The following is a 144,179-nucleotide window of genomic DNA, read 5'->3' as shown; positions in this document are numbered from 1 at the left end:
AATCGCTTTACACCATAAACCAAATATTTACTCATTCCTTAATTCTTGTATGTACTACAATACGAAAAAAAATCTTTTCATATAATCTCATGTATTTGTTCAAGTAATAATCACCTTTTTATAACAAAAAGTATTAACTTTAAATCTTCCTCAAACATAATTAAACAGATACCTTACAGAATCAAACAATCCTTCACATTACCTTACACGTTTCTCGTGTTTCTATACCGAACTTATCAACTAAACTTTCATATAACCTTTATCACATTTTATCCTTTATACTTCATCATTTCCTTTCTTTATTCCATTATTCCTTTATTCATTCAAAGTCAAAATCTCTTTATACTCAGATCATATCTTTTTATTCATGTTTACATACTCTTTTCCTATCACTTATGTTCATCTCTAATCACTGATATTTACCACATTTTTATAAATTTGATAATCAGCTTTACTTATATAGAATCTTATTCTTCACCATTTCTTATACCTATATTTTTTTCTCTTCAAAGCTCCCTTTAAAACTTGTAAATAATCTTCTCTTTGCCTTCATCATATTTATATGATCCAAATACATAACCATATTCAGATCCATATCATACTTGATTAATTCACTTTATCTTTTCTTCCAATCTTATAACTCTATCACCTTTACTCTTACATCTAGTTAATAACAACTGTTCGTTCTAGGGCACAAGCCCTAATCAATTAATCATATATTTATTTAGTATATATATATTTTTTAATCAGAATTATCTCAACCATAGTTTACTTAAATTTTCAAATCCACCTTTTATTCCCGTGCACCATGAAATTTCTTTGTTCACTCTCAACATTTCAACGTCACTCATCTTATAAAATAATCATCGACGTACTTATTTCTTGAACTTTTCCCAAAACAATATTCACATCAATGAATCTTCCATTATTCCCATTATAACATTTGTTTACCATATTTTAGTTCAACCGTATAGCGACTACATTATTCCATCTAACTTTTCCACTTTAGGATAGTGGAGATCCTCTAATATTATTCGGTTGTACATTAAATTTTCTGAACACAATCCTCAACCTTTTAATCTAGGGTACAACCCTTATCAACTTGATCATATAAATTATTTTCCATCAAAATTTCCCTCAACGATATCTTATTCAACTTTTCAAACTCGAACTCTTATTCACACATAATATTATTCCTCCATTTCAAAATCAAACGTCATAACTTCCTTTATCTTATAAATTGTTCACCGACATACTCATTCTTAAACTTTTCTATTACTCTTTATATTCTCTTGAACATTCAAATCCTTATCTCCTTCACTACATCACATTACATAATTAAAATATACATTGTATTCGAATCCACTTCATATTTGGTTATCATAACTTAACAATCTCTTATACTTCCAATATATTTCCATCACGTAATTTTGTTAGCCATTGCTAACTTTTTCCATTTATAATGCAAATCCCTCATCATATCCTCACTCTTGCTTATACACAATACTATTTACATGTCTACTATTCCTTTTTATATATCACTTCTTCAATAAATCTTTCATGCTATCATAAACTTTACTTCATTAATTTAATTCTTTCATTACCTTTTCTCTTATGATTTTACATTCCTTTCATATCATTTATACTTTTCCTTCTTTATGCCTTTTTAACTTTTCTTTCAATCTTTATTTCCGTCAAACATACAAATCATTTATCTTTAATACATTCTCTATCACACTACTTTATTATTCAACTTATTTCTTTCAATCGAAATATAAACCTTCATCAAACTATCCATATATATATATATTCTTTCCAATCAAAATAATTCATTCGCTATTTCCATCACTTATCAAACCTTCATTCTCATTTGTCCATAATACAATTCATTTGGTTCGAATTCAACCATTTCCTTTACCTTTGTCTTATACATAACTAATCCATATCATATCTTCATACTCCCATGCTCTTTTATATCACATATATTTATCCTTAACTATCACTCCTTATCACATTTTCATGACTTTGCCTACTGCTAGAGTCTGTCAAACTCTCATCTGATTTGATTCTCTGACAGAGAATACAACTAATTCATATCTGATTTAAAGTTTAAAACCAGAATCTCTACCTTTCTTTGATGGTGCTTAACTTTATAAAGCATTAATTTTCTTAATTATATGAGATTTTTGTTCTCCAATCCTTTTTATTCTTAGCTCTCTCTAGAGCTTTAACGCAATAAACCATTTCTTGAAACGAGAACAAATTCAAAACCAATAACACTCTTTTAATTTAAGGCGCAAGCCTTAAACAACCAATTACATGTATCCTTCTTAATCGGAATCAACTCAACAAAAAATCTGCTTAACTTATTAAACTTACATTCATACACAGACACGTGTAATTCCTTTTCTTCAAACTCGTATATTCTAACTTCATTCCTCTTATAAACTGGTTATCGATTTACTTATTCTGGAAAGGTTCTATAAATCATAACCACATCACTTGATCTTTTAACGTTCTTATGGTGACATTCGTTCACCATATTCTATCTTATCCATATAATAACGAAATTATTCAATTTAACTTATCCACGTTGGAGAAATGAACACCTTCTAACATCATTTTTATATCATTTATCCAAAGGACTGTAACAACAGAACCTTTCACAAATTCACCCTTGAACTCGGGTGCTCTTAACTCTATTCGATACATTCATTCTATGAATTATAACAGTATAAAATTGAAAACACATCATAATATCATTTAACATCATAAAACCTTCTCTAATCTTGTACAGGCATGCCCTGAGGTTTTTCGCTCTTCTCCCTGCCTGGCCAGAGCAGGTGAATGCTATTACCTTCAGTCTATTGCCTTGTGCTTCACTTTAGAAGCTCTCATTATCATACATATAATATAACATAGCATTTTAATTCTATTAGCAAGACAGTACACTCCTTACACTATCAGATCAGAAAATTTTTCACTTTGTGTTGGCATGTATACTTTTTAAAACACTTTTGACTTTGTTTTTAGCCTAGAATCGGCTAAACCGTAGCTCTGATACCATTAAATATAACACCCCAACCCGTATCCGACCCGAATATGAGTCTGAGATGTCACATTGACTTTTCAAAACCTTTTTCTTACAAAATATTAAAATATTTGAACTCATTTTAGGAAAATATCACAATATTCTATTAAATTATGTTTCGTATAAAATTTCCAATTAAAAACGTATTTATGAACAGTAAAATACGTATGAACAGTACCATATGAACAATAATAAACAAAACCTCCAACAGTACCCGAATGTTAAAATTTTCCAGATTCAAAGAGGGGAACTGATTCCCCTGCTACAGGGAACCGATACCCTGCTATGGTACTGCTACAGTAACTTTCATAAAATACGTATAAATTCATAAAATTTAAAACGTTCATCTCTATACATTTACCATTTACATATATATATATATACATTTAAAACATTATAAAATTCAATCATATGATTTTACAAAACCGATTAAAACATATCAGATTTAAACCTTTATTTACATGCCAACCACTATCATTGTTACAAAATACATACTATACATTTATTTTCTGATATGATCTTTGGAAAGAAGAAACTGACTTGTCTTGCATAACTTTTACCAATCTTCCTCTTCTCGGAACCTACGCGTGAAACAATCACACGCTAAGTCGTTGACTTAGTGAGGCATATTAAACATAAACTATAACCATATATCATTTCATATAAACAAAAGGTATACATATGCAAATACTATTATATCATATAAAAACATATATCATTAACATGCCTTTCAATACTCATATTATTGTTACTAATTCCTTGTGATCATATAAGCATGTGTTGAACATTTCTATACATGTCATAGAGCACATATATTTCACAAAGAAACACACATAACATCTTATAATCCATGCAATACCTTTCATATCACCACAAGCATATGCATCTTATATATTGTATTTGTTAGTGTCTCTTTATTAGCCCATGGTACACTGGTGAGAACTGAAGGTATGTGAGTACACTGAGGTTGTGCACAAATGCTGTCACCACAGCTCGTATAAATTGCACCGAAGTGTCACGTAGAATTTATCCCGAAGGACCGCGTAAAATTGCACCGAAGTGCCACGTAGAAATGCACCGTAGTGCCATATAAGATTTGTCCCTAAGGACCACATATAAATTCCTTAAGAATCATATACATATACCAAGGATCAAGTAGGTGTCTCAAAAGACCTCATACATGGTCCAAAGAATACATATATATCCCGAAGGACCACGTAGAATTGTCCCGAAGGACCGCGTAGACCCTCAACTCTTGGCATGCCAACTATACCTCTAGATCTCATGATACATAACATGTGCATTATTTTTCATATTTAACACTTATTCATATCGACACATAGTTCACTTAAACGTAGAACATTTTCATATGATTCATGTTCACATGTCACATAGCTTATACCTTGTTCTTATGTCTTCTTATAGACATATATTCTTTCTCACGTAGTCATATAGATCCATATCATATAACATATATTACATGTGCATGTAATCATATAAATCGTATCATATAACTTATATTATTTCTCATGTGTTCATGTAAACATGCATGTCCTATTTTATTCACATATGTTTATATATACATCATATAATCCTTTCCTATAGTTCATATTTTATTTTCACATATGGCATATGACATAAATCACACAGCACATATAAGTATATATCAGTTCATATAATCAAGTATACATACATTTCATGTCATTCACATCCTTAAAATCAATACTCCATACACTATAACTATTGGAAATAGACTTATCAAAAGTCCAATTCCTTATAATCCTATAAACTAAAATGCACTCATAATAATCATATCAATCATATAACATTTTAGGAGTCACTTCTTACCATAGTAACTCCGTCACTGGCTCATCGTAAGCCAATGTTTTTCGATAGCATAAGTACAATTAAATTGCACTCACCTTAGCCTTGCTTTGATTAAATCCTAATCCTTTGATTATTCCGGAACTTGTTTAGGCTCAATATCTACATAAATATAACATTTCAAAACAACTATCAGAAGCCTAAACTTTAAACTTGATGTTAATAACTTAAACCTGTTTTATGAACCAAATTCTATTTTTTTCATTTAGGGGGGAATAGATACCCCCCCAGGGGGGAATCTATTCCCCCTGCACATACTGAAATTTTCCTTCAAGAGGGGGTATCGATACCCCTTCATAGGGTACCGATTCCCTATGCCCAGAAATTGTATTTTAAGCCCGAAAATCATCAATTCTTCACTCAATTCTTCTATTTTAAACCCCTATCATGTCATTAAACCCAACCACCATTACTTAAACCAACTTATATCCATGAAAACCATCTTTAACCTCAAAATCATATCCCTCATATGTAATTCAAGAATCATACTCAAATTTTAATATGTTCTAAATACAATTCTAACACTTTATATTCCTTAATTAGCATGATGACAAGTCAAATTTAACTTCAAATTCAACTTATCAACTCTTTTCCATAAATTCAATTAAAAACCCATTTTCTTTAATCTCTTATAACTTCTTCATCTTTTGATTATAAGACAACTTAAGCTCTTCTTAAGCTTAGTTATCATCTAATGATCAAAACCCAACTTAAAATTCAGCTAATAATCAAAAATTAAGAAATCTTACATTTGCTCTCTTGCTCACGATGGAGAAGAAGAAATGAAGAAGAAGAAGAAGATAACTTTCCCCTTTCCCCACGTGATTCATTCATATATAGGAAAAAATATCTTTCCTATCAAATGACCTTTTGCCCTCTCATTCTTTTAATAATTACTAATAACCCTTCAGGAATTATTTTTAAATAAGTCATTGAACTATTCAACTTTTCAACTTTAATCATCAAATTCTAAAATTTTACAATTTAGTCACTAACCCGTAGATTGGGATGTTAGAGGACTCAACTGGTAAGTCTCTAATCCTAACCCATACACTGCCAAACAATTGGTTCTATTCTAATCCATTCTTTTTATTTACCCCAATCTAAAGCTATGGAACATGACACCACCAACCGAATGTTCCTAAGGCTCAGATGATATTAATCCCTACTCTCAGCTTCCTTACACTGGCGAACAATCCCAGACGAACGATCTTTACTCCGAACAATAAGGCTCGACTTCCTAACCCCGATGAAGACCCGAAACAGGGCCAGGTAAAATGTAATTAATTTCTCTTATATTTCTATATTTCGAATCAAAAGGAAAAAATTAATAAGATGGTTGCTGTGAAATAGAATAAAACCTTAAAAAATACTTGTATTAATATTGCTTGATTTGAACACAGAGGAAAGAAACTCTTTATACATTGATTTCTTCTCTTATCTCTCGTTGTTTTTGTAAAAAAAAATGAATAATGGCAGAGGCTCTTTATACATGATGGCAGAGTCATGCAGGCCTGTTTAACCTCTGTGTTGTGGTGCTTGTTGCTGCAAACAACCGACTTATTATTGAAAACCTGATGAAGGTTTGTTTTCAAATTTTAGCTCTCTTGCTGGTAGGCTATGAATTTATGATTCTCGGATTAAAGGCTTGTTATCGCGTTGTTGATAAATGCTGCAGTTTGGATGGTTGATCAGATCTGGATTTTGGTTTAGTTTGAGATCATTGAGAGATTGATATCTTTTTATGTGCTGGTAATGTTTCTAATCCTAATTTTAGATTTTCCTAAGAATACATGAGGGCGAGGCTTGTCTTTTAGGATTATTGTTTCCATTTTGGTTATTTGGGCTCGAGCATCATTTAACACGTTATCTCTGCTTGTCTGTTCACATTGCAGCCTTACTCCCCCAATATTCCCACTTACGACCTTTGTAGTTGAAAAGTTGTTACAGAAGAATCATATATCGGAACGTGTAAGTGGATCAATTATAGGCTGAACCTATTGCTTCTCGTATTTCATTACTTAAAACTTCAAACGGAAAAGCTGACAATTAAGAACTTCCTTTGCTTTCTAATGTTTGGTTCAAACATTATTGAAGTGCACTTGTTCTTCCGAGAGAAGAAGACAATTTGATGTTTTATTGATGTTGCACAAAGGTTGACTGTTAATTTATCTCGTTTTTGTTTTTTGTTTCTGCCTTTTTTTGTTGATGGCTAATGGTTGATGGGTACCTATTGTTGTTGATTCCTCTCTGTTTTTTTTATGGCTGACCTTTCCCCCATTTTCTGATGATGATCGAGACTATATCCTTGATATTTTCTCTTGTCTTCTTGTTGTGCTTGGAGCTCTGTCCCTTGTTTTGTGTGTCTGCAGGGCATGGATTCGAGCATGGCCAGCATGGGCGACGACAACATTGGTTTCGGTGGATGGCCGACCAGCATGGGTTTTCCTCGATGGGTTCACGTGGGTGGCGCACTGTCTTGGGCTTCCTCCTGGTGGATTTGCACCATATGTTAATATAATAAACATAAGTAATAATAATACTAATAATTATTATAAAAAAACTTCAAAGCTTATATTAATTATCCTAAATTTTTTGTAATGGTATTTTTATTTTTAGATTTTTTTTATAATTCATACATTCATATTATAATGTATTGGTGATGGTTGATTAAAGGGAAATTTATTTATATATTTTAAATGTAATATAATATTTTTGTAGGTTCAAATTCGAGTTTGAGTTCGAGCTTGAATCGAGCTCAAAATCGAGCTTCAATCGAGCTTCGATCGAGCTCCTGAATTTTTTTCGAGTTCGAGCCTTTTCGAGTTCGAGTCGAGTTTCAATAATATATTTCGAGTTCGAGCTGAGCTTCATAATTTTTAGCTCGTGAGTTTTCGAGTTTAGTCGAGCCTACATTTAAAGTTTTCGTGTTCTAGTCGAGCTCAGCAATACTCGAGCTCGACTCAGCTCGTTTACACCCCTAAGTAAAACAAACAGTAGAAAAAAAAAGAACAAACACACATCAAGTTTGACACAAATATGTAAACAATCTGTCTATATCAAACAAGGTAAATATTAGAAATGGTAAGTCAACTATCGAAATTAATTGCAATTGTTCATGGAAAACTATTTTCTAGGCTCTTGCATCAACATTTTAGAACATAGGAATGGTTAATGCAAGTTAATTTAATTCTTATAATACCCTAATTTGCATATAGATTCACTTGAATAATTTTCTCTTAGTAATTCAGATTATAGTGTAATAGACACTATGTTGAACATTTCAAATAGTGTAACAGACTACACTTCATTGTAATAGATATCGGTTCGGTTCAGTTTGGATCGGTTTCGGATTTTCAAACTGAAATCGAATCGAACCGATCGGTATTTTAAAAAAAACCAAACACACTAAATCGATTTCGGTTTTTTCGGTTATCGGTTTTTTGGATCGATTTTCGGCTATTTTTTTGGATCGGATTAGATCTGAACATCCTTACACGAGCCCCTTAGAAATGAAGAATTAACCCCAAAAAGAATTAAAAAAACAACTTAATTAGAAATAATAAATACTATTATTATTCATTAATATTTTAAGGAAATATTAAAATAATAAATATTTTTATTATTCATTAATGAAACTTTATAGTTGAATATTTGTTATAATTAATTTAATTACATAAAAATACATGGTTATTGATTTATTGTAGTTTTTATAATTTTTATTGAGAAATATATAGTGTGATTTTAAGCCAAAGTTCATTTAGAATTAAGCTTTTCCTGATAATACGAATATTATATAATAGAAAATAATAAAAATACTACGAAATGTGATATTATAAAAAAATATCAGTACAATATGAAATTATAAATGCATCAGAATTTTGAGAAGTAAAAATTATTTATATAAATATAATAGAGTAAATAAATAAATATAACTGCTATATGAAAATATAAAGATTTTGTTATAAATTATTCCACCCTATCGTTACTATATTTATAAATGAGTTTATTTGATAAAAAATAATTTAATATACAAAATAATAAAACTAATGAACTTAATAAGCATGTTTCCTAATTAATTTCTTTATCATCTCTATGATTTTTCTAGAATAACATTATAAAATAAAAATAAACTTAAACAACCTGTGACCGGATTTCCCAATCGAGTACATTGTGATTTCCATTCATACGCCAGAATTCTTTACGTTGTTTTAACCGGCTTAGCCCGTTAGATATTTTTCTGTAATAAAATTACGTATAAATAAATATTTTTCATTATTTATTTATTTATTTATTCAAAATACATTTTTGTAAGGAATCAAAGAGCCGTGGGATATATAAAGAGATGTTGGAGTAATCTTTCTTTTCTGATAAGCTCCGATTTCAAGCTTTGCCGGAGCTTTTAATCTGGCGGCCAACCTAATATTATTTTTTAAAAAAGTCTCTCTTCCATCGAAGTTCGTACTCAAAGTAGGTCAGTTTCTTCATCAAAAATTGTTTAATCTTACAAAATTTCGAGTCTCACTGTTTTCGAGTTTTGAGATCCGATTCTCATGGTATCGAATGTGGTTTTGAAGATCCCAGTTGGGAAATACTTTCTTTATTTCCTCGTATTGATTTTCCAATTTCAATTGAGAGTGATTTCTAATGTATATATTTTTTTCTTTTTAATAAAATTTCAGGTCCTTAGTGAAGGGTAAAGATCACTCTGAAGTAGAAAGTTGTTTTCCAGCAAGCTTTTGAATTTGCCAAGCTTTAACAAATGGTATTGAAAATTGCGACTACGGCGGCGCGTTTACAATGGTCAAAGCCAAATCTTCCTCAGCCACCATCTTCTTCCCAAGCTTTAGCTTCAGCAATCTCTTCGCCTTCCCTTCCGAGGCGTTGCCGCAGCGACGGCGCTCTTATTCTCAAGACCGTTCAAAGACTGAACCGGTCGGCTCTGTTCGGTTCAAACCCCAGCAGTATCAAACGGTTCCGGTCGCGCGAGGAACCAAGATCCGGAACTTTACGAAGAGCTTGCAGCGCAAGCTTAGACTCCTTTTCCGATGAAGAGTTTTCGAAAAAAATTCAAGAATTGGCCCTTAGATTCCAGTTATCGGACAATGATGGCACCACTAGCAGCATAAGTAACGGAAATGATTTAGATTCCGAACGGGAAACGGAAGCCGTTTCCGATTCAGTACCGGAATCTTTGGGATTCGACGAACAATCGTCGTGGGTTGAAAGAGGAGAAGAAACAGTATCGTCAAGCATAGAACGTAAAGCCAAGAGCGTTGATCTTCCGGTTTCACTGCGAATGATTAAGAGGAAAATACAATGGCAAGAGGGGTTTCGAGAGGCAGGGGAAACTGCTTATTGTTCAGTGAAAAAGGCGTTTTCTTCCATGGTTTTTATAATTCGGGAGCTTCATAGTTACACTTTGCAAATGCGAGAGCTTTTGTATTACGAGGATTTACAAGGGATTCTTGTCAGAGTTCAAAAGGAGATGCACGCTTCATTCGTTTGGTTGTTTCAACAGGTTTTCTCTCACACACCAACTTTAATGGTTTATGTAATGATCCTATTAGCCAATTACTCGGTTCATTCCATGGGAAGCAATGTCGCTCTCGCTGCAGCAGCTGCCGCCGCGAATCCGACGCCGGGGACTTATGTCTCCGTGGTTGATTTTCAAGATCAGAAGCATTCGAAGTTCGATTCATCGTCGATGAAGTCATTTTCAGTATCATCATCGAGCGGGAAAACCGCTTCTATCGGAGGAAATAACGGCGAAGGCGGAAAAGTCCGTCCGGTCGCAGGCGGAACAGACGGCGACGGATGGTTTGATAAAGCAGACCAATTAAGTACCATTTTTCCAAATGGTGCGTCACAGATATCATCTCCAGGAACAACAGGCGAAACACAAAGAGATTCAACGTTCGAAAGAGTAACCAGAGAAGACGAGCTCACTCTTTGGAACTCCATGGTGGACGAAGCTTCGAAAATGCTAGCTTCGGTCAGAGATGAAACGCTGGATCACGAAACAGTTCAGAGATTCGTTTCGCCGGTGACGGCAAAGATCGAACCGGACTGCGATTACGAAAACTATTTCAGAACCGAACTGCTTTATCAAACCGGGTTGTCAGAAGAGCCAGACAACGCTCTCCTACTTGCCAATTATGCTCAGTTTCTCTACCTTGTTGCACATGATTACGACAGGTATAGAATCTTTCCCATCTTTTCATTCAATTTTTATTTACAATAAAATTATAATTTTATTTTCCCCAAAATCTAAAGTTTTCAAGTAATTGGGTACCGAGATTCAAGATGAGATTGTACTACACCAACTCAAATCACTGAGCAGCTGATTGATTCACTGAATTAGGAAATTAAAATAATATCTATTTCTTTGGCATTTAGACTGCGCTTGAAATAATTCAGGTCAAATTTTCATTTTGGTCCTCCTACAATATCAAAATTTATAAAACCTTTGTCGTTTTGCCAATGCTGGGGATGGGTCTTCATTTTCGATTTACAGCTGTTTTGACCAACGAGGTTTTTTTTCAAACACAGAGCGGAAGAGTACTTCAAGAAAGCAATCGGGGTGGAGGCGGCGGACGCGGAAGCATACAGTAAATACGCGAGCTTTTTATGGAGAGCGAGGAATGACTTGTGGGCGGCGGAGGAAACTTTCTTGGAAGCGATGTCGGCAGATCCTTGTAACTCTTATCACGCCGCGAATTATGCTCATTTTCTATGGAACACTGGTGGGGAAGACACTTGTTTCCCTCTTGCCTCACCGGACACTACCCAAGAAGCTTGAAATTATAAAAAAAAAACACACAAATGAAATAAAAATTAGAAAAATATATTAACCCAGTCCACCCTCTCCCCTTCATTTGTTTGTTTTTTATTCACCCCTTTTTGTTAATAAAATAAGGAACATAAAGCTTTCCATCTCGGATTAATTTGATTTAATATATTCTCAAGTTATAAAAAAAAGAGTACAAAGTTCTTAATTTTGGGATCGTGGGATCGAGTCCCATGGAAGACATTTTATAATTCGGAGGTTTCTTACGGAAGCTGCTCTCAACCTGGCGTTAGGGCAATCTACTATCGTACCTCACCTTACCTCATTACATATGGGAATAAAGTCAACTAATTTTAATTTTTTTCAAGTTATAAAAAGGAAAATCATGTATTGGAGTTGAAGCAGCTTGGAGAAGAAGAATGGCGTTGTTTTTGACTTTTTGGAACTTGTGTTATTGTTTAAACTAGGCGTAAACATATGGCGAGTGACGAGGTAGCTGCGGGACAGGTGGGTGATTTGAAGTGCGAGATGCATCATGCACTTGAAGAATTCCGGAATATACAGTAAAGTTGGCGACAACGGGAGACTTGTTTAGTACTGTGCGGTGCCCTTTGCACGACCACTTGCAGATCTGCTGGATATTTCAATAGATGCTTTGTCGTTCTTTGATCCCAAAATTCACGTTACTAATTTTGAATCTAAATTCTATTTTTTTTATCATTTCAATAACTTAACGTTAAATTTTGAAAAAATTAATTTTTTTTATAAAAAAAAGATGAAATTAAAAATATAAATAATTGAATGAGTGTTTTGTAAATTTTAATATTTGGAAATTCAATAAAATAATATCTTATAATTTTAAAAATATTTTTTTTAATTTTTTATAATTGAGAAATTCAACAAAATAATACTATATAGTCTAGAGATTATTTGTACACTTTATTCAAACTTTTATATAATGATTTAATAGTTTGAATAAAAATAATTTTCAAAATAAATTTACCTAAAATTAACAAATTTAAACGTCGAAACAAATTAAAAAAATACAATTTATTTTAAGTGTCAAAGTTGAATTAAATAATATTAAGGAATTTACAAATTTAAAACTTATTTACGTATTCTTTGGTTGAATTGGGAGTAGCATTTGGTATCCCACCATTAAAACATTAACAGAACCGTTGATGTGATATATTTTTCAATGGTTACTTGACGTTACCTTATGGTGACATATCAATATCATCATTAAGTTTTTAACGGTGGTTACCAAAATAAAACCTAAACTAAACGTTAGATAAAAAAGTTAAAATTTAGGTACCAAAATAAAACAAAAATAATAGTTTAAATACTAAACATATAAATTACCCCATTTCTTTACATTTTGGTCAATACAAAAATTATTTTGAAATTGCATTTTCCTTTTTAGCTTTCATAAAGTTGAAATTGCATTTTCTGGGTGTGCAAAATATCAAACGTGCTATCAGATATCACTAGTCCTTATGTTCCACCACATATTTGATTTCCAGATGCTTTTGGTGCCTATCCTTTTGATTTTGCATACTTTTATCTTCTTTTGGAATACAGTCTGTGCCGATTATATAAATTAGATTATTAATTGATTTTTGTATTCTAATTACAAAGTTCAATACCATAATAAAAGTGGAACTATTCCTTTTGTCTAATTACACTGTGAAATGGGTCCCTTGTTGAATAATTTGATCAGACCTTGACCATAAATTAATGGCATTACTATTATTGTATAATTTGATCAGATATTTTATCACGAGTGACCTCAATAATCAAAGGAAGTGTTATTTTCACTAGAAGTCGTGAGTTTGAATAACTACGTTTATAAGAAATGTGTGCGTTGTCAATTGATTAAGAAACTTATGAATACTTCCTTATAATCACCACAAACTATTAAAAAATAAATCTCATAATTCAACTAAGGGTAAACTACTCATTTGATCACCCACATATTGCTTAGTTTCTGTTTTAGCCACCCAACTATTATTTTTTTTCCAAAATAAATAATATCTAACGATATGTTTGGGTCATCCGCCGGTCAAAAAATTAACGGTGATGTTGATGTGTCACCATAAGATAATGTCACTTCAGCATTAAAAAATAATAATAAATGTTACGTCAATATCACTGTTAACTTTTTAATGACGGGTGACCATAGTTTACCCTTCAATTAAACTAGTTTAATTTTTTGATTTGATTTGATAGTAAAAAGTCAATAATGCAGTTGGTACCCTTAAAGAAGCTAAGCAGGGAAGGCAATGCTTGCAAATAAATGGAACTCCCGAAAGCTAAGACAAGCCTTCTGGATTAGAAGTGGAATAGGGTTTGAGATATAAGGTGATGCACATGCAAATGTTTCACATTCAAATACGTGAATTGCCACTGGAAGAGACTGAGGCTGTAATGTTGTTATTGTCTCTACTCCAAACATCTATCCACCCAACATGCACCATATTAATTCATGCTAATACACAATATGGAGGATGGCCTTTTTCCTTTTGTATTTTCCTTCAATTTTTCCTTCTGCCAAACACAAGCTAACAATCTTCTCTTTAAGGTGACGATTGAAGAGAGTTGTACTACTCTTCTCTTAATGTCTGATAATGAAACCTCAATTGATTGAGTTTAGTTTGATTAACATTGTTGTTAGTGTAACATACAAGAAAATGTGAGATTGAATATGATTAAACACCTATATCCTCCGATTTAAGGGTGAAGAGGAATTTGTATAAAAGAATAAGTTGTAGAACAAGTTCCAAAATAAGTAGTTGTCCTTTATGAGTTATAAAGTGTAATTGGTAGTATGAATGAGTTGTAAAGTTTTGGGAGAGTTAACTGCATAACATGTCCTCAAAGTATGATCTTAGTTTTAAATTGATTCTTAAACTTTTAAATATTTTAATTTCATCCATAAATTATGACTATCATTCTAAATTAGTCCTCAAACTTTTGAACATTTTAGTTTCATCCTCAAACTATGACCTTCATTCTAAATCAATCTCCGAACTTTTTGAACATTCTAATTTCATCCCAAACTATACGCATATACTAATCACATTCCTTGTTAATGAAATTGTTAGACCAAGTTATATTCTTATACGTTTGAATAAAAAAATTAGGTTAACTATGGTTGAAACTAATTACATATTTGGATGAATTTGGGTATAAAATTGGAATATTCAAAATTTTGGGGACTAATTTTGAAAGAGGGTCATAATTTTAGGGATGAAATTAGAATATTCAAAAGTTTAAGAACTAATTTAGAATGAGAGTCATAATTTGAGGATGAAATTAAAATATTCAAACATTTCAAGACCAATTTAAAATAATAATCATAATTTGGGGACATATGATGCAATTAACTCATTTAGGGACGCATGTATATATACCTACTTTGGAGATGAAGTCCAATTTGAATTTGACTTTTCCATACTTAAAATCTTTAGCATACATATTTTCTTTAAGTTCTATTTTGCAAATTTGTAATATCAATATGAAAGAAATTGTTGGAAATTTAAAGTTTTATAACATATTATTAGTACAAAGTTTACTCAAAAGATTTTGATACTTTTTTTTCCGATTTAAGTTAATCTTGAACATGCGTTAGCATACATATTAGAGATAATAAATGTATATTTCAATTAAAAGGATACATAGAAGGAGACATACAAAATATATTTCACCTAATTATTTTTAACTCATGATCTCTAGAAGAAAGACGATATAAAATTTCAACATTCGAAATTGAGATACATCGATTCAAAGATGTTAAGTGATGTTGTCAATTATGTTTTTCTTGGGATGTTTTTGATAAAATTTTTAATGAAGCAACATTAATGCTTATTAAAATATCTTATATTTAAGTTTTTCTCATATAGAATTTTTTTCTGAATAAAATTTAAATGAGTCAAATTTTGATAAAAAATATCTCATGGGAAATATTATAAATCAAATCAATTTGCAACTTGTAAATCAAGTTGTACAACATGTTGCAAAACAAATATATGTCATTTATGAGTAGTACATTGTAATTGATTAATATGATAAAGTTAAAGGGACATGTATATATATATATATATTGGAGATAAAACTCAATTTGGATTTTATTTTCTCATACTTGAAAATCTTTGCACCCATATTTTCTTTGTGAATTTCTAGTTGCCAGAGATTTAAGGTTTCATGATCAAACTAACAACTTGACAGCTATTTCTCTTTTACCTGTCTTTGTCCATAAATACACAAAACAATGGAAAATATAAAAATGGTAGGGGAAAGAAGAAAGTTACATGTTATTAGAAAAAATAATAAAGTTACAAGGGAATTCCTCATAATTCCTATATATGTATAGCATTCTCTCTTGGTTGTTTCCTCAAAAAGAAAAAGAAAAGAAAAACATGCCCTAAACAATGAAAGTGAAAATTATTGTGTAAACAAATAACCTTTCCTGGTTGTGTATATGAAGTTGTGATTTTAAGGCAGTGATATTATATATGTTTACTCCTTTAAGATTGAAATCAGATTTTGTTTCCTACCATTTTGAAAAGTTTTGTGTATTTATCCTTACAGTAGGAGAGAAGCCTTGTTTGCTTCATCTTATTCACCCAAGGTCTTGTTCTTGGATCATGACATTTTGGCTCTGGCAAATACTATTCCCGCAAATAAACCTGGAAGGAGCATGCATCGATCAACATAACGATCTAAGTTTCATAAGCATTTTGTTCATAGTAAATTCAGAGTCGATTTGTTTACCAAAGAGTATGCTGAACAGATTCGGTATACTGACTGGAACTTTGAACAACGCGAGTCCAGCTATAGAGATGGGAACCTTGTTCAAGGAACCTACAAGGCTGTAAAACAAGGATATGATGTCATTGTTACTGTGATTGTAACATTCTGGCACGGATAAAGGATACACTGCACGTATAAAAGCGGATTGATATCTAATTATATATGTGAGCATAAAGGATATCAATGGACCATATATTTCCGAGACACTCTTTTTTGACACAAAACCAAATACCTGTAAGTGGTTGGTCCAGTTTGATGTAAAAACCACATGGAAGTGAAGCTAATGGCAAGACCAAGCAACCCGCTAGCTGTTGCGAAAACCCAAAACATTGGCAATCTAATCACATTGCTGAAAAACCAAAACTGAAATCGTCAGAATGCAGAAGATGATACTTGCACGATGGAAAACTTATATAACCATGACGAACTGTAAGTTAAGGTGTTTACTCACGTGTTCATTACATATTCCCATTCGTTCAAAACAAAAATCAAGAAGATGGCAAAGGGCAGAGACAAGAAATTATTCAGAAAAACCATAGACACTTTATTAAGTGATCCTGATTTGGTTGCCTGCTTAGCTTTATCCATGACAAGCCGCAGAGTAAGCTGTCACCATTTCAAACGTAACTCATAAGGTAATCATACAGTACGTATAGATCTGCACAAAAACTATGGTTTCCAAAGTCTAAACTAGAAATTAGTGATCTTAAAATCATGAGTTGCCTATATAATGAATACACTCGAGGCATACCGAGTAGCCAGCTGTTAAGATGCAATTTAAAATCTGCCAAGTATACCCTGTGGCATCAAATGAGAGATCTGTAATACCACCACTGACAGCAGAGATAATCTGCAGCACAATGACACATAAATCTCTGAAAAATTTCGGACTAAAGGGAAAATTTACATTCATGATTATAAGAGATTTTCTCTATTTGAGGGGAGTTTATATTTATGGAAGAGTTTTGACTTGATTTTGCACTAAAGAATCAGATGGAGGTCATTTAGGAGTAACTTTACCATCATAAACATCGCTGTCCAGACTTTCAGATTTTGATGTTTTCGAAAAACATAATATTCTCCTATTGCTGTTAAAATATTTGTCATGTTCTTCAGAATGGTCACCATTGCTATATTTATGTGTTTCAAACTGTAATGGAAAACACAAAATGTATAGTTAGGAGTTAGGACTCAACTTCTCTGTACTTTTTGTGTAAAAAAATTAAGGAATATGCTAGAGGCAGCCTATAACATACCTATACATTCCTGACACAAGCATGCCGACAAAGATTATATTTACAGGGATCCAAACCCTGATCAGCTTCCAATTGAGCTTTTCGACCGAAATTGCTCCACATAGACCCAATATGGCAATGACTAGACAAGCTATCACATTCTGCATTGCAATACAGTAAAAATAATGAACTTGCACTGGCAATATTTTATGGTAACTACAGTCGAGATTAATGCTGCCGGGAAATGTTCAAAGATGGTAAGAGTTCTGCAGGTTTTTCAGTTTCAATTTAATAACATGATAAAGCAGAGGGAAACTTACTTATGGCTCTCATGACAATATTTTTGCATACTTGCAATGCTATTAAACTATTGAAATGCAGTTTCTTACCTGATAAAACATCAATGATATTCCTGCATTGAAGTTATAACTTGAGAGAACAACTTTATTCAGCAATATCATGCTGCACGAGGAAATGCAGTAGGCTGTTCCGGATATAAGAGGTCCAGATCTTCCAACTACTACACGTGCATGCTTTTCGTTCCCTTTAAATAGCCTGATGAAAGAGTGATTGATATATTCATCAAATTGACCAGACAAGAGTCACTTTTAAAGTGCTAAATATAATCATATTAATTTAAAAAACATGAATGCAAAAATATTCATTAGTAGTTTGGTACTGTACATAAATTATGAGACATCTAGAAACTAAAATTTTCAAATAAAAGCAACAAATCCTTATCCAGATCAGAAGTTTTTGTGCAGAAGAGTTTATTTGAGTTTTAAAAAAAAAACAATAAGACAAGGAGTGATCAACTATGGTTATCGACTCATCTCATTATTTAGCGATTCTGCCAACCTCTTGTCTTTCAAACTTGGACATGTAGAGAGTACATATCAGATTCATGCCAAAATCCAATTAGCAAAATGAGCGTGCATACAGTTAACAAGAGAGAACTCCAACAAGATAGCAGTTCAGAGATAAATGAATAATGAACCATTAGAAGTCGAAACATATCGGTAATACCTATCAGTCCGTGTTCCATTCTCGACATCTGCGGTGATACTGATAGGTGACCTCTGCCCTTCCTTATGTATAGTGTTTAGGATCTCGTATACTCTACTAACCTTTTCATCTGATGTCACTTTCCCCTTCCAAGAGCTTAATTCTGATTCCTCAGAATCATGGAAGACAACCTCATCTAGTTTGATATTCGACATATCACTAACCTGCACATGAAAAGAAACATTAGATTTGGAATTATCAGCTCCAAATTTCCTTTGCTAAAAATGAAAATTTGCCAATCAAGTGATACGATTCTAATTTATAAAGCATGAAAAGAAGCTAGTAGAAAGTAAATTAATGCCCCTCGAAAGCAGTAAGTAGCTGAACTTCAAAGAAGCAACAGTGCCAAAAGTAGAATCTTTTGAAGCAAATTGTATTGAGGTGCATAAGTTGTGATTTGAGAAACAAGAAATTGCCCTGCTTTAAACTAGTAAAAAGAAAACTTGCCACAAAGGGAAATATAAACCAATATACTCAGCAAATAGGATAAAAGTTTTCGTTTAACCTTTAAGGTAATGCCAAGATTTTTATCAAACATTTGACGAACAAAAAAACAAAATGAAAATTTTGAACAAAACCCAAGAATTTGAAGAAGTTACCGATTTGATTGGTTCCCTTCAAGCTTGAATTCAATATCCTCCCACTTAGCAACAAATTACAAAGCAAACCCCTGGGATTATATACAACAAAAGAAAAAAAAAAGAAGGAAACTTGAAATGGTGAGAAACCAATCAAACGCGTTGGACATGCAAAAGACGTGAGAACTGAATATCAGATTTCTTTTTGAAATGGAACGCAAAGGGGAAAAACTAAGAGAGAGAGAGAGAGAGAGATCCAAAAGAATGCAGAGTTGGGGAGTTTAAACTTTAAATGCGTACATTGGAATGAGCGTGAAAAAAGCGAAATGGAGAGCGAGATTCCAGGAATGTAGGAATTTGGACAATGGATATCGGGACAGTTCCCGAGGTTTCAACAAAGTCAAACGCTGTCTGCACTTCGCCATTATAAACTGCAGAAGCAACTCGCTGCTCCTTTTCTGTGACGGCATTTTTTTTGGGTATTTTAATTGAAGGTGTTGCTGACAGTTTTGTGTGATCTGTTTTTGCGCGGAATATATGCCTTTCTTCTCGGATTCACTGAGTATGTAATTTAAAGCACGAATTAAACTAATAAGGTGGTAGGAGAATAGTTATTTCTTTTAAGTCTCAGTCTAGAATAAAAAATATTAGAAGTCTAACCATTAATATCAAATTATTGAAAGTTATCTTTGAATTTATATTATCTTGTACTTATCCGATACTAATTAAAAAATCCCATTAACAACTAATTTATGCTAAATTCCATCCAATATTTTACAAGTTTTTCGTAAAAATATTAGCTCCATAAAGTTGTGTATGAATTCATAATCATCTCTCGTAACAGTTATGTACAGGAATTTGAATTTCCAGACTTAATAATTTTCATTTTTAAACTTTTATTTCCACATCAAGCTTTATTAGTTTTCCCCCTCCAAATCAAACATTCATCTATGAGCCTGATATTAGTTTGGTTGTAAATGCACAACTTGTCCAATTAATTTACATGTACAAGTACAACGTACCTAACCAAATTGCTATGATAAGAAAGCCTCAATCCAACGATCAAAGGATTTTCCCTTCTGATGAAGCTTTCACACTAATATATTATTTTATATACTATTTTCATGTTAATCACATAATACCCATATTAATCACACGTGTTATCTCATTATCTACGAAGCTTTCTATTAGGTTGAATGGGCACTTAGTTTGTATGTCCTTTGTCCAGTATACTTTTGACGTGGTGCTAAGTTGCATGCGTTTCTTTTATATTTCTACGAGCTAGTATTTTCTTTGAATGATTTTTTTTTATTTGTTTTGCTTGCATATGACAAGTCTATTCTTATTTTCATCTTACGCTGGACTAGTATGGAATGTACTCATCTTTTCCTTCTTGAAAAGCATGGCGGAGAATATAACGATATGTTTTTTTTGGATAATTTGATCAATTGAGGGTAATGGATGGGATTAAAATTTTAAATTTTAAGGATAATTCACTTTTTTAGTAAAATTATTTTCATCTTTATATTGTTAATCGTAATCATTTATTTTCATTCTTCTAATAATTAAAAAATATATAAAATTGAAAAATTTTAAACGGTGTAAATAGATTATACCTCAATATACATATAAACGAATCACAGGAGGGGAAAACTAAACATAACAGAAATGGGTTGCTCATTCTGACAGATATACATTAGGTAAGATTTGATTAGTTTCATTTCTTTACGGGGGCCTTGTATAATTGAACAAAGCCCAATCCATGTCTAAAAAAAGAGTCCAAAAGCCGTTTTTCCGTTAATCCAACAAAGTACACGTGTCAAACCTCCGACCATTCCCCTTAAATATCGCTCCCATTACCTCCACCTCTCTAACCTTACAAATATCTCCTTTCCTCTGTTTGTGAAGTGGTAAAATTCAAAACGTTACCATGAGCTTCAGAGCTCTCCTCTCCTCCTCTAACTTCCCCAAATCGCCATCCGGTACTATCTCCTCCGGGAACAAGACCAACCCGACCCGATCCCTGAACCGGATCCCCCTCTACTCCCTCCATGGCTGCCGCCTTTCCCGTGTTTCTGTTTGTGAGGGAAGAAGAAGAAGTAGAAGCGGGAAAGTACACGCAGACGTCAGAGACATACTCGACTCCCTAAGAGATTCGGTTAAGTTCAAAGATGGACTAAACGATATCGCTTCGAGTGAGGATGATTTGGACACTACGGTTCCTTGGTGGGAACAGTTCCCCAAACGTTGGGTTATCGTTCTTTTGTGTTTTTCAGCTTTTTTGCTGTGTAATATGGATCGAGTAAGCTTTACTTTACCTTGTTCTTTCTTTGGTTTGATTCTTGGAGAATAGTCAAATATCTTTGAAAATGACCATTAGTTCCACAATCGCAATAATAGATTAGAATTACAAGTGGTTTAATTCAGCTAAAGCTTTGTTATTATTTGCATTATCAACTTTAAACAGATCTTGATTGGCAGGTAAATATGAGCATTGCTATACTTCCCATGTCAGCCGAATTCAATTGGAACCCATCAACTGTTGGTTTAATACAATCATCTTTTTTCTGGGGTTATCTCCTCACTCAGGTAATAATTTCTTCTTCTTCTTCTTTGTTTTTTTTTTAGAAAAATTCTTTTTGTAAACCCTTTTTTAAAAGGTTTAGTTTTGAGATGGAATCTTGGTTTTCTGTTAATCCAAAGTATAAGTTTTTGTGGGTTTTTCTTGCTAATTATGTTGTAGTTAATGACAGATTGCTGGTGGCATATGGGCAGACACTGTAGGTGGCAAGTCGGTTTTAGGATTTGGGGTGATTTGGTGGTCCATTGCTACGGCTCTTACTCCTGTTGCAGCTAAATTGGGGTTGCCATTTCTGCTTGTCGTTCGTGCTTTCATGGGAATTGGAGAGGTTGCTTCTTTACTACTAGTGTTCAATCAAAAACTGATTAATTCATCAGCTCTTAGTGTATATACATAAGCCTAATTTGAAATTTTATCTAAGAACTCTTTAGCTTTTTGTTATTGTATATGGTATTGTTTCGTTTTCAGGGTGTTGCCATGCCTGCCATGAACAATATTTTGTCCAAATGGGTTCCTGTTGCTGAAAGGAGTAGATCATTAGCATTGGTTTACAGTGGAATGTATCTTGGCTCTGTTACTGGCTTTGCATTTTCACCATTCTTGATACATCAGTATGGATGGCCATCGGTTTTTTACTCCTTTGGCTCCCTGGGGACAGTCTGGGTTGCTTTATGGATAAACAAGGTAAATGATGCCAATGAAAATGAAGCGTACCTCATATTTTTGGATGATCATAAGTTCTGCTTCTTTTTAAGGATTCAGTTGAGGGTAAGTGTTTGATTTTATTTGGAAATATCTCCCAAATGCCATTAATCTCTTCTTTGTTCTGTAGGCTTATAGTTCACCTAATGATGATCCTCAACTTCGGCCGCAAGAGAAGAAGCTTATTGTTTCCAATTGTATTTCCAAGCAGCCAGTTAAAACAATACCTTGGAAGTTAATCTTATCAAAACCACCTGTGTGGGCCCTTATAGTGTCTCATTTCTGTCACAATTGGGGAACATTTATTCTCTTAACATGGATGCCTACGTACTATAATCAAGTAAGTGATTTCATCATTAGACGCATACTGTTGTTATTCTTGGAAGCATAGCATTCATAATGCTTAATAAGCACCGTAAGAATTTAGCTGATTAGGTCTGGTTTTATCATTATCTATGAAACTGCATCCTTTTTTTTTTTCTGTTTCCCACTTTTTGAAACCTAAAGCGAAGCAGTCACAACATTATGTTCTGATGCTTCTTCTATGAGTTGTCACAATGGTATGCATAAATTGTTTTGTTATACGATATAGGTCCTGAAGTTCAATCTCACCGAGTCGGGGCTCTTCTGTGTTTTACCCTGGCTTACAATGGCATTTTCTGCAAACCTTGGAGGTTGGATTGCAGATACACTTGTGAGCAAAGGTTTATCTGTGACTACTGTTCGCAAGGTATCTTAATTTTCATTTTTCTCAAACACACTCCAATATTGCAGATTATGAAATTTTCATTAAATATGTTTCCTTAAGAGTCATATATGCATTCATCCGGAGTTACCCTTATGGTGCATTGTTCAAGTTTATCGTTATTTTTACAGATTATGCAATCAATTGGATTTCTTGGCCCTGCTTTCTTCCTAACTCAGCTGAGCCATGTCGATTCTCCTGCTATGGCTGTTTTGTGTATGGCATGCAGTCAGGTTTGTTTCTTGTAAAACTTTGAAACATAGAGTTAATGTTGGTTTTGTTTTAGTTATCCTATCTTCTGATTTCCTTAAATTTCCACTTAACCACTGGTAGCTTAGTTCCTCTATCAACAGTTTTCATTTTATGAACCATTTATACATGACGGGTTTGACCCGATCCCTCCCACCAATTTGTTCTCAGTTAGTTTCTATATACGCCAATATCTTCTACTACCATTTCCCCCACACTTTGATTGAAGAAAAACCCTTTACTCGTATCAACTGTATGCAACTGGCATATCTGATTTCCATTTTTTCCTCAACAGGGAACTGATGCGTTTTCACAGTCTGGCCTTTATTCAAACCATCAAGATATTGTTCCTCGATATTCCGTAAGTTTTAGTTCTTTGCTATTGTTGATGTCCTAGGGTTGTTCTCCAAGACCATCCTTCAATAAACAAGGAAGCTTACACTAATGGCTGGGAATTGATTTTGTTATCCAAATAAGCTTCCTCTAAGCACAAATTTTTGCTGTTGTAGTACTTGGGTTATGTTTGATTCTTGACATCGGTTTCCTCTTAACCTTGTTCAGAGATTTGAAAGTTCTCTCTCTTCTTATTTTTTGTTCTATTTATTCTTTGCAGGGAGTATTACTTGGTTTATCGAACACTGCTGGAGTACTAGCAGGGGTCTTTGGAACAGCAGCAACCGGCTACATCCTGCAACACGGTAAGAAGTAGAAAGTTTACCCAGTTGAAGTGAATGAATCATGACTTATATGGCATTTAATTTTTTGAAAAAAAAAAGTTCAATTCACTATTGGCTCTGGACCTACTGGTGACATCCGACAATAGAGGTGATAGAGTTGCTCCTATGTAATACCTTTGCTCTTATGATTCTTAAGTTGATCATGCCATATTTTCTTTAACCTCGGGAAACCGAGTGATAAACTAAAACTGTCTTTGCCAAAGACGACTTGCGGTCAGTTGGATTTTTCTGATAGAATCATATTCTATGTGTGCTTGCCTATAGTACATTGCTCATGGAAACTTGTGATTTGATCGTGTCCCCTCATTAATTGTGATTGAATCTTTACACATTCTAATACCTAACCATTTCTTAATACTGACCATTCTCAGGTTCATGGGACGACGTCTTCAAGGTTTCGGTTGGGCTTTATTTGGTTGGAACCGTGGTCTGGAACCTGTTTTCAACTGGTGAGAAAATACTAGATTAACACTCAGATATTTAGATGTTTAGCACGAGAGGGCTCGAGCCTCATCATGCTCAAGCTAATTAAAAGATTTCAATTGATTGAATGAAAGACCAAAGATGAACAGCATGAATCAGTTATGGAGAAGAGGTCTAAATACCCATTTTTGGACTTGAGCTACTGGCCATTTCTTATTGCCAAGCATGGATTCAAGTTTTAAAATCAAAAGTTGTCGACAACTCTCAAAATTGCAAAGTTGGTAGAGGTCTTAGTGTTGGTAGAGTTTATTTGTATAGAAAACACACCACACCATGTAATTTCTCTAAATCTTATTATATTTAATCATCACAAATTAAATTTTCATTGTCGAGTAGAACTTTAATTGAAGCTATTAAATAAGTGTATGGAAATCCATATAAACTAATATGGAACATAAACACAAATATAGATATTACTCTTTTTATGACCAAGTATATACCCAAGTAAATAATATAAATATTAAGATTGATGTCGTCATTTATCGACCAAAGAAAAAAAAATAGTGAATTAAAAAAGAGCAGCCAGAGTTTTCTAGAATACAATACTATGTCAACATTATAATTTAATAACCTTAAAAGTGGTTATTTCCTATACCCACAATAATTGAATAATCCTCAGCTCCTCCCTTCGTCACCGTCATTTTGAAAGTGTAGCAATGGCGTCACTGCCAATTTCGCTTGCTCCTTCAACAACAATGGTTTTTGCAGCAAAAGTTTGTGCAAGTGGAAGCAATAAACAAGAGAGAGGGGGTTTCTTATTTGGATTCTTGGCAACTTGCAGAAACAAGATCAGTTTTACGAAACTGATCATCTCAAGATGAACACCATCAACAAAATAAATAACAAATTGAAGAAAATTTAAATTTCATAATAGACACGTGTCCACACTCATATACATGTGGATCTACCTTGCTTGATGAGTTCATCATGTAAATATATATTATATATAACTATATTAATTATGCAATTAAAAGATATATTTGAAGTTAGATATTTGGATTTATGATGTTGGTAAGTGGCAGCCTGGCTGGCAGGTTGATTTTTGGTTGGTAGACTAATTCAACAGTTAGGTTCTGAATTTATGTGCTCGTCTCCTTTAAAGCATTGAATTATCAACAATGAAAAACTGAATTAACATGTTTTATTTATCTTGTCTGACGAATTCTCTGTATGAAAAGAAAAGAAAGTTACTGTGTATACATATTGCAACATTCCATGCAACAGTAATTAGACAGAAACTACGTACTGTGCTTCTTGTATATTTTTTGCTAGTGATTGAATATCATGAATCGGATCACTATTCTGTGTATACATATTGCAACATTCCATGCAACAGTGATTATACAGAAACTACGTACTGTGCTTGTATATTTTCTGCTGGTGATGGAATATCATGAATCGGATCACTATTTGTTTACCCTTTTAACAGTTCCATAGTTGATCGGCTTTTAATGTATGAGCTTGACGAATATGATCTCCCTGGAAATTTAATATTGTACGTATGATTTTTTTAGGTAAAGTAAACAAATGGTCTCGGGATGCTGTTTTGTTGAGTTATCAAACTATTAAAAGTTTATAAAATAATCTTCGATTATAGAACACTGCTTTGTTGAGTTCCCTAACTATAAAACGTTGTTTTGTTGAATCACTCGACTATTAAAAATTATAAAATGATCATCCGACTATTCATATATTCCAACTTATCTTTTTTGTTAAGAAAATTAACGACTGTCTGAGCTAGACGTTAACATGTTGACAGAGATATGATAATCATATTTTAATGATGTCTACTGGCACTGCCATTGCTTTCAAACACTGACAACAATATAATGTTTCAAGCACTAGCTTAACGACATAATGTAAACTAAGACTCTATCCACAAAATACAACTCAAACGGTTATGAAATCGTATTTTATCATATCTCAATGAGCAGGTTGACGTTCAACTCAGACGACCGCCAACTTTTTAACGAAAAAAGATGAGTTTGAAACATATGAATAGTCAAATGACTATTTTATAACTTTAATAGTCAGAGACATAACAAAGCAACACCTTTCAGTCAAAAAATTATTTTGTAACTTTCAATAGTCAAAAGACTATTTTGTAACTTTCTCAGTCGAGGGACCATTTGTGTATTTTACCTTTTTTTGAAAGTGTAACATTTATTCAAAATATCCTTAACTTATTGATAACATATTGCTCGAATTCAGATCCTTAAAAGAGAATAATATCCCTTATACTTCAAAGATTATTTTAGAAATGCTAAAAATATTTAATAGTTAATTATTAATAATGACAATCGACAAACAATAAGGACGAACCATGAAGAAAGCAAAGCATGCTCGACCAATTCTATGACAACAAAGCTAACAAATCAGGATGCACACGCCCGATTTGGAAAGCATCATGTGTTTGTTGTTGTGTTTTTGTCCTCTCTGAATCTTGTAATAACTTTAATATGTCTATTAAGCTTCATGGTGGAATATTTGTTGCTCTCCACCTTGATTAATCAATGTGGATCGTTGAGCAACGAAACCAAGAAAATCAAAAAACCAACACAAACCGAGTAAAACGGTTCGGTTCAATTCGGTTTCATCTTTAAACGGTTCGGTTTCGGGTTGATTTAAAGAATCAATTCTATTGATTCGGTTCTGTTCGAGTTTTCCATATGGAACCCACTTGTTCCATATTGAACCGAATAGACAATTTTTTTTTGAATTTATAGTTTCAAGTGAATTTTTCATTGAAAAACCGACGAACCGAACCTAAAAAACCGCATTAACGAACCGAACTGAACCGAAAAAATCGATTTCACATAATTCGGTTTTTTAACCATTCGTTTCGGTTTAAATTTTAAAAAATCATTTATTTCGGTTCGATTCAATTTTTAGTAAAAAACGAACCGAATACACCCCTAGATCAAGCCTACAAATGGATTGATCTGAAAACCTCTGAATACACAGAGGTCTAGTTCCAGTTTTAGTCCCGCTACCATGTTAAAATTTGAATTTTGATCCCTCGACCATAATTTTATTTTTATAATATTAATAATAAATTTAAATCGATAACACAATTAATTGTTATTGTTGAAGTGGTCATATGATATGCTTATATGAAGTGTGTGTAAGTAGGCATCAAACCAAAGGCATGCTATAAGATTAGGTATCGTAATTTAATGAGGATTCGACGACTTCTAAATTGACTCGATTTGATTGACTAGATTTTTTTAAAATTTCGGATTCGAGTTAAATAAGTATAGTAAAGGATGAGGTTAGGTCAAGTTTGAGTCTAGGGTGAAAAAAATCTCTAATCTGACCCGAGATCAGATGCATGTTTATGTTTTAAATTTTGAATCGAACTAGTGTGGATGAAGTATACTTCTGATATCGGGTTGAATTAGCAGAAAACCATATTCAACCCTAACCGATGCCATCTTTATATAAGATATTATCGAAACATAGTATGATATAAAATACTTCGTTGTTTTTCAGAAGGAAAAAAAGAAGATTCACATAACGTGTTTTAGGATAGTATTAAATTGCAGCCCCAGAGTAGCGTAATGGTCACATCGTATTTTTTAAGGTCATCACGACACCACAAATCGCATCCGCAATATACAAACATAGTTATTTTTAGGAAATAAATCACGATGTAATGGCCACACATCCACAACGGCGACCGTGACCACAATTTAGTACTAAGTGATGCTTAATAATTCCATCAAACTTACCACTAAAAACATAATCTACACTACACACTACAACAAAAGTGTTCTGTAGCGGCGTTTGGAGAGTAAACACCACAAAATTTCAGGATATAGCGGCGTTTACATTAAAAAAGCCACAAAATGATACTTTAGCGGCGTTTTTACAACAAACGTTGTAATAGAGTGGTAATTTTGCGGCGTTTAGTATAGAGTTATTTTTAGTGGCATTTTGTCGACAAGCGTCGCAACAGAGTAGTAATTTAGCGGCGTTTTTATGCAAACGCCACAACAAAGTAGTAATTTAGTGGCGTTTTTATAAAAAAGCCGTAATATGATTGTTTATAGTGGCGTTTTTTCAACAAGCGACACTATTTACTGGTAATTTAGCGGCGTTTATGAATAAAATGTCGCCATTGTGTTGTTTAGAGTTGCGTTTGTGCAACAAACGCCGCTATAAAATAGTAATTTAGTGGTGTTTTTTATAAACGCCACAATATGGTTGTTTATAGTGGCATTTTTAGAAAAACGCTACAATAGGGCTGATCAATAGTGGCATTTGTTACTAAAATGCCGCAAAAACATGTACTATAGTGGCGGTTTTTTAAAAAACGCCGCAAAAAAGGTATATATATATGTTGGACCCTTTTTCCTTCCTGATCCCTAAAATAATTTCAACGCTGCTATCTTCAAAAGGGATTTCTCTGGTACAACAACGACCCTAAAACGATTCCAAGCGATGTGATCTTCTGTGTTTTATGGTGACCAAATCGACCCTCTCACCGACGAACAGTTATCTCACAACTGCACTGTTTGATCCCCTCTCTCAGTACTGAACTTTTTCATTTATTTTTTGTTGGTATTATGAAATTGGGGAAAACCTTGAAAGATAACGTAATCGATAAAAATAATAGCTTTCTCATATCTATACATAATGTTTTACTAGTTTACTGGTTGGGAGTATTGTTTTTCCGGTTTCGAATATAAAAATAATAGGTTTCGAATAGGAAAATATTAGCTTTTGAAAACGTGAAGAAATGGTTATGGTAAAAAGAGCAGGTGTTTCCTTGCATAAGAGAAATTATCGTCGGAGTGTCCATGTGGCGTATTTGCACTGACGATGGATCAGATTATCGTTGGGAGGCTATTAGTCCGAAATTGCCATCGAAAATCGATGATGAGTCGAATGGAACTCCGATTGCTCCATACCCTTCTATGGCCGATCTCCTAATTGAAGGTAATAATCGTTGAAAGTTTCTGCCGTTGTTTTTTCATTTTGTACTCTAAAATTTCATAAATGGCACGCATGTAGGATGTTCGAAGCTTATTTAGAACGATGATAGATGAGTGCATAAATACCCGATGTTTACAACCGAATTTGGTAACTCTGTGGCGTTGAAAGAATCTTCAATTGCAAAAGCAAGAGCTATCCTCAATGAATACGACGTTACCTCTATTGTTACTCCAAGTAAACATTTCTATCATCTATTTAATTTTTTCCAACAAGTGATTCACTTCCCAAGCCACCTCCAATCAAGTTTCATAATGTAGGTGGAAGTTCGTTATCTGTTTCAAGTGAAGCACTTAAGCGCGCAAGGAGTCTTCTTGGTGACCCGGAGGTAGGGGATTTATTTGGTGAAATGGATGAAAAGTTTCTCCATATAGAGTTTACATGGAGGAAAAACTTAACTATGCGTCGTCAAACAAGGAAAACAGATTTCCTACGTCCTTTCCCCACGAAGGAGCACAACTAAATTGTAGTGAACAATATGGTGAAGACTGTTTATGCATAAGTTGAATGTTTCTAAATTTTAATGTATTTTGTTGTTAAGTATTTTTATGCATAACTTATGTTTTAATTAAAATGTATGGTTGTTGTTAAATAGATAAAACTACATGATAGTAAATTTAGTTTATGTACAACAGAAATTAAATATTTAAAATTTGTTAATCTTATATAAATAAAGGTATTTAGCGACGTTTGTATCCAAAAAATGCCGCAATATGTTCATCCATAATTGTGATTTTACAAAAAACGTCGTAATAGGTTCATCCATACATTTAATGTTTATGAAATTGTGCCGTTTCTTTAAAAAAAAATGCCGCTGCAATAGTGTTAGTTTATAGTGGCGTTTGGGTTATCGTTTATAGTGGTTTTTAGCGGCATTTTTTTTAAAAACGCCGGAAAAAGGGTATATATATGTTGGACCCTTTTCTCCTTCCTGATCCCTAAAATAATTTCAACGCTACTATCTTCAAAATGGACTTCTCTGGTACAACAACGACCCTAAAACAATTCCAAGCGACGTGATCTTCTGTCTTCTCAGATGACCAAATCGACCCTCTCACCGACGAACAATTATCTCACGACTACACTGTTTGATCCCTTCTCTCAGTACTGAACTTTTTCATTTATTTTTTGTTGGTATTATGAAATTGAGGAAAACCTTGAAAGATAACGTAATTGATAAAAATAATAGCTTTCTCATATCTACACATAATGTTTTACTGGTTTACTGGTTGGGAGTATTGTTTTCCGGTTTCGAATAGAAAAATAATAGGTTTTGAATAGGAAAATATTAGCTTTTGAAAACGTGAAAAAATGGTTGTGGTAAAAAGAGCAGGTGTTGCATTGCATAAGAGAAATTATCGTCGGAGTGTCCACGTGGCGTATTTGCACTGACGATGGATCAAATTATCGTTGGGAGGCTATCAGTCCGAAATTGCCATCGAAAATCGATGATGAGTCGAATGGAACTCCGATTGCTCTATACCCTTCTATGGTCGATCTCCTAATTGAAGGTAATAATCGCTGAAAGTTTATGCCGCTATTTTTTCATTTTGTACTCTAAAATTTCATAGATGGCACGTATATAGGATGTTCGAAGCTTATTTAGAATGATGATAGAGGAGTGCATAAATATCTGATGTTTACAACCGAATTTGGTAACTCTGTGGCATTGAAAGAATCTTCAATTACAAAAGCAAGAGCTATCCTCAATACGACGTTGCCTCTACTGTTACTCCAAGTAAACATTTCTATCATCTATTTAATTTTTTCCAACAAGTGATTCACTTCCCAAGCCACCTCCAATCAAGTTTCATAATGTAGGTGGAAGTTCGTTATTTGTTTCAAGTGAAGCACTTAAGCGCGCAAGGAGTCTTCTTGGTGACCCGGAGGTAGGGGATTTATTTGGTGAAATGGATGAAAAGTTTCTCCATATAGAGTTTACATGGAGGAAAAACTTAACTATGCATCGTCAAACAAGGAAAACAGATTTCCTACGTCCTTTCCCCACGAAGGAGCACAACTAAATTGTAGTGAACAATATGGTGAAGACTGTTTATGCATAAGTTGAATGTTTCTAAATTTTAATGTATTTTGTTGTTAAGTATTTTTATGCATAACTTATGTCTTAATTAAAATGTATGGTTGTTGTTAAATAGATAAAACTACATGATAGTAAATTTAGTTTATGTGCAACAGAAATTAAATATTTAAAATTTGTTAATCTTATATAAATAAAGGTATTTAGCGACGTTTGTATCCAAAAATGCCGCAATATGTTCATCCATAATTGTGATTTTACAAAAAATGCCGTAATAGGTTCATCCATACATTTAATGTTTATGAAATTATGGCGTTTCTTTAAAAAACGCCGCCGTAATAGTGTTAGTTTATAGTGCCGTTTGTTAAGAAACGCCACTAAACCTTTTCGATCGTGGCGTTTTAGTAAAAACATCGCTAAAAGATCTACTTTATTAGCGTTTTTATCTACAAACGCCGCAATTGGTTCATTCATAGTGAAATTTTTTAAAAAATGCCACTATATAATGTACTTTAGCGGCGTTTGTAAACAAACGCCACAATAGGCGTTATCAACCATGGCGTTTTTGTTAGAAAACGCCGCAAAATAAATTATTTACCCTTTTTCTTTTATATCACAAAACCTATCGATCCCTTTTTCCTTTTTCACGAGTAGCGCCCCCAGCCTCCTGCTTTCTCTCTTTCAACCCCGCCGCTGGCCATTCATCCCATCTCCGTCACCATTCGTTGTTAAGGGCAAGGTCCTCCGTCTTCTTCCCTCAAGCCCGGTTCCAAATCCCTAATTTTCTCATTGTTATTTTTCTAATTTCCTACCCAACGCACAGCTATCACAGTGAAGATTTTCAAAACCATTAGCACCACTGCGTCTCTGTCAGCTTCCGGTATGTCTCTCTTCGCAGTCGCACTCTGTCTTTTTGTCAATCTTAAAAACCAAGTCGGTTAGATACTGCAGAAGATCCTTAAACACCATCTTTCTCTGTTCAACGTATGAAGATGATTGTGATTTTTTTTCATCATTTCAGTAAAGTCAACATTTTAGTCTGCCTATTGCACGTCCATCTTGTTTTGATGATCATTGGACTACTGCACTTAAATGGCGAAGGTGAATGCCATTTTTTATTCGATAATTGATGCCACAATTTTTTATTATATGCATCAAACCATCTCCTTTAAAGTTTTATATTTGTCCTTGTGAGATCATTGATTTGTTGAGATTAAAGTTTTATGAAGAGGAGAAAATATGTGTTCAGTAAAATGCCGATTCATGTCTAGAATTTGGCAGTTGTTGAGAACCTACCCATTTTTGTCTCTGATAGTCATGTTGAGGTTTCTTAGGACTTGAGAAGTGAATTGCCTTTAAATTACAATTAGTTACTCTAATTTTCATATCTCTACGATCTTCTGCAGTTTCTTTAATTTTTCATTACATGAATTTGCTATTTAGAAGTGAATTGCCTTTAAATTAATAGAAGTGAATTGACTTGAGGTTTTCTTAGGACTTGAGGGTTTTCTTTTCTTGATATAGAAAATGGCAGATTAAGATGGGAGGGAAGTGGAACAAAAATCAAAATGGAACAAAAATCAAAATGGGAGGGCAGATTTAGATGGCAGATATAGAAAATGACAGCATTAGTATTTTTTTTTCATTTTTTTATCTTATAGTATATCTATTGTGTTAAACTACCAACTAAATTAAAGTATTGAAACTGAATGTATTCTTTGTGTGCAGGTCGAATAGAACCATTGATTGTGTTCAGGTCGAATAGAACCATTGATTGTGTTCTGTGCTTTGTTTCAACTTCAACATTAAGACAGAAACCCATTGGTAATTTTCTCTTGAATTCATTCATATTTGATTGAATTCATTCATAACATTTCATTCCTTGTTGTTGATTATTGGAATTGTCTTGGTGAATTCATCACATTTAGATTTAATAAATGCAGTACTAAAGTTTTAACAATTGAAATAAAGGATTCCTGAGCATTGATTAATTAGTTTATTAGTTAGGGATTCACCATCAATATTGAGTTATATACGAAATGGATAAATCTCTTATATATTATAGTAATTATTATATTTAATTTTTCACTTTCTCTACAATATTAGGAATTAACATTTGAAATGGATATTCCATAAATACGAAACTGATAAATCTACTGCTATTTGTTGTGAAGAACTCAGCTTGTTTGTTTAGAGGTAACCGATTCAATTTCTGTTTTTTTAGGTAAAACAGAATATTCGTATATTGAAAATGAAAAATTTTCAATTTTTATGGAAGAAGATGAAGTTCTTGATGAGTTTGATATAGATGAGTTTATGCATCTAAATGTTTCAATATAACGCCGCAGGTGTTTTTTGCGGCGTTTAAAAACGCCGCTATAGGTAAAGAAAAACGCCGCAAAAAGCCAGTTTTGTTGTAGTGACATATTTGAACATAGCTACGGGTACATATATATATACTCAGTTTTCAATGAGAAGTAGCAGAAACAGAAATGGATCCCGTCAAAGAAGCAGAAGAGTTGATAAATTGTATGCAGTCTTCAATAGCAGCGGTTCTATGACAATCAACAACCGGAGCCTCAAATGGCTTAGGTCTTGTTGAAGAAGAAGAAGAGGTAACCTTAGGAGGAGGAGGCCTGAAAATTCTGATTAAACCCTTTGCTACTTTACGGCCAAAATGCCTGAGAAGCCTTACCGGCGAGAATTCAGATGTTGTGCATCTCAAGAACACGCAAGGCTTTCTCCATGGGCTTCTCTCTTTTTCTGACTCGCTTTAGTCAACATCTTCTCTGAGACACAAAAGTTGGATGGAAGAGTTTGATCAAATATAGAAAGGAGAGAAGAATGCAGAAACAGTTGAGCTCAACCAATGTTAAAGAGATATAAAGACGTTTTTACCCAAATATATCTCATTTAAAAATAATTTTTCATTTTAACATTTATGGAACATTATTTCTCAATTTAGCAATTTTTTTGGCCACCAGACACATGTTGAACTGAAATGAAAGAAAAATAAACCGGGGGCAAAAAATATGAAAAATCTGTACGAATTTTATCCTTAAAAAATAAATATCCGTAGTGTGTGTCAAAGACACATAATTGCACGAGCACGTGTATAAGCAATGTGAGATTTGAGAAGTTCATGGGATTTTCAAACCCTAGATATGTATGTTTTCAATTGTTTAAATATAAATTTTTAAATATATATTTATTGAGTGAATGAACATAAGATTAATATACACACCATAAACATTTGTTTTTTTGACAAAATTCATAAACTTTTTTCATATTTTTGGTCCCTCTTTTTCTTTTCTTTCATTTCAATTCAACCTAATCGAGATCAACGGAAGCCACTTCTTGCAAATCGCGTCTTCTGTCACATTAGCAGAACGCACCTTTACTTGCATGGTATAAGATGATTTCTACAGAACACACCTTTACCTATGTAGCATGAAAAAAAATACCAATTTGAAAATTAATCGTCTATGGTTGTTAAAATGAAAAATAATTTTTATTAGGTGATATTTGAGTAAGAGAATCAAATATAAAAGTTGGGAATAAATTACTATGACCCAACATTTCATTACTGCAAATCGTTTTTGTAATAAACCTTGCCCAACTGATAGTGAGGAGTAAATTACAAAATTTTAAAGTATTAAAATATATTTTTATTATTAATATTTTAGAAGACCAAAGTGCCAAACAATTACACTTGTGAAAGGTAGCATTATTCATCAAAATTAAAAAGGGTTTTTTTTAATATCTAGGAGGAAACAAGGAGATTTTTTACAGGGAAATTAAATGAATTATTTTTAATTTAAAAAATTTGATCTCAATTATTAAACCCACCTAATATAACCCTTTAAAAAACATATAAAGTTTTTATTATATAAGTGAATTCTAATCATATAAATTTTTTAACACACTCATGCCGGGGCGGATGTACATGACTCCATTGCACACCCATTATTTTTAGAAAAGTGTTAAATTTAGTTTAATTTGTTAATAGGAATAGAAAAAAAAAGAAAATTTGCATACCCAAAATTTTTTAGAATAGGGTATTAAAATTTTGGACCCCATTTTTTTAATTTCTAGATCCGCCACTGCACTCATGTAAGGTACCCAAATTGTTCTGAGATAAAGCACAGAATGAATCTTAATCTTACAGCAAAGATTTGTGTCCCTAATATCAACTCAAAGAAGAGAACTGAAAATAAATTTAAGCAACAATTTCCAACAACACTTTTACCTGCAGTGCTGGTATTCGTTTTTCTTTTTGTATCTTTTACAGTCCGTATTCGGAGTTTGTGATTACCCTACCCGACGATGCCGTCTCCATGGTTTGAATGTAGGTTCTCTTTGGGAGTGCAATGTGCAGTGCTGGTATATATTTAAACAATTGATTGTTTATGTTTCTGATTTGCCTTTATTAAGCTTTGTTTGCACCAATGTTTGTTGGTGTTAAAGTGGAAGGCACTTGATGTCCCTTAAGGATCCCAAGGATGCCGCTAAATTCAGACAAACGATAGATTCTGCAAGAGAGTCGATCCGAGAGTATTTGAGTAATTGGAAGGGACAAGAGAAGGTGGTTCACAAGCAACGGTATATCGAGCTCGAAAAGCCGGTCAGGTCTTTGGTCGGTTTCTACTCGATGGCAGGTCCCTCTGCTCCATTACCGGAGGAGATTAAGAATGAAGTATTGAATGAATCTTGTTGGGGAAATCGTGTTATTTCCCACACGAACATAGTTTCAAAATTGACCTAAAATGTCAAGATCAAAACCACCAAAGGTTGCACAACGGATAAACCTATCAAACTATTGAATATTGAAACATAATGGAAAAAACCAAATAAAAACAATAAAGGAGAGAACACACCAAATTTACGAGGTTCGACGAGAATATCGTTTACTCCTCGGGCATCACACCGGATGATAACTTCACCATATCGCCAATATTACAACAAATGGAATTCTTTAGAAGAATTAAAGAATTCCCAAAGTGGGAGAATGAAGAATACAAGAGGAAGAGAGAACTTGTTTTTGGGATGATTTCTAATGAAATACTTAGGCCTATTTATAGTTGAGTTTTAAGGACTAAACTTATAAATAACCTAATATTTTAGGGATCAAACATGAAAAATAAGTTAGCCACCTACCAAAGAATTTTCCAATGTGTACAAGTTAGCCACCAAATATGAAATTCCCATATTCAAAGTTTGGCCACCAACCAAGATGAAATTTCCAATAAGTTGGCCACCAACCAAGATGAAATTTCCAACTTGCCAACTTAATTTCAAGCCAAATCTAACAAATCTCCACCTTGGCTTGAAATTACCAAGCCTACTCAACTTCTTCAACTCTCCAAATTTGTAGTGCCTCTAATTGCGCTCACAAGCGCCACACACCCGAAGGTGTTCATACTTTCAGGATGTTAATCATGTTCAAGCAATTTTCTGAAGTAGAATCTTTCCTTCTTCAAAGATCTCCCGCACAAAGTGATACCTCACGTCGATATGCTTAGTCCTTGAATGGTAGACTTGATTTTTCGCTAAGTGAATAGTGCTCTGACTGTCACAATAGAGACTAATGTGACTTTGAACAACTCCTAAGTCTTCCATCAATCCGTTAAGCCAAATTGCTTCCTTTACAGCCTCTGAAACTGCCATGTATTCTGCCTCTGTAGTAGACAATGCCACCTTAGATTGCAATGTAGACTTCCAACTTACTGGAGCTTTACCAAGAGTAAACAAATACCCAGTAGTTGATCGACGCTTATCCAAATCACCAGCATAATCGGAATCAACATATCCAACCACACACTGACCAAGTATTTCATCCTGTTCAAAAACTAAACCAACATCCACAGTTTGTTGGAGATACTGTAGAATCCATTTCACAACTTACCAATGTCCTTCTCTAGGATCATGCATGTACCTGCTCACAACTCCAACAGCTTGTGAAATGTCAGGACGCATACACACCATTGCATACATCAAGCTTCCAACTGCATTAGCATATGGAACTTTTTCCATATACTCTAGTTCTTCGTTAGTTTTAGGAGATAACTGAGAACTAAGTTTCGAATGAGAAGCTAGTGGGATACTTACATGTTTGGTATTTTCATTCATGCCAAAACATTGTAATACCTTTCTCAGATACTGCTTCTGTGTTAAACAAAGCTTCTCTCTCTGTCTATCTCTGTTTATCTCCATACCAAGAGTCTTCTTGGCCTCACCTAGATCTTTCTTCTCAAACTCTTGATTCAACTGAGCCTTTAATTTGTCTATCTCCTTTTGACTCTTCGAAGCAATCAACATATCGTCAATGTACAAGAGAAGATAAATGAAAGATCCATCTTTGAGCTTTTACAAATACACACACTGATCATATTTGCTTCTAGTGTACTTTTTCCTCCTCATAAAGCTATCAAATCACTTGTACCACTGTCTCAGAGATTGTTTCAATCCATATAGCAATTTGTTCAGCTTACAAACTCATTTCTCATAACCACCATCTTTGTATCCTTCTGGCTCAGTCATATAGATCTCTTCTTCTAAATCACCGTGCAAGAAAGCCGTCTTTACATCAAGGTGAGCTAGCTCCAAATTCAACTGTGCTACCAAGGCCAACAATATTCTAATGGAGGAATGCTTCACAACAGGGGAAAATACTTCATTGTAGTCGATTCCCTCCTTTTGAGCGTAGCCTTTAGCTACCAACCGTGCCTTGTAACGAACATCTTTCTTGCTATGAGATCCATCTTTCTTTGCAAATACCCACTTGCATCCAATTGCTCTTTTACCTTTCGGTAATTGAGCCAGTTTCCAAGTATTGTTCTTTTGGAGAGATTGCATTTCTTCATCCATGGCACTTTTCCACTTATCACTTTCCAAGCTTTGTATTGCTTTTTGGTAAGTGATAGGGATATCATCATCAACAACTGGAAGAGCATAGGCCACCATATTAACAAATCGAGCAGGTCTACGAATTTCTCTTCTTGGCCTTGTAACTGCAAGTGATTATGGTGTCTCCAATGGTTCTTGGGTTTGAACCTCTTCATTTTCTAATTCTTCTATTGGAGTTGAAGAATCAGCTGCATCAACTTCTGGGATCATCGTCTGCTGAAACTCCACCTATTTTGGAGTATGCTCCACCTGCTGCGGAGTACTACTTGTGTGGACAGCTTTATTTGTTACCTTCTTTATTAGGGCAGATTCATCAAAGGTAACATCTCTGCTACAAATTATCTTCTTGGTGTCTAAACACCAAAGACGGAATCCCTTCACTCCATGGGTGACTCCCATAAAGAAAGCCTTCTTTGCTCTTGGATCAAGCTTGGATTCCTTCACATGATAATAAACAATGGATCCAAATACATGTAAGGAATCATAATCAGTAGCAGGTTTTCCAGACCATACCTCAAATGGTATTTTTCCTTCTATCACTGATGACGGCAGACGATTGATGAGATGGCCAGCATATGTCACAGCCTCAGCCAACATTAGACAACATACATCGAACTTTCTCCAATAGTGTTCGATTCATATGCTCTGCCACCCCATTCTGTTGTGGTGTATTTCTAACAGTGAAGTGTCGAACAATACCATACTCATGGCAAACGTCAAAGAATGAGTTACTTTTATATTCCCCTCCATTGTCCGTCTTAAGACGTTATATCTTTCTACCAGTCTGGTTCTCGATCATATTTTTCCATTTCAGGAAAATTCGAAGCACTTCATCTTTAGACTTCATCGGATACACCCAAACTCTTCTAGAAAAGTCATCTACAAAAGTTACAAAATAATGGTTTCCTCCCAAAGACGATGTCTTTGAAGGACCCCATACATCTGAGTGAATATAATCCACAATACCTTTTGTATTATGTATAGTGGTGCCAAACTTCACTCTCTTCTGCTTTCCCAGAACATAATGCTCGCAAAAGTTCAATTTGTAAGTCTTTGCACCTTTCAACAATCCTTTCTTTGCCAGAATTTGCAAGGATTTCTCTCCAGCATGTCCCAACCGCATATGCCACAACTGGGTTGTGTCCAAATCATCACATCCGGAAGCTGCTACAACTGCTCCAATAATTGTACTACCTTGGTAGTAATACAAATTATTTTTCCTGATGCCTTTCATCATCACAAGTGCGCTATATGTGACTTTTAAAACTCCATCTCTCATAGTGACTATTGAGCCTTTGGATTCCAAGGCTCCCAACGAGATGAGATTTTTCTTCAAACTGGGCACGTATTAGACATCCGTCAGAACTCTGGTTGATCCATTTTGATTCTTCAATCGAATTGAACCTATCCCAATAGTTTTACAGGCATTGTCATTGCTCATATAAACAACTCCTGCATTTAGTTCTACTAAATCGGAGAACCACTCCCGATTAAGGGACATATGATAGGTGCAACCCGAATCTAACATCCATTCATCTGAATGGAATGTTGTTGATGAAGCAACCAATGATATGTCAGAGTCATTTGCATCATGCTCTGCAACGTATGCATCTGGAGCAGCTTTTCCTTTCTTCTTCAGCTTCGGACAATCTTTCTTCCAATGGCCTTTCTCATGACAAAAGACACATTCTTTTTTTCCCAGTCTGGACTTCGACTTTGATCTCCCTCTCCACTTTGGCTTTTGACTTTTCGAGCGACCTCTTGCCACCATGGCCTCCGCTGCTTCGTACTTGCTCTCCTTCTTGGTTTTTTTCCTGAGCTCATAACTATACAAAGTAACAGTTACATCTTTAAGGGTAACATTATCCTTACCATGAAGTAGTGTTGTCTCAAGGTGCTCAAATTCATCTGGAAGAGATGACAACAACATCAAGGCCAAATCTTCATCTTTGAAGGTTTCATCCATGCCCAATAAGTTTGCCACTAGCTCATTGAATGTAGTGATGTGTTCATTCATACTGGTGTCTGGTTGATAATCAAATATGAACAATCTTTTCTTCATGTGGAGACGATTCTGAGAGCTTTTCTTTAGGAATTTTTCCTCCAATGCTTTCCACATCTTACTTGCAGAAGTCTCGTTCTTGTAGCCATACTTCTGCTCCCTGGAAAGACAATATCGAATCGTGTTGCACGCCAAACGATTGATTGTTCCCTATTCTTTCTCCTCCATATATTCGGGATTTTCTTTCTCAATGGCGATGTCTAGACCTTGTTGGAATAAAACGTCTAACACCTCACCTAGCCACATGCCAAAATGACCGGACCCATCGAACAACTCCACCGAGAAATTTGCATTTGACATCATCCTCCTCACCGGTCCGGATGAAGAGCTTGATGTCTCAACTGATCCGTATTTTGGCATTTTAATTCCATCGAACAATATTCAATAGCACGAACTGTATCTTTTCAGCAACGGAACCACCAGGATAACCTCAACTGAAGCTCTGATGCCAATTGTTGGGGAAATCGGGTTATTTCCCACACGAACGTAGTTTCAAAATTGACCTAAAATGTCAAGATCAAAACCACTAAAGGTTGCACAACAGATAAACCTGTCAAACTATTGAATATTGAAACACAATGGAAAAAACCGAATAAAAACAATAAATGAGAGAACACACCAAATTTACGAGGTTCGACGAGAATATCGTCTACTCCTGGGGCATCACACCGGATGATAACTTCACTATATCGCCAATATTACAACAAATGGAATTCTTTAGAATTCCCAAAGTGGGAGAATGAAGAATACAAGAGGAAGAGAGAACTTGTTTTTGGGATGATTTCTAATGAAATACTTAGGCCTATTTATAGTTGAGTTTTAAAGACTAAACTTATAAATAACCTAATATTTTAGGGATCAAACATGAAAAATAAGTTGGCCACCTACCAAAGAATTTTCCAATGTGTACAAGTTAGCCACCAAATATGAAATTCCCATATTCAAAGTTTGGCCACCAACCAAGATGAAATTTCCAATAAGTTGGCCACCAACCAAGATGAAATTCCAACTTGCCAACTTAATTTCAAGCCAAATCTAACAATTCGAACAAACTGAAGAACTTTTGTAGCAGGATGGAGATGATCCTCATATACCGTGAGGCATAACAATGACATATTATCTTGGTTGTGTGTATTTGATTAAGGACGAATAAAATTCAATTTTACTCGAAAAATAATCTTTTTTCGAATTTTGATTTATTCAAGTAAAACTATTGAATCAACTTGAATTACAGTTGAGAAAATGAAGTATTAATTAATCTATGTAAAAGATTAAATAGTTGCCTGTATTGATCAAATCAACTGGATTTTGTATGACCACTACCAACCTAATTCCTATACATTTCGAAATAAATAAAACTAAATCTAAATGATTGATAAAATTAAACGTTTGTGCTGCTCCTCGTGCTGTCCACAAGTTTGAACCACTGGCTCAAAGGGTCACATGTTGTCTTTATTTATGCATTTGCAACGATTTGAGATAATAGTGTTGTCTGACGCTACATCGGGACAAACGGATTTGCTATCTCTGAGTTTAGCCGAGAGATGCATCTTGGAATCGGATATCATTTCCCATTTCGAATTCGAGCCACTGCAAAAGATGTCGAGTTTTGCTGATGTCCCGGATTTGTCGGCTTGTAAACAGAAATTTATTCCTGTTACTAGTAAAGTCTTCTTGGGGGAGTAACTCCAAGCATAGGAGTCGGTGCAGGGACCTAACCGTAACCGATGGGAGAATGATTTCCTTGTGATACAAAGCCCCGTTAAGGGATGGAAGATCACTTTGTGCATTTTGGCTTCTAACAAACCTGGACCTGCATATGTCATTGCGGAACAATGAAAGATTTGTATCAAAGTTTCGGTTAACATCAATCTCAAATAAAAAGAAACTAATTAATGTACGTCGGCTTACCTCGGAAAGGAGCTTGGAGAGCTGAAATTCTTTGTATGAAGCTTGAATTCTTGGGTGCACACCAGTTATAATCCAAGACTCCGTAGTTCTCGTTTAACCCGATTACGCCTTCTCTCACATAATAGCTCCCGGTCAGTGTCCACAAGGCCCAATCTAGGTCAAGCTCAGCTGCCACACCTAAGAAGAAGTTCAAGTACCTATTGCCATTGACATTGGTTCCTGTTTGGTCAATCCCGAACTCGCTAATGAACAATGGGGATCCTTGATCAACCAAATACCCAGATGTCTTCATCATGTATGTCGTCACCCTGACACAAACTTCATTTGGGTTTCCGGTCACCCATCTTTGCGGTCCATCGGAGAATCCATACCAATGCGCCTTGAATACTAGTTTCCCACTAAACGTGAGTTTTATCGGTTGAGTCTGAATGAATGATAAGTCTCTGTTGAAATCAAATCCAGAAAGTATAACGAGAACATTCGGGTTTGCCAAGTGCACTGCTTCGGCTCCTTTTTGCATGTACTTATACCAATCGTTTACGTTATGTTTTGGGCCTCTGAGCACGTTCCTCAAGCTCATGCCGATCACATTGGTGACACCATTGAACAAGGTGGCCATCTGAGTCAGCCCGGTGATCCATTGATCCGGATTGAAGTACTTGTCACCGAGGAAACCATTGTCATCAAGATTACTGCATCACCAACAGGGTTTGCTTATGTGATTGTCTGAAATACAATACCAATATTTTTATTCAATCAATAAATCAATGCCGTAAAGTTTGAGACATGTTGTTTATTAATCGATGCTAATCGGAGAAAACAAGGATTTGGAAAATCTGTCATATCTGGTAAGCTTTGATGAGGGGAACATCAATGATCGAAGGGTTGTTGGCTAGGATTCTGGCGATGGATTCAACGAAGCCGAGTCGTTGAAACGATTGTCTAACAGTGAGAGATGCCAAAGAGTCATTGGTGACAAGGAAGACTGGCCAAGTGTACCTAACGCAGTTGAACCCCATTGACACAATCCGTTAGGCTATGGCATCCATCGGCTGCCTGCTGAGCCTTCGGCAAGCATGAGTTCTGAGTGAGACGACCAGTTCACGCACGCAAGCTTCACGCGTCGTCCTCCCTCACCAACAATCCATCGTGAATTCCTCGACAGAGGGAGGGGTGTGACGATGTGAAAGAATAGGAAGATGAGGAGAATAGAGGAGGAAACGAAACTGGTCATTGCTCTTCATTCTTTCTTGTTCACTGTTGAGGTTTCATGAGAATTCAAGATTGTGTTGGTGATTAATTAATTGGTTCTTTCATGTTGAGGGATCTTTCGAATGCGTGAACAGTCAAAACTTTTAATAACCAAGTATTTTATTTTTGAGATGAAACAATATTTAGAATCTCGACTTCATATTTTTAGGGTCTTAGGAAGAAAGAGTGTGTATGATCAAAGAAGGCATAGGGTGTGAAATATTTATGATAAAATCAAAAATCATGTAGGGTGTAAAATGTTCATGATAATCAAAGATCGTGTATGATGTAGAATATTTATTGTAATTTAAATTACTATTTATTTTATATAGAAAAATCATTATTTTTTTTGTTATTTTATATATTCTAAACTCTTCAAAGTGAAGGATAATATGAGCTTAAGCGTGCAGTGTTCTAATATTATAACAATAATAGTATCCATGACTTAATTTATTTATTTTATATTAATAAAAATGTAATTCATATAAGATACAAATCCATTCAATTTAACCATCGCTTAATGGGTCTTAATGGAGAATTATTGGATCATTGTTGTGTGTAGAAATTAAAAGAGTCTTGTGACTAAAACAGACCTGCAATAATATTAACCGACGCTTCTTCATTTACCTGTTTTCTATTTTGTCTCTATCGTCCCATGAATCAAGGGAAGCAAGAGAGAAGAAGAAATGGCTGAGAAATTGAAGGATCTAAGATGGCTATCCACCAAAAAGAAATTTTCTAAAAACAAGTGTAATCCCCATATCTAACACCATTCCCTGACCTCTCTTTTACACGTTTCTGTTTTCTTTTTCTACAAAAGAATTTGATTTTCATTATGTTTGAGGTTGAATTCTTCAGTCATTTCCTTGAGTCGGTATAATGGATTATTAACACCAAATTTGGTTGTTTTTATTGTTTTGTTTTCTGAAGATTAACTATAAAGTTTCGAAAAATGAGTATTGATGCAAAGGGCATTCAACTTTTTCTCTGGAGAATTATTAGATTTTCTGGAAGTTGTTCCTATAGGTTGGTTAGAAAATTTCCAGATGTTTCTGGGTTTTTGATATCTGCTCTTGTTATGTACATATTTTTCCCTCATGTTTTCTTATATTATATGTACTCTTCCCCTATCATTGTCTTCTCTATCATTTATATCCGATTTTATTTGAAAACCAAATATCCTGAATCCCAAAGGTTAAAGAAAGAACGCAGTGGTGAAAGATTATCTGCAGATGGGAAACTTGTAAATACATCAAACAAGCCTTTATTACGACCCCAGAAAAGTGTTCGACGAAATGCTCGAAAGGAGGTCGTAGAATGGGATGGAAAAAATAGAGAGGAAAAAGACGTGCTTTTTGTGAGAGGTACATATGATAGTCTGTCTAGTAAAACTAATTTCTTGGAAGAAGATTCAAAGCTTATATTCGATAGGTTAGGAAGTTCTAGTGTGGAACGTGGAGATGGTTCCCCCAATGATGGAATTGGCACTGATCGAGCACTCGGTGATCCGAATATGGTCTTTGATAACGAGACATCGAAACCTCGTAGGGTGTCGGGTGATACTTTTCAAGGGTCATCAGGGACAGGTCCTGGAGATGGTGGTGTTGATGGTAAGCTAGTGGTAAAAAAACCGGAAGAAGCTTGTGAAGCAAGGAATAAGGCTAAGCAGGATGATCAGAAGAATTATATGGATCTTGGGTTAACTGAGTTAGATAGAAAAAGAAGGCTGCAAAATTTAATTGCAAAACGTAGAACAAAAAGGTTGTTTAGAATGGCTATTGAGAAAGCTTGATAGGCATCCATAATGCTCCTCCTGGTCAACTTGCTCCAATTCTAATTGCTAAACACAACAATAATGGGATTTCGAGTAATCTCGCTGAAGATGAATCACCAATGCCTGGTTCGGCCCCTCCCTTATTTTTGCCTAAACGGAATTCATTTGACCTACCGTATGATCCACAAGAAGAAAAACCAAACCTTACGGCAGATGGTTTTCAACAAGAATTCATGGCTGCCAACCAAAAGGAAATGTTCTTCTGCAGGCACGAAAGCTTCCATCGCGGACCTTGGTTTCCATATCCAACCACTCAAAATCCAAATGATGCCGAGTTTAACCTGTATTATAGAGACGAGAAAAGGCTTGTTGAAGGAAAGTCAGGTAAGCTCAAGAGATCCTTGTTTTATCTTTTCCTGTTAATTTAGGCTGTAGAAATGCTTCTCTATTCATAGTTTCTTATGACGGATTGTTTCAAAGCTTTGAGGAACATAATCAAATTATTTACCATTACTCTGTGGAAACCATTTGTAATTAGCAGAAAGAATTTTCCCAAGGCCCTGCCTATATATAGTGTACAAGAAAAAAATAAATACATAAGAAAAACTTTTTAGACTGGACATAAGGGGAATAAACATATTTGAGAAGATAATTTGATCGTCAATTGAATTCCATAGCCTTTGAAACAATAATTTCCTTCAGTATGTAGTTATTTAATCAATGGAATTACTCCAAATTTGATATAGAAGCTTTATTATCCTTATTTTTAATTATTTTTTTAAAGTCTGTTGTTATCTAATGGAATAATTTAACATTTTGCTTTTTTATCACATAAAGTAGGTCACCACCGGCTTAGTTCCTCTGGTGTAGAAAATGATATTGATATTGTTGAACTAGATGAAGAAATCACAGTGAGGCAGTAAACTTATCCAAAGAGAGAAAGGAACAGATTATAGAAAGCCTAAACAATAGAACTGAAATAGGAGAGAGGATAGAGAAACCTCATGAGCTGGAGTCAGGATTAGATAGTGGAAGTGAAGTCAGAATGGAGACAGATTCAGTTAAAAACAATGATTCTTGCTACTCATCTTCATCCGAAAACACAGAAACGGTCTTGGATCAAACAATTAAAGCTTCCAGGATGCGTAATGATCATGTGCAAAGAGCCCTTAAACTTGAAATTCCTCCTAAGGGGAGAGCTATGAACAGACTTTCCTTTGATTCCAGCCCATCGCCATCTGAAAAGCGCAGGACAGACTTCAATTCATTTACATTAGGCGACAGTGCCATACCCCAACCTTTTCCATTGCTTCTGATTTGCAAGTTGAAGTCTCAGAAGTTGGTTCACCTCCGTTAACAACTGATGGAACAGTTTCATCCGGTGAGGGTGATTCAGTTATGTATGATGAGGATGTTGACAGGGATATCAATTTCGAAAATGAAGAACAGTGGGGAGGTCCATTTAACCTATCAAGAGAAGAGGTGAACCGAGAAAGACTAAGAGAATTAAATGATATTATTGAAGAGGAATCTGTTGAAGTTGCTTCAATCTCTCCATCAGAACATGAAGCCAAGAAAAGTTTGAATGGCACAAGTTCAATATCTTCGAGAATAGATATAACCAAGAATGGTGCATCCCATCCAACATACATAAACTGTGAAGCTCATCAAGGTTCCAGCAAATGCAGGCATGGTAATCTAGAAACATCGTACGAAGTTAAAAGTATCAAAGAATCTGGAAAGAAAGTAGAGGAAAGCCAACCTTCAAAGTATATTGAAGAAGATACTCGAACCTTAACTGAGCATAACACTAGAGATGCACCTAGTGCAGTTCAAAGCATAGGCAACTTAAAATCTGTTCCAGATACTAAAGTTGATCAAGATGCTGCAGAGAACAATACACTGGAACGAAGATTGCGTGATTCTATTGCAAGGGCTCTAAATCGAAGATTGATTCTTGAAAAAGTTTCCGTTAGCTCATCTTCATCTCCAAGGTCTGTATTACAAAAAAATATCCTGGCATGCCCAGTTCCCATATCAGGAGGTGGGCGACGAATGCAACGAAGTCTGTCACATTATGTTAGGGAAGATAGAGTAAGAAGCAATTTCGCTTATGAACAAGCACATGAAAAGTTAACTGCCAACATGCCCTACATGGCTCATGAATTGGTTGAGAATTCAATAAATCAATTAACCCGTAATCGCAGTCTTGAAACAATGGAGGTCAGTATGAAAGTGTCAACATTTCGTCTTCATCTTTTAATGCATATAATGAATCTTGAAATCATATAATGTTTGAGGCACATGAATTCAAGTATAAAAACAAGTTCGTTGGAATGGAGAAAATGTTGCTTCACTTTCCGAGTACCTTTGCTATTTTCTTTTGTGCCTACCCTTTCCATTGTCACCCCCTTGGACCCGGTTTTGTGTGGTAATCATAAAGCACATCTTCCAGCATGTTTTGACTAACAGATTTACTTAATCTTGGATGCTAAAGAACTGCCAAACCATCCAGGGAAAGTAATCTTAGTTCTACTGAGCATCTCGAAGGAAGATTAGAGAAAATAATTTATTATGACACTAGAATCGAGCCATTGAAATCAGATTATCCTAAAGCTATTGTAAGAGAAGAGATAATTTTCAGTCCTTAAATTTGGAAAGAGATCTGCATATTTGCTTACTCAGTTGGCACTGAATTACAACAACAATTTGGTACCTTTTTTCCCTGATTTGGTAGTAATTTATGTTTCTAATTTATATTTCTTTTCATGAAATGTTCTTGCAGCATATTTTTGTTACAAATGAAAATTTTACATCAACTATCTAGGCTGTAAACTGAAGTAATAACTGCATTCCTTGTTAAACTGTAGATGGGTCCATGGAATATCATCGAGGAAAGCAACATTGTCTTAAATATCAATAATTCAGCAGGCATTGGAAAGGGAAAAGGGAAGGAGTTGTCAGCTAGTGAAGGTGAATCCCTATTCTTAATCAGACCGGAAGACGCCAGCGGCTCCGAAAAATCAAATGAACAAGAAGCTGACATTAACGAAACAGAAACAATTGAAAGTGATTATACAAGAATTGTTGGAAGTGCAAAAGAAAAGGAGAAAGCTAATGAAGGTGAATCCCTACTCTTAGTCAGACCGGAAGACATCAGTGAACCTGAAAAATCAAATGAACAAGAAGCTGGTATGAACGAAACAGAAACAATTGAATATACAAGCATTGTTGAAAGTGCAAAAGAACGAGAGGTACTACATTAGTATAAAGTGAAACATTCATATTTTTACTTAATCTAGGGTTCTTTGAAGACAAAACGAAAGAAAGAAGAATACCTTTTTAAAAATACCAAATAGCTGCAAACTATTGAATCTTTTTTCCTCTAAAATACCAAATTAAGAGCGAGAATTAGATATTCTCCTATTTGCTAATTTGTAGAAGAGTTGTTTCCTTAATACTTCCAATCTATGCTACTTGGACTTTAAAGTGAGTGACAAATACAAGTATGCATGCTTAAATTTTTTGCATATATTAGGAGGTTAATGCTCCTATGCTCATATCTGATGACTATAAGTCAGGCATCAAATACAGGTACCTTAGGAAAAAAATTGAAAATCTCGGGTAGCACAAGAATCTAATTATGTATTGTCTAAAAATTAATTTCTGACATATATGCTTCCTTCTGTTGTATTCTTAGATGCTTAGAAATTTCCCTAGCTACTGCATTTACAATAGTCTCAAACATGTTTTTGAACTGTACTCAATGTTCAACAAGTTTTGTTACTGATCCATCCTTTTCTGACATTGAGCTGGAACCTTCCACAGAATTCTGCAGCTGAAGTTGATCGTATTTGCAAGGCTAATGAGCCCGTAGTTGATAATGTAACCAACAAAGAGATAAAGAACGATGTTCTTGAACATGAAGGTGCTCTCCAAATATTAGGTAAACTAGAGGCTGTCATTGAAACATCAAATACCACCAGGGAAACTAGTGCAGTATCTGTTGAAGATACTGAGCATGAATCCAAAAGATTAGCCGAAGCTGAAGCCACTGCAGGCCAAGCAACTTTAGCAAGAGAAACAGATAGCTTGAATAACATTAATAATGATGCAAAGATGCAAAATTTGATTGGTCAAGAAGGTGTCATGGATACATCAGAATCTGGGGAGGATGATCTCAAGGTCATTGAAAGCGTCCTAAAAGTTGATAGCATTACAAAGGGTATATCTATTGACCATGACATTACCGTCAAAGTATCAAAACTAATGGAATCTGAAGTTAAGGCTTCCAAAATGATTAAACATGACACTGGAATTGATCCATCAGAATCAGAAAAGGATAATGCTAAATCAGATGATATTGAAACCCTGGTAAGAGAAGAGCAATCCCAATGCTTAATTTTGGCAAAATATCCTCATACTTGTTGTTTACCTCGGTGCTGAATTACAACAACAAAACAGAACCTTTTCAGCTTCTGATTCATGAAATATCCCTACCACATCTTTTTTCTTTTTTTTATCGAATGAGAATTTTAAACCGATTAGCTGTGCTGTAAACTGGTGAAGTACTAATCGCTTTGCTTGTTAAATTGTACAGGAACCAACAAATTATCCAAGGAAGATCGTAAAAGAAGGCAACATTGTCACAACTATCAATGATTTAGCAGTCACTGATAAAGAGGGGGAGAAGTTTACAGCTAATAAAGGCCAATCTCAATTCTCAATCAGACAGGAGGGCATTGGGGGATTTGAAAGATTAAATGAAATGGAAGCTGATGTCAACAAACCCGAAGCAATTGAAAATGATTATACAAACATTGTTGAAACAGCGATAGAAAGACAGGTTATGCATTTTTGAGAAAAAAAGAAACAAAAGAAAATTAGATGTTATCCTATTTGTTCCTTCACTGAAGATCTGTTTCTTTAATGCTTAATCTATATTAATCAGACTCGGAACTAAATATCAGATACAAGTATGTGCTTATTGTATGTTCCCCTGCATCCATGTCCATGTCTGAATATGATGTGAAATGAAGAGTTTGGATAACATATCTTCTAATTATGTTGGTTATTAACTGTCTCACATGTGCTTCCTTTTGCTATTTTCCTAGCTGTTTTGAAAATTTTCATACCTGCTGCATTTATAATAGTTTCAAACATGCGATTTAGCCATACTCAATGGCCAGAAAGTTATGTTACGGATCCATCCTTTACTGGCATTGAGTTTGAACCTTTCTCAGAATTCTGCAGCTAAAGTTGATCATATTTGCAAGGCTAACGAGTCGGTAGCTGATAATGTAACCAACAAAGAGATCAATAAAGATGTTCTTGAACGTGAAGGTGCACTCCGAATATTAAATAGACTAGAGTCTTTCATTGAGCCATCAAATACCACTGGGAAAATTAGTGAAGGATCTGTTGAAGATACTGAACACAAATCCAAAAGATTAGCTGAAGCTGAAGCCAACTCCATCCTATCAACTTCAGCAAGTGAAACGAACAGCTCGAATAACATTAAAAATGGTCAAGAGGTACAAAATATGACTCATCAAGAAGGTATCGAGGATGCATCACAATCTTAATCTCAATTCCATTGATGGCATCCCAATTGTTGATAACATTACACATGGTACATCTATCTACCAAAACTGATGAAAAGGATAGCATTGCAGTGGCAGAATAAGGCAGTACACTCAATATCAGCACAGATGGAAACCATCAGGGGAGGGGAACCGGCTATGCTGAGCAACTTTTCACCATAAGCTGAAACTCTTGTCTTTGAATCAATCCATCAATCATCTACGGTAAATATTGAACACCTCCATTTTAACCACATACTAGGAATAGGATACATAAGATAGTACCGCTAAATAGTCAATTTAAAATGGCCCTTTAATTTAGCTTGACTGGAGAGCTTAAAAATTAGTTATTTTGTACTGAAGTTGTACTTTTTGTAGCAGTTTAACTGCTTCTTGGATAATAAATACAAATTTATCCAAAAAATGAAAACTAGTTATTTTAGTTTTATGTGCTTGTAGGTCTTCCATTTTCGCCTTGAACTGTGAATTTTGATATTCTTTTTGTATATATTGATGAAAACTTAATATTTAATTAAAATTATATATAGGTGAACAGTGTGGTTTACTTTTTACATTTACCATTTATGATGAAAGTTATTACAATTTGTTAACACTTAACATTAGGGTAAAACGCGAATGTAAATACTTTTGTTAAAAATATAAAAATTAAAAATTAAACATTTACAATGATCACGAATTTAGCACTGAAAAAGGCATTTTTATTTATTTATTTTCAGTATCTGGTAAAGGAAGGGTCATGCTACTTGTTGACCAAATTAAGATTAGTGAACGGCCAAGATCCAGTTATGTAACAAGTATGTATGACTAGTATATGGATAAAGAAGCTTACTAACCAAAGACTTACTATTTACATGGTTTATAAGGTGTAATGCACAAATATCTTATATATGATTTAGGTAAAATTGTTTGTAAGATAACGATTATAGATCGGTAGAGATATAAACGAGTTGAATCAAACTCGAGTATTATTGAATTCGATTTAACTTGAAAAATTTAAAATTAAGTTCGGCTCAACTCGAAAGATTAAAATTGTCAAGCTCAACTCGAAAGCAAAATAAAAAATTGAAGCTCAACTTTGAACTCGAAACATTCTCAGGCTTAGCTCAATTAAAGCTCAAACCTGAACCTTAAGTACATTAAAACTTTATACTGCATTTTTTAAAAAAAAACAACATATAATGTTAATATTAGTAATAAATTAATCTTTAAAAAAATTAATTTATTATTTTATCGAGAAGCTCGCGAGCTTTTCGAGTCGGATATCAAATAATACGTATCACCTCATTAAGAACTCGAGTCGAATCTATTCAAATCGACTGTTGATCGAACTTTAACTGAATCAAAATCGAATATGATATGTTTAGTTTCATTTACGGCCCATAATAATAATAATAATAATAATAATAATAATAATAATAATAATAATACTGCAACGACTACTTAAAAAGGAAATTGCTAATAGAAACAAATGGTAAAATACTTTATTTTCATTTCAAACAGTGTAATTGTGACTACAATGAAGATTTGGGACCTCTACATTAAAATCACATTCAGAGCTTTACAGCTCAAATTGGTATTATAAAGAAACCAAATTTAAGAGAAATAATAATAATAATAAAAACAAAAAACAAATTAAACCATCTTTTATTGAATACAGAGCAACAATCGTTGGTTGCTCCAAATGAACTCTTCTTCTTTAGTCATTAGCTTTCAGCCGTTGTATAAAATTTGCTTTTTGTTTTTGTTCCTTTTCATGTATTCCTCCAACCCTCATTGTCTTCATTTTGATCTTCAGTTTCAGCACTTTGGGAAATCACTTGGAGGTGGCAAAAGTGACTCATTAGGCCCTTTTCCATTGTCCACAACAAAAGCCATCTTGAGCCCCCATGTCGTATGCACTTCCAAGTGGCAATGCATGAACCAAACCCCTGCATCACAACACAAATCAATCAATCAGTCATTTCGGATTCGGATTATTTCGGGTCGAATTAATCCGTACTGGCCTTACCTGGATTATCTGCCCTGAACCTTATAGCAGTCCATCCACCAGATGGTACTCCAATGGTGTTCCTCTCAACAGGATCAACAAGATTGAAGTTTTTAGGATCCGTTTGGGGGTTGAAATTCCCCAGTCCCCTCCCAATTTCAAAGAAGTTGAATCCATGCAAATGAAGAGGGTGATTCTCTGGGGTAATCATCCCAGTATCTTGCAAGACTAGCTGAACGGTGTCGTTGTACGCAAGTCTATACAGCTTTGTTCCTTGTTTGGTGGCGAAATTCGTTACTTGCGTGCTGGTGAAGTTAAACGGAACCGGCGGATTTCCTGGGAAATCGCCGGTGAAAACTCCACTTATGTTGAAGAAATGCGCTTGGAGTAAAGAGATTTTCGGCATAACGAAGGTCACATTGTTGATGGAAGCCACAACACGGCTCCCATTAACGCATGTAGGACAAGGGTTGATACCAAGACCGACGGTGAAAAGAAGGGAATGATCGATCTTTAAAGGGACATTAGCAGGGTATTGTTTGGAATTCAAACTTCGTAGGGCGCTGATAAATTTGGTTGCCACCGAGGTGGCGTTTTTCGGAGGGGTTGATGTGATGTTGGTGGCGGCACTCGTGAGAGAGCCGGAGTATTGTAAGAAGGCGGTGGCAGTCACATTGTCAACCGCAATCGGTGCGTCCATGAAAGTTGAGGCTGCCACCATGTACTTTCCGCCTCCGCGGTTGGTTGCGACAAGGACATTCGTCGTCTGCCCCGGGGTTATAACAATGGTGTCTGTTTTAAAGGGCTTCACGTACGTGGCATCAACTTCCACAACAGTGAGTTGGTGGCCGGCGATTTTAAAGAACAGTTCTTCATTCAGTGCAGCATTGATGATTCGAAGCATGTATGTCTTCCCCGGTTTAACCGGCAATGTATACCCTAAGATGGATAAAAAAAAGAATCAACGTGAACCTTTTAACTTAAATAAAATGATGTTAAATAGTGGTAGAAAGTAATGTTGTTCTTCTTAAGATTTAAATTTGAGCAGTTGTATTTATCTAATATGTATGCATTATTAATCGATTAAGAAATTTTTTGAGCATATACTACCTATTTTACTTACCATTTGAAGGGCAGTCAGAGATGGGTCCCGGGTGGCCATTGATGGTGTGTGCATCCGAGACATTTGGGGCCAAGCCAGATTTCAAAGCTTCATTAATGACAGCTTCAACATCCGATTTCCACCATTCACCTAAGATAACAATCTCTTCCTTGTGGGGCTTGGGGAAAGGATAAGGCACATCCCGTTTAGGCAATATAACTATAGCACCATGGACGGTTGCCCTTAGCCACAGTATATGTGCGTGCCACCAAAGGGTGCCCCGTTGGCCGGTGACGGTGAAGTTGTAAACATAGCTTTGCCCTGGTTGAACCGGACATTGGGTTATATATGCCGGTCCATCCGCCCAACCCGTGCGTATTTGCTTAATCCCATGCCTTTGAGAAAAAAAGTGACGTGAATAAAAGATCCATAATCAATGAATTAATCGATGGTGGGCAATTTGGAGTCTCACCAGTGGATGGAGACATTGTATTTGACATGGTTGACCACTTTGATAAGAATTGTATCATCCTCTCTGGCAACTAAAGTGGGTCCAGGGTAGCGTCCGTTCACAGTGACAATAGGCTTGGTTGAGCACATTCTTGTCGTATTTTTCAACACCACCTGTAAAATATTTCCATTGAAATTGGAATTGTTTTATACGGTTATTAGTCTCCAAATTTAGAGCAATTTAATTTCGTCCACAGATGAAAGATAAATGCTTTTATTGGTAGCTTTTTGTGCGAAAATCAAAGTCGTCTGCTACAAGATTACACATATGGTTGGTGCGTTGGTCATCTTAGCAATTAAGTACGCAAACTGTAGTTTGAAAATTTAAGATTAGCACGTTAAGCCCGTTATAGAAAATAGCCAAAAAGAAAAAGGAATGATAATTGGAAAGCATTACGTGCATGAAACATGCAATGGACGTAGGACTACAAATGAAACGAGTGGAGTTTACAAGACATTAATTCGACGCAGGATGGACAGAAAGGTGGGTGCTATCTCTGAAAATTTTAAATTAGTAAATATTTTAAATATTTTCTTTATATTTTCAATTGATAATATATTTTTGTTTTTTTAGAATTTTATTAAATTTGTCCCGCTAGTATAAGGTCTTACATATGTTCCTTATTCGACATAAAATACATACCAATTTACTTCACAATGTAGAGAAATATTTTTCAGGATGAACACATATGTAAGAATAACATAAATTTTTCGTATGAGACGGACATAAATAAAATTTCAGGATGAACACATCAGTAAAATTGACAATTAACGTAAAAAAATTGGATTTTATGGTGGACACATATCCACCCAAAAGCACATACATCCGCCACTATATATATACATACTTGTACAAGTATAAACTATTTTTCCCATTTCTTCTTGCACTCAGAAAGTTGCAACTTTTAGTTAATAAATGTGTTTTTATATATCAGATCAAAACCCTAATCAAGGTAGCTGGAACGAGCAGATTAACTATTTAAGCTTCTTTACTAATTCCGTAAGGAACGAATTACGTAGAATTTTATGCTAATGGGTGTGAGTTACATAACTTATAACTTTGGGAGGGCAATGATTAAGGGAAGTATAAACTTTGGGAGGGAAGTATAACAGCCATTTGAGCAAAATATAACTTACATTGAACTTGTAGTGGCGAACCATGCACTCCACTGAAGCTGGAAACCATAAGCAAGCTAAAAGCATTAGGACTGGAATCCATGGTTTCATCTCCAGTATTTTTTTTCTTTTTCTCACTCACTCAACGCCAACCCCAAATTAATGTTTTCTTTTTCTCTCCAAGAATTTGGTTTGGCTGTTTCTTGGTGTACTGATCTGGTTTATGAAGACCAAACGAACTTATAAAGAGGCAAAAGCTTCGTTTGGCATCTGCTGCCATGTCGTTTTTGCTTAGTTAGGTGGAACGTAAGAATTCTTCACAGGGAAGGGGGCTGGGGCAAAGTCAAAGGAGGAATCACAGAAATAGCAAAACTCTGTACAAGGCCCTTGTGTTATGTGGTTCTGGTGGATTTAGTCCCTCTACTGCTTTTTCAAATATATATTTTTTTATCCAATTATATATATAAAAAAAAATTGTTCATGTCACATCGTCAAATGTTTTAAAAGATAAGTGGTGTAGTTATTTGACCAAAAAGTAGAGGGACTGAAATGATGAAATTATAGTAGAGGGACTAAATAAGCTAAAAAGGGTTACTATAGGGAGCATTTATAAATTTGAGCAAGAGAGAGATTTCTTGTGTATGACACAAAAGTAGTTATCAAACAAAGACACATTTGGAAGCTAAGCTAGTTGATATGGCGATGCCATATGAGCATGAGGTTGGCCCAACCGTATTGGGGTAAAGTACACCCGATCTCAACCACAATGTTGATAGATTTCCAAACCCCTCATTGAAGTCAAGCACATGACAGTAGCAACTAGAAACCAAGCTAATTGCTCATTCTTTTCACTTCCTTTTTCTAACGAACGAAAGATTACTTTTCTAAATATAATTCTTAAAATATAATACTATCCGACACATTATTAAAAATGTTATCTTATCTTATTTAATTTATTTGACGTGAATCGAGACTAATAATGTTTAGTTGAGAGAACATATTACCATCTTGAAACAATTCTATCAAATTGTTATTGTGATATATTTTTCTTTTAATAATTTAAATTTCTAGTATTCAACTTAAAATATTTATATGAAAAATCATAAAATTATTTTCGATACACTATCTAAATTTTATAAAAATATTATATTAACATTTTATTAATATAATTAGTATACTAAACGATGATTAAAAATGCATAAGTAATTCGAGTGAATTTAAACAACTTATGATAATGTTATTATCATAAGCTTTCAAGCCAAACTCTCCTATAAAAATATAGCTCAAGGTCGAATAAGCTTCCTTTATCATAATTGAATTTATATTATGAGCTAAATATTTAGATAATATGTTAAAAAATAATATTAGAGTCATAACAAACATAATATTAATAAAATTATATTAAAGATTAAAAACCATTTAAATATTTTACTAATATAAAATAAAAATATTTTATAAATTTATATCATAAATAATTAATTATCTAATTAAAAATATGCAATAAATGAATTGATAATTTGATACAAAGAAAATTCATTATTTTAGAAGCAATTTTATCTAAAATAGCAAGAATTGATAAATATTAAGGAATGAGTTAATGCTATTCTCGAAATTTTGATAAAAATATTACTAAATTTTAATATTATTTTATCACTTAACGAAAATGAAGACAAATCAAAAATAAAATAGTAATAATCTTTTACTGGGAACCAAATATAAATGTATATCACAACAATTCATTAAGTATAAATAATTATTTATATAATTTATTAAAAAATAAGACAATATTAACGTAATAATTATTAGAAACTCAAGAAAGAACTCAAAACATCATTTTTTATTTTCAGTCAAAATACACAGCTGAAGTACATTAGGTTTATAGCTTACAAGGGCTGAAAACCGTCACCTTACCAACCTAACTACTGGACTAATAACCCAACAACCTTAGGTTTAGCTCACGTACAACAGAGAGCACACTATTTACGTGCACCTTAGCTCACCATGCACGTTATCTTTCAACAATAATTAGTATTTTATTCAATACTTATAATCAGCCGTCTGCTGAACCCTACTCCTTTACTAATGATGTATGAGAGGTGTGAATAATAAACAATTGACTTTTACTTCCGCAAAATTCATACTTCATTAGAGTTTTTCTATTGGCGAAGATGCTAGATTGATATGCTGTCAACAAATAAAATAATTTCATAAATAGTGTTAAAATAATGATAAATATCTATGAAAATATTTTTTAAAATATAAAAAATAAATTGTTTATAAAATTACTTTCTTCATCATCTGTATCAAATAACATATAAACAAATTATTATTTGATACAATGTGGTTAAAGTTATTTTGTTACACTAACAACTAGTTGGTTTAGTGGTATGAGGCATTAGGTCCCTTAAGTAAAGTTAGGGGTTCGAATCTTGGTGTTTGAGAATGGAGCAAACTGGGTTGGGAGGATCGCCCTCGTCACTGTAGTACCCGATCTGGATTAATCGGTTAATAGATCGAATACCAGTGATTAATTCTAAAAAAAGTTATTTTGTTACAAATAATTTGAATTTATTGTCATTTGTTAATTAAAATTGTTTATAAAAAAAGTATAGATATCAAGTAACTATTTATATATATATATATATATATATATATATATATATCTCAATACATATTTTTTTTTACTAATCTGAGATAAATTCAATGTAATATCAATTCGAAAGATTTTCAATCATTTGACAAAGAACGTTCAAATACCTTTACAGACATCGTATTCGAACTCGAGACCTCTAGGGATAATAATTATCCCTTTAATCACTTTAAAATGATAACAATCAATATCGTTACAATTTCTTTCCCTTTTGAAATCAATGATTTTATTTTATGTTTCATGTTAAAATTATAGCTAGTGACGAACTCATAAAGTGATCTCAGTGGTAAAAGGGAATGTTGTTCTCCCTAGAGATCGTGAGTTTGAACAGTTATGTCTACAGAGTGTGTACATTATCAATTGATTAAGAAAATTCTAAACATATATTACATTATAATCACATCAGACTATTTAAAAAAAAAAGTATAACAAGTTCTTAATTATTCACTTTGTGCTTTCTCTTTTAACCATTTGTGGGCATTAGTCGTTGAGTTAATTGGCAATTATTAAGGTTATGTTCCAGCATTCGATTGGTAGGTTAGTACAACTGAGATCTCCCAAAAAGTAGTAGAATTGGCTATTATAATTAAGCCATTATGACGAAAGCTTCTATTAAAAGAGAAGGTTAATATGGGTAATTTTACTTATATAATATCATTATTTTAATTATTTAAGTAGATGACACCAAAACAAAATAATTATAAAAATAACCTATGATGTCATCTAAGATAAAGACACATTTTATAAGTATTTAGTTAATATTATTCTATTTAGTATTTTTATTCTTCACATGTTTTAATGAATTCTTTTATTTCATAATATTATTTTTGAATAGTAAAGAAAGGCTAAAAGCCAATACACTAGTTTCTCAAACGAGAGTAAGGTAGACCATGAGTGCCGGATATCAAGCAATGAGGTCGGAAAAGAATCAAAAATAGAGAGACACTCATTGCTTCACAAAAGATCTTTTTGAACTCAATGAACCAAGGCTTATTATAGATGCATCGCACCAAAACGAAAGGACTTTCCATTGACCGTGGGGGAGCAGGTGAAGAGCCTCACTACTGTCGTTTTGAACAACAACCTTTTCAAAACCATTTTAGCATACAATTCGAAGACCTTCAAGGATGCCACAAAGCTCGACTTCAAGGACTGTAGTAAGACCGAGAAATCTACAGAAAGCAACTAAGCAATCCAAAATTGGTTAGGCTAGATAGAGCGTCGTCAGTATTAATTCATCTAAATAATTAGTGTTTACATAATTTATATTTAAATATTAGTGTTTAAATATTTGATAATAAAATAATGGTTTAATATAAAAATAAGTGTCAAACTATACCGTTTTTCCTATATAGGTGCCTAAACTTTTGTTTCGGTCAATCCAGGTGCATAGCGTTACAAATACTACCACTTTAGGTGCATGGTCCGTAATGGATGTTAAATTCCACCATTAAGTGACACGTGTCGCGTTCAAGTAATTTTAAAAATTTTATTTGAAAAAAAAAACTTAAAATTATATTTTTTTAAAAACCAAATTTTGAAAATTTTAAAACCCTCCCCCAAACTTTGAAAACCTTAAGTCTAATCTCTATACCCACGCCGACTGTCGCCCTTGTCATCGTTGCCGTCAATCGAACCTCCACTCGATCGCACCTCCATCAACGACCAATTACCCAACGAGCAGTCACCATAACAGTAGCTAACAAACTATAAATCATGAAAAACTGACGAACCATCTCGACAACGACTCCGCGCAACCTCGACGACCATCCCGACAACAAGGATGACGTTGTCCGACTAGGGAGATGACAAGGACGGCATCGGGTACGGTGGCCGACAAGGATTTCAATATATTTGATTTGACTTGATTGAATTTCAAAAGATTGACTTGAATTTTTTTTAAATAAAATTTAAATGATAAAATGATACTCGTAAATCAATCATTTTTTTCACCTGATTCAACCTAATCATACCCCTAACAAACCCTACCCTTTATCAAATATGATGTGAACTATGAATAGCATGGTGTCTTTATGTCACAAAAATGATATTTCATTGGATTTGGATTTTTTCTTTCTTTCTTTGTGGTTTGGTTTTCGTGGCGGCGATGCTAAATAATTAGAACAAGAGATATGTAGGCAAAAGTTTACTCTAAAAGGACAACACTGAATACCTTTATGTCCCTTTGCAATAAATGAAACCAAGGAATCCATTTTTCATGTTAAAATTATTGTTAGTATCACCTAGGGGCATGATGTTTATAATATGCATCATAATTGTTCTCTTTTAAAACAAAGCCTGGATATCATTCAAAAGTTATTCATCATAAAATTTAAATTATAGTTTTAGATTTAATAATAATAATAATAAAAATAATTTCCTTGGTGGATACAACTAATGGTGAATTTTGATTTCTTTTTACATTTTTTAAAATAATATTAATATTTTTAAATAGTGTCAAATTGATTTTTAGTATTTATATATGAAATTTATCAGATTATTTTCAAAACAATTAGAGACGTAACATTAAAGTGCAATTCCCCAATGATTAAAGTTATATAAGGTTATTGTGCAAAAGCATTCTCTATGAAATAAGCTGAAAGCTAGAGGAGATTTGAACTATGACTCAATAACTAAAAAAATAGATAAACATGTAATAATCATGATTAATATGTTGAATATTGAATGACTGTCACTTAACTTTCTTTCTCTTCTTTTTTTTAAAAAAAGTCATAAATGAGTACTTATTTTTCAAGAAATTGATGAAGCCCTTCGAGAAGGGAAGTGGGTGGAAATGGTGGGTAGAAGATAGATGCAAAGAATGGTTAACCCAACAAAATACTTTTAGTTGGGAGATATCTTTCATGGATATGCCTCTCTCTCTCTCTCTCTATCTCTCTAAATGTATAGTGGAGTTTGTTTGTGAAAGCTAAAGCTTCCTTTGGGTTAGTGCTCGACCGGTAACAACAGCTCATCCAACTTTTGTTTACTTCAAAATATATCCCACCAGGGATAGATCGGAGGCGAGGAGGTGGGATATTCATTTCTGTGCAAATTCAAATTATCATATGTTTTAGATATTTTTTATATTTTATATTGATAATATATTTTTTTCCTCAAAGTTTTATACGTTCACCTCCTCTTAAAATTCTAAAAATTCATCTCTCTAACATAAAATTATGTGTTTGTTCATATATCCAGCTAAGAGTTGAGAAATGAAGAGATTATACATGTAGAGACTGCAATTATCTATAATGCTTTTTTATTTTGTAATTATTTTTAATTAATAAATTCATTAAATAATATTTAATTATACTTTATCAATCAAATATGTTTTAAAAAGAAAAATTACTGATAATTATAAGAAAATATAATTACATTTTCTTATAACTATTTTATAATGTATAAACACTTTATTTTAAATATATGTTATCATTTATTTTAATAATAATATATTTTATCATAGCATCAAATATAAAAATATTATTAAGTTTATAAGATGGTGAATAAAAACTATGTAAAGATATTTGTATACCAAAATTAGTTGTTCATAAATAGAGAAAAATAAATATTTTATTCTTTAAAAAGGAATGTGTTCAAAGGCTTCGCTAAACCAACAAGCAAAGTCGTCAAACCAATCCAAATTGAATGTCTAGAAAAAGCATTTAAATAAGTATTAAAGAAAGGAGTTTGAAATTTAATTATACGTTAAGCAATAAGTACAAAATAATCAAAATTGGCGACAAGTTAATGCATGGAAGCAGCTATAATCGGATGTCTATAATATTATAATATATGATTAATTCTTTACTTATTTTATGCTTCAAAATTTTAATATATCGCTTATAAAATCTAAAAATTTCTTTTATTAATTTTAATATATATTGGTGCTTATTAGTATTTGTTCTATATATATTGGTTTTGGATTTTTAGAGACATTCTACATTAATTTAATTGCTGTTATGACCATGGTGTGTCCACTTTGATAATTGACAACGAGAGTGAAAATGGAAGCCACAAATGAATAAAAATTGAAGAGTGGCTAATTAGCTAACACGAGGCTATTGGGTCTCTCACGTTTTGGGCTTCAAATTTGAGTTTAACACTTAATCAAATTTGTGGCCACGAATTAAGATTCTAAAAACATTTAAAGAAATTAATTCTAAGATAAACCAATAAGATTAAGAAATCAATTATTGACAGACTAAAGTATACAAATGGTTCACCGATTATAGGGTGTTGCTTTATTGAGTTATCCGACTATTAAAAGTTACAAATTTATCACCCGGTTATAAGATGTTGCTTTGTTGAGTCCCCAATTATTAAAGTTACAAAATGATCACTTGACTATTCACATGTTATAAATTCGTCATTCCGTTAAAATATGATGACTTTTTGAGTTGGACGTTAACATGTTGATTAGGATATGATAAACTTATATTTTTAATGATGTCTATTGGCATCGTCGTCGCTTTCAAGCATTGACTCGGCGACATAATGTTTCAAGCATTGTGTAACACCCCCAACCCGTATCCGACCCGGATACGAGTCCGAAGTGTCACATTGACTTTTCAAACATTTATTCGTATAAAATAGTGAGTAATTTAAAAACTTTGATAACATTTAACTTATTCAAAACATTTACAAAATATATCAGAGTTCATACAATTTTTATCTTTAGACTACATGCCAACTACACTCTATATACAATACATATATTTTCTGATCTGACATTTAAGGAGAACTGACCTGTCTTGCTTCGCATTACTCTTTACTCTTCTCGAAACCTCGTGTGAACAATCACAGTCGTTGACTTAGTGAGGCATATAAAAAAATATAATATTTCTATACATAAATCACATAAACATATACCATCATTATCATTAAGAAACACACATAACATCATACGGTTCATGTAACCATTTCAAATCACTTATAAACCCATCGTATACATATCACTTCAGTATGCTTGTTTAATCACTTTATTAGCCCATGTACACTAGTGAGAACTTAAGGTATGTGAGTACATTGAGGTTGTGCACACATATGCTGTCACCACAGCTCGATCAATGTCCCGAAGGACCAGTCCATAGATTCTGAAGAACCTAGGTAAACAGTCCATATGTCCCAAAGAACATATCACATTCAGTATGCTTGTTTAATCACTTTATTAGCCCATGTACACTAGTGAGAACTTAAGGTATGTGAGTACATTGAGGTTGTGCACACATATGCTGTCACCACAGCTCGATCAATGTCCGAAGGACCAGTCCATAGATTCTGAAGAACCTAGGTAAACAGTCCATATGTCCCAAAGAACATAGGTAAACAGTCCATATGTCCGAGAACATAGGTAAACAGTCCATATGTCCCGAAGAACATAGGTAACCCTCGACCCTTGGCATGCCAACTATACCCCTAGCTCTATCACATAACATGGGCATTATCATTTATGACCGTCCACATTACTTTTCATATTCTTTCTCTATAAAAACATATCTTTTCTTTCAGTCACGTATCACATGTACGTGTAATCCTTGATCTCATAATCACATGTCCTTCTCTTCTATCACATATCAAATGTATGTGTAAGCACATATCTAATATCATATGTTGCATTTTCATGTAAGCATGTAAATCATGTAACATATAAACATACATCCATTTCTATGTACTAATGCACACAGAGTATCACATAACATTATATAATTTACTTCTTACCATAGTAACTATCATTGACTCATCGCAAGCCAATGTTGATCAATCACATAAGTACAATTAAATTGCACTCACCTTAGCCTTGCTTTGATTCGATATAATCCTTTGATTATTCCGGAACTTGTTTTAGGCTCAATATCTACATAAAATATATCATTTCAAACAACTATCAGAAGCCTAAACTTTAAACTTGATATTAATAACTTAAAACGGTTTAATGAATCAAATATCTTTTCATTTAGGGGGGAATCGATACCCCCCAGGGGAATCGATACCCCCTGAACATACTGGAATTTTTCGTTCAAGAGGGGAAATCGATTCCCATTCATAGGGTATCGGTTCCCTCTACCAGAAATTGTATTATAAGCTCGAAAATCATTAATTTCAACTCAAAACCTTCCTATTTCACTTCCTTAATACTCCTAACTTTAATACACATACTTAAACTTATTTCTATTCCATAATCACTTCTTAACTTCAAATTAGTCTTCTATGTAATTGCAAAAATTATACTAGTTTTGCAACATGTTCAATTCCTATTCTAACACTTCCTATCCCTTAATTAACTGATGACAAGTCAAATTCAACTTTCAATTCTCAATATAAACTTTATTTCGATATTTCATTCAAAAACTCCAAATCTTTAAATCTCCTAAATCTTTTTTGTTGTTTAAAGCAAATTAATTCCTTAATCTTACTTAGCATCATCTAAACTTAAATTTCAGCTCAAGAAAAACTCACCTTTGCTTGGCTTCACACGTGGAGAAGAGGAAATGAAAGAAAGAAAAAGAGAAGAGATTTCTGGAAATCTCCATCCTTATCCATATATATATCATTTAATTTTCAAGTCTATGACTATTTGCCCTTTAATTCTTTGGATAATTACTATAAACTTTTAGGAAATATTTCCGAACAAATCATTAAACTATTAAATTATTATACTTTAATCACCATATTCTGAAATTTTACAATTTTGGTCACTAACGTATTTGGGATGTTACAAATCTCCCCTCCTTTTAAGAAAATTCGCCCTCGAATTTTCACTGCTCTATATCAAATCCATCTATTTCTTCATAACTCTCTAATTACCTTATAACCATACCAAACTTGTATTTCGTCATCATTTGACCAAAAACTCAACTTTAAATCTTCTTCAATTGTGATTAAACATATACTTTAAGGAGTCAAACAATATTTTCACATCACCTTGCACACTTTTCGGGTTTCTATATCGAACTTATCATTTACACTTCCATAATCCTCACTTCATTCACTTATCACATTTACGTAATCAAAATATACAACTATATCCAATACAATTTCATCACAAAATCTTGTTAGTCAACGCTAACTCTTTCATTCTAAAGTACAAATCCTTATCATCTCCACACTCTTTCTTATACACAATACTATCCCTTTGTTTCAAATTCATAACTCTGATTTCATTCATATAATGTTACTTATCCTGTAGACAGTAACATCAATTCTTATCACTCAAAATCAAAAATCAATCAATTGATTTCTTTCCTCATTTCCTAATTAATTCACCACAATCCAAACTTTTGCTCAATCTTTCATCCTTGTCTGTATTACGATACACATAATCTCTTCATATAACCTTACATACTTTTTACTTCTAATCAAACTTATAATCTGCACTTTCTTATAATCATTTATCATTTTTAATCCTTTCATTATCAAAATCTTCTTATAATATAACTAAACTATATCTTTTCATAACTTTGATAATAACCTTACTTGTACAGAACCTCATTTTATCATCTATTATACTTGTATTTCCTTTAAACATACAAATCTTTATCTTCTTCACCACAACACCTTACAATGATCAAACTATACAACTGTATCCAAATCCTCTTCATATTGGTTATCATAACCTGTCAATATTATAATTCCATTACATTTTCATCACATACTCTTGTTAGCCAATGCTAACTATTTCCATCTAGAATACAAACTCTTTTACAAACAATAACCGCGTCACTTGATCTTTTAACATCCTTATGGTGACACTCGTTCACCATATTCCATCTTATCCACATAATAACAAACTTCTCAATTTAATTTCTCCACTATGGAGAAATGAACATCTTCTAGCATTATCTTCATATCATATACCCAAAGATCTGTAACAACAGAGCCTTCCCCAAATTCACCCTTGAGATCGGGTGCTCATAACTCTTTTAACTATTTCGATACATTCATTCTATGAGTTAACGAAGTATACAATTAAAAACACATCGAAATATCATTCAACATCATGAATCATCCTCTAATCTTATACAGACATTCCCTGAGGTTTTCCCTCTTCTCCCTGCCTGGCCAGGGCAGGTGAATGCTATTACCTCAGGTCTATCGCCTTGTGCTTCACTTTGGAAGCTCTATATTCATGTGCTCATATCCTTACTTCTATTACATATCACGTGTGCATATGATCATCCAATTCATATCATATAACATATGTCATTGTATATGTTCACATATCATCTATCATATTATATAAACATATATATATATATATATATATATCTCATAACTCATTCTCAGTATTCACTTATCTTATATCACATAACAATTTAACTCTATTAACAAGACATCACACTCCTACCCTATCAGATCAGAAATTTTCACTCTATGTGGCATGTACACATTTTATTACACTTTGGACTTCGGTTTATGCCGAGAATCGGCTAAACCTTAGCTCTGATACCATTAAATGTAACACCCCCAACCCGTATCCGACCCGGATACGAGTCCGAAGTGTCACATTGACTTTTCAAACATTTATTCGTATAAAAGTGAGTAATTTAAAAACTTTGATAACATTAACTTATTCAAAACATTTACAAATATATCAGAGTTCATACAATTTTTATCTTTAGACTACATGCCAACTACACTCTATATACAATACATATATTTTCTGATCTGACATTTGGTAAGGAGAACTGACCTGTCTTGCTTCGCATTACTCTTTACTCTTCTCGAAACCTACGTGTGAAACAATAACACGCTAAGTCGTTGACTTAGTGAGGCATATAAAAAAATATATAATATTTCATATAACATAAATCATACATAAACATATACCATCATTATCATTAAGAAACACACATAACATCATACGGTTCATGTAACACATTTCAAACCACTTATAAACCCATCGTATACATATCACATTCAGTATGCTTGTTTAATCACTTTATTAGCCCATGTACACTAGTGAGAACTTAAGGTATGTGAGTACATTGAGGTTGTCCACACATATGCTGTCACCACAGCTCGATCAATGTCCCGAAGGACCAGTCCATATATTCCGAAGAACCTAGGTAAACAGTCCATATGTCCCGAAGAACATAGGTAAACAGTCCATATGTCCCGAAGAACATAGGTAAACAGTCCATATGTCCCGAAGAACATAGGTAACCCTCGACCCTTGGCATGCCAACTATACCCCTAGCTCTCATATCACATAACATGGGCATTATCATTTATGACCGTCCACATTACTTATTCATATTCTTTCTCTTATAAACACATATCTTTTCTTTTCAGTCACGTATCACATGTATGTGTAATCCTTGATCTCATAATCATATGTTCCTTCTCTTCTATCACATATCAAATGTATGTGTAAGCACATATCTAATATCATATGTTGCATTTTCATGTAAGCATGTAAATCATGTAACATATAAACATACATCCATTTCTATGTACTAATGCACAGAGTAATCACATAACATTATATAATTTACTTCTTACCATAGTAACTCTATCATTGACTCATCGCAAGCCAATGTTTGATCAATCACATAAGTACAATTTAAATTGCACTCACCTTAGCCTTGCTTTGATTCGATTATAATCCTTTGATTATTCCGGAACTTGTTTAGGCTCAATATCTACATAAATATATCATTTCAAAACAACTATCAGAAGCCTAAACTTTAAACTTGATGTTAATAACTTAAACCGGTTTAATGAATCAAATTCTATATTTTCATTTAGGGGGAATCGATACCCCCCCAGGGGAATCGATACCCCCTGAACATACTGGAATTTTTCGTTCAAGAGGGGGAATCAATTCCCATTCATAGGGTATCGGTTCCCTCTACCCAGAAATTGTATTCTAAGCTCGAAAATCATCAATTTTCAACTCAAACCTTCCTATTTCACTTCCTTTAATACTCCTAACTTTAATACACATACTTAAACTTATTTCTATTCCATAATCACTTCTTTAACTTCAAATCTAGTCATTCCTATGTAATTGCAAAAATTATACTAGTTTTGCAACATGTTCAAATTCCTATTCTAACACTTCCTATCCCTTAATTAACTTGATGACAAGTCAAATTCAACTTTCAATTCTCATATAAACTTTATTTCGATATTTCATTCAAAAACTCCAAATCTTTAAATCCTCCTAAACTCTTCATTTTGTTGTTTTAAAGCAAATTAATCCTTCCTTAATCTTACTTAGCATTTAATAATCAAAACTAAACTTAAATTTCAGCACATACTCAGCTCAAGAGAAAACTCACCTTTGCTTGGCTTCACACGTGGAGAAGAGGAAATGAAGAAGAAAAGAGAGAAGGGATTTCTGGAAAATCTCCCATCCTTATCCATATATATATATCATTAATTTAATTTTCAAGTCTAATGACTATTTTGCCCTTTAATTCTTTGGATAATTACTATAAACTTTTAGGAAATATTTCCGAACAAATCATTAAACTATTAAACTATTATACTTTAATCACCATATTCTGAAATTTTACAATTTTGGTCACTAACCCGTATTTTGGGATGTTACACATTGACTCAACGATATAATGTAAACAGAGACTTGAATCACAAAATGAGCTCAAACAACTTTGATATCAGATTTTATCATATCCCAGTGAACATGTTAACGTCCAACTCAGACAGCGTTATTTTTAATGGAAAATGACAAGTTTGGAACATATGAATAGTCGGGTGACTATTTTGTAACTTTTTATTAACTTTTGTAACTTAACAATAAAAGACCCTACAAAGTTATGTATTATAGTTAGGGGATCATTTTGTAACTTTCAATAATTGGGAAACTCAACAAAACAATACCTTATAGTCAATGGATCGTTTGTGTACTTTACCATTATTTAAAATAGTAAATTCCAAATCAAGGATATTATCAAACTTCTTGTTTTGTATCTCCTTATAAGTAAATGAATCTTTATCCGTTTCCATGATCCCTTTTGGACTGATCGTAGTTCCGATCATGCATTGCATCACCAGGATAAGGGAATTCTCACCTCTCATATAAAAGGACTTGCTCTCTTTCTTCCTTTGGCCTAGGCTTCAACGTCCACCACCCCACTGGGGATGTTCCATTGTAACGCCACGCCAAAGAGTGTGTACATTGACGGTTGACCCTTCGGCTTTTACAATCAAGTTATTTAAAGTAACCAAGGTTCTTTGATTCCATTTAGAGTTCCATCAATATTCTGATTTCTAAAAACAACTAAGCTAAATAATGAAACACATTATAGACAGAATATGTTTCCATGAAAGCAGTTCAGTAAAATAGTACTAGTAAACATCCACTAACGACTTGGGAAGTATTTTCTTACAGAATTTTGGAATGGAACTAGAGTTTGCTAGCTTGTTCACCAAACAACGAATGCCGACCTTCAGCAATTAACTCCCCTGTTGTTTTGTTTCTAACAACAACAATTGTTCCAGAATAACCTCCTCTTTGTCCTAAAGCCTTTGAGGTAATCTCCAACTCATCCTGCAAATGGCCAATGGGATTATAATCTCTTACAGACAGAGTAACTAATATGAAAGAAGAAAGACCAAAGAGATTATAATCTACAATGGAACATAGTATCGGACTGAACAAAACCAATTACAAAAAACCAGTAAGAGACATTCTATCAATTCTTCATTCAACTTCAAAACAAGAGACATGTTGAAAATTAAATATTAGCCTAAATAAGTTCACACCTAAATTAATTTGATGTCATTGCTTACATCATTTAGTTTGATGTCATTGCTTACATCAATTTAGTTAGGTGAAAATTAAGTATTTTTCTCATGTTTTAATTTCAATGGTTTAGATTTTTTAGTGCTTATTTTAATGAGTGGTTTAGATTGTTTCTTGTAACCTATAAATACCCTACATGTATTTGAGTTTTATCATCCAACAATCAAAGCTTAATTATAAGCATTTGAAAGCTTTTTTAAGAGTTCTTCCCTTTTGCAATTTTGTGAGATTATTCTAAAGAGTTTTTTCTTCTTCTCGATCAATTAGAGTTTTTACTCTATTTTGATTCAACAATTGGTATCCGAGCCACGTTTTTAAGGTCTCTTGAAATTCTGAGTATGCTCTATGGCTGTAGTTTTTAACTGATCTTCCACATCAGAAAATATTTCTTGAGTTATTGTCGGGGTTATTACAAACCTTGTGGAGCTTCTTTGTGTTTAGAGTAATTTAGTACTCTGCACGTTTGTTACTCAAGCTTGTTCGGTGTAGTCAAAGCCTTGCCGTTAAGATGGGTGATCTTCAAGTAGTTGGAGGGATCAAGAAGCTCAACAACAAAAACTACAACACGTGGGCAACATGTATGGAGTCATACTTACAAGGTCAAGACCTTTGGGAGGTTGTCGGTGGTGGTGAAGTTACACAACTGGCGACAGAAGATGCCAATGGAATCTTGCAAAAGTGGAAAATTAAAGAAGGCAAAGCAATGTTTGCTTTAAAGACCACAATTGAAGAAGAAATATTGGAGCACATTCGGGATGTTAAAACACCAAAGAAAGCATGAGACACTTTTGTTACACTCTTTTCGAAGAGGAACGATACAAAATTGCAACTTCTCGAGAATGAACTTCTATCAATGGCGCAACGCGACATGGCGGTTGCCCAATACTTTTACAATGTGAAGTCGATATGTCATGAAATTTCAGAATTAGATCCGACAGCTGCTATTGGGGAAGCCAGGATAAAAAGAATAATTTTCCATGGTTTGAGACCCGAATATCGAGGGTTTGTTACCGCTGTACAGGGATGGGCCGACACAGCCATCGCTTGTTGAGTTCGAAAATTTGCTTGCAGGTCAAGAAGCCATGGCCAAGCAAATGGGAGGAGTCTCGCTGAAGGGTGAAGAGGAAGCGCTCTACACCAGCAAAAGCAGAGGCACTTTTCAGCGGTATACTGGCAGTGGATCTAAAAAAGATGGTGACAAGGTGAAAAATTACCAAGGAAAGGGAGGCCCTCATTCAGGGGAGCATCCAAGAATCGCGGTAATAATAGAAAGTTCGATGGCAAGTGTTATAACTACGGGAAGATGGGTCACATGGCAAAAGACTGTTGGACAAAGAAAAAGCCTGTTGAAAGTAATACTGCTACTTCTTGTTCGAAGGAGAATAGTGAAGATGGTTGGGATGCTGAAGCGTTATTTGCTACGGAGGAAGAAGAATTAGCTCTCACGGTAACAACACCAGAACGAATTGACTACAAGAATGATTGGATCGTAGATTCTGGCTGCTCAAATCATATGACGGGTGACAAACAGAAGTTACAAAACCTGTCTGAGTATAATGGAGGTCGTGTGGTGGTGACAGCTGACAACTCAAGGTTACCGATAACTCACATCGGTAAGACAATAGTTACGCCTCGATATAATACTAACCAGGTGCAACTCCAAGATGTTTACCATGTCCCAGGAATGAAGAAAAATTTTGCTATTTGTGGCTCAACTAACATCATCAGGCCATTATGTCTTATTTGGTCCCCAAGACGTGAAGGTTTATCGTGACGTCAAAATCTCAGAAACACCAACAATGGAGGGACGAGGTTTGGAATCAATTTACGTGATGTCAGCAGAGTCTGCATATGTAGACAGGACAATGAAAAATGAGACATCAGTTCTATGGCACATGCGGTTAGGTCACGTTAGCTATTCCAAGCTAAGTGTGATGGTGAAAAAGTCAATGCTTAAGGGGCTTCCTCAACTAGATGTGAGAACAGACACGGTCTGTGCGGGATGTTAGTATGGTAAAGCACACCAATTACCATATGACGAGTCGAAGTTTAAAGCAAAAGAACCGTTGGAGTTTGTTCACTCTGATGTGTTCGGACCGGTTAAGCAACAATCAATTAGCGGTATGCGGTACATGGTAACATTCATTGATGACTTCTCCAGGTATGTGATGAAAGAAAAATCTGATACTTTCTCAAAGTTTAAAGAGTTCAAAGACTCAGCTGAAGGAGAAGTGGGAAAGAAGATATGTTGCTTGCGCACAGACAACGGATGATAATATAGATCAAACGAGTTCTCTCAATACCTAAGGGAATACCGAATACGTCATCAGTACACTTGTGCCAACACGCCACAACAGAATGGTGTAGCGGAAAGAAAAAACCGGCATCTTGTAAAAATTTGTCGAAGTATGCTACATGCAAAGAATGTACCTGGAAGGTTTTGGGCTGAAGCAATGAGGACTGCAGCCTTTGTGATCAACAGACTTCCTCAACCAAGGTTAGGATTTGTTTCACCCTTTGAGAAACTATGGAACATAAAACATACAGTTAGCTACTTTCGAGTATTTGGTTGTGTATGTTATGTGTTTGTTCATGATCATTTACGGAGCAAATTTGACAAGAAAGCTGTTAGAAGTATCTTTGTGGGATATGACAGCCAGAGAAAGGGGTGGAAATGTTCTGATCCAATTAGTGGAAGATGCTACACGTCACGAAATGTGGTATTTGATGAAGCATCTTCTTGGTGGTCCTCGGAGAAGGAGGTGTTGCCAGATTCGAGAGAATTTGGAGACAAGCCACAACAAAAGATGGGGGAACATGATCTTCAACTCCAAACAAGTTCAGATGAATCAGAAGATCCAAATGGCGATGATGTCGAACAAAGAGTGACTCAGAATCCTTGGAAAACTGGCGTGTATCAACAACCAAACGAAGAAGGTGGGCCTAGTGAAACAGAAGAATCAATTCCACAATCTCAACTCCGAAGGTCAACAAGAATACGAAGGCCAAATCCCAAATATTCCAATGCAGCCATAATTGAAGAAGCAATGGAGCCTGAGACGTTCGAAGAAGCATCGAAGAGTTCTGAGTGGATGACAGCTATGAAAGAAGAGATCGATGCACTTCAATAAAATCAAACTTGGGATATTGTACCAAAGATAAAAGATGTGAAACCCATATCTTGCAAATGGGTTTACAAGATAAAGCGCCGTCCAGATGGGTCAATCGAGAGGTACAAAGCGCGATTGGTAGCTCGTGGTTTCTCTCAACAGTATGGACTAGACTATGATGAAACATTTAGTCCAGTGTCGAAACTTACAACCGTACGAGTCTTACTTGCACTTGTAGCCAACAAAGACTGGAACTTGTGGCAGATGGATGTGAAGAATACTTTTCTTTATGAAGAACTAGATCGAGATATCTACATGACCCAACCAATGGGTTTTCAGAGTCAAGATCATCCTGAATATGTGTGTAAGCTGCGAAAAGCACTCTACGGATTGAAACAAGCACCTAGGGCGTGGTATGGTAAGATTACTGAATTTCTAACGAAAAGTGGTTATTCAGTAACACCTGCAGATTCTAGCTTGTTTGTCAAAGCCAATGAAGGTAAGCTAGCTATCGTGCTAGTGTACGCGGATGACTTAATCATAACCGGTGATGATGAGGCAGAAATTCTTCAGACGAAGGAGAATTTATCAGTTCGTTTCCAGATGAAGGAACTTGGACAACTTAAGCACTTCCTTGGTCTAGAGGTTGATCGCACACACGAAGGAATATTTCTATGTCAACAGAAATATGCTAAAGATTTGTTGAAGAGGTTTGGAATGCTCGAATGCAAGTCAACTTCAACGCCAATGGAACCAAATATCAAAATGTGTGCATATGAAGGAAAAGATTTGGAAGATGCAACAATGTATCGACAATTGGTAGGTAGTCTGATCTACTTAACCTTGACCCGACCTAACATTTCTTATGCAGTTGGTGTGATGAGTCGGTATATGCAAAATCCAAAGAAGCCTCATTTGGAAGCAGTTCGAAGAATACTGAGATATGTGAAGAATACAATTGACTATGGTCTTTTGTACAAGAAAGGTGAAGACTGCAAGTTAGTTGGTTATTGTGATGTTGATTATGCAGGAGATCATGACACCAGGAGATCAACAACTGGATATGTGTTTAAGCTTGGCTCCGGAACAATTTCTTGGTATAGCAAAAGACAACCAACGGTATCATTGTCAACCACTGAAGCTGAGTATCGAGCACCAGCAATGGCAGCTCAAGAGAGTACATGGTTGATACAGTTGATGAATAATCTACATCAACCAGTAGATTATGCAATTTCGTTGTATTGTGACAACCAATCGGCAATTCGGCTGGCGGAGAATCCTGTCTTCATGCAGAACTAAACATGTGGAAGTACATTACCGCTTTGTTAGGGAAAAAGTTTTGCAAGAAGAGATTGAGATGAGGCAAATCAAGACAGATGAGCAAATTGCTGACTTGTTTACAAAAAGCTTGAGTGTTGGAAAGTTTGAACATTTCCGTCGTAAGCATGGCTTGATTCAAAGAATGGAGGCTAACATTGAGGTGGAGTGTTGAAAATTCAATATTAGCCTAAATAAGTTCACACCTAAATTAATTTGATGTCATTGCTTACGTCAATTTAGTTTTGATGTCATTGCTTACATCAATTTAGTTAGGTGAAAATTAAGTATTTTTCTCATGTTTTAATTTCAATGGTTTAGATTTTTTAGTGCTTATTTTAATGAGTGGTTTAGATTGTTTCTTGTAACCTATAAATACCCTACTTGTATTTGAGTTTTATCATCCAACAATCAAAGCTTAATTATAAGCATTTGAAAGCTTTCTTAAGAGTTCTTCCCTTTTGCAATTTTGTGAGATTATTCTAAAGAGTTTTTTCTTCTTCTCGATCAATTAGAGTTTTTACTCTATTTTGATTCAACAAGACATAAGTTTAGACCTGCAAATTCTGACTCAAAACCCAGAAAACTAGGAAACTCAACTCGATTTGATCATAAAAATCAACAATCTAAAACCGCTTAACTCGGATCCAAAAAGTATTTGAAACCCAAGATGACTCAAACCAAAAAACCTAATTGGTAAACCCGAACCTGATAATGAGTTAGTCTGAAATGATCCCAAATTTTAAACCCGAACTGACCCTATCCAAAACCAACACAACCAGCGCAATTTACAGGTCTAAATAGATCCGACATCACGTCATTTGTTTATAATTTTCGATTAGAATCAGGGACGAAGGCGGGATTTTATGTTAGGGAATAAATTTAAGAAGTTATATTAGAAATTTGGGGACGTAAACATACAAAATTTTAAGCCTGAGAAATTAGATAATCAATAAAAAATAAAATGAAAATACATAAATTATACGAAAATTTAAATTTTTTAAGGGTGGGAGATTAACTTGCATATATTTCTATTGTTCCAAACTCAGATGGTGAAAATCTCAAGCGACTTTAATTCATGATCAAATTGGCTAACTGATTCAAGCCGCAAAAGATACGCCAAAATTCAAGAAATAAGTAACAGATGTGGATTACTTTCTGAAAACACTCAATTCATCAAAAGAAATTATCAGTACTAAATTCAAAGCGACTCACTACAGCAAAGGAGCTAGAAATTCTTAATTTCGTGAAAAAAAAAAGCCGACTTACATCGAGCTTAGCAGTCAACAGAAACGAAATGGACATATCGACCGAAACTTCCATAGGAAGACCTATAACCAAGACCGCTGCCCCATCAACTTCATCGACAATATTCGCAATGCCCCCCGCTGCTAATTTTTATCCTACCAAAGTTAATTTATTCAACAAAAATAAATGAATCGAGATCTGATATAATTCTAATTCCACGGAATCTGAGCTAGGTTTTTTTGGGGGATAGCTTACGGTGAGGCGAGGAGGGACTTTGAACGTGCAGGAAACGGAACCAGGCTCGACCCTCTCGACACGGAGGCCGCTTAAGCCGAACTCATTGTAGAAGTTGCGCTCATAACCGACTCGATGGGGTGAACAGTGAGTCGTGAGACGGTATCTTCTGCTTCTTTGTCAAGTTTGAGGAATTCCTTGACTTTTTCCATGTTCGTTCTCTAGCTGAGATTGTGAAAACTGGAAAGCATGACATTTACAATTACAAAATTAAGATGTTATATTTTAAAAATTATTTGATATATATATATATGATATATAAGTTATATAAAATTTGATTTATATAATATTATATATTTAAATGTCATTTGTCTTATTTAATATTTAAAATTTTAGAATTTAGAGATTTATTTGAATATTATTTACTTTATTTAAGATTTAAGATTTAGAGACTTAGTGTTCAGTTTTTAAAATTTAAGGTTTTAAATTTTAAGATTTAGTATAAAATAAGTAAGATTATATAAATTACAATTTATATATTATATGTATTAAATAAATTTCTATTATATATATAAATAATTTTTTTATTTGAGTATGGCTGAGAATATCATCTTTAGTATTTATGTTTGAAAAGTTAATTCAATAGTAAAAGAAATATTATTCCCCCTATTAAAATTCTAAATTTGAATAAATATATTTAGGCGTTTTTCCCGAAAAATCACCGGTGACCAGTATATTTACCGATCTAACACCGGTCAGATTATATTTTCCGATCTAACACCCTTAGCAGTAAAGCGCCCCCTGCATCGCGCTATATGTTGATTTGGCGCCACGTGGGGTAAGGCGCGCCCCCTGAAGCGCACCTTATGTTGACATGAATACACGTGGGTATAGCGCGACCCCTGGGGCACGTCTTACGCCACGTTGAGGTATAGCGTGGGGCAGGGGCTGTGCCTTACCTTTAATTCTAAATTATATATAACGCGGGACAAGGGTCGCACCATACCTTTATATAATTATATAAGGCCCGATACCTATAGCGACTTCGGCTATAAATACCCTTCTCCCCCGTTAAGTTCCTCACATCTCTCCTCTCAACTTATAAATTAATACAACAATTCCGTCAATGAGTCAATAATTCTGGCAATCTTCTCATATTTGATTTAGAAGTTCGTGTGATTTTTCGTTATAAGGTAATTTTGTTATAATTTTTTTATTATACTTATTGTTTATTATGATTTTTTTTTTTAAATATTACACTAATTATTTTCAATTAATTTTTGTGTTTGTAAAATTGGAAAGCGGGAGTATAAGTCGAAATAGTTTTGCGGTGCAGGTAATAATATAAAATTATATTATTTAAATTATTTACGTTGATGTGTAAAAATTTTATTGTGTTATATTTTCGTTCATATATTATTTATTTAATCAGGTTTGTTTCAGTTTTTTTTTGCAGATATAATATTGCCGCACTTTTAAACTCAAAGAATGGCGCGACTTTCAGCTATTGTTTATTATGATGGTGAAATTCGAGAAGATAAAACCGGCGTTGTTTTCATATCAAATGAGCGTGTTAAAATATCATTCAAGAGAAACATAACTCTTGAGGAGCTGATAACGACGATTTCGAGGAAGATTCATGTTGGAAGTAGTAGAAGAATGTAGTCGTTGCAGTACAAATTTCCAACGTCATTGTTGCCATTAACTTATACAGCGTTCGAACTTTCGAACAATGATGATGTTGAAATGATGGTTGAAAAGTAATTATTCAGACGCCGATATTGAGATGTATGCATATTTTGTTCAAGTGCGTGCTGTTCGGGGTCAATAATTAAACTCCCACTATGGGCTGGCAGAACAAGTTGTCAGCCCAACTACAGTAATGTGTAATGATTTTAATGCCATAATGAGCGTCAATTAATTGTGTGCATGTGTAAGTGAAACTGATGTAGTTTGTTTTCTTTCGATCGTTTTAATTTTGCAAAGAAAGCAGATTAGTAAGTTATACATTTTTTGATCAGGTTACGAACTACTTCCTCGAACGTTTGAATCAATGCTTCAAGATTTGCGGGCGAATAACGAGGTAGGATACGATTACATCAGCCTCATCGATAAAGAAATATGGACGAATGCATATGATGGTGGATATCGATATAGACACATGACGACCAACTTGGCAGAGGCAATCAATTCAACCTTAAAGGGTGCACGTCACTTACCAGTAGCGAATTTGGTAAAGACTACATATTTTTGTTTGGGGGCGCTTTTTGGGAAGCTCGGGGGACAAGCTCAAACCTGGATGCAAGGCGGTCATGTCTATCACCCTAAATTAGTTGCAGATCTACAGAAAAAAAATTATGCATCAAATGGAATGTATGTAACAAGATTTTCTAGAAGGCATGAAATGTTTCGTGTCACAGAGTTGTCGCGACCTCTTCAAGGGATTGAAGTTGTGTCGTTAAGAGTAAATCTAAGGGACAGAATGTGTAACTGCGGGTTTTTTCAAGCTCTGAAGTATCTATGCTCTCATGAGATAGCAGCTTGCTCGCATACACGTCAAGACTATAACCATTTTGTGGATCTTGTATATCTACTATCTGAAGTTTTTAAGGTATATGAATTTGAGTTTCCCTCCATAGGTAATGATAGAGACCCTGATGAGGTTTAAGATTGGCTTCTGATTGTACCAAATCCGAGTTTATTGAGGGAGCGTGGTCGTCCAAAGTCCAATCGAATTCATTGCGATATGGATATTCGAGAAAGATCTAGACAAGACAGAAGATGTGGGCATTGTAGAAACCCAAGACACACTAGAAAAACATGTCCACTTCTGTTGCCATCAAGTAACAATTGATGAGGAAATGATGTATTTGTTTATCAAATAATAATTCTTGTACTTTAATTTGCATTTACATCAAGTTAATGTCATTCGATAATCGTTGATGAAGATTAAAAAAACGATACAATAATACGAGATTGGACGTTTGCGTTATATGTGATTATAATAAAAGAGATAATAAGTGACAAACTTAAGAAAGTTATCGAACACAATCATTAAATTTTATCAAACTGATAATAATTTGGTATTTCAAAATAATTTTAAATACAACAAACTTACAATAAGTATTAAATGGTAAATGATAACCAAATTACAATAACTGATATTAAATGATAATAAACAAAATTAACTGAAATACATTAAAAAAGTCCAACAAATTTAACAAAATAAAGTAAGTATTAAATGAGAAATAATAAAAATTACAATTAAAAAGTCCAATAAACTAAATATAAATATAATAAAAAACAAAATCTATTGATGCCTGCGACGCGAATGTGTTCCGCAGGGCGGTGGCTGTCGGTCTCGAGGAGGATTTCTTCGTATCACTGGTTGTGACTCCTCGCTGTCATCATCATCACCATCATCATCGTCGTCGTCGTCCTGAGTAGGTACATTAGGTTGATGAGGAGCTGATAACGATGAAGCATCTCTATAGAATAAGGACCCTAGAGGTGCATGACTGACTATCCTACCGGCCTGCGAAAACTGGGAAAACTCATAAAACCCAGACATCGCTGAGTATGAAAACTGTACAGGAGGTGTCTGTGCTGCGGCCATAGGTGATGAGGCTAAACCCGCCAAATATCCAATATATGAACTCCAAGTCGAATCTGCAAACATAGACTCATAATAGCCTCCAGGAGGGGTCATCTATGACAGTGGCGGCGGCGGAGTCATAAAACCAAGTGAAGGCGGCGGTGGTGACATCTGGTAATGGAAAGGCGGTGGCAGCATCATATATGGCTACGGTGGCTGCTGTGAAGGTCCTGCCGGTGCAGCTGAGGATGAACCGGAAGCGCCTGCTCTCCGTCCACGAGTCAGGGGACAATGGTGCTGTATCGGTGAACGTCTCTGTCGACGTCGCGAAAAGGTCTGCCCTCGTACATCCTCGGGAAGCAGAAACGGTTTCCCGTTACTGTTGAACCACTCATAATAACCGTCAGCAACCATCAAGAGGTCAAGTAAAATGAGCTCTCGACGGGAAAGGCTCCGATGTCGATCCTCCCACAACACGACCCACTCATGATGCCTCACTAGCCAATCTGTATATGTCTTGCCGCGTCTATCTGTGCTATGCAACTCGTCCATATTGCGAGGTGCTTCCGGAATTGGTTGAAAACAACCAAATTGCCGGAGCACGCGATCAGTGGAGTGCCACTCGACGGTCGCATAACAGATCAAGGGGACCATCGTCATCCAAACATCTGATGGTCCCCTCAACTCAGGTGGGATCACCGCCCTCACATCATCAGTAGAATATGACACCCATTCAAACTAAAATAAATATATAAAATTTTTATCAAAATAATAATCTAATTATATAACTATAATCTAAAATCAATTTTTAAACATTAAAATCGATTTTTAAACATCAAAATAATCCAACGATGCTCAGTTCGGTTCGTTGCCGAGCAAAGGCGAGGCTGACTCGTCGAGTTTTTCCGAGTTCATCACGTCCGAGCGTGTTAAAGTGGTGGCGATACTGGCTTTAGCTTTGGCGCTTTGCAATGCGGATAGAGTCGTGATGTCAGTGGCGATTGTGCCGTTGTCAGCTGTTGATGGATGGAGCCGGTCGTTTGGCGGCATTGTTCAGGTCGGTTGGTTTTGCTTCTCTTGATTATACATTCGGTTTTTTGTTACCTTGACATTCAACTATGAAGATAAAGAATTTGTTTGTGGTTGGAAATGAGTTGAATTTTGTGGCAAAACGTAATTTTTTTTAGTTCAAACGCATGACATGACAGAATTAAACCAATTACATGATTTTCTCTCAAGTCATTTACGTTTGAATTTTGAAGACGTTGTAGGTAGCAAAGTTATAGAAGAGAAGGTAACGACCAAAGCCTTAAATGTACACATGTTTGTTACGTTAGATTGTCTAAATGGTAGAACAACTAAGCTCCCAGTCAATTTGATTTTATTGAATAATTAAACTCGGGTGCTTGATTTTTTTTTAATAATAATGGTCTAAAATTAAGTGTCTGATTCTCACTCGTTTGTTTAAAATTTGTTGCAGTCATCCTTTCTATGGGGATACTTAATTTCACCAATAGCGGGAGGGACATTAGTGGACTATTATGGTGGTAAGGCCGTAATGGCATGCGGTGTGGCATTGTGGTCATTAGCTACATTTCTTACGCCTTGGGCTGCTGAAAACTCTTTATTGGCATTACTTTTTGCAAATGCTATGCTTGGTGTTGCAGAAGGCGTAGCTCTTCCTTGCATGAACAACATGATAGCTAGGTATTAATGGTCTGACTATATTTACAGTTTGATGATGATCAACATAACTTGATGATTTAAATCATGTGCCTTCTAGCAAGTTCAGCTTTTTAGTAATAATATGCAAGCCCAATTGTTGAAGTATTGTGCGAAAATTTTCTTTTAGATGGTTTCCATCTACAGAACGCTCAAGGGCTGTTGCAATGGCAATGGCTGGATTTCAGCTTGGAAATGCAATAGGACTCACTTTGTCCCCAATTCTCATGTCCCAAGGTGGCATATTTGGCCCTTTTGTAATATTTGGACTATGCGGATTTCTCTGGGTTTTAGTATGGTTATCTGCGACCTCAAATACACCTGCCCTAAGTCCCCGGATATCAAAATATGAACTGGAATACATAATGAACAAGAGACAAAAATCTCATGCAGTGGAAAGCAAACCTAAGACCACAATGATCCCTCCATTCATAAGATTGCTTTCTAAAATGCCAACATGGTCCCTAATTGTTGCAAATGCCATGCATAGCTGGGTAATGCACATCCTTTCCCTGTAGCTTATTACATGACAATGTTGAAAATTTTCAAAACTTGCTAGGATTATGCAGCTTGTGAATACACTCTGAACATTCTGCTGTATTCTTCTTCCCAAGTTCAAGCAATGCACTGTTGCCTTGTATTGCCCACCAACATAACCATGCTACCTCCCCACAACACACACGGATTTAATAGTTTTTGGCATTCCTTCCAGTGAATGCACACATTTTTAGAATTTAGATGCATCGTGCAGTAATTGACGGGGAAATGATTCAGCAGTGGAAAATTCTCATTACAACATCTATTTTCAGGCTCTATGTGATGTGGTTTCATGTATCTGCAATTACTCTAACCTTCTTACAAAATCTTCCAGGGCTTTTTTGTTATTCTCTCATGGATGCCTATCTACTTTAACTCGGTAAGGGGAAAACTTCACCATGAGTTGTTCATTGTGAGATGTGTGCAAGAATATAATCTTGTTTTAAGTTGCACATAAGGAACATTTTGGCACAGGTGCATCATGTTGATCTCAGACAAGCAGCATGGTTTAGTGCTGTTCCATGGTGCATGATGGCATTTACAGGATACCTAGCTGGTTTATGGTCAGACACATTGATATGGACTGGTACCAGTATCACTTTGACTCGCAAGATCATGCAGGTAATGTTCAAAGATAATGATGCTATTAACTTCATAAATGAGTCTCTTATATTAGCTTATATTCTATTGATTTTTATTTGCTCGTCTTCATTTGGTTCTGACTTCTTTTCTGCTTAATATGATCCAACCTGTTTCTTATTTGCAGTCCATTGGTTTTATTGGTCCTGCGGTTGCTCTGATTGGTTTAACCGCAGCAAAAACTCCATCGGTTGCATCCGCTTGGCTTAGTTTTGCTGTTGGACTTAAAGCCTTCAGTCATTGCGGTTTCCTTGTCAACCTTCAGGTCGGATTGCTGAGTAATCTTCAAATGTTAGATTATAAGATTGAATGAAATTTTCTCTTTCTTCTAACTCTCTCCCTTTTCTTTCTGTTACCAGGAGATTGCTCCACATTATTCTGGCGTTTTACATGGTATGATATTGTGTTCACATCATATGTCAATATTGTTTTATTTATTTCTTCAACTGAAAAGTTGGAAAGCAAACTGCCTTAAGCAGTAAACTTCAATCTGCAAATGTAAATGGTTTAACTAATGATCCCTTTATTTCTGATCATAGGGTTGTCAAATACTGCTGGAACATTTGCTGCTATTGTGGGGACAGTTGGAACCGGTTTCTTTGTTGAGCTGGTTGGATCATTCCAAGGATTTCTGTTACTCACATCACTCTTATACTTTCTTGCGGCACTTTTCTACAGTAAATTTTCCACCGGAGAGAGAGTCAACTTTGAAGAATCTGGTATGAATACTTAGTCTCTACAAGGCATCGGATGTGAGTGACTAAATGGTAATTTGTAATAACTGGATGCTTAGACTATAAGCTATAGAAGCTTATGAAGTAGTTTTATAACCTGTATAAAATGTGCAATTGTGAACTGACTGGTAGCTTTGCTAATATAACCCATGTACCTTCAATTTTCTAATCGGTTGCATGCATAATTTGTTGTTAGCAGAACCTTAGCTGCCAATGGATTGTGGAGTGTGAAGTATCTACGGCAACAGGAGAAGGGTGAGTAGTGATTCCTGTGAAAAAAAGAAAGAAAGAACGGTCCCTGTCAGTTTCCTGTATAAAGCCAAAGAAATGTAATGTATAATGCATGATGTTTACTTTGCACATAATCTGATTATCTGAAATTAATAAAAAAAAATATTGAAAGGAAGTGATGAATGTTGGAAGCTTTCTGTAGGATCTCAAAAATGAGTTGCTACAGATGAGGAGCACCACCAATATCGGTCTTTTCACATTTGCATGGAATCCATAAGACCGTGTGGTTTGGAATAAGTACACCCCCCAAAGCTCCATTTACTATAAGATGGGTGAAGCTAGAAGTAAATTATAAAATTTTAAAGTGCTAAAATTTTATTCTATCGTTGTATTAATTTAGAACTTCATAATTTTTTCAAAAAAAAAAATTGATTTTTCTCATTTAGTGAGTGGAAATGTAATTTATTACTATTTGAACTTGAAAATGTCAAATTTAAAAGAAAAAAATTCAAAATTTTATCATTTTAAGGAAATCATAGCTCATATTAATATCTCCGCTCTGCCTTTATCAGGAGTAATTTAAAGAGATAAACGAGATAATTTGATCTTTATATTTATTATGAGGCGCATTGGTCTGGAATAAATACTCTGAAGCATATTGGTTGAGATAAATAGTCAAGAGATCCCGATGCTATACGGAACCATCTAACGTGTCGAGTGGTAAAGCAGAGTTGAGTCACTCCAGATGGAACCATGTACGGAAAGCTCAAGCTGCTCCTTTAGTTAAGAATTTTCTCCAGCAACAGCCAGCTTGAAAGTTAAAAGGTCATCAGTTTGATCGTGCAGGCTCTGAATCTCTTGATCAGGCGTCGCTGGGCTCTGAAAGGGTTTCGTGTATTTTAGAAAATGATGCTTCTTTGTGTTTTACCCCCATTATGCTCGAAGCTAGAACGTTATGCATGAATCATTGCAATGACAGTACCTATACTTCCGGCCAGGAGTGGACGAAGAGCTTTTCCCTTGCTCAATTTTAAGCACGAAATTCTTCTTCAAGAACTTGGGCATTGAAGTGAATCAGGCAACTCATTAAATAAAACATACTAGAGACGATGAGCAAATTTCTATTACAATTTGATTACTGTAGTTCTCAAGATCAACAAGCTTCACAATCCTAATAATAAAATCCCTAAAAACAAAGCCAGTCACTTAAAAAGGACACGTTCCATTCAGATTACATATCAACTATAGCAGAGCATATATATATCCGTCACTACCCTTCAGGATGAAGAATCGGACCTAGGAGTCACTGATCTTGAAACAGATCTGGATGATCTGGATGACAGACTCGCACTTCTAGAGCGGCTGCGAAGAGACACTCCCTCTGGACCCTTGGTACTTTTCTTACGTGATGGAGAAATGCTTCGTGAGATGTCCCTCGACCTCTGCCTTGAGCTTCTCTTTCGCTTAGGGCTCACACTTACACTTCGTGAGCAGCTCCTCCAAGAACTTTTCCTTGACCTAGGTGGCGTAGGGCTCCCAGAAGCAGAACGGCCTCTATAACTTCTACAGTCTGCTAAATCATAGGCCCTGTTTCGTCTCCTACTGTGACTATCATCTGGAGAGTAGGAACGATCTCGCCTTCTGTAGTACCGATCTTCTGGTGAGTAGGAACGATCCCGCCTTCTGTAGTACCGATCTTCTGGTGAGTAGGAACGATCCCGCCTTCTACAGTATCGATCATCTCGTGAATAGGAACGATCCCGCCTTCTATAGCATCGATCATCAGGTGAGTAGGAACGATCTCGCCTACGGTAGTAATGTTCATCTGGAGTGTAAGACCTATCCCGTCTTCTGTAGCATCTATCATCAGGAGAGTAGGAACGGTCACGTCTTCCGTAGTTGCGGTCATCTGAACAAATACTATAAGGGGAGGGAGAACGTGAGTACACCCTGTGTCGAGGGGAGCAAGATCTACTCTTGTCAGATGAATAACGATGAGATCGACTGCGGCTCCTCAAGTAAGAAGAATAACTTGGAGACCTACAAGATGAGTAGCTTCGAGATCGATGACAAGCTGCATACAGAGAAGGAATTTAAAAAAACACAATTTGGCGTCCTCAGATACCAAGTAATCCAGATAAATAGAATATTCATCAATCAGGAATCATACCACGAGCAGTTCTCAATCCCAAATACCTTCCAGGAGTAGGAGTTCTCCCCCTCAGCCTCTTAGCCTGCAGTAAAAACGACTCAGAGCATGAGAAAGTGAAATTGTAAAAAGTACACAAACAGTAAGTGCTGGATGAGAGTACAGCTGCTTTCCATTTTCCTTTTTCTTTTATCTGAAACAGGTAATATAAATTTGAATCCATATGCAGAATAATTGAAACAACAAAAGACATAACAGTTGAATACAGAGAGAAATTCAGGGCATACAACCCTAACAGCCTGATTCTTGTTGTGTTTGATTTGTTTGGTTAGGTGTAAGACTTTTGGAATTTGGTGAAGAGCTGAAACACACAGCTAACCTGCTGCCACAAAAACTTACAAGTGGAAACCATCCATAATTCTTATGCAATTTAAGTAAGGATCAATTACCAATAACTGTCAAAGCAACCCCTAATCAAGATAAACTGAATTCAGGATCTTTTACCTTCTCCACTGTAATGACACGCCCTTCAAGAACAGAGCGGTTCAAATACTTGATGCATCGTTCAGCTTCCTCTATAGTCGACATTGTAACAAATCCAAAACCACGGGATTCCCTTGTCCACGGATCAACCACAAGATGAACATCAACCACCTATAAATTGAGTTCCCCATTGTAAGAACTTGGAAAGCACATATAGAAATTGCTTAACCATGTCAAAAAGGCTGAACAGCATATCATCAGAGAATGGAATGAATTTTTTTCTTTTTTCGGTAATTGATATTCACAAATTTAAAATTTACCATACACGCTTTGAAAGTTATGCTCATCCATACCTTCCCCTCACTAGCAAAATGCTTCTCCAGCTCTTTCTTGGTGATCCGATGTGACAAGCCTGTCACATACAAATTGTTCCCAGGATTTTCAACATCACTTTCAGCACTCCTACCAATCCAAGAAAAAATGTCAAACGGAAAAGCACATCAAAATTTTAAGACAAAAGATAAAATAAGAAGCAGTAAGGCAGAAATAGATGACTAAATAGTACCTTGAACGACTCCTTGACCTTGACAAGGATCGTGAGATGGACCCTCTGTACCTCTTGTATGGGGATGGAGAAGGGGAATAGCGTGACCTCCTAGAGTAAGACATCTGAAAAAATGAACATAATAAATAACGCAGTACTTAATAAATTCCCAAAAATTTAATTACAGCCTTTATAATCAAAAGAACTTCACCACATTCTGAAATAATTGTTCATGAATAAATCTTCAATTCAATCTATATAACCGATTGATAAGAAATTTTGGACCCTCAATTTCACCTATCAGGTTAAATTCCAAAAATAGTAACATATAAGACATAAAATTGAAATATTATAAACATTTTAAAATGTAATCATGTCTTTTAATATAGAGACAGGTTACAAATTAACCAGTTGTTTCTTTGTATTATATTAAACATTCAAGAGCAATTTTCATCATGAAATTTTAACTAATTCAGAAAACAAGATTCCAAAATTCAAAATAACTTTGAATTTCGCAATTAATCATAAATATTTTAATCCAAGGACGAATCTATCTCTCGTCATAAGACGAAAGTAAATCTTATTCAACAAACAAATAATAATTACAAACAATTCCCTACCAAGAATGAAAGATCGATTTCCAAAATAAAATACAAAAATTTAATAAATTTGTGAATCAATTGCAATCGGTTGAACCCTTTCTGTTTAAGGTCCGTGGGCTTTTGGGTCATTCCAATGGCCCGGATTACTGATATTGTTGGACTGTTTGCGAGGCCTAAGTAGGCTGAGCATTGCAAGATGATATGAATGATATTGTTGGGGCGGTGTCATTGGTGGCATGGCATGTATGCGTATGGTGGATAAAGCTTATGAGAATATTGTCCATGTGATGGTGGCAAGCATATGACTCGATAAAGGTCGAGTCACTTAAAATCATATAAGTATCAAACAAGGAAAATATTAAAAACTCATTAAAAAATTTCAAACCAAACAACAACAACAAAACCCAATTCCCATATGCAATGGGTAAGGGGGAGGTAGGGTAGTAGGCTGCCCCCGACGTCAGGTTGAGGGTAGCTTCCGTGGAAGACCTCCGGCAGTCAGAAAATTAAAAATATAGATAAAATGCAATGCATGTATAAATAAATACATAAATACATAGTTGAACAGTATTCATATGTAGTCATTAATATCATTAATATCAAACTATGACTGCAACCCGTAAATGCAAGCATATCCATCTCATATCTACAGAAGTAACAACATACATCAGCATTGATTTATTTGCAATATATCAAGTTAACCAATGTTACTATTTATCATGAATGTAAAGATGATACTATAAACCCATTTCCCATGAAAACAACTGCTTTATAATATCAAATGCAAACAATAAGAGTAAGGTGCAAGGGAAATATGGTATTGTTTTTCTTTTAGTTTTTGGATAAGTGGTAATGTGTAAGGTATGTCTCATAAATATACCGGTAAAGAGGACAGGGGATGGAGCGGAGTGAGCGAAGCGAACATCAACTGTCCTTACAAAGAAAGTCTCGTAGAGGGGGTTACGACTATGTGGGTTGGGGGTGTAGCCCCTGTGGTACGGTACAGGGTTAAATTTGTAATTATGTACTAGGGTTTTTCTATTATAAATAGAGATGTAACCTAAACCTATGAGAATTATGTAACCTGTGATGATACTACAAAACTATGGCATATGCGTTCTCTTCGCTCTGATACCATGAGCGAAGTGCACATCAACTGTCTTTACAAAGAAAGTCTCGTAGAGGGGGTTACGATTATGTGGGTTGAGGGTGCGGGGGCGCAGCCCCCGCGGTACGGTACAGGGTTAATTTTGTAATTATGTACCAGGGTTTTCTATTATAAATAGAGATGTAACCTAAACCTGTGAGAATTGAATAAAATTTTCTAGCGCCGCCTAGGCACCGAGGACGTAAGCACATTGTCGAACCTCGTTAAAATTCTTGTGTTCTTTCGTTTACTTTGCCCAATTTATCAACAATTGGTATCAGATGTCAGGAGCAAAATTCAAAATCGCGAAATTCGATGGTCTGGGTAACTTCGGATTATGGCAAACGAGGGTGAAGGATCTGTTGGCGCAGTAGGGGATCCTGAAGGCTTTGTGACCTACAAAGCCGGCGTCGATGGAGGAGGAAGATTGGGAAGAATTGCAACAACGAGCGGCAGGAACCATACGATTATGCTTGGCGGACGAGGTTATGTATCACGTCATGCATCTATCGTCTCCAGACGAAATTTGGAGGAAGTTGGAAAGTCAGTTTATGTCCAAATCCTTAACGACAAAACTGTATCTAAAGCAGCGGCTGTATGGGCTGAAGATGCAGGACGATCATGATTTGGTGCAACACGTGAATGTCTTCAATCAAATCGTTTCTGATTTGGCTCGGCTTGATGTAAAAATTGAGGATGAAGACAGAGCGATGATTTTGTTGTGTTCGTTGCCTCCCTCTTACGAACACATGGTGACTACTCTTACATATGGGAAAGAGACTATCAACGTTGAGGAGATTACTGCAGCCTTGTTGGCTCACAACCAGCGGAAGCAGAATGCAGGGGAAAACTCTCAAGCCGATAGCTTATATGTCAAGGGTAATCGAGACCGTGGACGGAAGCCAGAGAAGGCAGGGTCTGGCAAGAGGAATTCCAGATCCAAATCTAGGGATAAGAAGACAATTCACTGTTACAAGTGCAAGGAGGCGGGACATATGAAGCGAGACTGTCCGAAGTTGAAAAAGCAGACTGATGAGAAGCGTGATGTTTCATCCAAGTCTGTGAACGTGGTCGAGGATGACAATTCTGATTGCAGTGAGGGTGATATGCTTTCTATTTCAACGACTCAATTGACGGATGCGTGGATTCTTGATTATGGATGTTCTTATCACATCACGCCAAATAGGGAATGGTTTTCGACATACAGGTCGGTTAATTCTGGTTCTGTTTATTTGGGTGATGATCGATGTTGCAATATTGTTGGTATTGGTGATGTAAGAATTAAGATGTATGATGGCTCTGTTCGGATGTTGAGTGGTGTTCGACATATCCCAGATTTGAAGAAGAATTTGATTTCTTTGGGCACTTTGCACAAGAATGGTTTTATCCCTAAGGCTGATGATGATAGGGAAACCATTCGGATTGTTAAAGGTGCTTTGATTGTGATGAAAGGAAAGATGACTGCATGAAATATTTATAGATTGTTAGGGAGTACCGTTGCAGGTGGAGTTCATTCTGTTGAGTCATATGATGATACTACAAAACTGTGGCATATGCGTCTTGCTTATCTTAGTGAACGTGGTATGATAGAATTACACAAAAGAAATTTGTTGCATGGTGTCAAAAGCTGTAAGCTCGATTTTTGCAAGTATTGTGTTCTTGGTAAACAGACTAAAGTCTGTTTCAAGACTGCGAGGCACACAACTCAAGGGATTATTGATTATGTGCATTATGATGTATGGGGGCCTTCCACGACATCGTCTTTGGGTTGATCTAGGTATTATGTTACTTTTATTGATGATTTTTCACGGAAAGTTTGGGTGTATTTTTTGAAACAGAAATCTGAAGTTTTTGAGAAGTTCAAGCTGTGGAAAGCTGAGGTAAAAAACCAAACAAGACGAAAAATCAAGTGTTTACGGTCTGAAAATGGTACGGAGTACACATATTCACAGTTCTTACACTTTTGTAAGGAGCACGGGATTAAGAGACATTTTACAGTGCGCAAGACACCACAACAGAATGGTGTTGCAGAACAGATGAACAGGTCGTTGAATGAAAGAGCCAGATGTTTGCGGTTGAATGCTGGGCTTCCCAAACACTTCTGGGCCGAGGCTGTTAACATGGCGTGTTATCTTATCAACAGATCTACAAGGGCATCATTGGCTGGGAAAGTTGCAGAAGAGGTATGGACTGGTCATGATGTTAGTTTTGATAACTTACGGATTTTTGGTTGTCCTGCTTATGTGCATGTACCTGCTGATGAGAGATCCAAACTTGATGCAAAATCGAAGTAGTGCATTTTTCTGGGTTACAAGAAAGGTGTCAAAGGATTCAAGTTCTGGGATCCAGTTGCGAAGAAAATTATGATCAGTAGAGATGTTGTTTTTGATGAACAATCCATGTTGCAACAGAAGAAAGACACGACAGTGGTGGATTTCGAGCAGTTTCCAGTTGAGAAACCAGAAACTTCTCAACCGACCTCTGGTGGTTCCACTACGGATGATTTGCAGGATTATAGTCTCGCCAGAGATAGGGTGAGACGGACGAATATAAAGCCTCCGAGTAGATTGGGTTTTGAAGACTTGGTCTCTTTTGCACTTATTGTTAGCAGTGATGATCCGATTAATTTTCATGATGTTGTTACTAGCCAGGAAAACGAAAAGTGGATGGCAGCCATGGTTGAGGAGATGGAGTCTTTGAATCACAATCGTACATGGGAGTTGGTTCGCCTTCCTGAGGGTAAAAAGCCGATTGGTTGCAAATGGGTGTATAAAAAGAAACCAGCAGTAACAGAAAAAGAGGGGGAGAAGTTCAAGTTCAAGGCTCGTTTGGTAGCAAAGGGTTTTTCACAGCAGAAAGGAGTTGATTATGTTGAAATTTTTTCTCCTGTGGTCAGGCACACTTCAATCCGAGCAGTACTTGCATTGGTGGCCAGTTGGGATTTGCATTTAGAGCAGATGGATGTTAAAACTGCTTTTTTGCATGGTGATTTAGAGCAGCAGATCTACATGCGGCAACCTGAAGGTTTCACTCAACCTGGAAACGAGCATTTAGTTTGCAGATTGAATAAATCTTTGTACGGGTTGAAACAGTCTCCGAGACAGTGGTATAAACAGTTTGACTCCTATATGATCAAGATTGGCTACAACCGATGTGAGTATGATTGTTGTGTCTATGTTAAGAGCCTTGATGATGGTTCTTTTATTTTTCTATTGTTGTATGTTGATGATATGTTGATTGCTGGAAGAACATGGATGATGTTATCGGTTTGAAAACTTTATTGAGTCAGGAATTTGATATGAAAGATTTAGGTGCTCCAAAGAAAATTCTTGGAATGGAAATTTGTAGGGACAGAGACTCAAGGAGACTGTGGCTATCTCAACGGGGTTATGTTGAAAAAATGCTAGAAAGGTTTGCGATGAGCAGCGCAAAACCAGTTAGCACTCCATTGGCGAACCACTTTAAGCTCTCATCAGAACAGTTCCCTAAGACAGATAAGGAAGCTGAAGATATGACAAATGTTCCATATTCTAATGATGTTGATTGCTTGATGTATGCAATGGTATGTACTCGTCCTGATTTAGCTCATGCTGTTAGTCAAGTTTGTAAGTACATGTCTAAACCTGGTAAGCAACATTGGGAAGCAGTCAAGTGGATCTTTCGATACTTAAAGGGTACTGTGGGACATGGAATTGTTTTTGGTAGTCAACGAGATAATCCTTTGGTTGTAGGATATGTGGATTCAGACTATACAGGTGACTTGGATAATAGAAGATCTACGACAGGGTATGTTTTTACTCTTGGTGGAGGACCTATTTGTTGGAAGTCTACTGTTCAATCTGTAGTGGCACTATTTACAACTGAAGCTGAGTACATGACAGTGGCTGAAGCTGCAAAAGAAGCTTTATGGCTCACTGGTTTAGTGAAGGAGTTGGGTGTTCAGCAAGGTGGAGTTCAGCTGCTTTGCGACAATCAAAGTGTTATTCACTTAGCTAAGAATCAGGTATATCGTGCTAGAACTAAGCACATTGATGTACGTTTTCACAAGATCAGAGAGTTGGTTGCATCTGAAGAGATTTTGTTTCAGAAGGTACACACTGATGAGAATGTCGTTGATATGTTCACCAAGCCAGTTACGACAGACAAGTTCAAGCATTGCTTGGACTTGTTGAATGTTTCAAGTTGTTAAAGAACTAAGGTAACCCAACCCACAGTGAATGTTTCCTAAGGGGCAGGATATTCGCCAAGGTGGAGATTTGTAAGGTATGGCTCATAAATATACCGGTAAAGAGGACATGGGATGGAGCGGAGTGAGCGAAGCGAACGCAGCGAACATCAACTATCTTTACAAAGAAAGTCTCGTAGAGGGGGTTACGATTATGTGGGTTGAGGGTGCAGGGGCACAGCCCCCGTGGTACGGTACAGGGTTAATTTTGTAATTATGTACAAGGGTTTTCTATTATAAATAGAGATGTAACCTAAACCTATGAGAATTGAATAAAATTTTCTAGCGCCACCTAGGCACCGAGGACGTAAGCACATTGCCGAACCTCGTTAAAATTCTTGTGTTCTTTCGTTTACTTTGCCTAATTTATCAACATAATGTAGCATCGATATGCAAAAGAAATAAATTTATTCTACTTGCCTCAAATGTAGAGCAAGATAAGGGCTTCCATTTTGGCGCATTCTAGAAATCAATGTGTTTCCAAGTTCTTCAATTGCAGCTGAATATTTCAGTGCCTTGTAGTTTACACGGCACCTCAGCTTTTGTATGGAACTTGAGATACCATTATTGGCAAGCCGAGAATCGGTGTGAGTAAAATAGATTACTTTATGCTGCTTCAGTAATGGAAGGACCTCTGCCTTATAATAGCTAACCTTAGACCAGGATATTGGCGTTTTGTTAAATGGTTCAATTCCAGCATACTCAGGTGATATTGTCTCAACTATGTGGACATCATCCTTCAGGGTCTCGATGAAGTGCTGCCAGTCAAACAGATCTTTAAAGCCAAAGATAGATACAAATAGACCTAATTGTATCGACAAACGAACAACTATAGGAGACCAAACTATTGAAAGACCATTGACAATCACAAATGTGTTATGCAATTTGATTTCCATTTCGAGTAGCTTAAATCTTTACCTTGATGACATTAGTTAATCTAATTTTGCTATCATCTATGTTTTGTAAAGTTTTTCCATACCCCATAGTCCCCATCACAAAATGGTTTGTTATGTATTAAAAGAAAATGTTAACCTTTGACATTCTCCTGTTTTTTTTTCTTCAAAATTTGTTGGATTGATTTAGTTTTCCTTGTTTGCTGCCAATCAGTGCATGGGATGGGGTATGGCTTTGGAGCACACTAGTACCCTACAAGTGGGGTGTTTGAAGTTGAACCAAGAAGTTGTCCTGGTTTCATCTTCAGACGATCTGTATTGTTGGGCAGCACCGACATGTCTCTTTCAGAATTTTGGTTATTTATGGAACAACTTTCGGATAAATACCACGGGGACACATATCATTTTATTGCTAAGAATTACAACCATTTCACCGATGACGTGTGTATGAAGCTAAATGGAAAACATATTCCCGGATGGGTAAATAGGCTGGCTCGACTAGGTGGGAAAACTGCTTGCTCGTTTACGTGCATGTGATCAAACATTCTGTGTTGTATTTGAGTACCTTAGGAGATAGCTTCTAATGGCAGTTGATTTCATATTCATATTGCATGTTTTAAAAGTATTTCTCATTGTTAGATTGTCTTGTGCAGGGGATATCATGTCTATAATTTATTTTTGAAGGATTGAATGAAATAGCTCCCCAACACTTCTAGGATATTTAACAGTGGATTCTGTACACTTCTAGGATATTTTACTGTGGATTATGTAGTCCATGCAATTATTTCATCTGATAAACGAGGTATTTGACTTTTCAGGTTCCTTTTGTAACTGTATACTTCCTGAAACATTCAAGTGACAGCAGTTCGACATGTGTTGTACTTGGAAAACCATTAGCCTCTGCAGATAAGAAGGGGATTGTGTGTACCTGGACATGATCCCACTGGTTGGTTGTACATGGAATGGACACTGAACTATGTCACTCCATTTCTGAATGTGTTACACTGATTTGCAATTTATTTAAAGAAATTATTTGTTATGCTTTGTCTGCAGATTCGGATTGCAAAACTTGAACAGAAACTAGCAATGATAAATCCGCCATATGATTTGAATTCACAGACATAATTTTCTGAAGGATACTGTAAATTCAGGTTTTTCTTGTTCTTAAATTGGTTCAAGGGTTAGGATTTTCAACTACACTGATTTTCATGAGAAAGGTAACACAAAATAAGGAAAACAGGCAATATGGCCTAACAGCCATGACACATGAGAAATAGGCTTTTAGGATTCGGTTCAATGACTTAAAGGAATACAATATGGTGATGACTGATGAGCCATTGTTTGGTATTAGCACTGACATTGTGTGAACACTAATTTTTCATTTTACTAAAATTATTATTATTATTATTATAAATATTATTATTATATTATATATATTATTACAACGGTCCACAGCTTTCCAGATAAAACCCTAGGGTGATGATACCCTAGGAACACGTCCCAGCCTCCGCCTCTGCTTCCAGAAGACTCCACCGCCACACCAACGTCTCAGCTTCAGCCACGCCCGTTGAAGACTCCAGAAGTGCGCCCTATGGTGAGTCACCACCATAGTCCGGTGACTCACCAAAGGTCACCCCTTTGTGACCGGTCCGAGACGAACCTCATGGTGGCTATAAAAGCCACTGGTTCCCTGCAAACAAAAAAAAAGGGGAGAAGAGATACACAGAGACGAGCAATAGAAACGAGCAACAGAGACGAACCCACAACCAGCAGTAAACCAAAATAGAAACGAAGAGAAGAAGAGGAACTTACCCTTGAAGCCTCGCTCATTGCCGGAAATACCGAGCGTCACCGGAGTCTCATTTTTCGAAGGTAAAAAAAATTAGATCTACGTCGATCTAAAGATATTTAGGGAAAAAGGAGACAAGAACCGTCATTAGGGAGTTCAGATCTATCTTCTGGGGGTTTTGTAAATTTCCGGCCACCATTGACGGTGGCCGGCGGCGGCGATCGCCACCGGAGAACGGTGGCCCGTGGTTGCCGGGATTCTCTCCGTTGAGAGAGTTAGAGAGAATTTTTAATTTTCTCAGTTAGAGAGATAAGAGAGAAAGAAGAGAGTGAGGAAGATGGCCCGAATGGCCGGCCATTTGAGGTATTTAAACCCCTCCTCGAACGACGTCGTTTTGGGGGAGGGGTGTGCATGTAATTTCCATCAGGGGGTAAATCCTTTCCGCAGCCATCCTAATTTGTAAACTTTACATTTTAGTCACTAAATCAATTTATAATCCTTTTAATTCGGTTCTTTAATTTTAGTTTTATTTATTTTAGTCCTTTATATTAAAATAATATATTTAGGATAAATATTGCATTTAGTCCCTCCTAGTTTTTTAAATTTTATTTTAGCCCTGAATAAATAATTAAGGTTAAATTAAAATATTAGGATATAGATTTCTTAATATTTCGAATTTGATCTTTCATTTTCAATACTTTATATTTTGATTATATAATTTTAATTTTATTTATTACATTGCAATTTTATTTTATTGTTATATATTTAAATTAATAATAATTATTATTTTTAATAATATTAATATATTATTTGATTAATTTTATAAAAATTTTATAATAATGTTTATTTATTTTTTAATATCAAAGAAAATGATAGTCTTAAAGCAACTAGATGTCTGTTTTCTGATAATTTTAAATAAATAAATATTTTACTTTTATATATTAATCTATTATTTTTTAGATAAATGTTTTAATATTTATTTATTTTTTAATATCAAAGGAAGGAGCTGTCTTAAAACACCTAGAAGCTCTTTTCTGATATTTCTAAATAAATATCTTATTTATATAAATTAATAAATTTACTTAAAATTATAGTAATAACTTTAAATTAAATATTTTAAATTTTAATTTCTAATAATAAGAGACAATTTATAATTAAAAAGTACCAATTTTAGGCGTTGTAGGGGTGCTAATCCTTCCCTAAACGTAACCGACCACGAATCCCTTTTTATTATTAAAAAGAATAAATTTTTGGTTAAAACGCAGATCAGCTTATCTTTTAATCTATGTTTTCTTAAAAACTCTTTTAAAAGATGATTTTTAGGTATTCGACCTACCTGACCCAAAAGGCCGATGGCGACTCCCAAATTATTTTAAAAACCATTTATTCACATCAATTTTTCCGCCAAATAAATTTTTCGTGCCCGGACTAAAACCGGTTACGACAGCTTGGCGACTCCGCTGGGGATTCAAGTCAAACTTTAAAATCAATTGTAAATTGTCTCTATCACTTAGAAATTAAAAATTCATATATTTAATTTTTAATTCTTTTCTTTCAAATTTTTTATTACTTATTATTTTATTTATTTATTATATTCAAGAATTAATTATTTTATCTGTTTGTTAGAGGTTTTAACATTTCTCCTCACACACAACACTTGCATAACATAAAGCTCTATAATTGAGTTTGTCCTTTTAAGTGGGAGTGAAAGCGACGTCTTCGTGAGAATTTATTCTCCGTGTCAGACCTAGCAAGTAACTTTCGGGGTTCATATGCTCTATGTCTTCGTGAGAATTTATTCTCCGTGTCAGGTATAGAGAAATGTGTCCCCTCGAATTGAACTCGATCCGTTTAAAGTCTGTAATGGACTAGGATTGAGGGTTGACAGCCCAAGGGGGCATCAACAAGGACAATTCGAGTACCTTTACTCCTAGAACTGAAACTCTGCATATAATAAACCCTAGAAATTCACCTAATCTAAGACAGTACTGAACCTCTGTTCATATGTGTACACAAAGGAGAAATAAGCTCTAGCTTTTAATTTATTTAATTTATTATTATTTTTTCTCCCTGAATAAATGCCTGCGAACTAAAAATCATGCGGTTAGGTTAATTTTTCCTAACAAAACATGGAACTAGAAAGCATGAGGTTAAGATTTCTACCTTAATAGATAGATTTTTTATTAGTTGGTAATAACTATTTTATTTTTTCTCATTTCTTTTGTTTGCATTGCATGATCATAGCATAACCAAAAAGGTGTTTACTAGAAAGATTGTTCATCGTATTGGAAAGAAATCGTAAATGGACAAAAAGTTTTATGATAAAACAAAATATGATGCGGCCAAAGAAAGACATCCTGAGGAAACTCTGAGGATAGAAGCAAGCTATGCACCCAAAGATCGTATGACCATTAAGGAGCAAGAGGAGATACGAGAAATAAGAGAGCAGATGTCCAAGATGATGGATAGAATATCTGTTTTGGCCAAAGGAAAAGAGATTCCAGCACAGAAAGAGAGAGAGCTCAATGAACCTAACCCTGCAGTTTCAGATACGCAAGGGACTTCGATTCTTAACCAATTTGAGAAATTACAGACAGTCATCATTCGTATTCACAAATCGTCTGGAGATACCAAAGAAATGGTGATGACTGTACAAGCTCCCAGAGAAGAGAAGAAATCATGTAATCAGAAATCATCAAAGTTTGGTCTGCTCCCGACGTCTAAAACTCAGGTTCAATCCAAAACAAAAGGTGGTTCTCATTTTGATGCTATCCCTATATTATATAAAGAGTTGTATGAGAAGTTACTTGAAGCACGAGAAGTGGCTCCATATTACATAAAACCATTCCAACCTCCATATCCAAATTGGTATGACATCAACGTTCATTGTGAATATCATGCCAGAGCTCAAGGACATACCATCGAGAATTGTCTTGCCTTCAAACGTCGAGTTCAAAGTCTTTTGGATCATGGAACCTTGCAATTTATGGTAAATGATCGACCTAGTTTGGTAACTGAGGGTCCTGATAGATTAATACCAAAAGTCTTCAAAGGTAAGAATATCAGTAGGGGCGTTCAAAAGGAAGAAGATTTGCTTAGATTCGAAGTTCAAATACGTCATTTGAAGGATCAAAACAATGAATTGAGCACCAAAATGGAAAACATACAAGAAGATTTCCAGAAGGTCAGTCAAGCCTTTCAAAATGCTGGTATAGGGAACACCCAGAAGAGTGGATAACAGGGGTCACCAAACTGAAGAAGAACTGTAACATACATGAAGGACGAGCCAAGAAGTTTTATCATAATTCACGAGTTGCAGAAGAAAGATGCAATACGTCTGTTAGTGAATTAAAAAGATGTCAAGTCAAAAATCAAAGGTTAAATAGTGCTATGACCAACATGGAAGCATCATATCAGATTCATCAGCTTGAGATCGATACTGAATTAAAAGCCACTATAGACAAGAACAAGAACAAGACATTGAATAAATGTTTAGATGATTATGGAGATCTTGTACGAGAACTTTTTGAACACAAAGATTCTCTCACAAGAAAAAATGAACAACATTGTTTACAACTCCGAGAATCGACACGAAGGATAAAGGAAAAAAGACAATATCATGAATGAAGCTGCTGCTCAAGCAAACAATATGGCTCATAAGCTGGTGGACTTAGCTGGCTTCACGAGAGAATTAAAGCAGATGGATAATTCCACACCTGAGTATGAGTGGAAGTTAGTTTGGTTTTTAAGTAAAATAGAGAAGAAAATGGGAAAGTTATTCCCTATATGTAAAGTTTTGTTGAAGTTAGGACTAAAAGTTGTCCCCTACATGTAAAAGTTTTGTTTGATGTACTGAAGCTTTTGTGTTCAATGAAATCTGTTCTAAGATGATCACTCTTGAGTAACACCTTTTCATACATGCATTTACATTCTTATTTTTACTTTTTACATCTTTGCATTTCCATTTTGCATTCATACTTTTATGTTTGCCTTTGAATTGCACAGTTTGCATTTTTATTTTTGGAATTTATGCATTTTCGCATTTACATTACATTTTTTTATTACTGTTATATACATTAAATATAAAAATATGTAAGTAATTAATGAAAGGTTTTGTAACAGTAAAACCAAGGTCATTCATTCATATTACTTTACTGTCATCATGAAAATAATGGAGCAATCTTATAAGGGACTACAAGACCAGTGGCCAGAACAATTGACAGTGTTACCTCCGGATATAAGGAAAGAAACATCAGATTCAGTACCAGATGGATCAAATCAAATTATTCAGTATGTGACATCTGATAAAGAAGAGATAATTTATAAAGAGCAATCATGCTGTCAGATTGAAGAGTCGAAAATGGTAAAACCCTCTGGGGCATCCCAATTGAACCCAAATCCCAATTGAACCCAAAGAATAGCCTTGTTCATTATTCGCAATATGAGGAAAGATTCAAGAAGATGGATGAAGCAATCAAAAATATGAAATGTGTTGATACTTCCCACAAAGAATTAGAAGCAAGAGAGCTTAGCTTGGTTCCAGATTTGATTATTCCCCATGAATTCAAAATGCCTGATTTTGAGAAATATGATGGCACAAGTTGTCCTCTAATCCACCTGAGAATGTTTTGCAGAAAAATGGGAGGATATTTAAATTCTGATGACCTGTTAATTCACTCTTTCCACGATAGCCTTGTTAACCTAGCAGTAGTCTGGTACAATCAGTTGACCCAAGAACAGATCAAGAAATGGGTAGATTTAGCTGATGCATTTTTGGGACAATATCGGTATGTTAAAGGCTTAGCTCCAACACGTATGGATCTTCGAAGAGTAAAGAAGAAAACCAATGAAAGATTTCAAGAATATGCCTTAAGATGGAGAAGAGTGACAGCACAAGTTCAACTTCCCATGTTAGAAGAAGAAATATCACGTATGTTTCGTGATTCCCTTCCAGCGCCTTTCTTCGAGTTAATGCAGGCAAATCCGACAAACGAATTCGAGAATCTTGTGACAAGTGGAGATTTAATTGAGAATGTAATCAGTGAAGAAAACTCAAAAGTCACATCCAAGAGCCCGATGGATCAAAAAGCAAAAGCCGATCATGTGAATGAATGTTGAATCCAGAGTCCTAGTAATTACAAAAGAAAAAGAGCAAGTAACTATTCGGATCGACCAAAGAAAGTCATGCGATCAAGAAAAACTTTGGAAGTATTCCAAACGTCCATTTCAGACTTGTACCCTCATTTGGTTAAAGGTCAGTACATCACACCAAGACCAATGAAAATGTCACCAAACCCTTCTGCTCATAGCTATGATCAAAGTAGTGTTTGTGATTTTCACTTGAGAGTATTTGGGCATTCCACGGGCAATTGTAGGCAACTGTTAAAAGAAATAGAGATGCTTGTTGACAAAAGAATCTTGACACAAAAAATGATCAAGAAATGGGAGGCAAATGAAGACAATGACTCTGATCTTATTACACAACTGACATTAAAGGAGTGATGATGCATGAACAAGTGGAAGTGTTATCTACCACTGTAGTACTTTTCTACTTTCAGCATCCTGTTTAAACTTGTTTTTTTTCCTTCCTCCACCTTTTGTGCAATAAATAAATGTGTGTTGCTTATTAAGGTTATGAGCAAGGAATCAAATTTTAATCTTGAAATTATTGAGTATCAAGTAGATTAAATATTCTTTTAATTTTTCAAGAGTTATAGATCTATTGGCAAGTGGTAAAATTATATCTTCAATATCCCATCCAATGCCAATTACTCAAACTAAATCTTGACACTACAAAGATTCCGAAGAAATGTCTCCACCTATTTTTGAGACACCTACTCCAGATGTTTACCTTTTCGGGTAGAGTTGATTGATGATACTACATTCCACCATATATACGACTTCAAAAGTCACACATTTGTCCTTCCAAAACCATCATAAACCAAAAGACCTCAAAAGAACCAAACTTTCAATTATCCGTGAATCTTACTGCAAGAAGAGACGAGATGAGGCATCATGGACCAACTCATTGATGATAATTTCGAGTGATTAGGGCATACTCAAAGAAGAAGGGGAAAGTGATTGATTGAAATAAATATATCATGCATTAATTACATTTTTCATGTAAATAAAGTTAATCTTGAATATTCATCCCTCTGTGGATACCTCTTTTTACAAAGGTTTCTGTGTATGAGATGATGAACGGCATTGTTTCATTTATCCTTTAATATATATATATATATATATATCATTTGTTGTCCCCACTTGAGCCTGAATGATTTTTCTTCTGATTCAACCCTAACCAAGGATCACCCTCTACATTGGGGGGCAAGGTAAAGGATATTGGCTCACAAGAATAAAGATTGTCAATACATTTTTTACGAAGACAAGTTTCCATGAAGTCATGAAAGTTTTGAACTACAAAGTATGTCAAATACAGGGTGCTTGAATATCAATCCAATCAAGAATAATGGAAAACCTCCAAAATGCAAAAGGAAAAGGAGGTGATCAAAGCAATTGAAGTATTATACTCATCCAGCAAAGAAAGAAGAAAAGCAAAAAAAAAATTAAATCAAGATGGGTGAGCCTCAAGTTACAAGGTTGATCAAGTACAAACAAGAAAAGCAAGAAATGTTGAAGATATGAGAAAATGGAAATGAATCCAAAATTTGGCAGTCTAGAGGGATCCAGATGATGGAAAAATCTCCAACAAAGCAGATCCAAGTTAAGCAAGGCAAGGTGATGGCATCAGAATGAATTGATCCTTGGTTTGATTACCCTTAAACACTTATTTGGGCCTTTTTATTCCTTTCTTTCGTAACCATAAGCCATGACCTACGTTACGTACCTGAAAAGTCCATTTTAATCATACATGGTTTTCTAAGTAAAAGACAATATCTTCATAATTCATTTCGCCTCTCAAGATTGATTTTTATTTGCAAAAATTGGTTTTTAAAATCTTTAATGCATGATATGAAAAATGATAAAAGGGGGGTTCAAGATGTAAATTTTTAAATAACATTTTAGAACCAAAGGAGGATTCGAGTTGAAAACCTAAAAAGGCAACTCGAATATTGAATGGTGCAACAACGACATAAGAGACAATTTTAAGCTCTTAAAAGGAGCACCGCACATCCCAAAGACGTTCATGAGATTTTGGAAACGAGAAGCATCTCTACAAGCAACCTTTTCTTCAAGATTAGTGGAAGCCCGAAGCGACATACTGAACCAACTTGAAAAAACCTACTTTACCAAAATCAACCGACACCTTAAATCAGTCAATAATTTTGACACTTGCCATAGGACTATGATTTTTGAATGATTTAAAAGTGTAGTTGATTTATTTAATATTCATTAAACTCATTGTTTATTATTCGATTATATTGTGAACCTGAAAGGGGTAATACTTTGCAAAATTCTTTCATTCTTCAATAAACAAAGGAGGAAAAAACATTTTCAAACCTGGCAGTCTCAAATGAGAAAGGTCCTTGAAGCAATTGTTGCTTATTCTACCTCTGTTGTAGAAAAAAGAATAAACAAGGCCAGAGGAATGAAGCACTTCACATTTTTGAAGGCAAGTGGTCCAAGAAGCCAGAAAGTCTGGGGAATTGAACTTGTGACACTCCCCTATCACATTATTAGTAGCTCATCAAGAAAGATTATCGTTTATCTCATGTTGAGGTCGATAAGCATCACCAGACAAATTACTTTCCCCAGCCATTAATCCATGTTTCTGGCAGATTACATCACAGAGATATAGGTCCCAGTAAGATGTATTATGGGAATGAACAAGTCACTACTTGCACTCTGGTTATACCGTGATGTTGGCTCAAGTCTTGATACATCATTGCTACTTCTTCTAGGCCGATCATTTTCTTTGTCAAGATGATATTCATTATGTCCTTCAGAAGATTGCTGAATTTGAATTTAAGGACTTATAGCACAAAATAAGACATTGGAACAAATTTTACATTTGTATGCCGTACAGGATTCCAAAAGTTGAGATAACCAGTTTTACCATCAACTAAACATGTCCATGGTTAGGGAAGAGTATGTTATGGCAGTGTGTATTTTGAAGCAGCAAAAGAGATAGTTGTCGTAGCAGTCATTGCAAGAAAATGCACCAACAAAAATCTTCTATCTTATCACAATGATGTTTATTTCTTCCAGTAAGGTTGTTACGCTGGATGCCACTGACAACAAGGTCAAATTCGATAAAACTACTCATCAATTGTTCCAACTGATTATCATTCAGTTCTTACACATCTGTTTTTAAAGGTATGCCAAGACAGTTGAAGGCAACCTCTGCATCACTAATTTTAGAGAAAAGAGACAGAACATTGATATCACTAGAGAACATGTCTCTAGCAGCTCCTCATGTATAATTTTTAGGGAAACCTAGAAGCATTTCCACCTCATTAGGTTCAAGTAGAGTAACTTTATTCCTTCCAACCCATACCAGATTCCATTTTCAGCACTCATCATGAACATACTTCTGGACACTCGAAGGTAGCACATCGTCATAAGCTTCAAGAGCCTTACAGATCCTTTCTGTCAATTTGGCACTTCCTGTACATGTTTGTAAATAGTTCGACTTTGTTCTTGGATCCCAGGAAGGCCATCATTTCTTCATCAATGGAAAAATATCATGTATAGTGCGTGGAGAAAACAAGATAAGAGAAAATATGTTCTCAATTGGCAAAATTATGAATATAGCCCTTTTCAGTGTAGTAGCATGAAAATACTTCGAATCTACAAATTCTGGCTCTACATCGAATAAGTACTGTGATATTCCAGTCCAAACATTAACTGGAGTAAGTGCCATGTGATCATAGTAGAAATAAGAAGACTCAATAGCATCTTCTGGAAGTGTTCTTTGAGTTATCTGATTTGGTTTGGTATGAACCCCAAAACCAATCATTGGACTTGAAAGATGAATTTGCTCATAGTAGAAATAAGGAGACCCAATAGCATCTTCTGGAAGTGTTCTTTGAGTTATCTGATTTGGTTCGGTAGGAACCCCAGAACCAATCATTGGAATTGAAAGATGAACTGCATGATCGTCTTCATTAAGAAGTTTCTTTTCAAACTTCCTCTGCTTCTTCCTTTTTAAAAATCATAGCCCAAGTTTCGCCTTTGCTTGTAATTGGGGTCATTACATAATGAATTCCTATCTTCTACTGAAAGAAGTGCGTCAGCAGCCTTAGCCATTTGAGCGGCATATATAAAATCTGTCAACTCTGCAATTGATGAAATCAGAATCTGTCAACTCTGCAATTGATGAATCCAGACCATATTTATCCATGGTTATTTAAGCCTCAATTTCTGAGTATCCCATTTTTATCAAGTATAACAGTTTATTCTCCTCATCAGAATCATAATTCATGATTTCCTCGATATCAGAAGAACTATCAATAGCTGTGAAATCATCCTGAAAGATCACTTCATAATCAGATGAGTTGTTATCAGAATCAACATGTTGCATGGATGTGGATTTTTGATGAGCCTGTACCATTGTATATGTAGTCTTGCTATTGTATCAGATTACTGTTTGCATAAATTGGTTTCTCTCCCACAGAAAAGTATATTTCAGAAATGGCTTTCACTGAAAGATGATAAGCCACTGTGTCAGCTTGGAACGGATTACCAAGCTATTTTTACTGCTCTGTCTGACTAGACCCCTCCAGATACAGAAAATGGTCACCTCATTTAGAAGATACATATTTCAGACATTTCTTTCAGAATGATGGAGTATTTCTTAATTCTGTGACAACAAGAAGATAATTCCTCAAGTTACTTGACAACACTACTATTTAGTGACACCAGAATGAGAGTATTCATGATAAATAGATTTGGGGCACGAATAAAGCTACAAGTACCTACAACAGTTCATTGTCAAAATTGGACCTCATGAGGATCATAACATTTCAGTCAAACAGACATTGAGAGTGAATCAGATAGATCTAGAGGGACATCTTGAGGGCCCATTTCAACTAGAAATAGAATATTGGGGCATACTGAAAGCCCATTTCAATCAGAATTAGGACTGTTGATGCATTTTTGAACGTTCGTATCAGCAATGCTGGGACATGCTGAAGGCCCACATCATTATGTGTTAAAGATCATTGCTTTGAGAAAAAAATTCCAATAAGACATAAAGATATTAAGAATGAAAATGGTGAAACAGTGACAGTCGAGCTGACTATACATAATTGCTTCATTCAGCAAGCAGTTGCATTAGGATCCTGTTATTGAACAAATATTTATTCAGCAAGTATGGTTTCAAATACCTAATCTTCTTAAACCATGTGTCACATGATAATTTGTTCTTTGATAAACTACATTATGATTACATGAATAAAGATGATCCCCAGATAGACCATTCAATCCAAGGATCAGTTCTTCGAGACCTCAAAATCTGAATTTGGCCTTTTATGTGTTGGTGATAATTGAAAACATTTCTTTGAGATTCCTGTCAGTTAGTTTCAACCATACTGTTGAGGTTACGAAGCTATTTTTCACATCAGTTTTGTTTAATTGATGACATTGAAGAGAGAAGCTCATGTATATTGCTCTTTCCCGATTGTTACTGGGGTTATCATTGCCAGCTAGACTAAACCGAGTTTTCATCTATTTGGTTTATCAAGTGCGTTTCATCCCCAGCATCAAGAATTCTACGGATATCGTTCTGTACATGGATCCTATAGCTGAAGTGTTTCTATTTTCTACCATGCTCATTACGAAAGAAAACATGATCAGTATCACATTTTCCTTTTCCAGAGATGATATCAAGATTTGTCGGTATTTCCTATTCAATTTGATACCAGCACATTTTGTGAATTTGACCAACTTTTTGGTCATACCAACATTACACTTGAATCCCCACTGAGTTTTGTTCTCAAGTGGTCTTGTGACGTTATTCAAAAGCTTTGAACATTAGGCAAAGAGCTTAAATGATTGAGAAATCTTGGCAGAAGCCACAGTAAAGGATGAATGTGTTGTCAAATGTTTTACGAACATCTGAACAGAAACCACAGGAAAGGATGAATGTGTTGTCAAATGTTTTACGAACATCTGAGCAGAAGCCACAGGAAAGGATGAATGCACTGTCAAATGTTTTACGAACCTGCTATTCTGATGCTGAACCAATGTTACGATCATATGGTTTCCATTTATTGATCCAAGATGAAGTTTGTCTTCTTCAACCCCAAGATTAGAAGTGAGATATAATGAAGATTTCTTTCCAAGGAAAGTTGAAATTTTAAACAAGAAACTAATGGGGTCAACTAAGGTTGAACTACAGGTTGTTGTTAAGCATCTCGACATGATATTAGTCCAAGTTGCCTTATTCGAGATCTGATTATATGTGGAGACATGAAAGGAATTGGAATAAATCTTCCTTGTGATGTTTCAAGAGTTAAATTAGAACAAACTCTACTCTCCTAATTAATCCCTGCTGAGTCAGGCATATCTACATCTACACTCTTCAAAGATGATAGATTCTCTTTTTAAAGATGAAAGATTTATGGGATTTACACACAAGTCCAAGCAAATAAAGTTGGTTTTATCCAAGACAAAATCGGGCATCAAGGTCATAATTTTGACTACGACAAGAGTTCCACAAGTGAAACATTTCTTCTAAGACTTTCATGAAGCAAAGAAGACAGCAAAGATACAAGTTGATCAGATGATTCTGCATGAATGCAAGCTTGATAGCATAAGTTTCTACACTGATATCTAGAGGTAATCCTGGCAATAAATGATGAAGTGAAGGAAGACCAAGTTCACCACTTTGAAGTCAAATGAAGATTGCATCAACATTCATGCATTCATAAGAACATCATTTGCACAATAGACAATGCATTACATTGATACATCTGAGTGCATTCAAAAATGAAGTTTTACAGATCTTCGGAAGAACAAGAAGATTCATGGTAAGAAATACCTTACAAGAAGAAGGTATTCAAAACCGTAAATACAAGAATCACGCAAACATCTGAAGAATAGATAGACGTAATCCACAAAAATGAGCATTATTTTGAGATTGGGGCATGTTACCTAATCAACATGTTATTTTGAAAAATAATGAGAAAACGATTTCCATAGTTTCTCATTCAATCTTTTCTAAAAATGAAATTGTTGAAAAGTAAGAAAACGATTTCCTTAGTTTTTTTTACTTAGTAAACTATTTCCCACATCTGTAAGCCCTTCAGTGCATGATGTTTCCAAAAAGCCTTCGGGAGCTTTTTGATGTTTTCAAAACCTTCGGGTCATCTGTAAGCCCTTCAGTGCATGATGTTTCCAAAAAGCCTTCGGGATCTTTTTGATGTTTTCAAAGCCTTAGGGTCATCTGTAAGCCCTTCAATGCATGATGTTTCCAAAAAGCCTTCGGGAGCTTTTTGATGTTTTCAAAACCTTCGGGTCATCTGTAAGCCCTTCAGTGCATGATGTTTCCAAAAAGCCTTCGGGAGCTTTTTGATGTTTTCAAAACCTTCGGGTCATCTGTAAGCCCTTCAGTGCATGATGTTTCCAAAAAGCCTTCGGGATCTTTTTGATGTTTTCAAAGCCTTAGGGTCATCTGTAAGCCCTTCAGTGCATGATGTTTCCAAAAAGCCTTCGGGAGCTTTTTGATGTTTTCAAAGCCTTCGGGTCATCTGTAAGCCCTTCAGTGCATGATGTTTCCAAAAAGCCTTCGGGAGCTTTTTGATGTTTTCAAAACCTTCGGGTCATCTATAAGCCCTTCAGTGCATGATGTTTCCAAAAAGCCTTCGGGATCTTTTTGATGTTTTCAAAGCCTTAGGGTCATCTGTAAGCCCTTCAGTGCATGATGTTTCCAAAAAGCCTTCGGGAGCTTTTTGATGTTTTCAAAGCCTTCGGGTCATCTGTAAGCCCTTCAGTGCATGATGTTTCCAAAAAGCCTTCGGGAGCTTTTTGATGTTTTCAAAACTTTCGGGTCATCTGTAAGCCCTTCAGTGCATGATGTTTCCAAAAAGCCTTCGGGATCTTTTTGATGTTTTCAAAGCCTTAGGGTCATCTGTAAGCCCTTCAGTGCATGATGTTTCCAAAAAGCCTTCGGGAGCTTTTTGATGTTTTCAAAGCCTTCGGGTCATCTGTAAGCCCTTCAGTGCATGATGTTTCCAAAAAGCCTTCGGAAGCTTTTTGATGTTTTCAAAGCCTTCGGGTCATCTGTAAGCCCTTCAGTGCATGATGTTTCCAAAAAGCCTTCGGGAGCTTTTTGATGTTTTCAAAGCCTTCGGGTCATCTGTAAGCCCTTCAGTGCATGATGTTTCCAAAAAGCCTTCGGGAGCTTTTTGATGTTTTCAAAGCCTTCGGGTCATCTGTAAGCCCTTCAGTGCATGATGTTTCCAAAAAGCCTTCGGGAGCTTTTTGATGTTTTCAAAGCCTTCGGGTCATCTGTAAGTCCTGCAGTGCATGATGTTTTTAAGACCTCTGGAATGATGTTTTCAACATTTCAGTCTTACTTAAAAGAAGTCAAATGAAAAATTATTGTTTTTTCGTCTTTGCTCTATTCTTGTTAACACAAGAATGAGCAAAGAGGGGCAGCTGTGAACACTAATTTTTCATTTTACTAAAATTATTATTATTATTATTATAAATATTATTATTATATTATATATATTATATTATTATTATATATATTATTACAACGGTCCACAGCTTTCCAGATAAAACCCTAGGGTGATGATACCCTAGGAACACGTCCCAGCCTCCGCCTCTGCTTCCAGAAGACTCCACCGCCACACCAACGTCTCAGCTTCAGCCACGCCCGTTGAAGACTCCAGAAGTGCGCCCTATGGTGAGTCACCACCATAGTCCGGTGACTCACCAAAGGTCACCCCTTTGTGACCGGTCCGAGACGAACCTCATGGTGGCTATAAAAGCCACTGGTTCCCTGCAAACAAAAAAAAAAGGGGAGAAGAGATACACAGAGACGAGCAATAGAAACGAGCAACAGAGACGAACCCACAACCAGCAGTAAACCAAAATAGAAACGAAGAGAAGAAGAGGAACTTACCCTTGAAGCCTCGCTCATTGCCGGAAATACCGAGCGTCACCGGAGTCTCATTTTTCGAAGGTAAAAAAATTAGATCTACGTCGATATAAAGATATTTAGGGAAAAAGGAGACTAGAACCGTCATTAGGGAGTTCAGATCTATCTTCTGGGGGTTTTGTAAATTTCCGGCCACCATTGACGGTGGCCGGCGGCGGCGATCGCCACCGGAGAACGGTGGCCCGTGGTTGCCGGGATTCTCTCCGTTGAGAGAGTTAGAGAGAATTTTTAATTTTCTCAGTTAGAGAGATAAGAGAGAAAGAAGAGAGTGAGGAAGATGGCCCGAATGGCCAGCCATTTGAGGTATTTAAACCCCTTCTCGAACGACGTCGTTTTGGGGGAGGGGTGTGCATGTAATTTCCATCAGGGGTAAATCCTTTCCGCAGCCATCCTAATTTATAAACTTTACATTTTAGTCACTAAATCAATTTATAATCATTTTAATTCGGTTCTTTAATTTTAGTTTTATTTATTTTAGTCCTTTATATTAAAATAATATATTTAGGATAAATATTGCATTTAGTCCCTCATAGTTTTTTAAATTTTATTTTAGCCCTGAATAAATAATTAAGGTTAAATTAAAATATTAGGATATAGATTTCTTAATATTTCGAATTTGATCTTTCATTTTCAATACTTTATATTTTGATTATATAATTTTAATTTTATTTATTACATTGCAATTTTATTTTATTGTTATATATTTAAATTAATAATAATTATTATTTTAATAATATTAATATATTATTTGATTAATTTTATAAAAATTTTATAATAATGTTTATTTATTTTTTAATATCAAAGAAAATGATAGTCTTAAAGCAACTAGATGTCTGTTTTCTGATAATTTTAAATAAATAAATATTTTACTTTTATATATTAATCTATTATTTTTTAGATAAATGTTTTAATATTTATTTATTTTTTAATATCAAAGGAAGGAGCTGTCTTAAAACACCTAGAAGCTCTTTTCTGATATTTCTAAATAAATATCTTATTTATATAAATTAATAAATTTACTTAAAATTATAGTAATAACTTTAAATTAAATATTTTAAATTTTAATTTCTAATAATAAGAGACAATTTATAATTAAAAAGTACCAATTTTGGGCGTTGTAGGGGTGCTAATCCTTCCCTAAACGTAACCGACCACGAATCCCTTTTTATTATTAAAAAGAATGAATTTTTTGTTAAAACGCAGATCAGCTTATCTTTTAATCTATGTTTTCTTAAAAACTCTTTTAAAAGATGATTTTTAGGTATTCGACCTACCTGGCCCAAAAGGCCGATGGCGACTCCCAAATTATTTTAAAAACCATTTATTCACATCAATTTTTCCGCCAAATAAATTTTTCGTGCCCGGACTAAAACCGGTTACGACACATTGCAAACTATGACATAATGATTCCTCTGGCTTGTAGGACTTAGTTCAATGACTTATAGGAAAACAATTTCGCAATGAGCCAAGTTCAATGACTTTCAGGAATATATTTTGGCAACAAGCCATTGATAGGTAATAGCATTGACCTTGGTCAAGTTGTTCTTCCATTTTTTCTCGTTGTAGTGTTCATAGCCTGCTCTTTTTTTATGGTAGCTTTCTCATTAATGTCATTAGAAATCTCGATATGAATTTGAAGCTTTTGTAGTCCCTTTTGCCTTTATGAAATGGTCTTTAAGGTTTCTCTAGTTGTATCTTGGAGACCATAAAAGCAAAAATGAAATCCATGTTACTGATGCTTACATCTCATTCTCGTTGACTGGAAGTGCAAGGCACTAAAGCATTCTAGTTAGACAATTTTCCGGTTCTTTATTATGTTCTCATGCACGAATTGTGGTTTCAGGTGAAGTTCAAGATCTATATGGATTGTTTACCTTTGCATGAAAGTTCCTTTAGACATGCCATTGAATATAACTAGCAGAAGGGTTCTAAGTTCAAGCAATAACTCAACAAGCAGCAGGTGAGACATATTCGTTCAGTGTATTCCTTTACTTGTAATTGCTTTCTCATTGATCCCTTTTGACCGAATATCATTATACTATGGTGCAGGTGAGATGTCTATTGTCATTGTTTCAACCTTTGACAGTGCCTGCACCTGGTTCTATGCAGCCAATGAGACTTCAAACTGTGGAAAATCAATTGATGCTACCTTTTCCCAAGGATTCATTTTCTCATATCTTAGAGTCTCAAAAGGTTGGACATAGCAGGCTTCAGCAAGGCATAGGCCATCCAGTGCATCCAAATGAAACTCGCTTGCAACTCAGTTATCTGCAACCAAATTCAGAACCTTCGTATATTCAACACAGTGTCCCTTTTCCTGAAACGGGGCAAATTCATCTTTATCATGTAAAATAATTTGGCAACAGAAAAATCAAAAGGTGATACTGATGGCTGATCGACTGACCTCTGGTTTGTTCTTGATATTCTCGGCACGATGTGCATAATCTAGAGTGCTGAGTGTTTCTTCCAGACGATGGATGGATTGTGATATTGTGGCAATTATGCATGTTTTTGTTTTTCCTCCCAATGAATCCCTCAGCAGCCTCGTAAGTTTGCTATCTCCGCCATTTGTAAATGTATTTTACAAATCCTACCCAAAACACAAGCAAGTGTTCATGAGAAATTACACCTTTAATAAGTTATACCTATATGGAACATGACCTGAGTGCTCAACAAGCGCATTGATAACACGACCATGAGTGAGCAAGCTTTTATTAATCTCTCCAGCTTCCCTTGCTCTGCCCTGTAAGAGTTTAATTATTTGAGATCAATACTTAAAAACATTCAAATATCCTAATATAGTTGAGGTAACGTCAAATTTAAATTTGAGAGATTTAAATGAAAAGAATAGTTAAGCGATCAATAAAAAAATATATGAGAAAAAGTAAAGAAATGTGTGTCATAAAAAGTATTATTATAAACTAAAAAAAGTAAAGATAAGATATAAAAAGATAAAGAAAAAAATGAATACTAACCGACGACTAACACCAAAATTAATATTATTATCTGCCAAATAAAAAATAGCAAACGACATAAAAATATTTTAAAATTAATTATATTTGTTCCATTTCAAAATATTAAAGATATAAACAACATCATTTAAATATTAAATTAGTATAAAACTCTCAAATAATTAATTATATAATTAAAAAATATATAATATATAAACCTTCATAAAAGAAAACCTATTAATTTAACGATGTTTTTTTAGCCAAAATAACTTGAATGGACAAAAAACTAACAAATACATAAGGATGACAATTTCAAAATTTTATCTAAAAAATTACTATTATTGATAATATTCTTTTATGATATGATGAGAATAAAAACAAATTAAATATGAATATAAAATTCTAAAAAAATATTACTTCTTATAATATTTTTTCTCGAACCTCCTCTTATTACAAAATAATATTACTCCTGAATGCAAAAATAATATAAAAAAATAATTTCTTAAATTAACCAATTAAACAATAGGCAGCACAGACATCCTGTGCACCCGAACACTTCCCCACAGCTAAATTCCAAAATAACAGACTTCGGAAAGTCGCGAAGATGTCAAAACAACTGCATCAGCACTGTCTTCCCTTCAAAGCAACCGCCGATTTAACTTTCCTTAGTTTGACTTCTCTTTAAGAATCTTGCTTCCCACACCTTTTTTCTCTCTATATCTTCAATTCCAAAGTATCAAAACAAGCCGAGATAAACACTTACTTCCAAAGAAAGGTATTATAGTTTTCTCCCTCTCCCTATTTTTCTTCTTCAAATTCTGGGTATTGCTTAATTATTTGGATTTTATTGATTATTTCACTAAGAAAGTTTATTATCAATTTCAATTTTTGGGTTTTCTTCTGAAGTTGTTTAATTTACTTTGATAGAAATCTTGGGTTAATGTTGTTTTCTGCCAATATAATGCTTTGACATGTTCTTGTCTTTGATGAAGGGATATGAGAAGAATATAAAAAGTGCTGCCTGGTGTAGCTGTTCGATTCATGATGGAATTTCTTGCTTCTGTTGGCTGCCATTTTCGGGTTCGTTTGAGAGCTATTTGGTTATGGATATCTCTTGTATTTGTGTTGCAGTATAGTAAAACCGCGCTGTCGGATTCCAACTATTTGATTGGACTTGGAAGCTATGACATTACTGGGCCTGCAGCCGATGTTAATATGATGGGATATGCTAACACAGAACAAATATCTTCGGGGATTCACTTTAGGCTGCGTGCTCGATCGTTTATTGTGGCTGAGCCGCAGGGAAAACGAGCAGTGTTTGTTAATCTCGATGCTTGCATGGCATCACAATTAGTGACAATTAAAGTGCTTGAGAGATTGAAAGCGAGGTAATTATTTATCGCAGCAAGTGATGCCTGGAGATCTGCTTTTCTATTTAACCATATAAAACTGCAATCCTGGTTCAGGGTTTGATAAATAGATGAAATGGGATACTAGTTCAATTGCTTGTTAGTTTGATCAATATTTGGTGTTGATAAACTTTTTTCATGTATACCCTCATTTAGCTGCTTCTTATACCTGCAGATATGGGAACTTATATACCGAACAGAATGTTGCTATCAGCGGTATTCATACCCATGCAGGCCCTGGTGGTTATCTCCAATATGTGGTGTACATCGTTACATCCCTTGGATTTGTTCGTCAGTCATTTGACGTCCTGGTAGATGGCATCGAGAAAAGCATTGTACAAGCTCACGAAAATCTCCAACCTGGATCAATTTTTGTGAACAAGGGTAAGGAACACGAAATATGCAGTTTTATTGGTTCTGGCAATCTATGTTCTCATGTTGAAATTCTCTGAATTTTTTTTTCTTGCTGCGAGTTCCACTTTGTTCTGTACCAGAGGTGTTGCATTTATTATGCTTAAAGATTATTGGTTGTCAACAGGAGAGCTATTGGATGCTGGAGTAAACCGTAGTCCGAGTGCCTATCTCAATAACCCTGCATCAGAGCGTACCAAATATAAATATGATGTTGATAAAGAAATGACCCTTATAAAGTTTGTAGATGACCAGTGGGGTCCAGTGGGCAGCTTCAACTGGTTTGCGACTCATGGAACATCAATGAGTCGTACAAACTCACTGATCAGTGGGGACAACAAGGGTGCAGCAGCACGATTTATGGAAGATTGGTTTGAGCAGAATGATATTAAAAGTAATGAATTGGATACTGATGGAATACCTCGACGAGTCTCGAACATCATTTCCAGCATTCGTCATAATAGTAAGTTTTTGGCTTTCAATTTCAATAACTTGAAAAATTATTAATCAGATCCATAATTTGTAGCTCGAACTCCTTGACATGCTGGCTGGTTCTGTGCGTTGTTTCTTTAATGTCCTTTTGATGTAGGCCATGAGTTGCTGGAGCTTGCTGCATCTTTCCAGTCTTCTCCTGGTAAGCCTGCAACCAGGACTTCAAGCACTGCTAGACGTGTGAGGAATGCTCTTAGACAGGCTGATAAACCAGGATTTGTGTCTGCATTTTGTCAAACAAATTGTGGTGATGTTAGTCCCAATGTACTTGGAACATTTGTGTTGACACTGGTCTTCCTTGTGACTTCAATCATAGTACCTGTGGTGGAAAGAATGAACTATGCTATGGCCGAGGACCGGGGTACTATACCTTGCCTGCTATGCTTGCTTATATCATGCCATATATATTGTGCCTCAAAATCTGAAATTGCATTTTACTTGGCAGTTATCCCGATGAATTTGAAAGTACTCGTATTATCGGGGAGAGACAATTCAATATAGCTGTGGATCTGTTTAACAAAGCATCCGAGCAACTAAAAGGAAAGGTTGATTATCGCCACACATATCTTGACTTCTCCCAGCTTGAGGTTACAAGTCCTAAAGCAGGAGGAGGTTCTGAGGTAGTTAAAACATGTCCGGCCGCAATGGGATTTGCTTTTGCAGCAGGAACAACTGATGGCCCGGGGGCGTTTGATTTTAAGCAAGGAGATGACAAGGTGATCTAAGACTGAACTGAATATACTTTTCATTTTTCCATGCCTTATGTTTGCCTACGTTGTACGATTAATGTTGTTGTAATGTTATGTCAGGGAAATCCTTTCTGGAGGCTCGTGCGCAACTTACTTAAAACTCCAGATAAAAAACAAGTTGATTGTCATCATCCAAAGCCCATCTTGCTAGATACTGGTGAAATGAAGAAACCGTATGATTGGGCGGTAAGTTGCAATGATATATTTGGGGACATACATGTCCAACCAAGTCTCTGTAACGTGAAAGCCATATGCTATAGCACGAGCTTTACTTAGATGCCTGATAAAGTATTTGAACCATTTGACTCGTGGACTTCTCTGATGTCTTTCTGTATGTCTAAAAAATTGCTTGCAGTTCTTTTTCCATTAGTATAAGTTCACTGATGATGCATTTGCTTCATTTGTAATCTTGGCAGCCTTCAATACTTCCAATACAGATCCTTCGGATTGGGCAGCTAGTCATTCTCAGTGTACCTGGAGGTAGTAGTTTTTTTCCTTTTTCTATCATCAGTTTTCACTTTGAATTGAATATTTACTACCATGTCTTGATGTTGTCTTCTGAGCACTATGTTTCTTTTCTTTACTATGAGCAGTTATAAGGATGATTCTCACCATTTTGTTTCAAGCAGAATTTACAACAATGTCTGGAAGGCGTCTTCGCGATGCTGTAAAAACTGTGCTTACAAGCAGTGGTCATGGAGAATTCAGTAGTAACACTCATGTTGTTATAGCTGGGTTGACTAATACATATTCACAGTATATTACCACCTTCGAGGAGTACCAAGTTCAGAGATATGAGGTCAGTGCCAAATTAGCAATACTTGCATAGATAATTACCCAAATGTTAACATTTATCGGCTATAAAAAACAACCGAGTGATAAAAATTAGTTTCTACAATATTTTTTTACTCTCAGTAAGCTTTGCTTAGATTGGAGATCTTTAGATCTTGAACTCGCAACCGATATGGCCTTCCGATTACTCTCATGGCTAGATTCATTGTGCTTAGAACTGGAACTTACTATAATGGTTGTGCTACCGATATATTTGCATTGAACTCACTTTTAGTTTATCATGTGACTGCTCTTTGGTCATACATGCACTTGTGTATGAAAAACATGTGAATTTTTGGAATGGCGACTGCGATAAGGAGATTTATTTTGTGTTCGGAGTTTCTATTCTCTTATTTATTTTTTTTCTAGTTCTTTTACAAGCTCTTGTTTCTTAGGGTGCCTCCACGCTGTATGGTCCACACACACTCGGTGCCTACATTCAGGAGTTCCAGAAGCTCGCAAGTGCACTTATCAAAGGCCAACCTGTTGAACCAGGCCCACAACCTCCTGATCTTCTAAAGAAGCAAATAGGCTTTCTCACTCCTGTCGTAATGGACTCTACTCCTGCAGGTGTAAATTTCGGGGACGTAAGCACCGATGTTCCAGCTAACTCAACTTTCAAGAGAGGTAGCACGGTGACTGTTGTCTTCTGGTCAGCTTGTCCCAGGAACGATCTCATGACGGAAGGTACATTTGCCCTCGTTGAGATACTCCAAGGGAAAGATACATGGGTTCCGACTTACGACGACGATGATTTCTGCCTTCGGTTTAAGTGGTCTAGACCATCAAAGCTAAGCTCGAGAAGTCAAGCAACCATCGAATGGACAATCCCTCCATCTGCCTCTCTAGGAGTTTACAGAATAAGACATTTCGGAGCTGCGAAACAGCTTCTGGGATCAATTAAGCATTTCATGGGTTCATCCAGTGCTTTCGTGGTAGCATGAGGAAATGGCTCAAACTATTTGTATATGCATATGGCAGCTTAAAACTTTTCGTTTATATGCGCGCTATATGTAACGAGTTGCCATTAGGCTATGACTTTACCTTACGACGAATCAAAAAGGGCACCTCTAATGCCTGGGCACGTGTATCTCTTTTGATTTCCAGTGCAATAAATTAAAATTGATGAATAACGTGTTCTTTCATTGATAGTTTTGGTCAAACTATGGTTTTGAACCCTGTAATATGCATAATTTTAATTTTTAATTCCTGCATTATAATTCAGTATAATTTTGTTTTCTATTATCAGTTATGAATTGGGCTGTAATTATAGAAACATCACTTCTCCTGACATAAGGTTTTAGACTCGGCTCAGCTTCGGCTAATGAAAGGAAATTTGAATTTGATTCAATAATTATTTAGCTGAAGTTGAACTTGAGTACGAGTTGAGTGAACTGAATTTAAGTTATCTTATGTTCGATTCAAATAACTCGGGAGTTTATCAACAACAAAAAAAATTATTGGTCTAATTTTTTTTAAGATATCAATAAATTCGATAAATTAAACATAAAAATTCATCATTTTAGAAGATTTTTATTGGTCTAATTATTTTATTATTGATAAATTAGATAAATTAAACATAAATATCGATAAATTTTTATCGGTCTAATTATTTTATTATTACATTAGACATCGATAAATTAGTTTCACTATCTTTATCCATTTTATTGGTCTAATTTTTTTAAAATATCTTTAAAACTCCAAATATTAAACATAAAAAAAATTCAGCATTTTCGAAAAATTTGGGGATTTTCTCTAATTTCAGGGTTTAAAGATTAAATTTGAAAAGTTTAACAATAAGAAACATCCTTTTAAAAAGACAAACAACATATCTTAAAATTAATCTTTTCGAACGACCATTCGAGGAGATCAACCATTAAAACATTGAACATTTAGATGAATTTTAATCGTTTTTTAATCTATTTCATAAAGAATTAATCTAATAAGAAAATTTTAAGAAATACATAAATTTTAAATTAATTAAAAAAAGAGTGTTACTATGTGTCGAATTTGAAATTTTATTTATTATAAACCTCAAAATACACAAAATTATCGCCTATACTAGTTTATTTATACACCAAATTATATTTTTTAAAATTTTAATGAGCAAAGTCTATTGTTGTCGACTAAGATACCATCATTGTTTTCAACATAATATATATATACATAAGCAATGAAAAGTTGGAGTGCTGTAGGTATTGCCAATAAAGCTTAGGTAGTAATATAGAAATTGGAGTGCTGGAGAGACCTAATAGGAGCGATGTGCCAGTGAAATAAAAAGCTGAAGTGGAGACAAAATCATCAATCAGTTGCGTTTGTTGTCGAGAGTCGAACCCGGTATATTGCTTGGAAGGCAATTATCCGAACCGTTGGACTAAAAACGCTTGTTGTTAAAGCCTATTTGATTGTTTATATATATTTAAAATTACAGAAATAGCATAAGTTCAAGAACAAGTGCATGCTACCAAAAGGTTGTTAGCAGTTAGCACTCATATTGTCTTTGGCCATTTGGTTTTATCTAAAAATTGGAAGAGGGAAATAGTTTACAATAGAAGTGAAGTGTGAGAAGTATTTGCAGAAATTATTATTCTTTTGTAAAAGTTGTTCACTTGATAGTTTTCAAGTAAATTTTGTAGGTTAGTTTTAGAAATAATCATGTATTTAATAAAATATTCATTTTATTTATTTATTTACGAGTAAATCACTCACTCAACGTTTTAAACTCAATATTTTTTTAATTTTAATAAATTCTATATGAATGTGAGATATATTACCTCATATTTATAACTATTTGTTACCTTATCTTTAGGTTAATCGGACAATTTTAAGTTTATAAGTATCTTATACGAATCAATTACCTCAGTGGTGAAATGAATAGTTGTTATCTTTAGAGGTCTCAGATTCGAGCACCATAAACTGTAAGAGTGTTTGAGTTTTCATTATCAAAGGGTTGAGAACGTCAAGATAAATTAGACCTTGAATTAAGTTTGACTTATATTTTAAGCGGGTCTATATTTACTAATGATTAACAATTGGTATCCAACTCAAGCTGATTAAAACATTATATAGATATATTATGAGGACGATCCTTCTAATTTAATTTTTTTATCTGTAACGGTAAGGTTCAAACTCTTAATCTTACTTTAAAGTCTCCCGATTTTTTTTTTGGCATTGCTTTATTGTAATCCCCTTGAAACTACTACCAATTTATTCGTTAATGGTCCTTGTTTTGCACATATATTGCTAGGACTGAGTGAACATAAACCTAGTATATGTCATGAAAATAATATAAGTATCAGATATGTGCTGTGAATTATGCGAAAACATTTATGAAAGATGGTTACCTGTCTTATGCATGATTTGTGCCTTGCATCTTCGTGGTGTTTGCAGTGTTGACTGTACAATTTGATGGCTTATTCAAGAAAGCTTGGGAAGAGGATGTTGCAGAACTTGACAAAGATAGTATGCATCACTCAAACTATGTTCTCATCATTTGTGCTGATGTTTGTAAATTTGTGATCTCATGGGAAGGGGCGGATCTTGGCAAAACAAGTTGAGGGGGCTAGTTAAAATTATTGAAAATTTTAGAAGTCTAAACTAAATTTTTGAAAAAGATTAAGCCTTAATGAGAACTTTTAAAAAATTAATGGGGACTTAATTAAAAACCATTTAAAGGAAAAAAAGTTAAAAGGGGATTTGATTAAAAACCATTCAAAGAATTAAAATTTAATGAGAATTTTAAAAATATTGAAGGGGCCAAATTAAAATTTTTAAAAATTTTAAAGGGTCAAATGTTAATTTTTTTTAAAAAAAAATTGGGGGCTTGGTGCCCTTCTGGCTTCCATAACCGTCTGCGTCTGCTCATGGGAAAAAATGTATGAAAGATCTTGAAGAGGCTTGCCTTGCTTTTGTTTGGCTAATGAAAAATCAAACTGTATCTATGCATGATTGAGATGTAGTTACCATTAGGGAAGTTTGCATGCATTTTTCTTCTATTTAGGGTTGGGGTGGTGGAGTTAGCAGAAGATAGTAAAAAATGCTTCGGCCTTTTCATGTTCTTGTAACCAACGTGTGGTGCATCAGGTTTGTTCTAGATATAGAGTTTGCCTTCAGGGGCGAAACTAGAGGGGGGGGGGGCAGGCAGGGTAATGTCCCCCTTAAAATGTTAAAATTGTTAGTTTACTTCTTTGAATCTAAAGGTTTAAAAAAAGATAATGGTAAAATTGCAATTTGGCTCCCTCAAATGATAAAATTTCAATTCAATCCTTTTAAAATTTGTAAAATTATATGTTACAGCAATGATAATCATATATTGTAACCCTTTAAAAAATTATGGTTTTCTTCTAGCCCCTCAATATAAAATTCTGCCTTCGCCCCTGGTTGCCTGATTGCTAAAAGTTCTGATCCTTTATATACTTTGTGGATTATACGTCCGCTCGAAATCCATTTGAACAAATACTTGGAAAAAAAGGAACTATATTGTTATCATGTCTGGAATTTTGTATGTTAGTCAAGATCTTTTTCTTTATTTTTTTCATATTTGTAATAACAAAAGTTGCTTGTGGTTGGCACACTACTTTGGATCCTTTTCAACAGTTTGGTACATTATATTGGAGTTGCCTTGGAAAAAAATGCCGGGCTTTGTCTACCTTGCTAAAGTTTGACCTTTCTCAATATTGAATATATGTGCCCCTGCACCCTTAGAAGACAATGTCATTGATTGAAAATCTTGCTTTCTTCCGTTTTGGCTTGCTAGTCTACTCATATATAAATGCTGGGAACCGTTAAACTGTAAATGAACATTTAAGTTCCGTTGTTCAAACTTGGGTTACAATCTAGGGTCCGGTAAGATTTTGTTTGACTGATATCTTCTGTTCCCTCTTTTTTGTTGCAATCCATTTGTTTTGTTGCTCATGCAACTTGTATAGAAGGGCGTTCAACAGAATCAGATTCTGTTAAGTCTGAAACTGATGCAAATCAAGCTGATGTTCTCAACACTCTCGATACTGGATCATCCGCTTTGGATGAAATTTTTTCAGTTGAAGCTGAAAAATTAGATAAGAACAGTGATGGGGTTGGTCAGCAACAAAAGGAGGTAAACTAGTTGAAATGGCAGTTTCCGACTTGTCACATATGGAACACTCTCCTTTCTATGCAACCTTTATTAGTATTCCCTTTTGATAATGATTTATTGCTTAAAAAATTTATTTACAGGCTTGGGCTGTTAGTGGAGGTAGTGAACGGATTGCAGATCAATTTTTCGAACTAGTTCCTGACATGGCAATTGAATTTCCTTTTGAGTTAGATAAATTCCAGAAGGAGGTACCTACCATGAAAATTGTTTATCATTTGATTGAAATACTTATGGTTAAGGTAGAAAATGATGTTGCTAGACTTGTGAAAATGACTGGTCCATCCTTTAACTTTTAATCAAAATGGATTCTTTTACTTGATTCATATTCTACTAAGAATCTCTTCTATATTGGAGTCCTGACTGGTCAAGTGATCCAAAATACATTTAATTAACGATGTCATCCTTTTTTTTTTTATTGGTCAAGATTGTACAGTGCCAAAGCGTCATTTATCTCTGTCACACTTTTCAACCTATTTACAAAGCATTGAGCACCGCCCTTTTCCCTGATTGGATTGAATTTTGTTTTTCCATTTTGATTGCTTGATGTATTTTGTTTTATTTGACATTTTGGCTTGGAATATCTATTGAACTGAATAGAACTAGGGTATCATAAGTTCTTCAAAGAAATCATTCTTTCTGTGGGGTTTCTATTGGTGCATGTGGATAATATATTTGCCTTATGTTCATCCCTAATAAAACCTTTGTATGGCTTGCTTATTCTTCTTCTTTCTTTTTTTCTTTCCAGCTTATATTTTCTGTCTGTTTTTTCTTCAATGGCAACTCTTTTATAATCTATAACAAGCTGCTGGCATGAATATTTTGTTTATTGTGATGATTACAGGCTATTAATTACTTGGAAAAGGGGGAGTCTGTTTTTGTGGGAGCCCATACAGCCATACTTCTGATGGAAAAACAGTTGTTGCAGAATATGCATTTGCCTTGGCATCAAAAGTAAGTTCATTGTTTGGTTTTTTTCTCATAAATCTACAGACATTGTTTTTGATGGCTGGGGATGTAACAAATCCTTTAGAATAATTAAAAATATAGGCCGTATCTTTTTGAATTTCTAGTTTCTCAAGTATTAAATTTGATTTAGTTTGAAGATTTTTGATAAGTTTTCATGTCATGCAGCATTGCACTAGAGCTGTGTATACTGCTCCAATTAAAACAATCAGCAATCAGAAGTACAGAGATTTCTGTGGGAAATTCGATGTTGGCCTTCTCACAGGTGATGTTAGTTTGAGACCAGAGGCTTCTTGTCTCATCGTGACAACTGAAATATTAAGGTCAATGCTTTATCGGGGTGCTGATATTATTCGCGACGTTGAATGGGTAAAAGGGGTTGTTTTATTGAGCATTCCTTTACATTGTAGTTTTATCATATCTTTTGCTGCTGAAAGCTCTTGTTAGTTCTTTTTTTCTAGTTTGTAAACATTATATTTAGATTGTTGCTTTTGTTGTGACTATATGAATGTAGGTTATATTTGACGAGGTGCACTATGTGAATGATGTTGAAAGAGGTGTGGTTTGGGAAGAAGTCATAATCATGCTTCCGAGGCATATAAATATCATCCTCCTTTCAGCCACGGTATTTTATCCTCTAGCATTAGAGTTCCCTATAAGCTTAGTGCTAGTATATGTTAAAACTTGGAATTCCCCATCTTAAATGGTGGGGACTGATATTAACTGGAGAAGCACCCTCTATTGTTTGCCTGATGAAACCAGTTACAATTGGTGATGAGCATTGGCTATAGAGTGTATTCTTGATGGTCTCCCTTTTCTGACATTCTAAAATTAACAATTAACCGATAATTCTTGACTTGTGCTATTTCATTCTTTGATATTTTACTTCCTTAATAAAACAATTGCTTTCTTTGTTTCTCTTAAACCTCTTTCCACATGCTGACATCGGTGTAATATAATATACAGGTGCCTAATACAATTGAGTTTGCTGATTGGATTGGTCGGACAAAACAAAAGAAAATTCATGTCCCTGGATTAGTAGTCAGTCTCTGCTTATGAACAACATGGTTGACGCTTATTGACAAGCTCTCAAAGAATTCACTATTACCTGTAAGTTGCATTGTACTATCATTTTGCACACGTTCTTTAACTGTGTAGCATGTTTGTTTTGGTTTGTATTTGAAAATGATTGTGATGAATTATATGTTGGTTTCTTTATTTTTCCTATCTTAAATAAGAATGGAAAATGCAAAACAAAATAATTGAAAAGAGACCGACAACTTGCAAATAATCCTCCAGAAGCAACAGAGAGGCAAAGAACAGGGAAAAGTGCTGTCAAATATACCTCTGCAGTATGTTGATTTCGGATATATGTATAAGTGATATTGAATTTTATTTCTAATAGCTGCCTCAAAACTTGCAATGTACACTACAATCCAGCCTCTTCTGGAAGCAATAAAGAGGCCAAGAACAGGAAAAAGTGCTGGCAGATATATCTCTTTGTAGCGTTGATTTCTAATATGTATATTTATATTTAAATGGGTTTGTATATTTAGTTCTAATAGCTGCTATGACCTTGCGATGTTCACTGGATCAAGCTTCCAGTTTGATCCATTTTATCATTGATTTTGGTACTGGTGACTGTTTTAAGTGGACATTTACTTTCTGATGGTCTCAGTGCTAACTGTTACATTCATCCTTAGTCTACGGACTTTTGCATTACCAACTTTACCAGGACTGTGTGAATTTCTTTTCGAGATGCCTTCATTAGTTATCATATTTAATTAAAGAAATGTTTGTAGAATCACGCAATGTTTCTTTTTCCCACAATACCCAACTTGACAATTTTCTCATTGCCTTCATGTAGGTAGTTATATTTGGTTTCTCAAAGAATCAATGTGATAAATCAGCTGACAGCATCACTGGGACTGACCTCACTAGCGGTTCTGAGAAAAGTGAGATTTGTGTTTTTTGTGATAAAGCTTTTTCACGGCTGAAGGGATCTGATTGTAACTTACCTCAGGTTTCATCTTCCAGATATTCAAATTTCAAATTTGTGTAAATAATTTTTATTCCAGATGTGCTAACATGATTGTGATGTAGGTTGTCAGAGTTCAAGGCCTTCTTTGCAGAGGAATTGGTGTACATCATGCAGGTTTGCTTCCAATAGTAAAGGAAGTTGTTGAGATGCTCTTCTGTCGAGGCGTGATTAAGGTAAAAGCATTCATTTGCTGTACTGGTTTGATGCGGTGTGACATCCACATTTGATTGCTTTGCTTTTAAAACGATGCTGCATCTTGTGTTTTAGGAAACTATTTGAGAATCAGTCTTGGTTTGGTGTTATTAGAATTTTGTTTTAGCATGCATTTTGCTTTCTTTCAGACAATTTAGATGTTCAAACTAGTTATTGCTTGTTATTTATGTTGTAGGTTTTGTTTCAACAGAGACATTCGCGATGGGGGTTAATGCTCCAGCAAGAACGGTGAGTGATATTGACATTGTTGCTATTGATGCCAAATAGGATTACAGTTGCATAATTCATATCCTGGACTGCCATCTTGTGTTGCTTAATTGGATGCACTCAAGATTGAGTTTGTCTGTTCTAACTTCTACAAGGAATGTGAGCCACATTCTTATCTTGCACTAGAATTCCTCTCTTTCTTGTGCATGTATTTGAAGTTTTGATGATTGGCAAATGCTATTTTGTGCTTTTACACAAGTTAGCACTTTTTAGTATAGAAGCATAAGCCTTCTCTAACCTATACATATTGGTTTACTTGTATGTACATTATTTAATCTGGTTTTGATTTGTCTTATGATTTTACGCAGGTTGTATTTGATACATTAAGGAAATTTGATGGCAAGGAATTTACACCGGTGTTTCCTGGGGAATACACTCAAATGGCAGGTCGTGCTGGTAGAAGAGGACTTGATAAAATTGGTACAGTTATTGTGATGTGCCGTGATGAAATCCCTGAAGAGAAGGTTTTGAAACTTGTTATAACTGGAACTCCTATGAAGCTTGAATCTCAGTTCCGATTGACATATACCATGATACTGCATCTCCTTCGTGTGGAAGAACTGAAGGTACTTCATTGTTTGTAGTGGATGGACTATTTATCCCAAAATATTTTAAGATGTAAAATATTGTCTTTGTCCTCTTCATCTTTCATATAAATTATTTTATGAAAAGATTATAATTGCAAAAAAAATCAATTATAATTAATCATTCTTTATTTTCCACTGTTTAACCAAACAGATTTTTAAAATTATTTTCCTTTGCTTTCGTTTATTAATTTTAACTATCCAAACAATAAAATATGCAATTATTTCCTTTTCTTAACCTTCCTATCTTTTCCACTGTTTTTCATTTTTCCTGATAAAGTACAATTATATTATACAAAGTTTAGCTACCGGTTAGTTTACTCGCATTTATTGGAAACCATAAGTGGATTTTGATTCCAGGTAGAGGACATGTTAAAACGGAGTTTTGCTGAATTTCATGCTCAGAAAAAGCTTCCAGAGCAGCAACAACTCCTAATGCGTAAGCATGCACAGCCAAAAAAACTATAGAGTAAGTGTTTGCATGATAAAAACTTGGTTTCTGACATGTCAGACGTTTTAAAGCTTTCTTCCTGCAAAATGTTAGTGCTCATTTGGGTGGTTTGGGGCTTTAAGCCATGTTTTAAATTGATACTAATCTAGTTCTACTTTTTTCTGTTTTGTGATTTGACAAGTTCTATATTTGGGGATTATACTGCATTGGTCATATATATTGTACTTAGTGATGGTCAGGTTGGGCCGGGTTTTTGGCCGACCCGAGTATTATACCCCCACCCGACACCCAACTCAATTCGGATCTTGGGAGGTTCCGCCCAACCTAAAATCTGACCAGAATTTTGGGGATAAGAACCCGTACACAACCCGACTACACAAAAAAAGCTCATTTTATTTGGTGAAACAGGGACCAAATAAAAAAATATAAAGGGGTATTATCACAATTATCTCTAAAAATATAGAAGACAATTATACTATTATCTTGGGTTTGGTTGGGATTTTTCATCCTAGACCCAAACCTGAATTTAAAAAAGAAAAACCTACCCTATAGGGCCGGGCTGGGTCAGAAGCCATCTGGTTCGGGTAAAATGACCATCCCTAATTGCACGTTTACTTTTGTAAGCTGAGAAAAGAAAATATGAGGCTTAATCTACTTTTTCTAAATGCTGAAAGTAACATGGCAAGACAAAGAGTTCGATTCTTGTGGTTGTAATTTCAATAGCATTCTGTGAAACGGAATCAAAGTGAGTTTTGGTTTTTGAGATATAATGTCCCAGGACCCTTACTGGATGTTGGTAGCATTATCATAATGCACTAATTTGTAATCACTATTGAAGCCTAGTCATTGGTGTAGTGTCTTTCAGCAGCATCTCTGTGTGTATAGCTCTTTTCAAGTTTGGTATTTATCCTCATTTGAATGGTTACAATTTGCTTGTAGATGTATTAAAGGTTCAGCTCTTTCAAGGTTGATATTTATCCTCACTTTAGAAGTCATTATTTGTATGTAGATGTATTAAAGGTGAACCAGTAATTGAAGAGTACTATGAGATGCACACTGAAGCTGAGGAACACTGAACAAATATCAAAAGCTGTCATGCAGTCTCCTGTAGCCCAACAATTTTTAACCCCAGGGAGAGTAGTTGTGGTCAAATCTCAATCAGTGGGTTGATTAAAATTTGTTCTTTGCATGATTCAGTCTGTCATATTTAGGTGCTACAGTATTAGTCATGCACTTTTAACCTCTGTCAATAATATATACTTAGAACGATGTTTTGCTTCCGACTGAAGGAAGCTTATTTCTTTCAGTATTCAAAACCTTGGTTTTGGGGGCAAGTTTTTGGCACGCTAAGAATTTCTCATGTATCTTCCCCCTTCCCGACAGACCAAGAAAAGTTTGCCTTCTGTGCTTATTGTCTTGATGATGGTTAGACTACTTGAAGCTTGATTGTTTGGATTATTTTCTATAACATGCAATATGCATAATTTTTGCAACCTTTGAAGCAAATTAAAGAACTAATCATGCAATAATAAACCGGTTGATTTTCAGCACAGTTTTCTTTTATTCTTTGACATTAATTTATGTGAGGAGAAAGTAAAATTATAATCCGATCACTATGATGAAGTGAAATGTTATTTCCACATGTATAGTTTGCTGCTGCTAGGGCATTCTGTGCCGTATTTTGGTTTAGTTTTCCTGTTATCTCTTGTTTGAAGATCTTATTTCAGTGTCTTACTCATGTTGATCCATCTAAAATGGTGGCATTTTTCATTTCATCGTTTGGTCATGGGTATTTAACTTATGCACTTAAAATTGACAGGCCCAGGACCATTTACTAGGAGTTGTCCTGAAATCATCTTCTTCCAATAACAAACAATATATTGTGCTACTTCTTAAACCTGATGTTCCAACAATGACCCAAACTCCCTCAGACAGAAGTAACTTGCAAGATAAGAAAGGTGCTGACTTCCATCAAGGCTATGTGCTACTACCAAAATCCTAGAGTGGTCTTGAAGAAGATTACCGCTTATCCGCTGGTCCACGTAAAGGGTCAGGTATCATCAACATAACCCATCCTCGCCGTGATGTGGCTGCAGGAGTCAGTTTTGAGGTCAGAGAAGCTGACAATACAGAATTCTTATGCATATGCAATAGCAAGATAAAATTGGACATACCTGGACTTCTTGAATATGGTAGCAATACAGCTTTCTCCTACACTGATCAGCAGCTCTTGAAATTGAAGTCTAATGAAAACAAATATCCTCCTGCCTTAGATCCACTTAAAGGTATGGCTGTTATTTTACCCATGGGGGTGTTTATTTTTTGGGGAAATTTTAACTGCATCTCCTCTAATAGTTTCTTAGATCTCTAAATGAAGCTGAGAAATTTAGCAACTTACGGACTCTGATTTAGCTCTGTGATATGTAATTTGTAGATGTTCTCAGAGACGTACTAGTACAAACAAGCACTTTTGCAGCCTTGTTGACATAAGCCAATGGTGAGATCTTAGTCGAAAACAATAAAAACTCAAAAGCCCTCCAGCACTCTGCTATCTATTGCTTATAGGTTATTCTGCCTACTTACGGGAGACAGGTTTCCTGCATATAGGAAAATAATTCTCATCGAGGTTTTTTTTGGCCATATGTGTACTTGATCATGTTTTTCTCTACACCTTATAGATTGGTATGACAAGCAGCACGTCTCTTGAGTTGAATTATATCAGGAAAATATTTAATAAAGATTTGGAAAAAGTACGATGTTCCAGAAAACAACTTTAGTCTTTTCTCTTTTCAGTCATGAAGCATGTTCCTTTGATGTTGTGAACTTGTGATTCTGTCAGCACTTTTGGTGATCATAACGTAGGATTTCGGTTAATCAAAATAGACGTTTCTAATTGTAGTTTTTTTTTTCAGATCTGAAATTGAAAGACCCATATCTTGTTAAAACATACCACAAATGGACCAATCAACTGCAAAAAATGTCGAAGAACAAATGCCACGAGTGTATAAAGTTGGAGGAGCACATTATGTTGGCTAGAGAAATTAAGAAACATAAAGAGGAAGTTAATGCTCTTGAATTTGAACTATCTAATGAAGCACTCCAACAGATGCCAGAATTTCAGGGCCGGGTATGCCCTTGCCATGTTCTGCTATGAATAAGATTGATTTTCTGATGTTAATCTCTATATAGCATCTTTTATAACACTTCAAGCTTATTGCAGATTGATGTTCTGAAAGAAATTGGTTGTATTGATGAAGACCTTGTGGTTCAAATAAAAGGTCAGAATTGCGTGAGATGAATTCAGGGGAGGAATTGATATGCACAGAATGTTTATTTGAGAATCAACTCGATGACCTCAAACCCGAAGAAGCAGTAGCTATAATGTCTGCCTTCGTGTTTCAGCAAAAGAACACTTCTGAACATTCTCTTACATCTAAACTTTCGCAGGCCAAACAAAGGTTTATCTTCCTATCCTTCTCTTCATATATGTGAAGTTTCTTTTGCATAGATTATTTTGCTTTGATATTCTCATCTCAATGCTGCTACTGTAATTAATATGTCAAAGCCACAGTCCTATGCTTGAATTTCTTTCACAAAGATTGTTTTGCTTAATATCCTCAACACTTACATAGGTGCATAAGAGCTAGGTTGTGCTTCAGCTTGTGTACTTACAAGAAATTATAGATTACGCTTCTGAGACATTTGATATTGAGATTAAATTATGGGTTCTATCTCTTCCCTTCTTTGCTATAGTGGGAATTTAACCTGAATAATTTTTCTTACAGGTTGTGTGACACAGCTATTAGACTTGGTAACCTTCAAGCAGAGTTCAAAAAACCAGTAACACCCGAGGAGTATGCACAAGAAAATCTCAAGTTTGGTCTTGTTGAAGTGGTTTACGAATAGGCAAAGGTTTCATAACTTAACATGCTGATTAGACCTTGATCTAGGTTTTGGTTCGTCATCAGTCATCTTATATCTTCCTTGTTGCAGGGTACCCCATTTGCTGATATTTGTCAACTCACGGATGTTCCCGAAGGCCTTATAGTACGAACAATCGTCAGGCTGGACGAGATTTGTGAATTCAAAACCGCTGCGGCTATAATGGGTAATTCATCCCTTTACAAGAAAATGGGCATTGCTTCCAATGTCGTAAAGCGTGATATAGTTTTTGCTGCTAGTTTGTACATCACTGGAGTGTGATATGTACATTAGTCTGTGATTAAGGATTATGACATAGATAAGTTGATAGCCTTTAATCAAAACAACTTGTAACCATTTCGCCTTTAGTTCTAGAAGCCAGCATATTGAGATTGTTTCCATCTTCAGATCAGGTTAGAACCCAAGACATTTGACCTTAGCCAAGATTACCATTGACCTAGTTGTTCTGACCTTTTTTAAACTTTGATTTGTACATTAGATGTCTTTAAAAGTATGATGAATACTGTTGAAAAGAATGAAATTCTGTATTGTATTTTTCTTAGTTACAAATCTATTTTATAGACTAGAAGCACAAGAGATAAAAGGAAGGAAATAAATTCTACCTAAAAATTACTTATCTAATCTCAAATCTTTAGGAACAAAATATTTGCATGATTTACACAAGAAAACCAAAGACAATAATACACTATTTTTCACAAGGAAATATGATAATACACAATATTTTCCACACTTTCCCCCTAATTGGAGAATATAATCTTCAGCCATAGCTCCAAATTCGGATTCTGCACTTGATCTAGCTACAATGTTTTGTTTCTTACACTTCCATGTCACCAAGTTCTAAGGAGCACAATGACGTAAAGTAGACCTTCGATCTATAGGACGTAATATGTGTTGGTATAAGCTTCAAGGATAAATTTAAAATTTCTCTTGAACAATAATTTTTTTCTTCAATACTAGCTTTCAGGTAATGTAGCACTTGATAGATAGCTTGAAGATGAATTCTCTTGAGATTGTGCATGAATTGACTTTTATATGATCAAGTTTGAGCTAGATGAGTTTTCCAACCAGCTTTTAGTACATTTATACTGTAATTGGTTTACTTTCAGTAGCCTCTCCAAGCATATGATTAGGGTCTATTGGTGTAATTGGTTTACTTCAAAGCATTCATGATTCTTTAAGATCGGTGACATATTTTTGTTGTGAAATGAAGATCCGTTGTTTAGAATAAAAATCTCAATCCAAGCACGAGGTGATTGTTTCAAGCCGTACAATACCTTTTTAACATGCATACATTGTACGAACAAGTGATCTTAATGGTTAAAAGGATAATTGTTATCCTTAGAGATACGGATTCAAGCACGACATCTGCGTGTTTGAGCATTCGTTATTAAATGATTGATAATCTTTTAAACATATTTTATCTTGTAATGATAATTATTTTGAACATCTAAATTTATAAATAGGTGAAGAAGATAAAAAGATCATAGAAAAACATTGTCGGTTCATCAAATTCAATTATAACTCTTTTTAATATTAAAATGCAAAAAAAAAATTAATATTAAGTGTTTGTAGTTCAACGGTTAAGTTATAATTGTCCTCCAAGTAATAGACTCGTGTTCTCTCTACCACAGACAATTGTACATGTATATCACCAAGATTTTAATCTCCATTTTAGCTTTTTCTTCTTTCCAATACCTAAATTATTATTGCCGTAATCAGTTTTCGCCCGGACACGAATTTTTTTAGCTGAAAAGTAATGTGAATAAATAAATGGTTTTAATAGAAAATATTTTGGGAGTCAAAATTACATTTTAAGAGAGTTTTTAAGAAAACATTAGTTAAAAGATAAATCGGTTTGCGTTTAAGCAAAAATTCATTCTTTTTAGTAATAAAAAGGGATTCGTGGTCGGTTAGGGAAAGATTAGCATCCCACAACGCCCAAGATTGGTACTCGTTGATTATAAATTGTCTTTATTAGTGGAAATCTAAGAATTCGAATATAAATTTAATTTATGATCTTATGATTTCAAATTCAATTACAGAAAATTTTAAGGAAAAATAGAACTAAAATAATTTTTATAAAACTAAAGTAAATATATATATATATATATTTAGGGTTTTATAAATAGGGTATTTATTTATTTAAAAATATTAAAAAAAGACATCTAGTTACTTTAAGACAGCTTCTTTCTTAATATTAATAAAAATATGATAATTTTTTCTAAAAAATAATGTAAATAAAACTAAATTAAATATAGAATTTTATTCATTTAAAAATATCAGAAAATGACATTTAGTTACTTTAAGAAAACTATTTTCTTAATATTAAAAAATAAATAAATATTATTATTTAATTAAATATATTCATATGAAATAAAATAATAATTAAATAATAAAATAAAATTGCAATTAATATTGATCAAAATAAAACTATAGGATTAAATAAAAAAATAATAAAACTTATGGTTAAAAATGAATATTATTAAAATATCAGGGATTAAATCATAATATATCAAAGTTAATGGCCTTAATTCGAATCATCACAAAAATCTAAGTACTGATAATGTAATTTAGCATTAATTAATTAATCGAGATTAAAATAAAAATTAATAAAATTATAAGAGACTAAATATGCTATTTACCCTAAATATTTAAACATATATAGGTAGTGACTAAATTATAAATTAAATAAAATTCGAAGACCAAATTAAAATAATCAAAAATATAATTTTAGTAACTAAAATGGAAGGATTACAAATTAAAAGGATTACGGATGGGGTTTACCCATTCGATAATTACACAGAAACCCCTCTCCAAAATAATGTAGATTTAAAGAGGGTATAAATACCCCAAAATTGGCCCAAAATGACCAAAATTTCTCATTTTTTTCATTTTGCTCTCTCCCTAAGGAGAGACAAACTCTCCCTTCTCTCTAAACTCTCTCATCAGGGGGAGAACCGATCACCGACTAGCCACCGCCTGGCTACCGGTCGGCCACTGACGGTCGCCGTCGGTCACTATTCATGGTGGTCAAAAAATATAAAAATACCCCAAATCATAGATCTAAACACCCTAAAGCCGAATCCGGCCTCCGTTTCTCCTAAAAACTCCTATAATTTCCTAGATCTAAATTTATACCTTCGGTATTTTGGTTTTCTGAGGACGCGAAGAGGCTCTGATGACCGTGGTAAGCTTTTTCTCCTTCATTTTCCTTTCGGTTTTTTTACTGCTGGTGGCTTTTTTTTTTGCTCGTTTTCTGTTGGTTGTTGGTGGTCCTTCTTCCTTGCAGCTTCGGTGGCTTTTATAGGCACCACGAAGTTCTACATGGACCGAGAAATAAGGGTGGAGTTCGATGAGTCACCAAACTATAGTGGTGACTCACCTTAGGGCTTCAACGTGGAGGGGAAGCCGACTTCTGGAGTCTTCGGCGAGGGTGGCATCGGCAACGGCTGGTTGAAACACCTGGCAGTGGAGCGACGACGGGCTTATCTTCTATCTGAGGTGGCGGTGGAGATAGGATTTAGAAATCCTAGTAAAAACCCTAAATGGGTTTAGGGTCTTGAGCTTCTTGGGTTTGTGCTTGGATTAGGTCTGGATCAGGTGGGTTTGTAAATGGGCCTTCGAGTCTTGTAACTGGGCCTGTAATAAATAAAATTATTTAATAATAATAATAATAATAAAATAATAATAATTATTATTATAATTATAATTATAATTATAATAATAAAAATAATAAAAAAGAAAAAGGGGCAAAAACTTAGTGTCTACAACTGCCCCTCTTTGCTCATTCTTGTGTTCACAAGAATAGAGCATAGACGAAAGGACAATAAGTTTTTGTCCAATTGACTTCTCTTGATTAAGATGGAGTTGTTGAATCCTCAAGTGATGGATTTGAATCTTTGCTAAAATCTTTGTTAATCTCTGAAATTCCTGTCAAATATTCAATATTTAGATAAAAATGTGAAGTAAATGCAAAGAAGTTTGTTCGAAAGGAACTATCTTAGGTGAGATAAAATTTGTTTTAAGGGACATTGTTAATTTGAAATATCATGAAGCAAGCAACGGAAATGTTGAAAATATTCTGCCCGAAGGTCTTATGAATGGCCTGAAAGACTTACAAATCAAGAAACCCCCGAAGGCTTAGTTTCTTAATTGTCAATGAACCCCTTTGTTAGGCTTAGTTTCCTTTAACAACTCTTTTGAGATAATTAGGAAACCCCTGAAGGCTTAGTTTCTAGAATTTCATTTGAAAACATCCTGCACTGAAGGTCTTATAGATGGCCCGTAGGACTTATAAATCAAGAAACCCCCGAAGGCTTGGTTTCTTAGTTGTCAAGGAACCCCTTTATTAGGCTTAGCTTCCTTTAACAACTTTTTTGAGATAATTAGGAAGCCACCGAAGGCTTAGTTTCTAAAATCTTATTTGAAAACATCATGCACTGAAGGTCTTATGGATGTCCCGTAGGACTTACAATTCTGGGAAACAGTTTACTAAGTAAGAAACTTTGGAAATAGTTTTCTTACTATTCAACAATTTCATTTTCAGAAAAGATCAAATGAGAAACTTTGGAAATTGTTTTCTCATTTTTTTTTGAAATAAATTGTTAGTTGGGCAACATGCCCCACTTTGAAATAATATTTCTTCTGTGGATTGCGACCATCTATTCTTCAGATGTTTACTTCTCCTAAAGTGATTCCTGTACTTGAAGTTTGAATTCTACCTTACACTTGTAAGGTATTTTTCATCATGAATCTTCTTTTTCATTTGAAAACCTGTAAAAACCTTATGTTTGAATGCAATCACTTGTATCAATGTAATGCATTTTCTATTTTGCAAATGATGTCCTTATGAATGCATGAATGTTGAATCCATTTTTATTTGACTTCAAAGTGGTGAACTCGGTCTTCATTTACTTAGTCAAAATGTCATTTCAAGCTGGAATTTCTGATGAACCATCATATCCACTTGCATCTTTGTATCTTATTTGTTTCATTAAAGTCTCAAAATAATTATAACCTTGATGCCTCATTTTGTCTTTGATAAAATCGGATTTCTTCGTCTGGACTTGTGTAGAAATCCAATAAAGCTTTCATCTTTGAAAAGAGAATCTGTCATCTTTGAAGAATAAATCTATCATCTTTGAAGAATGTAGATGTAGATATACCCAACTCAGCGGGGATTAATTAAGAGAGCAATGTCTATTCTGATTTGACTCTTGAAACACATCACAAGAAGGATTTATCCTAATTCCTTTCATGTCTTCACATCTAATCAGATCTCGAACAAGGCAACTTGGACCATATCATGTCGAGATGTTTAACAACAATATATTGTTCAATCTTAGTTGGCTCTACTAGTTTATTGTCGTTAAAATTTCAGTTTCTCTTCTGTGGAAAGAAATCTTCAACATATCTTACTTCTAACCTTGGGGTTGAAGAAGTCAAAATTCATCTTGGATCAACAAATGGAAATACGATATGATCACAACATTGGTTCAACACCATAATCACTGGTTCGTAAAACATTTGACAACACATTCATCATTTCCTGTGGTTTCTGCACAGATGTTCGTAAAACATTTGACAACACATTCATCCTTTCCTGTAGCTTCTGCTCAGATTTCTCGATAATTGAACTCTTTGCATAATGTTTAGGGCTTTTGTAGGATGTCACAAGGACACTTAAAAACAAAGTTTAGTGGGATCACAAGTGGGATGTTTTGGCTTATAATGTAACAACCTCAATAACGAGTTAGTGACTATATTGTAAAATTTCAGAACTTGGTGATTAAAGTAGAATAATTGAATAGTATTATAATTTGATATAGGGTTAATTTGCAAGAAAGAAGGAATAGAAGGATAGAATGGTCTTTTGGCAAGAAAAATAATTAAGAATGGTATATATATATATATACATTAGTTCCACGTGGAAGAGAAGAAAGAAAAAAAACAAAGGTTCCAGAATTCTCTTCTTCTCTTCTTTTCTCTCAAACGTGAAGACTTATAGCAAAGGTGAGATTCTTCATAAGCTAATTGTTTGTTGAAATTTAAGTTTGGTTTTGCTCCTTAGATGCTAATTAAGCTTAAGGAAAGCTTAGTTTGTTGTAAAACAACGAAATAAAGAGTGTAGAAGGATTTAAAGATTTGGAGTTTTTGAATGAAATTTCGAAATAGAGTCCATAATTGGAATAAGAAGTTGAATTTGACTTGTCATCTACCTAATTAAGGAAGATGAAGAGTTAGAAGTAGATTTTGAACATGATGGAATTTGGGTGAAATTCTTGAATTCTATGTGGAAGATTGGATTTTAAGTTTAAAGAAGTGGTTATTGAGTAGTAATGAGTGTAAGTATATATATGCGAGTTAAAATCTTAAAGGAAATGAAATAAGAAGAGTTGTGTTGGAAAAAGGGGTGAATTTTGTGTTGAAAATGGCAATTCTGGGTTGAGTGCATCGATGCACATTTAAGGTGTACCGATGAACTCTCAAATAAATAAACATCGAATGCCATTGATGCATCGATGCATAAGGGGTGCATCAATGCACCTGTTTAAAATACAATTATCGAATGGGATTTATGCACCGATGCATATGTAGTGCACCGATGCACCTGTCAAGGGATGCATCGATACATGGTGTAGTGCATCGATGCATACCTTCATTAAAAGTTGGAAATAACTTTCTTTTTAGTCTAAGGAGTGATCATTTAGAATATATTAATTAATATCTGACTAGTATCAATGTATTAATATATAGATATAAAACATAATTTCATTCCAGAACAAACAAAGGATTAGGATCAAGTCAAAACAAGCAAGGCCAAGGTGAGTGCATTTTCTAGTTAAAGTGTATAGAGATAAGACTTGTGATAAGTCTATCTCGATAGTGAATTCATGATTTAATATTCATGTACATGCATACATGTATATTTTTATAGTGATTTCATGCATAATTCATTATGCTTCAATATGATATTATGGGAAGGATGCCATTACAAGAAACAATCCAGGTATGTGGATTAATGGAAATGATTATATGTTTTATATGAAAAGTGATGAAAGAGATATGAATGAGAAATGTATTCATATTAAGCCCATGTTATATGATACGAGAGCCATAGGTATAATTGGCATGCCCAAGAGGTCGAGGGATTATCAGTCCTTCTTGGGACTAGTGTGTTCTCAATAATGTCATGGGCAATCCAAAGATAAATTAAATTGGAATTGGCATGAATATATGTGTTATCTGTATCATCATATATGTAATGTAATTGATACATGAACATTGAAATGTCCTGATTCATGGTAAGAATGCATGTTCATAAATTATGGTTATACATGTGAATACTACTTTTATGATATGCCTCACTAAGTTTGTGACTTAGCGTATAAGTGATTTACACGTAGGTACCAAGAATCAGGAAGAGCGGAATTACGGTGGCAAGAATAGCAGCACTGCTAGCGGATCAGAAGTAACTGATAAAGTATGTATTTTCGTGTACAGTATGTTGGCATGTAAGAAAAGTGTCAGTTATAAATGCTCTGATCGATTTTGATTATTTGGTCATTTCATGTAAATAACCGCTTTTATGTTTATGAAAGTTTTAAATTTTCCTTGAATTTTGTTAAGAGTAAAGTTGAAAAGTCAATGTGACACCAGACTCGTATTCGGATCGGATACGGGTTGGGGGTGTTATTTAATGGTATCAGAGCCACGGTTTAGTGATTCTTGGCATAAACCGAAGTCTAGAGTGTCCTATAAGGTATGCATGCCAACAAAATAATGAAAACTTTTGATTTGATATAATAGTAAGTATGTTGTTTTGCTAATAGAACGATATGATTATATTATTATAGATGTCCGGACAAGGTAGCACTAAGAGTGAAGCGGGAGATGATAGGCCCGCTGGAAGCAGCAATTCACCTGCCCTGGCCAGGCAGAGTGAAGATCAAGCACCCTCTGGAGTGCCTGTAACTGATCAAGATGTGTTCTTTAGAACACTGGACGCGGTATTGGCGCGTTTTCAACCTTATGTTACTTCAACTCCAAGAATGAATGTTGCAAAGAGTTGAAGGGTTTAGGAGCACCAGAGTTTAGAGGTGAAGCCGAAGAAGTCCTGTTGCTGCGGACCTTTGGCTTAATGACATAAAAATCATGCTTGAGGGACTCCATTGTTCCGATCCATAGAAGCTGGATGGAATAGTCTCATTGCTCTTAGGGCAAGCAAGGATTTGGTGGACCAATGTTACATTGAGAATGCCTGGTGATCAAGTAACTTGGTCATTGTTCTTAGAAGAGTTCAAACATAAATATATCGGAGATCAGTTCATCCGAAAAATGAAGCAAGATTTCATAAATTTGAAACAATGAAATCGTACAGTTTATGAGTACGAATGTGAATTTAACAAGTTAAGCCGTTTCGCTACGGAGTTAATTCCTACCGAAAAGGATGTTTACGATTGGTTTGTGGAGGGATTATGTCCTCATTTGAAAGAGATGCTAATTGTGTTAAATCTGTCCTCATTTCAGAAGTGGTGATCGTGCTAAAGATCTAGAAAGAGCTCAGAATGAAGGTTTGGAGATTCGTGATCAGACATAAAAAAAAGAACAGGTGCATCATCGAGTTCAGCATCATCAAAAAGAGGCAGAGATGCTGGTCCTCGACCCCAAGCGAGATCAGAGTCAGTTGTATCCTTTGCAAGGGGATCAAATCAGATGAGGGGTCGACAGACACCATCAGTGGGATCTGGAGCTAGGAGATCTAACCTGAGCCAAGTCAGATAATGTTCATATTGTGGAAGGAACTATTCGGGGATATACAGGATGATTTCTGGAGCCTGTTTTAAATGGGGGACACTGGACATTTTGTTCGGGATTGTCCCATGTTAGCGGGTGAATCTGCTCAGCCAGAGAGGTTGCCTCGGCTACACAGAGAGAAGAGGTAGAGGTAGAGGAAGAAGTCAGTCAGAATCCTTGACTCCGCCATAGATACGTTCATAACTCGGGTGTATAATATCAAGACTATCAAGGATAAAGATGACCCAAATCATAGCATGTATCTTTCAGTTGTAACAAGAATGTGTTTGTATTGATTGATACGGGGTCCACATATTCTTACATTTATAGTAAGTTGGTGAAAGAATTGAATATTCCGTTAGAATACTAGCAATGAGGTAATAGTGACTAATCCGTTAGGATGCAGTGCTCGAGTTAATATGGTGTGTCGATGGTGTCCCATACGGATTCAGGGAATTAAATTCCCTGGTAATATGATGGAATTACCTTTTGACGAATTTGAGGTGATACTGGGGATGGATTGGTTATATCATTACTATGTTATTGTTGATTGTAGACTGAAAAGAGTAACGTTGAGAAGTTCAGAAGGTATAGAGGTTATTGTATTTAGTGAAGGATGAAACCCATTGGTAATGTAATATCAGTGATGTCGGTAAAGAAGTATTGCTACAGGGATGTCAAGGGTTTATTGCAAGTGTACTGGATGTGAGAGCAAAAGAGAAGGGATTGAAGAAATTCCTACAGTCAGAGAGTTTTCTGACGTTTTTCCTGCAGAGTTACCAGGTTTGCCACCAGACAGAGAGGTAGAATTTCAGATTGAAGTAATGCCAGGAACTGCACCTATTGCCATGTCACCATACAGAATGGCCCCAAAAGAGTTACAAGAATTAAAGATCCAATTACAAGAATTATTGGACAAAGGTTATTAGACCGGTGTATCACCATGGGGAGCTCCAGTTTTGTTCATCAAAAAGAATGATGGATCCATGCGTCTTTGCATTGATTATAGATAACTCAATAAAGTGACCATCAAGAACAAGTATCCACTCCCCCGAATTGACGATTTATTTGATCAGTTAAAGGGAGCTTCAGTATTTTCGAAGATTGGTTTACGTTGTGGTTATCATCAATTGAAGATTCAAGATAAAGATATTCCAAAGACATCATTCAGAACGAGGTATGGTCATTATGAGTTTATTGTGATGTCGTTTGGAGTTACAAATGCCCCGGCTGCTTTCATGGATCTTATGAATCGAATATTTTAACCCTGTTTAGATTGGTTTTTGTGGTATTCATTGACAATATATTAGTGTATTCGAAGTCAAAGAAGAGCATAGTTCTATTTGAAGACAGTTCTACAGACTTGAGAGAAAAGAAGCTTTATGCCAAGCTTTCTAAATGTGAATTTTGGTTGAGTGAAGTGACATTCCTTGGACATGTGATTTCTGCTGAAGGAATTCGAGTGGATCCTTAAAAGATCAAATCCATTTTAGAGTGGGAAATTCCAAAGAATGTGTCAGAAGTCCGGTATTTTTTGGGGTTAGCTGGTTATTACCGAAGATTTGTTAAAAACTTTTCGATAATAGTATTACCCCTAACTAAATTATTGAGGAAAGAGGTAAAATTTGTATAGACTCCGGAGTGCCAAGAAAGTTTGAAAGACTGAGGAGTTCTTGACAGAAGCTCCAGTGTTGATTCAACCCGAGTCTGACAAGAACTTTGTAGTGATAGTGATGCATCTCATAACGGTTTGGAATGCGTGTTAATTCAAGAAGGTAAAGTGGTAGAGTATGCATCGAGGCAACTAAAACTGCACGAGAAGAATTATCCAACACACGATCTGGAAATGGCTGCAGTAGTGTTCGCTTTTAAGATCTGGCATCACTATTTGTATGGTGAGCTATACTACCTGTATACGGACTATAAGAGTTTAAAGTATTTGATGACTCAGAAAGAATTGAATTTAAGACAGAGAAGATGGGTGGAATTTTTAAAGGATTATGATGTAGTGATCGATTTTCATCCAAGGAAAGCAAATGTGGTAGCGGATGCCTTAAGTCGAAAGACGTTTGCAGTTTTACGAGCTTTGGATGCCAGACTATCGTTAAGAGGAGATGTCGCCATATGTGCGGAATGAATCTCAAGCCATCATAGATTGAATTAAAGAATTGCAAGTTAGAGATGAAAAGTGTTCAAAGAAGCTACAGCAGATAAAGAATGGAAGGTTACGGATTATGAAGTAAAAGCTGCTGGAAACTTATATTATCAAGGGAGGCTAGTAATTCCAGATAATGATGAATTAAAGAAAGACTTGTTAACGGAAGCTCATTGCAGTCCATTGACTATGCATCCGGGAGGAAACAAAATGTATATGGATCTCAAGAGTTGATATTGGTTGTCTGGAATGAAGAAAGACATTACGGAATTCGTATCCAAATGTTTGACGTGTCAGCAAGTTAAAGTTGAACATCAAGTTCCGTCAGGACTGTTGCAACCTATGTCTATTCCTCGTGGAAATGAGAGAATGTAATAATGGATTTTGTAACGGGGTTGCCTTTGACTCGAATAAAAGAGATTTGATATGGGTTATGTAGACAGATTGACTAAGTCAGCTCATTTTATTCCAGTACGAGTTGACTTTTCCATGGATAAGTATGTCGAGTTATATATCAGAGAGATTATACGTTTACATGGTGTACCTGTTTTCCGTTGTTTCGGATCGAGATTCTAGGTTTACATCACGTTTTGGAAGTCATTACATAAAGCGTTGGGAACCAGTTGAACTTTAGTACATCATTTCATCCACAAACCGATGGGCAATTCGAAAGAACAATCCAAATTTTGGAGGATATGTTGAGAGCTTGTGTTATCGAGTTCAAAGGATCGTGTGAGAGGTACTTGCCACTTGCTGAATTCGCTACAATAATAGTTATCAATCAAGCATTAAAATGGCTCCTTATGAAGCTCTTTATGGAAGAAGATGCGTACACCTCTAATTGGTTCGAACTTAAAAACAAAGAAATTATTGGTCTAGAGTTGATCAAAGAAGTGGAAGAAAAGGTTCAAGTAATTCAAAGTAATCTCAAAGCAGTAGTTGATAGGCAGAAATCGTACGCAGATTTAAAGAGAAAAGAGATAGAATATAAATTGAGATAAGTGTTTCTCAAAGTGTCTCATTGGAAGAAGATTTTGAGGTTTGGTCGAAGAGGAAGTTAAGTCCTTGATTCATTGGAACTTATGAGATTGTAAAGAGTGGGACCATGGCATATCAATTGGCATTACCACCTGAAATGGAAAAGATTTATATGTCTTCCATGTCTCAATGCTTCGGAAGTATCGATCTGACCCTTCCCACATTGTGACTCCGAAAAGGTTGAGGTTAATCGTATTTGAATTATGAAGAGGAACGTTAAAATCTTAGCTCACGAGATTAAGCAAACTAAGAAACAAGACTATTCCACTAGTCAGTGTATTGTGGAGAAATCACAAAGTAGAGGAGGAAGCAACATGGGAGCGTGAAGAAGAAATGAGGATTCAATACCCCCCTCTTCGTGCAATGAAAATTCGAGGACGAATTTTCATAGGGAGAGATTTATAACAACCTCAATAACAGGTTAGTGACTATATTATAAAATTTCAGAACTTGGTGATTAAAGTAGAATAATTGAATAATATTGTAATTTGATATAGGGTTAATTTGCAAGAAGAAGGAATAGAAGGATAGAATGGTCTTTTGGCAAGGAAAATAATTAAGAATGGATATATATATACATTAGTTCCACGTGGAAGAGAAGAAAGAAAAAAAAACAAAGGTTCCAGAATTCTTCTTCTCTTCTTTTCTCTCAAATGTGAAGACTTATAGCAAAGGTGATTCTTCATAAGCTAATTGTTTGCTGAAATTTAAGTTTGGTTTTGCTCCTTAGATGCTAATTAAGCTTAAGGAAAGCTAGTTTGTTGTAAAACAACAAATGAGAGTGTATAAGGATTTAAAGATTTGGAGTTTTTGAATGAAATTTCGAAATAGAGTCCATAATTGGAATAAGAGTTGAATTTGACTTGTCATCTACCTAATTAAGGAAGATGAAGAGTTAGAAGTAGATTTTGAACATGATGGAATTTGGTGAAATTCTTGAATTCTATGTGGAAGATTGGATTTTAAGTTTTAAAGAAGTGATTATTGAGTAGTAATGAGTGTAAGTATATGTATGCGAGTTAGAAATTAAAGGAAGTGAAATAAGAAGAGTTGTGTTGGAAAAATGTGTGAATTTCGTGTTGAAAATGGAAATTCTGGTTGAATGCATCGATGACCTTTAAGGTGTACCGATGCACTCTAAAATAAATGAACATCGAATGCCATTGATGCATCGATACATAAGGGGGTGCATCGATGCACCTGTTTAAATATAAACATCGATGGATTTATGCACCAATGCATAGGTAGTGCATCGATGCACCTGTCAAGGGATGCATCGATACATGGTGTAGTGCATCGATGCATACCTTCATTAAAAGTTGGAAATAACTTTCTTTTTAGTCTAAGGAGTGATCGTTTAGATATATTAATTAATATATGACTAGTATCAATGTATTACTATGTAGATATAAAACATAATTCGTTCCGGAACAAACAAAGGATTAGGATCAAGTCAAAACAAGAAGGCCAATGTGAGTGCATTTTTTAGTTAAAGTGTATAGAGATAAGACTTGTGATAAGTCTATCTCTGATAGTTGAATTCATGATTTAATATTCATGTACATGCATACATGTATTATTTTATAGTGATTTCATGCATAATTAATGCTTCATATGATATTATGGGAACGAATGCCATTACAAGAGAAACAATCCAGGTATGTGGATTAATGGAAATGATTATATGTGTTTATATGAAAAGTGATGAAAGAGATATGAAATGAGAAATGTATTCATATTTAAGCTCATGTTATATGATACGAGAGCTATAGGTATAATTGCATGCCAAGAGTCGAGGGATTATCAGTGGTCCTTCGGGACATAGTGGTTCTTCGGAACAATCAGTGGTCCT

General features: G+C 34.9%; 9 protein-coding genes, 1 long non-coding RNA gene and 3 pseudogenes across 18 annotated transcripts; 7 read left to right on the top strand and 6 right to left on the bottom strand.

The window, feature by feature from the left end:
* The first annotated feature begins 9,657 nt into the window (after window positions 1-9,657).
* Window positions 9,658-13,298, top strand: LOC120144088. 2 transcript variants are annotated; one of them, XM_039158245.1, is made up of 2 exons: window positions 9,658-11,250; window positions 13,289-13,298. In XM_039158245.1, exon 1 carries the CDS (start codon window positions 9,738-9,740, stop codon window positions 11,217-11,219), a length of 1,482 nt encoding a protein of 493 aa, XP_039014176.1. In that variant the 5' UTR covers window positions 9,658-9,737; the 3' UTR covers window positions 11,220-11,250; window positions 13,289-13,298. The 2 variants fall into 2 exon arrangements, with proteins under 2 accessions (XP_039014176.1, XP_039014175.1); XM_039158244.1 differs by lacking the exon at window positions 13,289-13,298 and adding an exon at window positions 11,528-11,909 and having other exon boundaries at window positions 9,659-11,173.
* Window positions 13,299-16,189: 2,891 nt separating this feature from the next.
* LOC120144033 (GDP-mannose transporter GONST2-like) lies at window positions 16,190-19,557 on the bottom strand. Of its 3 annotated transcripts, none has more exons than XM_039158194.1 (10): window positions 19,456-19,557; window positions 18,839-19,041; window positions 18,202-18,367; window positions 17,834-17,973; window positions 17,598-17,727; window positions 17,329-17,427; window positions 17,029-17,183; window positions 16,810-16,926; window positions 16,539-16,636; window positions 16,190-16,453 (listed from the first exon to the last, which is right to left on the bottom strand). In XM_039158194.1, the coding sequence occupies exons 2-10, from the start codon at window positions 19,030-19,032 to the stop codon at window positions 16,410-16,412; spliced, it is 1,143 nt and encodes a 380-aa protein (XP_039014125.1). In that variant the 5' UTR covers window positions 19,033-19,041; window positions 19,456-19,557; the 3' UTR covers window positions 16,190-16,409. The 3 variants fall into 3 exon arrangements, with proteins under 3 accessions (XP_039014125.1, XP_039014127.1, XP_039014126.1); XM_039158196.1 differs by having other exon boundaries at window positions 17,622-17,727; XM_039158195.1 differs by having other exon boundaries at window positions 19,477-19,553.
* A 1,800-nt stretch (window positions 19,558-21,357) lies between these two features.
* On the top strand, window positions 21,358-25,287 carry LOC120144100 (sodium-dependent phosphate transport protein 1, chloroplastic-like). Its single transcript, XM_039158253.1, has 10 exons — window positions 21,358-21,757; window positions 21,937-22,044; window positions 22,209-22,364; window positions 22,505-22,720; window positions 22,869-23,078; window positions 23,331-23,468; window positions 23,615-23,716; window positions 24,028-24,093; window positions 24,346-24,430; window positions 24,841-25,287. Exons 1-10 carry the CDS (start codon window positions 21,386-21,388, stop codon window positions 24,936-24,938), a joined length of 1,551 nt encoding a protein of 516 aa, XP_039014184.1. The 5' UTR covers window positions 21,358-21,385; the 3' UTR covers window positions 24,939-25,287.
* A 7,521-nt stretch (window positions 25,288-32,808) lies between these two features.
* Window positions 32,809-33,803, top strand: LOC120144085. The gene is made up of 3 exons (XR_005518011.1): window positions 32,809-32,865; window positions 33,007-33,086; window positions 33,714-33,803. It is a non-coding gene; the product is annotated as an uncharacterized LOC120144085 (long non-coding RNA).
* An 8,589-nt stretch (window positions 33,804-42,392) lies between these two features.
* Window positions 42,393-44,098, bottom strand: LOC120144049 (annotated as a pseudogene).
* A 2,642-nt stretch (window positions 44,099-46,740) lies between these two features.
* On the top strand, window positions 46,741-51,474 carry LOC120144048. The gene is made up of 5 exons (XM_039158206.1): window positions 46,741-48,112; window positions 48,760-49,143; window positions 49,718-50,263; window positions 50,490-50,735; window positions 51,133-51,474. The coding sequence occupies exons 1-5, from the start codon at window positions 47,288-47,290 to the stop codon at window positions 51,472-51,474; spliced, it is 2,343 nt and encodes a 780-aa protein (XP_039014137.1). The 5' UTR covers window positions 46,741-47,287.
* Window positions 51,475-53,268: 1,794 nt separating this feature from the next.
* On the bottom strand, window positions 53,269-56,399 carry LOC120144024 (laccase-4-like). Its single transcript, XM_039158189.1, has 5 exons — window positions 56,229-56,399; window positions 55,054-55,205; window positions 54,603-54,976; window positions 53,501-54,418; window positions 53,269-53,420 (listed from the first exon to the last, which is right to left on the bottom strand). Exons 1-5 carry the CDS (start codon window positions 56,316-56,318, stop codon window positions 53,290-53,292), a joined length of 1,665 nt encoding a protein of 554 aa, XP_039014120.1. The 5' UTR covers window positions 56,319-56,399; the 3' UTR covers window positions 53,269-53,289.
* A 13,826-nt stretch (window positions 56,400-70,225) lies between these two features.
* LOC120144047 lies at window positions 70,226-76,719 on the bottom strand (annotated as a pseudogene).
* A 4,264-nt stretch (window positions 76,720-80,983) lies between these two features.
* On the top strand, window positions 80,984-84,194 carry LOC120144062 (probable anion transporter 4, chloroplastic). The gene is made up of 9 exons (XM_039158215.1): window positions 80,984-81,191; window positions 81,615-81,841; window positions 81,987-82,350; window positions 82,728-82,772; window positions 82,868-83,014; window positions 83,160-83,297; window positions 83,392-83,425; window positions 83,572-83,783; window positions 83,966-84,194. The coding sequence occupies exons 1-8, from the start codon at window positions 81,123-81,125 to the stop codon at window positions 83,763-83,765; spliced, it is 1,218 nt and encodes a 405-aa protein (XP_039014146.1). The 5' UTR covers window positions 80,984-81,122; the 3' UTR covers window positions 83,766-83,783; window positions 83,966-84,194.
* A 962-nt stretch (window positions 84,195-85,156) lies between these two features.
* Window positions 85,157-87,812, bottom strand: LOC120144083 (serine/arginine-rich splicing factor SR45a-like). Of its 6 annotated transcripts, none has more exons than XM_039158233.1 (6): window positions 87,794-87,812; window positions 87,195-87,298; window positions 86,983-87,091; window positions 86,651-86,800; window positions 86,168-86,231; window positions 85,157-86,071 (listed from the first exon to the last, which is right to left on the bottom strand). In XM_039158233.1, exons 2-6 carry the CDS (start codon window positions 87,296-87,298, stop codon window positions 85,275-85,277), a joined length of 1,224 nt encoding a protein of 407 aa, XP_039014164.1. In that variant the 5' UTR covers window positions 87,794-87,812; the 3' UTR covers window positions 85,157-85,274. The 6 variants fall into 6 exon arrangements, with proteins under 6 accessions (XP_039014164.1, XP_039014169.1, XP_039014167.1 ...); XM_039158238.1 differs by having other exon boundaries at window positions 87,246-87,298; XM_039158236.1 differs by lacking the exon at window positions 87,794-87,812 and having other exon boundaries at window positions 85,157-85,598; window positions 85,644-86,071; window positions 87,195-87,331.
* A 423-nt stretch (window positions 87,813-88,235) lies between these two features.
* On the bottom strand, window positions 88,236-94,043 carry LOC120144046 (O-fucosyltransferase 35-like). The gene is made up of 3 exons (XM_039158205.1): window positions 93,568-94,043; window positions 88,381-88,421; window positions 88,236-88,264 (listed from the first exon to the last, which is right to left on the bottom strand). Exons 1-3 carry the CDS (start codon window positions 94,041-94,043, stop codon window positions 88,236-88,238), a joined length of 546 nt encoding a protein of 181 aa, XP_039014136.1.
* A 19,429-nt stretch (window positions 94,044-113,472) lies between these two features.
* LOC120144034 (neutral ceramidase 1-like) lies at window positions 113,473-117,820 on the top strand. Its single transcript, XM_039158197.1, is given in 11 exon segments — window positions 113,473-113,626; window positions 113,844-114,239; window positions 114,436-114,644; window positions 114,799-115,134; window positions 115,261-115,437; window positions 115,440-115,524; window positions 115,609-115,879; window positions 115,973-116,098; window positions 116,329-116,392; window positions 116,542-116,711; window positions 117,139-117,820. Coding segments are annotated over 10 exon segments (2,334 nt in total). The 5' UTR covers window positions 113,473-113,626; window positions 113,844-113,892; the 3' UTR covers window positions 117,688-117,820.
* Window positions 117,821-120,044: 2,224 nt separating this feature from the next.
* On the top strand, window positions 120,045-130,858 carry LOC120144045 (annotated as a pseudogene).
* The last annotated feature ends 13,321 nt before the right edge of the window (window positions 130,859-144,179 follow it).

This window comes from Hibiscus syriacus, unplaced genomic scaffold (genome assembly GCF_006381635.1).
Source record: "Hibiscus syriacus cultivar Baekdansim isolate YM2019G1 unplaced genomic scaffold, ASM638163v2 tig00110879_pilon, whole genome shotgun sequence".
NCBI classification, from domain to species: domain Eukaryota; kingdom Viridiplantae; phylum Streptophyta; class Magnoliopsida; order Malvales; family Malvaceae; genus Hibiscus; species Hibiscus syriacus.
Note: the sequence above shows the minus strand (reverse complement) of the source record. Positions and strands in the feature narration are given on the sequence as shown.

Excerpts from the sequence above, each read along its gene's own strand:
- LOC120144100 (XM_039158253.1), top strand. The coding sequence starts at position 21,386 with ATGAGCTTCAGAGCTCTCCTCTCCTCCTCTAACTTCCCCAAATCGCCA. Across the intron at positions 23,717-24,027 it reads TGTGTATGGCATGCAGTCAG|GGAACTGATGCGTTTTCACA; the intron begins GTTTGTTTCTTG and ends TTTCCTCAACAG. Across the intron at positions 24,431-24,840 it reads CGGCTACATCCTGCAACACG|GTTCATGGGACGACGTCTTC; the intron begins GTAAGAAGTAGA and ends GACCATTCTCAG.
- LOC120144033 (XM_039158194.1), bottom strand. The coding sequence starts at position 19,032 with ATGTCGAATATCAAACTAGATGAGGTTGTCTTCCATGATTCTGAGGAA. Across the intron at positions 17,428-17,597 it reads GGACAGCGATGTTTATGATG|ATTATCTCTGCTGTCAGTGG; the intron begins GTAAAGTTACTC and ends ATTGTGCTGCAG. Across the intron at positions 17,184-17,328 it reads TCTTAACAGCTGGCTACTCG|CTTACTCTGCGGCTTGTCAT; the intron begins GTATGCCTCGAG and ends AAATGGTGACAG.
- LOC120144046 (XM_039158205.1), bottom strand. The coding sequence starts at position 94,043 with ATGGAAATCAAATTGCATAACACATTTGTGATTGTCAATGGTCTTTCA. Across the intron at positions 88,422-93,567 it reads TATCTTGCTCTACATTTGAG|ATATGAGATGGATATGCTTG; the intron begins GCAAGTAGAATA and ends TTACTTCTGTAG. Across the intron at positions 88,265-88,380 it reads ATTTACGGGTTGCAGTCATA|GTCTTCCACGGAAGCTACCC; the intron begins GTTTGATATTAA and ends TGACTGCCGGAG.
- LOC120144083 (XM_039158233.1), bottom strand. The coding sequence starts at position 87,298 with ATGTCTTACTCTAGGAGGTCACGCTATTCCCCTTCTCCATCCCCATAC. Across the intron at positions 87,092-87,194 it reads AGGTCAAGGAGTCGTTCAAG|GAGTGCTGAAAGTGATGTTG; the intron begins GTACTATTTAGT and ends TTGGATTGGTAG. Across the intron at positions 86,232-86,650 it reads GTGTCATTACAGTGGAGAAG|GCTAAGAGGCTGAGGGGGAG; the intron begins GTAAAAGATCCT and ends TTTTTACTGCAG.
- LOC120144048 (XM_039158206.1), top strand. The coding sequence starts at position 47,288 with ATGTATGATGAGGATGTTGACAGGGATATCAATTTCGAAAATGAAGAA. Across the intron at positions 48,113-48,759 it reads GCAGTCTTGAAACAATGGAG|ATGGGTCCATGGAATATCAT; the intron begins GTCAGTATGAAA and ends GTTAAACTGTAG. Across the intron at positions 49,144-49,717 it reads AAAGTGCAAAAGAACGAGAG|AATTCTGCAGCTGAAGTTGA; the intron begins GTACTACATTAG and ends AACCTTCCACAG.
- LOC120144062 (XM_039158215.1), top strand. The coding sequence starts at position 81,123 with ATGTCAGTGGCGATTGTGCCGTTGTCAGCTGTTGATGGATGGAGCCGG. Across the intron at positions 82,351-82,727 it reads CAAATGCCATGCATAGCTGG|GGCTTTTTTGTTATTCTCTC; the intron begins GTAATGCACATC and ends AAAATCTTCCAG. Across the intron at positions 83,426-83,571 it reads TTATTCTGGCGTTTTACATG|GGTTGTCAAATACTGCTGGA; the intron begins GTATGATATTGT and ends TTCTGATCATAG.
- LOC120144088 (XM_039158244.1), top strand. The coding sequence starts at position 9,738 with ATGGTATTGAAAATTGCGACTACGGCGGCGCGTTTACAATGGTCAAAG. Across the intron at positions 11,174-11,527 it reads GTTGCACATGATTACGACAG|AGCGGAAGAGTACTTCAAGA; the intron begins GTATAGAATCTT and ends TTTCAAACACAG.
- LOC120144024 (XM_039158189.1), bottom strand. The coding sequence starts at position 56,318 with ATGAAACCATGGATTCCAGTCCTAATGCTTTTAGCTTGCTTATGGTTT. Across the intron at positions 54,977-55,053 it reads TACAATGTCTCCATCCACTG|GCATGGGATTAAGCAAATAC; the intron begins GTGAGACTCCAA and ends TTTTTCTCAAAG. Across the intron at positions 54,419-54,602 it reads CTCTGACTGCCCTTCAAATG|GGTATACATTGCCGGTTAAA; the intron begins GTAAGTAAAATA and ends TATCCATCTTAG.